Source organism: Onychostruthus taczanowskii, unplaced genomic scaffold (genome assembly GCF_017590055.1).
Source record: "Onychostruthus taczanowskii isolate IOZ18803 unplaced genomic scaffold, ASM1759005v1 scaffold20, whole genome shotgun sequence".
NCBI lineage: Eukaryota > Metazoa > Chordata > Aves > Passeriformes > Passeridae > Onychostruthus > Onychostruthus taczanowskii.
In genome coordinates, this window is record NW_024499240.1 from 9,800,103 (window position 1) to 9,939,503 (window position 139,401).

The window sequence follows — 139,401 nt, forward strand, 5'->3', positions numbered from 1 at the left end:
AGGCACAGGGCTCTGGGCACACACTGGATTAATTATCCCCAGTGGCCATCATCAAACAGCCAGGACTCTGCTGACAGTGCCATGTCCAAAGCTCATTAAAACAGAGCAGTGCCACGCTTGGGAACAAGCAGTGCACTGCTCTGGGATGAAACCATTCCAATAGTGATCTGCAGTCCCTGCCATGCAACCGTGCCAGACCACAGCACATGAGCAGGGGGATGAAATGGGACCTGCAGCTGAGCAGCTCTAAATCAGGATCTATTTCAAGGGCTGAGGAGGACAGTGAAGCTGGGTGGAATGGTGGAGGGTTTGGTGGATGATGTGGGAGGATGGGAAGGGCTGCTGTATCTTGTATTTCTGGATGTCCCTTGTCACAAACAGGACATTGCTCAATGACTTAAAAAATTGACACTTTTGCCTGAGGTTATCAGCCTCAGGATGATGACAAGGCTGTGAACACAGCAATGTTGCTGGAATTGAAGAGATTCAGCATTCTGACTCAGGAATAAGTTATGATGCTTTCCTCAGATACTGGAGATGAAGGAAAGATAATGCTGATGAAGTGTAGGGAGCCACACACAGCCACAGTGACTAATCACAACTGCCCAGGTGACTTTGCAGGCTGGGGAAATATTAGCACAAGTTTTAACAATTGCTCCTCCTGATGCCAAGGGATGCCCTGATGAATTTGGATGGCAGTAATAGGGTACTGGGCTCCTCTGACCAGGCAAGGGCACAGAGTTCTCCTCTGGGCATACAGGGATATTCACATGCTAAACCTCTGGTTAGGAGACCCAACGTGCATTGTAATACTGTCACTGACAGAAACAAACACTTCTTAAAACAAGCTGCTAATTATAAACTAATTATCAAACACCTCCAGCTGGCATCCCCATTTAGCCCAGGCAAGATACACTTTGACTTGCCCTGCAAACATGGACAGCACTGCCAGTCCTTTGCCTGTACCCAGCCTGGCATCCCACACCTCTTCCCTAAGCACAGGGAACTACAGGATTTGGCCCACTGCAGGACAAGGGTAGGGAGATCTGTTCCTCCTGGCTGTCCCCCTGCCCCACAGTCCCCATGTGGAGGGGCTTCACAGACACAGACCCAGCCCAGAACACCCACCTGCATCCATGCAAAGAAGTCACAACCTGCAGGGAGTATCCTGACATGGAGAAGGAGCAGCTGCTGCATCTTTCACGGTGAATGGGTGGTGAGGCTGGAGCTCACATCTGCTGGACACACTGTCTAATATCTGAGCAGAAATGTTAGCTAGGGTCTTAAAAATAAACTTTTGTTTGCACTTTCAGAGGAAGAAGACACAACCAGAAACCATATCTCAAAAAAAAAAAAAAAAAAAAAAAAAAAAAAAACAAAAAAAAAAAAAAAAAAAAAAAAAAAAAAAAAAAAAAAAAAAAAAAAAAAAAAAAAAAAGAAGGAAAGGAAAGTATAAATACAATCCAAATACAATCCATTAGCAAATTAAATAAAATCAAGGCTGGGATTGTGTTTTGGTGGCACTGGTTTTTGTAAGAGCCCCACACTCCAGCCTCAGAGGTCACTGGCAAGGCAGGATGCTGCCTTTATACTGCTCCTTTATACTCTGCTTTACAGTGGAGATTAATTTAGAAAAAAGAGAAAAAGGATCATTTAAAAAAAAGCTCACCCCTCTCTCTTCTCTCCTCCACCACCCTCCCCAAGCAGTGATGGGGGATAATGAACTGCTGGGACTGTCATCCAAAGAGTGCTTAATGACAGTATTCACTCTGTGTGTGTAGCATTGGCTGTTCTCAGAGCTCTCATTATGAATAGTTTTCAAGCTGTTTTGACTATTTTCTGTTACAAAGAGGAACTCACTGCTGGCTGCCTATTTTCATCACTGAAGCTGGCCAATGTAATCCACACGGAGCGGTGACACCATGGCCAACGACCAACGCTCCCATTCTCTCGCCTCCAATTTATGGCGGTGGAGAAGGGCCAGGCTCTCCTTCCCTGTCCCTTGCCTTCTCTTCACTGCTTCTTTTTTGGGCTCACACTCTGGCTTTGCAGGTGATGCTTCTCTAAACTCTCTGGCTACAGTGTCCCGAGCCGCATTCCCTTGTGGTGCTGGACCCACGAGTGTTCATGGCACTGCGGAGCCTGTGCCTCCAAATGTCCACTTTTGGGGACTGTGAGTCCCCACTGCAGGCTTGGCAAGGCGAAGGGGACCCAGCCTGAGCTTCATCTGTGCCGCAGAGACACCATGAAGATGCGCTAAAGCAATCTGTTCTCCCATCTTTTCGCAGACCCTTTGCCGTGAGACACAATATTTCGGAGGGGCAGCTGAAATCTCGCTGGTGTTAATTTAGTTTCGGTCTGCTCGCTGTTAACTTTGGGCTCGCTGCGCTTTTTGTGGCTCCTTTTCTTTCAAGAAAGCTTATTTCTCTTAAAACAGGGAGAGAAGCAGCTTGGCACCACAGACACTTTAAAGATGTTTGAACATTTGCAAGAGGAAGCAAACACATTTTTTCAATATTATGAAAAGCACCTTGAACAACAACTTCTCAGCAAGATCCTCTCTTGGGCTCCATTCCTTGCTGCAGGAGCCCATCACAGCCTGGGAGCAGCTGAGACCCAGTGCATCCCTCCACACTTCTGTGCTGCATCTCAGAATCCTGTTCTGGGCAGGCCATCCCCAGGGCCAGGACAGGGACTCAGGGCACAGAGTAGGAGATAAGCTCTTCTGAATCCCACTATTATCAAAAATGATGAGGGATACCCCACAGCAGCTCCTCTATGCATCCATACTCAAACGGCAGCCCTGAGGAGTGGCTCATAAAAATAAAGAGAAAAATTAATTTACAACATACTCCAGCATTGCCAAGTGAGCAGTGATTCCTGAGCCACTCCTGGGCCTCTCTGAGGTTTTCAGGGATTGTTTCACTGTACATAGTTTCATGTACTTACATAAAATTGGGATATGACTTGTCTTTGTCTTTCCCCAAATGAGGCTTTCATATCAATGCCTTGATTTCCTGGTCAACATAAAACTTGAGGGGTGGGTTTATTTTTAATGAATTGTGAGGAAAATTAGGGGTAGCTAAGCACAAAAAATGTACATGTCTGCTAATGTCCAGAAATAATGTGTTTTGTTTTTTTCATAAAAAAGCCTTTTTCTGGCGAAAAGCCTTTCCTTTCTAGTATTCTAACTCTGCACACACACATCAGTCTTCACTTGTCTTCTTGTCCCTTCTGACACAGTGCCACGTTCCTCGTGTTTCTCCACCGATTTTTCTTGGTAGAGCTGTGTCCCTGCCAGCTGCCTGGACACAAGCACACAAATCACAGCCTCCAGGCATGGGAGCACCGATGGCCAGCAGAGACCATTAGATCATCTCACCTGACCTTCCCTGATGCAGGGCCGGGGCTGGCATTCAATTACTCCGTACCAAGCCCGGTAACTCCTGCTTGGCTCGAGTGTATGGGGCAGAAACGTGTCCTGTCTGTGACCAAATATATCAAAGGCAAAAGAACGCACAGCTCTCCTGGGAAGTTTAATCTTTATTAACATTCGCTTTTTAAAAGGTCTGTTTGATTCACAATTTGAATTTGTCTGGCTTCAGCTTCCAGGCGCGGGCTCTTGCGATGCCTTTCTCCTCTAGATTAAACAGCCTTTTAATACCTGCCTTTCTCTCCCCATGAAGGTACCTCACACAGCACAATTAAGTCACCTCTTAATCTTCTTTTTAATAAGCTAAACAAGCTGAGCTCCTCCAGTTTTGCACTGTAAGACATTCCCCCCAGCCCTTCCCAAGGATCAAATCTCTAATTCTGCCTGATCCCATGCTGGGGGGATGTGTGGTGAAGCAGCCCTGTGCAGCTGATGAAATCAAGCAGTCGCTGGAGACGGCAGCTTGTCTGTGCTGCCTGCTCCCCCAGCCAGCCATTATTTCTGGGGAGACTGCTTAGGGGTGTCCAGTGACATTTCACACCCCTCTGGGGACACCTCCCACCAAGCTCCCCAGCTGAGCAATGGGAAGGCATGACCACAGCTGGCCTCACATGTATGTAGTAGATGCCAGACTATCAACAAAATTTAAGACCGTTTCCTAGTGTAAGGAATTTGGGATGTTCCTAGAGCCACCACCACACTGCCACACCAAGCCATCCCTATCAACTTTAGCCATCGCTAAAATTCACAACTCCCTGTGGTTTCACGTGGCTTCCTCAAGTTTTAAGCCTTTCCTCATTCAACATTTACCTGGAGGAACAATAAAACAGCATAGGCAAAAATTGGAAGCCAATGCACATGCAATGCTGCACACACATTATTGGCAAGAGTCGTAACTTCTGATCCATTTTTTAATATGTTTCCTTCTGAACTGGAGCCCAAGTGCCCCAGCCAGTGCGTGCAGGGATGGGGATATTTTGGATGATGCAGCTTCACAGCCAGCCAGCCCACAAGATGGATTTTAGCCACAGGCTTCAGCAATACGATTTCACACAGCGTTATAACATTTTAGCTGGGAGAGTAGGCAGGGCCCCTTGTGCTCTCCACCGGGTATTTGTCCTGCCTGCGAATCAATTACAGCAGCCACAGCGTGCATTAGGATTGCTGCTTGGCACCTATTTCAGCCCTGATATATGTCGCTCTGCTTCGCAACAAACGAGTCAGATAAACCTCCAGGAGGTCGTGTCTGTCAGCAAGGTTTTTATTAGGTGAGTCGTGCCCATTCTCACACTGGTAGGGCTACCTGGCAGAAAATTGTAAGCGGTTTCCCTTGGAGGGGGCGAACCCTAAATGAGTTTCCTGGTCTCACTTTGGGAACACACTCAGATATTAAAGGGACCAGAGAGTATCATTACTGCCAGGTGATAAAAACAACCACTATTTGGGAAGACTGATGGCCTTTGTAAAAGCTCCCAACAGAAGCTTCATTCTGCACAGTGGATAATAACAGCCGTCTTGGGCTGAAATCCCAAAGCAGCTGCATTTTCCAAGGCTACAAAAGTGACTTCAGGATTCCTGGCGCCACATTGCTCAAGCATCAATTTTTGGCAGTCAGAAAGCCCAAGAGCAGTTAATATTCTTCAATGATCACAGCTTAAAGATGTCATCTGCTCTCACCCCACTTGCAGCTTTGCTTTTGGGATTGCTTTCCAGTCTCAGCAAGGGTGCAGGGGCAGAGGCTACCTGGGGCAGGAAAACCAGCAAAACACATCTTGCCCCTTGCAATGGGAAGTGGAAGGTTTAAGTATAACTCTCTGCCACTAAAATAGCTGCCAGCTTGCATTATGACATCATGAGGACATCACACTACAGACGTGACCTTGCACGACAGCTTGTGCTCCGGGAGCAGGCTGCACCATCTGGTACCATCTCCAGCCCATCTTCACTGTTTGCAGTCCCCTGCAAATAGCGATCACAGCTCCCTGACCACTGGTCCTGGGGCAAGGCACAGGCTGGGACATCTCATTTTCCTTCCACTCTCTTGGCTACAGCCACACTGAGCAAGCTGTCCCAGCTGAGAAACAGCCACTCTGCACAGGAGCTATCGGAATCTTTCCAGGGTTTTGCCAGTCCTTGGACCAGGGCTCCTCAACAACACAGAGCTGCCCCCAGCTCACCTGGGTGCCGCTCAGATCCCCACTGATCTACTGGCCAGCTTAACATGCAGTTAATTTCTGTGGCCATTTCCTGCACCCCTTTCCCTTCCCACATCCCTGGCCCTATGGGTGACCCTGTGAGAGCCCAGAGGGAAGGTGGAGCAGCACTGGGATGTGGTGAGGCCATGGTGTGCCATCACCTCACCACTGGGGCTGACCCAGCAGCCTGGAGGAAGATCTAAGTGACCAGTGCCTCAGAGCAGAGGCTGAAATGGGGGCGACATTCACCAGAGCACAAATAAAAAAGCCACAACACATTTCCACCCTGCCTCATTCGTGCCCCCTTGTCAGCACAGGGGTGTCAGGTGTGAGCGTAGGGGTGCTGGCCAACCCCTTGCTGGGCTGGGGGCTGTGCACAGCAGCCACAGGCTGGCTCCTGCACCAGAGCTGCCCCACATGGGGGACTAGCTTCAGTTTGCTTTCACAACAAGGTGCCCCATTGCCAGTGTCACTTGCATTCATCCCTGACACCTATTCATCCAGCTCAAGTGCTTTCTTCTATATGGATTTTCTTGGCTGTTTTGTCTAGATGAAGATTTTCTGAAGACTGCTGGTTCCTTTTGTAACCTTTCAAGAGTCCTCTCTGTATGAAGTTCTCTTCACATCATCTCCAACAGATGCAGGCAATAAAGTTGCAGCAGATTTACGAGTTTGAGAATCTCATTATATCTATCTACCCATCAGGGAAAGGAACTGTATTTAAAAGAGGCAGGGGATGGATTTTGCTGTTACCTATTGTTTAAAAAGATGAAGAAACCCTCTTCAATCCTTCCTAACCACCACTGCGTACAAACATCCTCTGAATTCACCAAGCATAATGCCAACATCAGGACACAGTGCGACAGCTCCTTGGAAAGGTGAGAGCACCCAGATCCACATCTGTGCATCTCAGCCAAGTGCCTCAGCTGGCTCCAGCTTCAGGCCCAGCCACAATGCTGCTGTGGATGACAATCATTCCAGGTAAACAGTGCTCTTAGAACCGTGCTAGAGACAAGTTAGAACAGCTTAGGAAGGACAATGGCCGCTGTCTGCCTGTGTAGGTGAACACGCTTAGCAAAATTCAGGGTGGGACAGGGAGCTCCTCACATGATGTCCATGCCCTTAAGGGTCCCCAAAAGCATGACACCATGCCCACAAAGCTATGCTTTACGGTTTTGCTATGGAGACCAAATAGGATTAGCATCCTACCTCCATCCATCCCCTCATAGACCCCACACCACAGCCACCCACCCTGGCAACAGTTTGCCATGAAGGACAAAGGCTGCAAGCAAACCAGGCAGAAGAAAGAGAACCAGGGGGACTGACAGTTTTCAGAAGTCATCAGGTGTCAGGAAAGAGGTGACAATCGCCTGTCCCACCCTACACAGCATTGAAACCACTGCCCTAATGAGCCCTCACAGCAAGCACTCACTCCCAGGCTCCGTGGGAGCGGTGCAGCCAGCTCCTTGCCTGTTCCCATGCTCTCCACTCTGCTTTCCCAGCAGCCAGGCCAGCTCTCCTCCAGGGAGCTCCCATCTGCCTGTGGGGATGGGGGTTTGCACGAGGAAGAGCTGACAGACACTGGAGACACAGAGGCAGAAGCTTCTGGGTAGTGCTGGAGAGGGTTAAACAAGCACATTAGCAGGATGCAGCCTGGCGGATCATGGTAATGGGTCATGTGTTTGCCATGTTCCTCGACCACATCAGTCAGGGATTTGTAATGGCTGAAGTCGCCACTTGGGAAATACATTTTCCAGGCATAGTTCCAGTCAAAAGGCAGCTCTGCAGCCCTATTGTGAGCATGATTTTGCAGCTTATTTGCAAACGGTCAGAGACCTGTTTAGCATTTCTCCCAGCCCAGCTCATTCCTAAATTGCTCAGCAGCCCCCGCTGTGCTCAGTCTTGGAGGTGGAGAAGCCCTTGGGCTCATCCCCAAGTCTTTGCTGAGTTACTTTGTTCAGAGCAGGTTGGGAGGGCGGCACCAGGATGTCACAGATATCTGACATGAAATAGTGGCTTCTGCAAGGTCAGCAGGGCTTTGGTCACCAGCTTACAGCCACATTTTCAGCTTGAAAATGCTGGTGTCTAGAGCCTTCAGAAACTCCCTGCTCTGTTTCACAGATCTGGAGCCTCTTTCTCTGCAAACAAAACAAATCAGTTTTGATCTTTCCCATCAGCCTCTTTTGCAAACACACATCCCGTGCGACATCTCTGCTCATACATCAAAACACTTGGAGAAACAAAGCAGAAACCTGTCAACTAAAAAATTAATTAGGATAGAACCCTGAATCTGAACAAATAAGTAAAAACCCCACCTCCCTCCAGCTCTTTAAGCAAAAGTCTCCATGCAAGGATTAACTGCCAGTGAGCAGTAACAGCCATTTCGCTTGAAAGGTGACTAGTCTGTAGCTCAAATGTCAGAGTTTACTCTGCAAACACTTTTCTGGTTTTTTCACAAAAGAAGAGAGAAAAAGCCCACCTGTCACAGCATATGTCACAGTCGAGACTGCCACAATACACAGAGTACCACCATACAATTTCAGAAGGCTTTAAGCATTTGCCCATACAGAGTAACACCATACCACATCAGAAGGCTTCAAGCATCTGCCCATGCAGAGTATCATATCACTTCAGAAGGCTGCGTCTGCCCTTCTTGTTCTTTAGCTCAACCTTTTATCCCTCATCATTCATGTACTGCACCTGTGTGCCCTCTGTTCCCTTTGGTGGTTGGTCAGTGCCCCTGGGCACTCCAGATCTCATTGCTTTCAATGCTGTTTACCTGCTTTACACAGCTGTAGCACATTGGGGATGGGGCTCAGCCACAGCCCACTCCCAATCACCACAAACCGTGTACCTACACAGTAGGTACACCCTTGGCCATTGCAAATCCTCACTGTTGTATGAAGCAAAACACCACATCCCATCTGAAAATATTAGTTTGTGATGATTATTTTGTCTCATGCTGATCTAATTTGTGAGCTGTGGTGAGGCACATCCTGTGTTTGAAGAGTCACTGTATGTGTAGGACTAACTCCAGGCCCTGATGGAATGGGACTCCCCATCTGCAGAGCCCCTGGCCTTGGTTGGCTGGACTCTGTGCTGGGGATGCAGCCGTGCTTTAGCACCACCCTGCAGCTCAGAGCACCCAGCTCGCTCTTGGGCTGAGTGAGCATGCAGCAGATGAGGGGCTGGCCATTCACAGGAACTTTCACCAGCACAGCCCAGCTGCTCCCAGGCCATCGTGCCAGCAAATGGCCCAATGTCACAGGGTGGGACTCCACAATGTCCCCGTGATCCCAGTGATGGGGCAGCAGTGACACCGATGGAGCATCTCACTGGTTCTGAGCTGGAAGGAGACAGGGAGCTGCGGCGCCTGTGGCAGTGACCACTACCAGCACACCAGCTTCTGCCTCTTCCCTTAGCACAGCATAAAATACAGCTGATAGAAGAGTTTTGGTGCAATCTACAGAAAGATTTCAGTGCAAGAGTCAGCAAAATGTCTTCTTCTTGAAAAAAAAGCCAATCAGGAGCAGAGACAAAGTCTGATTTAGAAGAGAGGGGGGAAAACCAATCTACAAAGAAAAGAGACAACCAATTTGGCCAACACACCATGGCATCCATTAAATAAAACAACCTGTCATTTGCATTCACTTGGCAAGTGACTAGACCTGAACTTGGCTGCACATTTGATGATCCACCATTACTTTCCAGGGAGAAGGTTGAAATATTCTTATTCCTATTCATTAGGCCAAAGTAATTCTCTTAATGCCACTGAACCAGCCATGGACAAGATGCTGCACATAATGTCATTGGCAGTGTTGCTAAATGAAATCCCTCTGCAAGCAGTCAGGGGAATCAATACTCACAGTAATTTGTCCTTCCAAGTTTTCCTCCCACGCCATCTTATTTGTGGTGTCAGCCTGTGGCAGCTCCATCTACCTCAGCCACATGTGGGGCATGGAGGGTCCTGGGGCTGGGTGGGTACCCCAGTTAGGTGCTCTGCCTCTGCTACTCTCCTTCATTTAGGAGCTGCCCCACAGACTCTTTGGCAGCACCTCTGTATGGCCCAACATGTTGTTATGGGGCAGGCAGGCTTTGTTATAGGACTGATCAGAGCCAAAAGAGAGATACGAGGTGCTCTCCCCTGGCTCCTTCCAGTACGAAGAGCTGATTTTATAACACATATCAGAATAGAATCATGGCTTTTTCCAGTAATTGGAAATACAGCAAAGCCTTCATTAAATTATTAGCCAGAAATTCTGCTTCTGTTAGACGATACTGCCACACCACGGCAAATGTGTCAGGCCATCAGTGAGCGCAGGGCCCAGGGACAACCCAGCCCTCACACATTAGCTGGAGTAAATCTTTATTGCTTCCTGAGCCCTCGCTTTGGAACACATTAAACATCAATATCACAGCACTCAATGTCACCCAATAGTATATCAAATCGTTAGCAAAAGGTTAATCATTACAAAAAGAAGAGGTTTCAGATGACAAAATGCTCATTTCCTATGTGAAAGCTCTACCATTGCCACAGCAGCACAAAGGTTTGGGCTCGGTGGCACTGCTCGCTACCTGCATGTGCCACCATGACTGGTGGCTGTAGGTAGAAGGGCCCCTGTCTGTCCACAGTCAGAAGAAGGGACATGCCCAAGGGACAGACAAGTTCCATCCAAATCCCCATCTTCCCCAGCCAGCGTGGGAGCCACCTCAGTGGCAGAAACCTCCCCCAGGATTAGGCCTGACATGGGATTCCAGTTGCAGCCGCTGTCACCCCGCAGTGCAGCCAGCCAGGAGCCCTGCAAACCAGGGAGGTCTGCACAGCAGGAGGGCCCCTTTAGAGTTCTGTCCTGTCATAAAAAAATATGTATTACCAAGTTCAAACCCTTGTGTTTCTTTTCTGCTGGCATAATAACTTTGAAATGTATTATTGCTGAGACACTCGCCTCCCTCTCTCTCTGCCAACAACTCCCTGGAGAAAAGCACTAGCAGAAGAAAAAAACTTTTTACAGCTTCTTCATAAAAGAAGTCAGCAATCCACTGGACCTAATCAACTTCTCCTAGAGATGATGGGAACAGAGCTTCAGCTGCAGTACACAAATAGAACCTCATTGGTATGTCACAGAGAAGGCTCCAAATGTGCTCTCTGTCTTAGCTGATCTCTGCCATGGAAGCAAAAATTTGTGTTGCTGCCTCCTCTGCCAGCTGTGCTGGGAAGGGTGGAGGACCAATACTGCAGTCTAGGAAGAACTAATAGGAATAGAGAAGCATTTAAGTAAAACCACTCACTAACACTATAGATCTCCTTAACAGGTCAGCCTGCCAATGCATCAGCACAGCTGGATGGTGTGTGTGAAGAGAACCCACAGCTGATTTAGGATTCCAACCTAAATCAGGTGGTTTTAGGCTGCTCTTTTCACTCAGCCACAAAACACTGGTGCCAGAAATCTCAGCAAGAGCCACATTAGTGGCTGGTCTTTCCACCGCCAGGTGCTGTGTCATCTGCAGGAGAAGACTTCCATTTCAGAAAGCACCTGATGGCCTCTGAGCTAATTTTCCCTGCTCCCAGAGATATAGGCAGCCACAGATGTGGTTAGAACTTTGATTATTTTTTTAAATCATTTGAGAAATCATCTTGCCAGAGAACAGTTGGAAATGATAGTCCTAAGCAGCTCAGAGGCAGCTCAGCTGGCAGACTTCAAAATAGGGCCATTGTATTAAGCATTTAAACTGGAAGAATTAATGGTTAGGCAGTGAGAGTCTAGATCAAAAACTGATGCTGTCCTGGGGTTTTGCAAGTATGCAAGGACCAAGGGCACGAGGTGGGGCTGAGCTGGCCCAGCATGCTGCTCAGCTCTGCAGGATGGGGCTGAGCCAGGTAGGGTGTCCTTGCCACGGGCAGCTCGGACCCCAGCCAGCAGCACCCCATGTCACTCGGCCTTGCTGCATCCTGGTTCCCTTCACCTGTCACCAGGGACACCCAGCAGCTCGCTGGGGAGTGAGAGAGCATCCCAACATGGAGTGGGAGAGCATCCTGCCCAGCAGGTCAGGGATCTCAATGCATGCTGCACAATCTGGATCCCAATGCTGTTGTTTCTGGGGTGTGTGCTGGCTGCAGCAGCAGCAGCAGTGGGCAGCTACAGGCACCTGAGAAACCACGTGTGTGAGGCAGTGGTTTGGGGCAGACCACAGGGGACTGCTTCTTCCTTTCCTTCAATTCCTAGTGGAGAAATAGAAAGGCAAGTGTAATCAATTTGGCATGTATCTATTTACTATGAGCACATACAAAAGACTCATAACAGATCTCCTCCCCCACCTTTGGCAGCCAGCCTACATGTTGGCAAGCAAAAGATGTTATCTTAAAGATTCACTGCAATACCCTGAGTCACGCTGGAAGTTTGAATCCACCAGGAAGCCTGCTGAAGCCAAGGTCCTGGTGCAGGGAGGCTGCCTTCCTTTGTGTTGCTCACAGCGATGTTCACTGGGTCGAATCCACAGCACCAAGGGGGCTCACGGAGAGCAACGCTCCACCCACCTGCTCCAAAGAGAGGGAGACCGGAGCGTCCAGCCCTGGCCCCGGGACCAAGATTACAACAGCACCGCTCCACCGAAATTCTGCCCCAGCCATCTGGGCTTTAACTGGAACTCCAGCTAAACCTCACCTTCCTTTGCACGGTCCCTGGGGACAAGTGAGGTTGCTGAGGTGGCTGCCTTGGGGGGCCAGGCTGTGGGAGACGAGATGAGCTGGGGTGTGTGACAGAGGAGCAAAGGCAGTGGAGCTAAACTGATTTACATCAGCCGAGGAACTACTCCACGGCTGGGCAACAGAGCATAGCCATTCAGGGAGGAAGAGCAAACTCAAAGCCCAGCATTAACACAACACTCAGCTGAGCAACTCAAGGACTCTGAGGAGAAGAAATTCAAACCATGCAGCTGTCTTAAATCAGGTGGATTTGGAAGCCGAGAGCTTTTTCATGTCCTCATCAGGCAAATTGGGACTCATGCAGAAACATGAACTTTTCTGGGGGAAGAGGACTCCTTCTCCCAAACTGTAACATTTTCTGTAAAAGCAGGTATTTGTTCCCACTATTTCAGTGACAGTCACTTTTCAGGGTAGCCAGAGCTCAGCAGAAATAAAGTCATACAGCCTCTGCAGACGATGGGATACTGCATACCCCAGTAGTCCTCAGCAGACAGCAGAGCCTGGACCACAAAACATGTTTTAACCAGACTGTGCAGCAACAAGTTTTCAGCCATCCCTGGACAGAAAACTAGCACAGAAGCACAAATGCTTCATCACTGAAATCCATTTGAGGGAAAGGGGGCTCACAGGGGGCTTTGCAGTCTGCAATGGCACAGAGGCCCCAGATGTACATCAGAACCACATTTTGGGGAGAGGCAGACACACGTTATGGCCATCTGCATACAACCAGATGGAATTAGCACATTTGTGGCAGTGTTAGTTATTGCAGGGAGATGTATAGATCTGAAGGCTAAAGGATCAGATAAAAGCATTTCATGTGAACTCCTGCAAGACACAGGTCATAGAAACACAAGCCCATAATTTCTGTCTGACCCCAGGCTTGTCTCTTAGAGAGATCTTCAGTCTGGATTTGAAACTCTTCCATCCTTCCAAATACATTAGTAAGGAATCTTAAGCATTAACAAGGGAGACACCCAGTTTTCACCTGTCTTCATCTTTCAGGCTGTATATTGTTATGCTTTTGTCCTCCAAATTAAATGGCACTCTGCTCCCAGAAGGCTTATTTCTAAATAAGTACTTAGAGATGATGATCCAGTCACCTCTTAACCTTTCCTTTGTTATGCTAAATTAGTTTAAACTTCCTTCATGGCTCCCTTCAGAGAGAGTTTTCCAACCTCTGAACCTTATTTTTCTCCCAAGGCAACCCCTGGCAACCACTCCAGCCCCATTGCCCCACCAAAGGAGCTGCTTAATTGAGCAGGAAGCCAAAGCTGATTAAGCAAATCACTCTGGAAGGTAAGGAAATATGCAGATGGACACACCCTTGGTGTCCTGAGGCTTCCACAAAACTTCCTTGTCCCAGACTGGATACGCTGATACCCGACCATCATCCCTGCGTGAGTGCCCTGCCAATGGCACCCTGCCTGGTGTCCCTGCTGCTGCCACCACCCAGCCACATGGCCCTGGCTCTCCAAGGGCACCGGGAGATGCTGTGCACAGCCAAATCTGTTAAGCAATTAATTAACAGTGATAATTAACCTCTTCGATTACTTTTATGCCTTTCCAGCAAAACTCTGGGGTGCTTTTGTTTACTTGCTGTGTGGCAACTGCTTGATGGATTTATATGAAGTAAATTAATAAATAGGAAGTACCCATGGAAAGAAATAATTGGAAGGACTTGGTGTCACCGATTAAATTATCCATTCAAAAAGCAAGCGTTTCAGCAAAGCTTTTTTCTTCTCTCCTACATCTGCACATCAGGAGCTCAGTGCCTGCCAGGCCACCTTTCCCTGCGCCGACGCATCTCTCCTTAAAGCCCATCGCTGCCACAGCGCTTCAAAGGCACGTGGCGGTGGCTGACAGCGAGCATGACATTTGTCACGCTGACCTTCACCGCCGCATCGTTCCCCCTGCTGTCCCAACACCCGTCTTCTGCCCGCGCCTCCGCGGCTGCCTCCCCCGAGGCCCACACCGACATTTCCAGCTCGCCAGCGCAGGGACTGTCCGGCTTCAGCAGGAGAGAGCAGGGCTCAGCCTGGGGCCGGCCGGGCCGCGGGGCGGGCGGGGCACGGCGGGCGCTGGGGCCGGCACCGGCTCTGGGGCTCCTCGGGCTCTGGGGCCGGCCCCGGCTCTGGGGCTCTGCGGCCGGCACGGCCGGGCACGGCGCGGGGCCCGCTCGGTGCGTGAGCCCCGAGCTCCATCTAGCGGGGCCGGCAGGGGCCAGGCCGGGCCCGTCTGTAGAGCCCCGCGCTGCCGGGGACACCTCTGCCTCCGGGGACACCGCTGCCTCCGGGGGCTGCCAGCCCTCGCCCAGAGCCCCCGCCGCCGCTCGGCTGCCCACAGGGCCCGTGTCCGTGCAGAGCAGACCAGAGGCAGCAGACGGCTCGGGGGGTTACTCTCTAAGATGAGCCCGGAATGACAGGAGACAGCCCGTGCTGCCGAAAGGAGCGGGGAACCCGGCTGGGCAGAGTGGTTTGCGGTGGCAAGGGCTGTCCCCAAACAGGCGGCCCCAGAAGGAATGGCTTCTCAAGGACCGTCTACAAATATCACGCCGGGCACACGCTCATGGTGCCGCACTGCATCCCCCGGGCCTTCCCCGGCAGAGCTGTCACCGGGGCTGGTGTTGCAAGGTACGATACCATCAACACAGGTGGCTGCTGTACCTGCGGCAGAGCAAGCACATCCCAGGGTCAGTTCAGCCTAGGAATTCAGTGGGGTGAGGAATGTTTGCATCTTTCCCTCATTTCTAAACCCCAGTGCTTTAGTGACATAAAGCCAGCACTGATACCAACTGCAGGCTTTCTAAATTGCTCTTTGCTTCTCTTCTCTCTGGCTCTTTCTCTCAAAGATTTCTCACTAAAACACTCATGGAAAAGTTCACAGGTTGCTTTTATGAGTAGGTTTTTTATAATCTGCTGGCTTGATCATGTATAGTTCCCTAGACTTTTTAGATTTTATTTTCTCTGTAAACTTGGAGAAGGGATACAGACAGATTCAAGGCCTAGGTGACATTTTCAGACACTGCTCTTCTCCAGAAGTCACAAGGTCTGAGCTTTTCCATCCCATTCTCCATGGAGAATTAACACATCTCTCCCACCAAAGAAAGAAGGTTAGATAGTCACTTCTAGCTTTACTTTTGCAGAAGGGTGCAGGACTCCTGTGGAGTCCTGAGAGCGCACTTGGCATGGGGTGAGAGGAGCTGCTGCCCAAACCTGGTGTCCAGGTGGTGTTCAAAGCTCATACTCCAGATGAGAGGGAGGTGCATCAGCCCTCCTTCTGGCTGGGTCTCCTTCCCCCATTATTTACCTGTGCTTAAAGAAAACAAGGTTGCAGCACAGAACGTCATGATATTTGCCCTAAAAAAATTAAAGAAAGCAACAGAAGTTAACTTACCCTCTTTATTTAAGTCAATGGGGCAAGAGTTCAGTTTTTTCTCTGCAGCATTGAGAGCAGCCACCTTTCCCTTTTGTAAGGAAGAGCAGAGTTGGTCACTGAGGCTTTAGGGAAAGTTCAGCTCCTAGGACTGGTAACAGAGGGGCCTGGCTTCCTACAGGATGGAGAAGAGCTGCAACCACCCTCTCTGTGTTTCTCCAGTTTTGTGTTGACATTTTTATTTCGTGTTGCTCCTTATCAGCTCAGGGCCAGCCTGGCCCACAGGCAGCTGATGACATTTCCAGTCATCGGCATTTTTCCAGTTGAGCTGAGATTAAGCCAGTGTCTTCTGTTCTGGTAAGGACTTGGACATTAAAGAAAGAGTGCTAACAGCCTCATCAACGACCCAGGCTTTCCGTGGTCTCGCAGTGCCCCTGCCATCGTGCCTGCTGTGTTTCAGAGCTGGTGCCACCTGCACCTGGAAAGGTTCAGGGAGGGCCGATGGCCAAGCCAGCAGGGAGCTGTGCTGCGCTGGCACACGGACCTCAGGCACTGCCGACACCGTGGCTGGCTGCTTCCACCTGGCCAATCAAATGAGTCCAGACATCACCCACCTCTTCTGCCAGAAAAAACAGAATAAATTGTAAATCAGGGTCTGAGAAAGCTTTGCCAGCAATGCTCCTGCCTGTGCCCTGGCTGCCCACCTGTTGCAGCAGGGTTGGCTCTGACTCTCTCTAGGAATAGTGTTGGGCACCTGATTCCCAAATTGAATTTGGCACTCCAGGGCAGAAGTCCGTACAGAGGACACCAAATAGTCTTATTCAGCTTTTCTGCACCTGAAAATATCACCAATTTAAAGTTTTTTTGTTCTGGCTTTCCCAGGATGTATCAAGAACTTGACTCAACACAGCCTGCAGCCCAGTGAGACACCAAGACTTGGGCATATAAAAGTGTATGGAGAAACACATTTCTCCATGTATTGAAGCTTAATTTTACGTGGTCTGGACATTGCCTTAGGGAAGAAAGGGCAAGACAGGTAAAAAATGACAGTCTGTTTTATGGATGTGCACACACACACCCCACAACACAGCTGGCTCAGTTCATTCTGAGAAATCCTCTGTGAAGGCCCCCACTTTGGCACTCTGGCAGGGGAAGCTGTGGCTTGCTCAAATATGTGCCCACAGATTCACAGCTAACAAACTAGGTACTGGTATTTAGGAAGGCAGAAAAAATGGCATGTGTGTCTTGGCAGGTGTCTGTAATAACAAATAACAGTAATCATAATAACAAAAATTACAATAATCATAAGAAACAGTAATAAAGAACCCTGCATGCTGCCAGCTGGACTGAATTGCCTGTGCAGAGCAGTCCATGAGCACTCCTCACTCAGAAAGCAGAGATGCCACATTATCAAACAATTCCTTATCTGGAGAGAGCCAATGAGCGTGGGCTGCTTCCTCCGGTCTCTTTACTCCCAACAAAATCTTCCACCGGCAGTGAAAAAATCACTTACGGCGTAGGTATTCACCTGAAATCAAAGCCCTGGCAAGTTATTATTGCCCTGACACTCTTCCCAAAAGGAGGTTAATGCTGAGTTCTTTATCCCTTCTGTATCCCTGCTTTCCCTGTCAGCCTTGATTTTTTGCATTTGCAGGCAGTTCTGCTCTATTTGACACAGCTCACCTGCCTGTCTAATGGCTTCACATCGTCCGTCTGTCCTGCGGAGCAACCTCCCACGGCAGCTTGCCTGTCCCACCTGCGTGCTCACCCTGGTGTTTCCTCAACATCTCACCTTTGGAAACACATTTCCTTCTAATCTAGTGCAAGGGATGAGCTGAAGCTGTGAATGCCAGCCTTGCACAGCACTGCCCACAGCTGGGCTATGAGGAGGTGGCAGTCTCAGCCCTTTGTGAGAGGTGAGATGAGGGTGGGCAAAGGGGGGCAGGTGGCATCCCCTGGCCAGGCACAGGGCTGGTCTGCTCAGGATCAGCCAGCCTCCGGTGTAGGAGGAACTGCAGGCACTTCTTCAGCTGTACCCCTGTGGGATGTAGGGCAGAGGAGCTTGGGGATCAGGCAGCTGCTCCTGCAATGGGATGTTAGAATTAAAATTAGGATTTGCCATGTGTTGTACTCCATGTGTCCCTGGGGCTTCTGGCTGCTGGCTGGGCAGCAGAGAGCCCAAGAGATAGGCCAGTACCACGAGCCTTGCCACCCACTCACAAGGCAACCATGCAGCTGAGGTTCCTACAATATAATTTTGTTTCCTAAGAACAATGTTTCTATTTCCCCAGGAAGGTTCCTCACCCCAACAGCCCCACAGGCAATATCTCAGGGCTGCCATGGGCAAAGCTTCAACAATCTGCTGCCTTGGCCAGCCATGCACCCCTGCCCCAGCCTGGTGCTGAAGCTCCTGTTGTCACTGCCTGTGTCTGAGGGGCACAAAGGTCCAGGGAGCAAACTCCACCCATATTTCCCCTGTGTGACATCCCACTGGGTGGGTTGTGAGGGTGTTGGAGTTGCCTGAGCTCCTGCCAGCCTGGGAGTATTGTAGGAGCCTGCTGACCCGAACCCCAGGATGTGACAGAAAGCTGTGTGTGCTGACAGAGAGCACAGCAATGGCCTTCCTGTGTGCTGTCGGGATGAGGGTTTCATTGTAGGAGCCTGCTGACCCAAGCCCCAGGATGTGACAGAGAGCACAGCAATGGCCTTCCTGTGTGCTGTCGGGATGAGGGTTTGGAGCTGTTATGTTTTCTCTATACAGTGAGATCAAAATATGAGCTTTCAAAATGACTTGAGATTAGCTGGAGGGAAACAACAGAGAAGGAGTGCAAAGTACATCCCTGCTTGATTTAACTGCTTGCACACCACGCACACACTGCCCTTCTGCAAAGCCCAGGCAATGTAGCCCTGGTGGGCTCTGGAAAATTGCACCCTTGGCTGAGGGCACATGGGTCCTCTTTGTAAGGGACCAAGGCTGTTCTGGGCTCAGCAAGGGCCAGGCAGGTCCCCTGGGCCTAAATCTGCCCTTCTGGCTCTGGTACAGCATCTCAACTGGGCTCGGGTACCCTAGAGCGAGGTTCAAGGTGATCTTGAGTCCTCAGCTATAATCAGGTGTGCTGAAGAGAACCATAGAGAGCTGTTCCCAAAGCCACTGGAGGACAGGGGGAGAGCAGGGGCTGATGCTTTGGCAGGGATCACCAAAATCACACGCACACCGCTGGACATGCTGAGGAGCCATCCCCACCATGCTGTGCACAGCCACACCAGCCTGCCTGCCTGCAGCCTGGCAGGCCTGCAGAGCACATTCCAGCTGTTTACATGCTTAAGATATGCAGATACATGAGGCACAGGCCTCAGACTCCAAAATACCTCATTGTACTTGCAAATGAAGCGTCTCAGTATTTAAGCGTACAGAATTTGCAGGTGCCATTAATTTTCCCCACAGTTTGGTGTCTGGTGTTAACTGGAGGCAAGAGAGTTGTCAACGGGGAGAGCACACCTGCAGTTTTGAAGCTGCCTTAAAATCAGTGACAAAACAGCTACAAAACCCAGAATCAAACTCAGGCAAGCTGATGAAGCCTGCAGAAGAGCCATGCCAGCAGGACAGGGCAGCTGTTGTCACCCGTGGAGCCAGGCAGGCACAGTTGCTGTGTCCCTAGAAGTACCATGAGACTCACTTACCTGACAGCCTGTTAGTGCTGAAGCTGCTGCCAGCCAGTCTGTTCTCTTTCCTGAGGAAGAGCCGAGGTGATAAACACCCAACAGGTGCTTTTTCATCACAAAAGAGGAAAAAATTAATCAGCAAGTGATACACTCTTCTAGTAAAGCTTCTTTCCCATCAGACTGTCATGGGTAACTGCCAATGTTCAGACTGGAAGATGAGACAAGGAAAAGCTTAGAGAGGTTCATTACACCTGAAAATGAGATATCTGTTCAGAGCAGTGGTTGGGAAAGGAGTAGCATCAACATTGTCTGCAAGTTTCCAGCAAGTTAATGCATCTCACCCAGTGTCACCAGCAAAGGGCTGGTTAAGGAAGTGGAAACTTTACCATAAAACATGCAATTCTTGCTGGGATAAGGTGAAAAGAAAGAGACAGGATCCTCTTACTTCCCAAGGGAGCCTGGGGGTAGTCATGTGCTGGCATTCACTAAAAGCCAATGGAAACTGAAAACAAGGAGGATCACTCAGCTTGCAAGTGGGATTTCTGCAGCAGACAGATGACTGGCTGCATCAGGACAGCCCCTAGGAGAGGTGGGGTAGATGGCAGTCATGATTTTTGTGCAGGTGAAGTAAAGCAGTTTTGGGGAAAAAATGGGTTTAGTAAGATCTAGGATTCAAATGCAGGGTTTTTATTAAGGGTTTTTATAAGACCAAGTGTGTTGGTCTTGAATTGCATATGGCATGGCAACACCTCACAGTCACATACTTCCTCTTCAATATATTCCCAAGAGGTAGGAAGGTGCAATTAGCAGCCTACAGCATCAAGAAGCATGTGCAGGAGCATGGGACATTTCTGGATTAGCCATGGGATGACCAAGTGTCTGAGCATAGGGCCACTCTCCCCCGGACCTGAGCCTCATAAGACACCACGAAGCACCGGGGAAAAGTTTCTGAGCAAACCAGCATAGCAAGGGCTCTACTGGCTCCTCCAGCTGCTAACATGGAGGAGGCTCAGGGAGGATGAAGGGTGGGAAAGGGGAAGCCCATCTTCCTCCTCTGCTCAATAATAGTGCAGAGGAGGAAGGAGAACAATGTTCAGACACTGAAGTTTGGTCTCACCTATATTTGGTCATAAGTGAAAGCTCTAACAGCAGGATAATCTGTGGGTTTTCCTGTGGATAGGTAAAGTGACTCTCAGATTAGAATGTGCTGAGCAATGCTCCTGGTAGTTTATCTTTGCTAATGCTTCCTTTAAGATCTTCCTCCAGACAATGCAAGTGATGACTCCTTTTATAAAACTTGGCCATAGAAGTTAACATTAGCACAGGACAGGTAGTACAAGCTCACCTGTGGAGATTGTCATGAGCCTGCAAAGCCACACATTACCTTTCAGAAATGGGCCTGTAAACCAGGTGTATTATAAAACCTCACAATCAGTGTTGTAAATTGTGTGCTGACACCCAGCTCCAGTGGCAGACATAAGAAAAGTCCCAAAAGGTCCTCCCTAGGAAGGACATGACAGATGATAGAGAAGTCTCAAGGAAAAAAGGTGTTTGCAGAGATGCAGGAGCTTCACTCTGTGAGTCTAGAGCTGTCAAAATCCAGGTTGTAAGGATAATTGAAGAAAAAACAATTTCTTAAAGAGTAATGAGCTAAAATGACGGAAAGGTATTTCCTCAGCTCTGGCAACGGGGTATACTGTTTCACATAGTGGAAGAGCCTAGTGAGACATTTTGACATACATACTCAGGCATTGAAGAGCTGCAGCCTCTTTAGGAAATTAAGTAATGAGAGTGAATAAGAATAAAGGAAAGTGCCTCTTTGGAGCAGATGAAAAGACTCCAGATGTGTACACGGCTGTGACTGCTTCATATTGTTTGGGACTTTCAGTCCTGAAAAAAAGAGAGACAATCCTGACAAAATATGTAAGTCTTCACCTGAATGCTATAAAGACAGAATCAAATTTAATGTTAAAGCTCAAATACAAAAAGGAAATGCAAGAGGAAATTAAAAGTGAAAAAGAATCTCCCCTTGAAAAAGTAATAAAGATATTCCACTTCTTCATGCTCTCCCTTATTTCACATCACTTGGGGAGCACTGATTCTGCTTACATGTGAGCTTCTGCACACACTATGCCACACACTGCAGGATGTAATTTCTTGGTTTGAAAAGAACGATTGGAACTGAGAGCCCTGTCGTGCTTGTCAGCATCCCAGCTCTACAGGTCACACACACACTGTCACTGTCGTTGCCAGCAGGTGCTCCCTGACAGCTTTGTTGTGGCCACTCTGGAATAAACTCAGCAAAGGACAGGAACTACCTTGGGTTGAGTATTAAAAACTTAGGCCACATTTATATGTATAAAAACTTCTTACAATGCTCCTTACAGAGTATAAGCAATTAAATGAAATCAGGAATACAAAACTAAAGATGATGGACCAAGCAAGTCTAGTCCCCCTCTGTGGCAGACTGCAGTCCATGGCTATCCACCTGGTTTCTCATTATTTGCTTCTTCCAGGGCCCAGCACCATGTGCAGCACTACCCACACACGTGCTGGGACCACGCTTCCAAGCCCCCTTCAAACAGCCCTGTCAGGCTGGCACAGGTCTGGTCTGGAGGACAGAGCTCCATTTGGGTGTAGTTCAGGGCATGGAAGAACTCAGCAGGAGAGTCCCTGCCAGCAAGGCTCGTTGAGCCTGAATCTCAAGCAAGAGAATCCTGCAGTCCTGCCTTAGCTGTACTGAGTCTGTGCTCACAGCACTCTGCACTCTTCCACCACTGCATGTGCTTTGTGGGCACAAGCAGGCTGCTCCCACCTGGAGAGCAACTCAGCAGGCACTGATCCCCTGGGCCCTGCCCTGCAGCTGGGGCAAACACACCTCTGCAGATAACACTGCTAACATCAGATTACATCCTTTGAGACACCAGGGCTCTGCTCCATCACACGCTCTTGGGGTGACTGCAGAGGAGAGTGCCACTGCCTGCATTCTGCACCTCCACCCTGAAGAACAGCATTTCTCTCCTGCACAGATCGTGACAGTAGGATTATTAGAAGGATGCCATGCACTCAGATAGGCCACTAGCAAGGAACAATCCCTAGGTAAATAATTAGCAAATTACCTGATTGAAAACAAATGGAGAAAACTTAATTCTTGATTGTTAACAGTCTGGCATCTTTCACATTAAAATTGCAGCCAATAAGCAATTTCACATTGTGGGCCTTGCACAGTAATATTTTCCTTTGCCAAGCCATTTTCCCAGAGTAAACAAAAACCTCTGAGAATGCTTATCTTCATATAAAACCTTGCAAGAAAAATAAACAGAATTATGTCCAAAATGAAAAATAAAATGGTCTACGTTGGTTTTACAGCATTGGGAAAGCCATAAAACTCAATATTCCAAGTAGAAGAGGTTGAAGCTGTTTGCTGTTATTCATGTGTCCCTTCTATTGAACACCATCTTCCACTGCAAATCAAGTCCCAAACAGCTGGTGGAAAAACAAGAGGCAGAAGGAAAACAAGGCTGAATTGTGAAGTATATGGATGATTTTTCTCATGGCATTAGAGATGACCAAAGTAGAAAGAGGAGTTTCTTTTACAGTTCTGATGTATTTTAAGAATTTTGCACCACAGGCTACATTTCAATTACAGGACCAGAGTGTAACAACAGATGGGACATGATGCTTAAAACCCACCAGACAGGAAGTCCCACACCAGTCCTTATAGGACAGGGCAAGTAATGTGGGCTGGGGGCCTCATAAGGCAGGAAGAGAATTAAAAATAACTGTCTGTCCCAGCTGCATGGACTGCAAACTGGAGCTTTGGACAAGAGAGATCTGCGAGCAAGAGTTGGATCCATTCGGATAAGTTGGGATCTAAGCAAAATCTGCAGTGTGTCCATCAGAGACAGACACTGAGCAGCACAAAGACAGAACAAAGACAAGGAGGCAGATGTGGAGCAGAGAGTACACAAGGTGATGGTGAAGCCAGCTGTGCTGCCAGGTGTCACAGGGATGCTGAGGTGCATGGGACAAAGGCAGCCTCTGAGATGGACTTCCAAAGTGTATGCAGACACCAGAATGGAAAGATAGCTGAAAGAGAGGCTTTTTGTGTCACTCACTGGTTCTGAACAGATTGAGTTACATTGAGTCACTGTCTCTTTTCTGCTTATATACTCCATCATATTCATTTTTAGATTATATTTAGAGTCACTAGAATATCTGTGCATTGTTTGTCTCATTCATACTCAGAGCAGCCTGATGAGGATTTTGGCATTGGTTAAGAGCATAAAATCCAGCAAGAAGCAGGAAGAGACAGATAGAAAACTTGCGGATAAATATCTGTTACTGGGTGAAATAAAGGAAAAGAGTGCCTGCAAGTGTTCAATTAAATGAGATTTAAGATGCCACCCAGCAGCCCTGTTCTCTGTCACCTGGCAAAGGCAGATGGCATCAGTGCTGCCTGTAGGCAAAGTGTGCCCAAAGCCAGGGACATACTCAAAGATACACAGCACGACCTCGGTGAAACACTTTGCTCCCCATAGCACAGGGCTGTGTGAAAGTAGCCAACATCGCAGCAAACCAGGATGAGCAGGACTGGTAGCCTCTAAAACATTTTTAATGGGAAACAGTGTCTGATAAAGACATCATCTTTTTGGCATGTCATCACAGAAAATTTGCTACAGGCAGCCAGCTTCCCAGGACAAGCAAAATATCACAGAAGCTTTACTGAATTTTACTAAGATTGTTTGTCAACATCTTCATCCCCATCACCTTTGAAAGGGCCAGCTGAGACCTTGCCTGATTCTAACTTCATAATTAGGGATGTTAGGAATAGCTCTGCCAAGCAAGGTCTCATACCTGGGCAGAGCTGGTAGAGATAAAAGAGATGAGTGAAGAGGATAAGGTTTGACAGGGAACAATTCTGAGTTCTAAGAATCTAATTTTGCTTACCAGAATCTCTTCAGCAACAATTTTAGTTGCAGTCTGAGGGGAAAGGAGATGGAGAGTACAAGACAGAAACATTGTATAGAATGAGCAAAACACTGGGGAAAAGAAAAAGGAGGAGAAAAAAACAACCTAAAAGCTATATTAAACAGTAGGACCCAAGGGAGAACAGAAAAAAAAATGAGATTATTAACAGAGGAAACTGGCTGGCTCCACTGAGCAAATGTTGGTAAACAGAAAAATTAAATTCTGCAGGATTAAACAAGGCATTAAACTGGTTGAAAAAAAAAAAAAAAAAAAGAAAAAGAAAAAACAAACCCAACAAAAACCCAATAATTACATGCTCTCAGAAATAAGTCAAGTGGTTTTACTGACTTAAACACTCAACTGGACTAAAAAAGCTCTTTTACTAAAGCAACCATAGCAAATGTATGCAAATTGCTGAGAGCACACATTATAGAAGAATGCACATTGAAGGAGGTATCCTCTGCTAGTACTTGTCTCTTGATTCAGGCAGAAAGTTTAAATGTCTGCAGCCACAGGCAACAGGAGCTTGCAGAGAAGAGCCCCATGTGTCTTGGATTTCCAAGATCCATATCCTTGTGGGCACTTAAAGAATCACCCCTTAAACTTCTCTAGCCATCCAGCTGGGTTCTTCCTAATGGGGTGATGGCAAACAACATTTTCCCCTAGCAAATGGAAAATAAAATCCAGCAAAGGTTATCTTTAAGTCCTGCCCAAAACTGGTTGAAAGAACTGTTAATGCCCCTGGAACTCAGGCAGCTCTCCTGTCCCTGAAAGGGATTGGCACCACCACGGAGAGATACAGGGAAGCTGTAACCATACACCACATGTCCCATGTGGAAATGGCAACAACAGTCACTTTGGGAAATTCTGCGAACAATTCCAGGGTCTGGTTCTGCACAAATTCCACTGGCACAAATGTGGGCCAGCTCTGCCAATGTGGCAGTATTATAACTGAGACTCACAGCTTGAAATCAAACCTTGGCAGAGTACTGGCCCAGATCTGACATAAATCAGCCTCCCTGTTCTTGCTGATGCTTTGGCACAAGGTGGCTCAGGAAGAGTTGTTGCTACCCCTTCAGCTGGGTTTGGACCCAATGCATTCCTTCCTGAGTGTTGCCACTCTCAGCACGTGCAAAGTCTTGGTGCAAGAAAGCTGCAGCTTGAGAAGAAAGGTTTCAAGACACTTAAAACCCTAGAAAAAAACAGGACTTTTTTCATCTGTGAAGATCTTTTTAGCATGAGCTGTATGCTGTTATGTTGTAGATGCTCTGACACAGGACTAGACAGACAGGAGGGTGCCCTATCAGATGCCAGCTGTGCTCCTGACACAAGCCTTTTCCCTCCCTGGGTCACAGCACAGGCTCATGGCACTGGTCTGCAGCTGGGAAGACCCTTCCATTCCCTGCCACCAGAGCACTTTCTTTTCTGCTGCAAAGGGCCATCACTACATCCTGCATAGCTGCAATGGGGAAGCTGCAAGTGTTTGAAGGCCATGACACCCTCCCAGGAAACATGGGCTTGCTGAACACACGGGAGCTGAGGAAAGCACTGCTGAATGTGCCAGCATTTAGGGCTGCATCAGCTGCCGAGCCAGCACCAGCTGCCTGGCAGGCACCACAGTAGGGCCCCACAAATCAGATTTTCAGGAGTGCCCTGGGGCTGGCTGATTACAGGGGGGGTTTTCCACCAGAGTTGCACTGTATGAAAGAAAACACTTTGAACAGGCAGGAAAATGAAACTGGTGCACAAGCTGAGCAGAAACAGAGCCAGACTGAGTTTACATTGCAGGACTCTCCTCCACACCATGGAGGAGATGTTTGCCATCACAAATGAGATGTGGGCAGTGAACAAGACCTGAGTCTCTTGGTCCTAACGACTTCTGTCAAGGGAGGTATGGGATGTAGACACAGAACTTCTGTGCCACTGTTCCCTCACAGAAATACAAGAATTCATCTGAATATCAAAGATACTTTGCCTTCAGGGATATTTCTAGCACAACACTTTTTTTCCCTAAATGCAGTGGTACCAAGACTATTCACTGGCACCTTCCACAATTTATAAATTAGCAATAAAACAGGGCAGCCATTCCTGGGCTGAACCTCATGCCAGGAAATATGATACTCACCTCTTAGCCCCTTAAAACAAGCGTCCTGTATCTCTAGTTCAGACCTGAAAGCTGCAGAGTACCAGCCCTGTGCTTGGGGTACAGGGTGTAGGGGACACTATGGAAGATGGCCCCCATTCTTTCCTGCAGATGGGACAGCTGCCTGTAACTGTGGTGGGGGAGAGGTTGTCTTCACCTCTACAGGAAGCCAGCTCCCAAATTTAATGAAGGTTTCTCCTTCCAATTGCTTCACCGAATACCAGAGCAACACTTACTCTCGTAACAAAATGTCACTTGCTTTTCAAGTACAAACTAAATGAGCTTTCCTGAGAAAATAATTGCCAGCTATTAAAAAGCTACTGTTGGAGCTTGAGAGGACTATTAAAATACAAAGAGAAATGTACCACATTCTTCCTGAATTGATACTTCAAACAAAACCTATTTTTGTTTTGAAATGTGGCACTAGAACAATGACCAGTTGCTTTTGTAAAGTTTCAGACTGAGAGCCATGCAATCATTTTCCAAGAGCAAAATTTCTGTGTTGTTCATGAAAATAGTGGGGGGAAAAAGCCACAGGTCAGTCAGTCTCTGCCTTAGTCAGCAGAGGAGTCTCAATCCATCTCTCATCAAGTCTCTCATCACGCTGGGGAATGTCCCACTCAGCACCACAGTGGACACATCTGCTTCTGCCAGGGAGTCATCCCCAGGGAAGAGTCCCCATTGTCCTCATTACAGGCTCAAATCGTACACCAAACAGCAACTTACTGTTGCTGTTTTCTTAAAAGCAGATTTTAAACAAGTATTTTCTCCGTAAGAGTCAATTCCTCCTCTTGCCATTCTGAGTGCTACTTGAGATGGAGCACTTTGAAGGATTAGCTTTGTATATCCACATGTACAGCCAGAATTGCATCAGTAACAGACCAGAACAGCCTCATTTCTCTTACTCCTAGAGTGTCCAGTTGCCTCAGGCCCATAACCTTGAGAATTCCCTAGAAAGGACAAGGTTGGGGCATATTTTCTCGAGCCATATTGCACTAAACTTACACTGCTGTACTCTCCTTTAGTTGGCTTTAAGCATCTGTTCTTTTCTGTCATCGCTTTGTCTTGATAAAGGTCTGGATGCAACACTTCCAGTGTCCTCCCATCTCCCAGGAACATGAGGTATTAGAGCAGTTTCATCTTTGCCATGAAACCTTGGCAGCACATGTTGGCATGAAAGACATTCACTGACACTACTTACCCCTTGGCCTGAATTACAACCAGCTACTGTGAAATGCTGCCCTAATTACAGTCTAGAATAGCTGGGCCACTGTTCATTAAAAGAGAAGTCAAATTAGTGAATCTCTCTCTCTCTCATCAATCTCTGTTGGTTGTTATTCTGATGACCAGGTCAGCATTGAGACTGCTAATGAAAAACAGAACCTGGGAGATGGCCTCACCAAGGACACAGCTGCTCCCCCACAAGTCACAACCTCAAACACACCGGACATGGAGACAAGCAAAGCAACACCACTGGCAGCACAAACCCTCACGTCAGAAAGCAGAGGCAAAAGACTTCACAAAATAAATGGTGAGAGGGAGATGCAGCAGCCATCTACTTACTGTGAAGTGTCAAAGGGGTAGTTCTGTCTAAAGAGAGGACATCCTTCAAGCTACTGTGGAAAAGCCAACCTTGGCACTGGAAGGGCAGTGCCAGCCAAGGCAGCCCTGCTGGCACCAGCTGCAGCAGGGTGGCACAAACTGCAGCTGCGTCCAAACAAGGTGGTGGCAATTCCCAGTGTAGGTCATATCCATGCCTTGGCCTGGCAAGCCTGCCTGAGAGCTGAGCAGAGCCCCACAGCAACATCATTTCTCATCCACATGCTAATCACCAAATAATGCCAAACTCCAACTTAACCAGTTTTGTTGATGAAGCAAGTATATATTTTTTAAGTCTCAGAAAACACAACAACATACATGAGAAAATTCTATTCTATACCCCTTAAATTATACTTCCTCAAACTGGAAAACAGGATGAAGAGGATCTGGTCTCCAGACCAGAGATCCAGAGCTAGAAAGCACTATAATTAGAACCAGGACTGAGACTGAAGACCCCAGGTTGTTAGCAAAACTAATTAGCTAATGTCATTAGAAAGCAACAGAGAATAAGCAAGAGCCGACTCAGACTCTACAGTAATCTAAGCAAAGGACAGTTTAATAACTGTACTTACGATGTTTTAAAAGAAAATCACTTTATGGAGTAGATTTCATCCTGGGCAATATCCATACATCTTGGACTTGGCAAAATGGCTTGGAGAAGAGGGTTTCATCATAGTAAACACAGCTACTTCACAGCAAGATTTATTAATACATCCAAAAGAAAGAAAGAAAATCATTTTGTCACACTATATACAGATAATACATACAGTGTTTTATACACATATTACATCAGTTTTTACACAAGAAAAATATACATAAAAATGTAAACTTTTGTATACAAAAACCCTTAAACAAATTAAACAAGGACCAGATAACAAAAGGAGACCAATCTATTATCATTTAATTGTTTTTTTTTTTTAAATGGTAATACAGTACATTCATTGAGAAGTATGAGGAACATGTGAGCCAACCTTTCCTATTTAAAGGGAAAGTACAAACACAAGCTTTCCTCCCCGCCCCTGGAATGCTGTCCGTGAGCCTCCAGCACTAGAGGTGGTGCGAGTTGCCATTGCTGCTGGGGACCCTGAAGGAAGGAACCCTTCTTCTGGGGCACCTCCATGCACCACTGTCCCCCAAAGTGACACATCCACAGAAGCAAGCTGGGCTGGGCTGTTTGTGCGTATTAGCCAGGCTTCCAGCTAATACCATGAGACGGGACGCGGCAGTGCCCGTTTGTATGTTCCCTTTAAGCAGTCATTAAGTGGATTAGCGTTGCTGGAGGAAGTTGCTTATTTTTCCCAATGTATGGTATGCTGAACACACGTGTCAGATATGAGAGGGAAGAAGGAAGGGGTGTAAGAGACTGCTAATCCTTGCTACCATGCAGTTACTTCAAAATCAGGTACATTTGCAAGCTACAATTCACTGGTTCAAAATACACTGCCTCACCTTTGCTTTCCCACTGCAACTTGTTTACATTTTAAACTCTAGTGACCGAACAACTGTATGAGGCTCTTTGTTACAAGGCTGTTTCTGATATCAAAGCATGATCAAGCTACCTTTAAAATGACACCAAACACAAACTTCTCGGAGACAGCCTTAAAAAGAGAGAGCATTCCCTCTAAGCACTTCAGATTGTCCATTTGCCACCTTCTTTCATTAAGTCTAGGATAAATATATTTACCCTGAACTGCAAAAAGGATATTGGTTAAGCTTCTGACATCTGTTTTGCTCCACTTGCAGATAAATATTTTTGGGAATTGGAGGGAAAAAATCCCAAAAAACAAACCCAAATTTTAAAACCTCAGGCATAAAAGTAAGAAGGGAATTATTTAACATGTTGGTGAAACAGTTGCAGAAACTTGAACTTGTTGGAAACAAACAGACGATAGATTCCAATGAAGGCTTCTCACATTAAATAAGTTAGACGGGTTACAGACATCTTCAATAAAAACATCCATCCTCCACAAAGTATGTTAAAATGAAACACAATAGTGATGCACTGGTATTTCTCCTAAAAAGGACAGAAGGACATGAAATCTCCTTAGTGATATCAGTACTAGTGAATGTAGGAGGTGAACAATGATTTACAAAAGTAATGAGGGGAAAAGAAAATCATGAATCATTTATTATAATTGGACAAAAGGGGGATGGGGAAGAATGTAATTACTGTATGCCTCAGAAACACCTGAAGGAAATAAATACTTAGAAACTTGTGTTTCCATTTCTTTCACCTAAATGAGGGTGGGAATAAGGGCATGTCTGCTTGCTTTTGTTTTTTTGTTTCCTTTCTTTTTTCTTTTCCTTTTTAAAATAACAACCCTTCTAGTAAAAATTCAAAAGACAAATACAAATGGCTTTAGATAATTAAAAGTCTCCTTTTCAAAATAAAACTTTGATAACACATTTCTCCATTTCTTCTATATAATGCAGCTTCAGTGAAAATAAGTAATAAGGGACAGCAATTTGCAAAAAAAAACTGTGGGAAAAAATTGCCAACCAAGTTTCGTAACATATACACATGTATATGCAGGACATCTACACTCTATATACATATTTAATATAGGTATGCATGAGTATATATCAGGAGATAACCAACAGGTACATTCTCCACACAGATAAACTGAAATAGCATAATAGGCGTGTGCGTATCGATCTGCATTATCCACACGCAGTACACACACGTACCCATACACACGCCCCAACATATGTATCATAGAAGTCATGTGTGACTGCATGAAAGCTCAGATGGAACAGTACACCAGTTACCTTTTTCTAACAGAAATGCAAGGAAGACAAAATTCCATGGCTGAATTGTGGCCAAGAAAAATTGTGTCATAGCCATATTGAAAATAATGGAATCCAGTATGGCTCGATGACAGAACTGGAGCAGCGTTCTCCTCTGAAACTGAAGCCTAAGCTACACAGCACTTCAGTGTGACTGAGCAGGTTGCTGACAGCTGCTTTCTGCTAAAAGGATATAGAAGCTCCATTTAGCCAGAAAACAGAAAATAAAACACTTAAGCCCATAATTTACTTTCATAAACAATATTACCCAATTCACAATTAGATGCAAAGTACTAGCATGTTAATGGTCAACTCTGCACTCCATTTTAAAATCTGTTTTATGGTAAAATGTAACAAACTGTGTTTCTTCTGATATGTTTGGTGACAAGCCCATTGCTCAGAACAGAGCACAGGGCCGCCTTCTGCTTACTGCCTGTGTTATGGGAAACACAAATCAAACTTCTTTTTTCTCCCTAGCGTTGAAAATTGGAAGGTAGTATTTGGTGGGTGCAGTTTTCTCATTTTGACCATTTAAATATAATGCTGGGTTAACCTTTTAATATGCTAGGAAGCTCTGCATCAGGTTCCATGAAAAGTTTGTATTCATCTCCAAACCAATCACAGTCCTACTGAATCACAATTGAAGCTGGGGAAGTTTGCAAAAGTTCAAGCAGATGTCAGGGCCCAATTCAGCTACTACTCCAGTCACCAAGAGAATTTCCCTCATGCATAAGCAGAGCTGGATTGGGCCATTAAAGCCGATTGCTGCTAGCAAGAGAAACTGCAGAGATGCAGGGACAAGGAGGAGCTGGAATGGAGGCAATGGAGCAGAGAAGCAGAAGAAGTTGGCATTTTGCAAGAGGCCTCAACAAGACTAAATATAAAACAAAAGCAGAGACAGAGCAAGAAAACTCCACTGTGAGGGCTGAGATAACACAAACCAATGGTGGCCAAGCTCAGATCAGTCTCTGAGTCATCCAGGCCCCTCAGAAGAATTTAAAACAACTTGTCTGGCACAAGTGCTTACCTGTTACACATATGTTATGTGGATAGTCCCTCTCTCTAGCTCACACACTCACTCATGTTACAGCTAATGCACAGGTGTGTGATACAAGGTATATTCCACCTATCAATCTTTATACATGTATATGTAGATTTAGATTGATTGCATTCATACATATTTATTGTACATCATGAGGGCAAGTCCACATTCAGCAAAATGCTACCATTATCTCATATACAGATATACCTCTCTGTACACAAAAATGGGTCTATTCTCCATAAAGGCATAAAGATTTATGCTCCTAATTCCCATTACCACCAAATAATCAGAAGAAAAGGCCTCTGACAACTTCCACCTCCCTACCCTTTTGCCTTTATGCATATGTGCCAGAAACAAATTGTGGGGAGAAGGAAAGGGAGAGGGATGCCTGAGGGAGCATCAACATCATGATATGGAGGGGAATAAAAAAAAAATTGCGAAAAATTTCAAATTTCTGTTCAATACTAGAAGCTCTGTTTTTCTAAAAAGGTTTTTAAAGTCACCAGGATCATCATAAAAGTCATACTGTATGAATAAATAACAATTATGTTATGTTCTCCAGCCTAAATAGAACAATAAGAAGAGTAAGCCAATCTGAAGAACATTTCTGACTTCTCACAATTTCAAGTGAGAGCTCCCATAAAGAAATCTTTCTTCTCCAATTATGAAAAAAAGGTATGAGGTCACAATCAAATTCAGAATTTCACAGCCTAAATGAAACTCCCTTGATTGAACGCATATTTTGTTCTGCAATCCCACAACAGCAATTTTGGGGCAAAACTGATACACACAAATATCCTCAGAAGAGGAAAAAAAATCCATTTTGAAGACAAGATCCTTTTATGGAATGGAGACCTGCACAAACAGTACCCCTTACAATCTAATTGGAAAACACAAGAATACTAATTGACAATATTTTCCAAGTCAGACCATAGGAGATTCAGGTATTAGTTTGCAAAGACACAACAATTCTCATGCCTCTCCATCCCACTGAATGCAAACCTTCCCATTCAGTTTGTCCTGAAAAACTCCTTTCTTCCACCACTTCTCCTTCCCATTTGTTTTATTTAAAGGCTGTCTTTGGGAGCTTGGTATTTTCATGGCATTTTAAACAGGGCTCAAAGCAACTCATTTGGAAAACAGTAAAATTGACATGATATCAGAGTTAGCCTTATAACAGAAGATTATATAGTAGAGAGTTTCAGTTATTTATATAACAGTGTGGACATAACAACCCCCTACTAAATAATCACATTTCTACAATACATTCCATCACCTCTTGACTACTTTTCTCTTTACAAAACTATGACCTACATACAATATACACATTCGTATCACACATACGTCCCCCCCAATGCATATTTTTTGTGTGTATATATAATACATACATGCACACAAGCAGTCTAATTCTATTTATAAGTCACAGTGGGAATTCCTTTGTGAGGAAAGGAGGGGAAAATTCCTGAATAAGACACTGTAGATTCCTAATGTTCCAACTTTTCAAATTCCAACTCACAGAGCTAACTGGAAATAAATACATAAAAAAAAAAGAAAAGGTCTTACAAACTTGGTTCACAACTCCCAGCTACAGTAGTTGGATTTTTAAATTTGATCTATTTACCCTGTAACTAAATTTCTAATCATAGGTACAAACCACGGATAAATTATTGCAGAATGTAACACTCAAAATTTAAAAAGAGTTATAGGAACAGTAATATAAGGGTTAAAAAGAGTTCTATACTTGTTGATACAGGATACCATTTTATTTTATTTATATATATATCTATATATAGATATAGATATCTGCAAGGTAGCAAAGAATAGCTGTACACCTTGACACGGCAAAGATCCAGTGTAAAAAGGTGCTTCACTAGTTTGTTTTTCCAAAAAAGCTTGTATATAATTTTATAGCTATTAAAAACACATATGCAACATAATTCATTACACTCAATACAGCTTTAGTATAAAACTTATAATTTATGAGGTGATGTTAATAGCATAAATTAATATACCATTTCTCTTAAAATCTACAATAAGTATTCTGAAAGCTCATTGGGGAAGGGTATCTTTAAATAAAAAGTTTAAAGCTGAGCGTGATGAAAAAGATTCTGTATGTTGAACTTGAGATGAGAGCCCCGAGAAGAGAAAGAGTCCGTGAGCCAGACACTGTTGACTATAAAACTGAACAAAGATTTCTCCTTCTTGCGCTCTCACTTAGGTGACGCTCTACTTAAATTATTTTTTACTTTTAAAACTATTAACTTTTTTCTTTTTTCTTTTTTTTCTTTTTTTTTTTTTTTTTTTAATTTTTTTCTTAACTGCCCTTATTTCCACAAGGAATCCCTGAGACATACCCAAAACTGTACAGTGAAGGTCATCACTGTTCAGAGAAACTGGTTCAACCCCTTCTGGTAGGATGTAGCTATTTTGCATGAGAATCAAAATGTCCATCACTTCAGAATGAATCTATTTGCACCAGAACCAACTACACTGTTTAAGACGCAGGTTAGAGAGTCATTTCAGGGTAAATCAGTTCACTCCAAGGTAGAAGCCAATGCCACCGCAGTTAGCTACATAGAGCAATCTGCACCAAAGTTAAAGTTTTCCAGAGGATATCTGGGAACGTTACCTATCCAGAGTTCATCTCCGTGGGCACCAGCTGACAACGAGAAAGCAGGTTAAACATTAGCATCACTGGACCAAGTTCAACATGCCTATGTGGTCGACACATGGGTAACTCTGGACATCTCACTGTGTGTGTGTTTGGGGGACTAGCAAGAGGAAGAGCAGGAAGAATGCACTTTTCTACAGCAAGTACAGTTTTGTGGTCAAAAGCCCAAGTTTCATCCTATTCACTTTCAGACCGAATTCTACGACCTAGAGTAGACTGAAAAGGTGCCAACACTTATTTCAAGGAGATGGATAAAGAAAGCCTTTTCCAACTCTTGCTGTCAACTTACAGCCATGCTTACTTTGTCCTTTCATGCTTCCACTACATTACTTAATTCCAGAATAGCTACAGAAGGAGCAGAGTAAAACAGGGGAAAGCAAAGAACTCAACAACTGTAAGAAGTATCAGACAGCAAAGGGAAAATAGTCACTACTGTTTGGGTTTTTTAAAAAGAGGCCAAAGACACAAGTGAGAAAATTGTTTTTAAGATGCATCTTTTCTAACTCCTTCTCCTTCCCCAAACTTTTTTTTCCAAAAACAGTGCTTTTGTCTAGTTTTAAAGACAAGACTGAAATTTTAACTGATCAGAACTAAGGTCTCTTATGACCAGACCTCTCCTGAAGTCCAAGCTGAAGTTTAGTGAACACAAATATAGATTTTTGTCACCAACCTTCCTTACTTTTATTGGGCTTGAGCATATTAATAAAGAGTAATTAAAATTTTAATTTGTGACTTTCTACTGATACACCTCTCAAATGAAGAGGAACTTCTCAGCAGGTAAAGTCTTGCTAAAAAATGCCTCTATATTCACTGCTAGCATGTGCACTCCTGTGATCAATGTTGTACCCTCAGCATCTAGTTCATGACATATTAGCATGCTGTGAAACATCTCCCTACTCACTGATCTGAAAAATACTTTGATCTATTGCACTGTCATTCTAGCATCCAAATATATGAATTGCAAAAATCTCTCCTCCTTTTCATTTTACAGTCAGATTCGCTCAGAACCACAGAAAACTTACCAGCTGGAACAACTTACATTGGAGAAGTGTCTGAGAATGGGAAAATAGAAGCAAGAATGATGAAGAATGTGGAGTGGAAGGAAATAAAGAAGGTATGAGAAGTAGCCCACAAATCCCCATCATTAAATGTTACCCAGAAGATCAGAAAGACCTTGTGATCAGAAGGTGAGAAAGACCTAAAGATCTGGCCAGCACACTAATCCCAAACTATTCCTTCAGTTACTATTTCTGCCATCACTGGGCCTCGCAAGGGGTCTGCACAGGAGACTCCTCCACATGTAAAAATACAACAGGAAAAATACCCCAGTCCCACCAGGGAAGCTGCCTGGACAGCCACACAAATGTCTCACTGCCGAAGGTCACTGCAGGTAACTTCTCTATTGTTTGTTGGCTGAAAGCACCTCCTGCCACTGTCCTGCAACTCTTGAAAGGTTAACTGCAGGTAGTTGTTCTTCTAAAAATGTTTCCCTCTTCTCTGCCCAAAGGCTCATACTGCTGGAGAATTCATGAGCAGCTTTAGCTCGCTGCAGCACAAAGACAGGGAGAAATACCTGTGGAGGCCTGACAAGGCCTACAGGGATATGCAGCAGTAAGGAGGCTGCAGGAGCTCAGGGAGCAGCTGGAGCTCAGAACCACCAGGGCCAGCTTCTCAGGGAAGAAAACTGCCCACTCTTTATTGTACACCTTTGCAGGATTCTCTTGGCAAGCAGATTCAAACACAGAATGCATTTATATGTGGTTACAGCAAGACGAAGCTTCAAACTGAATTTGGCTACTGGTTTGCAGGTTCAGTCCTAGATCTTTTTCCTTGGCCATGCCCCTAAAGCCAGTGACAGCTCACAACAGAATATCCTAATTTTTCAATACTCATCTTCCTTTTATATATAAAAAAATAAAAAAAAATTAAAAAAATAAAAGGCCACTTCCCTTGGCTTCTCTTTGCTATTAGGTACAATTCCTCTTTGACAATTTCTTTTCTCTGATTTTTGCCTAGCAGGCAATAAGCTTCTCAGGGCTTTCAGTGCTTTCCAAACAAGAACTGCAAGTCTCCATTTTCAGTTGGAAATCTAGCTGCTGCCATTTTCCCCACAGTGCCTGAGGCAGACCTGCAACTGTGCTACCTCTCAGTATTATCAGTTTAATGCCTTTATGCTCAGCCATACATAGAAGCATGCTACTAATGAGAAGGGATCTAAGCAAGAACCCAGAGGAACTGGAAGGCAGGAGACAAAGTTCTTGTATTATAATTTTGAAGCCAAAGAACAAATCAACTTTGAGGTATCTAAGTGCATATGGTTCCCCTCAAAGCTGGTGTAAGGTCTTCCTAGGTGAAAGGAAATGTCAAAGCATGTCTTAGAGAATGCCTTATGCACCAGGAGGGCATGAAGCTGTTCCTGATAAGCCTCCATACATTGTCAAAATTCATCTTGTGTTAAGAACTTTTGTACAGAGACTGAGGTGCCATTATTGCCAAAATTATGTAAATGATATTCTATGTCTAATTTTTTTCATTTTTTAAAACTCCAATCTTATGTGAAGGAATTAACTTCTAGGTTCAACTAGTCTTATTCCACTTGTCGACACATAAAGGGCACGACAGGTATTGAGCATCTGAAATTGCTACACTGGCTCTTTGGTGAAGGGGTGACAAGAATGCTAATTGCTCTAAGAGCTCATACTCAAAAATATTTGTGAGGGACCATGGAATCTACTCGGGAACCACATAAATAACAGCCTCGAGGACAACCTTAACCAGAGCAGCAGGATTTCCAGACGAAGAGGTGTGAAATATCTCTGACTACACATACCTCTCAATTAGATCTCTCGCATCCAACAGTAAGACAATGATGCACTGAAGTCAACATGTTGTGTGGGTGTAAAAACCCAGCTGGAATGATCCACCTTGTAAAGCTAAGATCCAGACCCGTAACTGCTTGGCAGCCATGTAACCGTGAAATCGGTGGTAGTGAAAAAATGAGAGGTGAACCAGGAAAAGGCAAGAGTGGTGGCTCGTTTCAGAACACTGTGGCAGACAGGACAGGGAGATTCCTATTTCAATTGTATACAAACTGAAGTTTATTTTTGAAAGTGCAGCTTTATTGCAAACTTAGTTTGCTCATTGAAAAATGTAACGCAGTCAGTTTTCAGGGAAGAGTCGTCAAGCAATATACAAAAATTGAAATCTAAGTGGGGGAAGAGACTGGATGTCCCAAGCTACTTTAAAGAAACGCAGGTACGTAAAGGCCATTGATTTCAAATGGTAATCATGACCTCCATAGCTCTGACAAGCTTCTGAAATTGCCTGTCTAAATCAATGCACAGATTAGGAGCTGGGTTCTGTTCTGAGTTAGACCAGTACAAACTCACCGTGACCTTCGACTGGAAAGCTCCTCTGTAATTTATACCAACGCAACCAAGCACAACTCGGCTCTCAGTTCCTATTATCCTTTCTTCCCCCCAGCATTTGCTAAGAAAGAGAAATATGGTGTGGGGCAAATATACTCTGCACTAGCTGCAGCTTCATTAGAAGTCTGATGGCCACAAGAACCATTTCAAGACCAAAGTCCTGAAACCAATACATAGAAATTAACACCCTCTAAAATTACATTAATACACAAGTAGATGAAGGAATTAACCATTTGGTATACTAGTTCTCCATTTTTTTCAGTCAAACATCCCAGCACATTGAAGAAGGTATATGAACACAACAAAAATCATCTGCAAATCAAACAGTTGTCTCCTCAACAAAGTATGGGTAACATAATATAAAAATAAATAAAAGCCTTGTCAGATTTGCCTCATTCACAATATCACTGGGCATTCCTCAATCAGCAGGACAAGCACAAGCAGGATTTCATAGGCTTCAATTAAACTTTTTATGTGATTTAAAAACATTTAAGTGTTACAAACATATTTAAATCACCACTTAAAATATTCGGCTTATATTATTAAGATCTATTTTACCAAGTATGAAATAATGACTTCATAACAACAGAAGCATGAAAATAACTTTGTTTCTTCCACCCACATACACCTGCAATTTCAGAAAAAGACATATGCATCATCCATACTCTTTTATATTTAAAGAGGACAGATCATTCAAGAAAAGAGGGATAATACAATTGCTACAATAGTAAGAAGACACAAGACCTATCCCATTTAAACTCTGTTCCTTAGGAAGATGGAAGGAGAGGTTTGGGTCAGATATTTTGGTGTGTGCCTGACTGTTGACAAAATTAATTTCTATAGCAACTAAATGTCATTCAGTGATCCTTTGCTCAGAAAGTTTATTAGGCCTTCCTATTACATGTGCTTGGTTCTTTTAATTTCCAGAAATAGACTAGAATTCACATCTACAGTACAAGACTGAAATGTAGAATTTTCTATTTTGTCTCATCTGCATCTCTGAAATAAACAAGAAGAGTAGAGACTTGTATTAAACAGGAGTTACTTTTACAAAGTCAGGGTACAGCAGCAAGTTTGAGCCCTAGAGAGTCATAAGCAAATTCCTTCTTGATAAGGAGATGCAAGTAAACACCTCAGAATTTCTGCTGCTATTGCCTCCTGGTTTAAAGAACAAAATTAAAAAATAATAATTATTTTAAGGAATCTAAAAGCTAGCTGACTCCTTTCTTTAGGATTTGCAATTACTACCAAAGAGTGAATAGTGTCATTAGCAGGTGATCAGCACAAACAAAACCATCCTGCAGGCAGAAGGAATTGTTACCTATGTTGCATTAGTGATTTCTCTTTTGGTTAGCCATGACTGCTGATAGGTACCTGCTAGTTCCTTACCTACATTCAGCTTCCCAAACAGAGCATCACCCTACAAGTGTTGGAAAAACTATATGGCTCTCAGGGGATTAAAAACTGTCCAAGAAAGTCTCACTAGTCAGACATATTGTGAGAAATGCATCCATTTGAAACTTACAATGGGTCTGACCTAGACTTGTGTGGATGGGCAGAAAACCAACCTAATTCTTCCTGTTTCAGCTGGGAAATTCCTGTCAGCCTGTCAGATGAAAAGTTCTGGACAAACACACACTTGAAAAGGCAAATCATCAATGCTACAAGGCCACAGTAATTCAGCAAGGAAGGAAATTTCTCACAGGAATCTTCTCTAGTCCATGATCTATATTTCAATCCTTCTGTTTCTTTTTGTTTTCCTGGGCTAACTTCATAACAGCTTTCAAATTTATGGGCAACCAGTCAACTGATCTCTTTGCTACTCAATGAATTACAAATAGTGATATAAAAAAACCCAAAAATCAGCATGCATTAAGAACAGTGACCAGTTCTGGAAGGGGACAACTACTTCTTCACCAAAAGAAGAAAAGGAATCGCTGCTCCCTGCACCCCAAACACACACACACAGAGAGAGGAGGTCAAGAGACTATTCCAAGAAACTGCCAAACTCATCCTTGAATTGTGATCTTGATTTAGGACTTCAGTGCACCACTCTCAAATCAATGTGTGCAGCCAAGTTTTCCATGCCAAATGCTACCTTTGGAAAAAGAGTAAATTTAAAAAAAAAAAACAAAAAAAATCAAGAGACTTCTGCCCACTGGAAAACCTTCTACCAGATGCTAATGGGATGGCAAGCACTGATCCGAACCCTAGGGAACAGTAACATGCATCAGTGATCTGAGGTATCTTCCCATTTCTAGGTCTTACTGCTAAGATCATTTACATCCAGTAACTGTGCTGTATCCTTAAGGAATTATTGGGGAACAGTGAACCTGCCTGCAATAAATGAGCACCGGTGCCTAACGAGCACATGTGAATGCTACAGCGAGGTTCACAGAGGGCTAACCCTGGTCAGTACTGAAGCAGGGGTTTTCTTCTCAACCCCCTCTTAAAAAAAAGGGAAGAGAAGACAGACGAAATAAAGAGAAAGAAAAAAAGGAAAGATAGAAAACACAGGTCCCCCATCTACCTGCAGGGAGCCAGGCAGACAAAGCTCAGTTGGAGGTGGTGAAGGGCGCGGATGCGTTATTGGTACTGGTAGCGGTGGCACCGGTCACTGCGAAGCCCGTGGGAGGAGCTATGGAGCTGTGGCTGGGCTGCAGGTCCTTGGGAATGCCACTGTGGGAGCTCAGCTGGTGGCCAAAGGCTGCGCTGAACTGAGGGAGCTGTTGTTTGGGGGAGGTGGAGCCCATGAGCTCAGCGGAGGCAGGACCCATGCCACTGAAACTGGTCTGCGGTAACCCCGGAAGCACACTGGAGCTGTTGGGGGTCACAGTGGCGAAGGCAGGCTGTGTGGTCTCTGAGTGCGAGGTGGTAGGTGGTGTGGACAGGGAGGTGGACAGGAGGTGTCCATCTGCACCGAGAAGGTTGCTAAACGGAGAGGGGTCCCCAAGATTGACAGGAAGATTTCCCCAGTGAGTTCTGGGGTTGACCACCCCGCTAAGTGGCACATCCAGCTGCGTTGGGAGCAAGTGCTGTGCCATCATGGGCATCTCTGCTGAGAAGGTAGCTGCCAGGTTATCACCAGAGAAGGATGTGGTGTGAGGGGATGTGATATGGTCACTGTAGGGAGACGGCACATGCTCACTATCATAATGGCTTCCATGGGGTGAGGAGTGTGAATGGTCACTGCTGTATTGCTGTCGTGAGGTGATCAGGTCATCTGCCTTGCTCAGCAGCTGGGCAGGGTGGGGCCTCTGGGAGGCATGGCTGCCATCATGAAGTCCATGAAACTGTCCCGGGAAGGCTCTCTCCCCAAGGCCACTCTGGCTTATCAGAGTGGCAGAAGTAAGGCCAACGTTGGCTGGGGCTGAGAACTGCCCCTGGATCTGCCCTGCCAGGGGCGTAGGTGGGTTGGACAAGGTAGCAGAACGGAGCAAGTTCTCATCCAGCTCCAGACCGGAGAAATTATCGTGTACTATACGCCCATTCAACAGCTCCCCCAGATCCGTGTTAACCTCTCGACTCAAGGACTGCATTCCTGGAGCTCCAGCACCTGTAGAGAACACCCCTATCGCTCTATCTGACAGCTCCTGAACTGGCACACCATCTGTCTGTGTAAGTACTCCAATGGTACTCAGGCACTCAAGAGAAGTTACAGCCTGTAGGGCCCGTTCCAGTTCTTCAGCCTCTTCTGTGGTTGGAAGAAGATCTCCATTTTTACCTGCAGAAACAGGGACACCACCAGTTAGTGCACTGCTCTCAGGTGAGCCTGACCCTGGCACTCAAAGGATGAAGATGCACAGACAGATCAGTACAGAGTTGCATTGTATGATAACCTTCCAGCACGGCTTGCAGTACACAGAAAGTATCATTCATCATTGTTCACTAGCCAAGCAAGGTAAGAAACGCCTTCCTTCCAATACCACACCTTCCTCTTCAGTGGAAATCCCCCTCTTCCCCTTCTCTTCCACATACTATAGTAGGAGATGCCTCTTAAACTTCCTAGACTTAAAAGTAAAAATGCTTAAGTAAGATCTTCTTCAATGCTGCAATAACACATGGTCCACAATCTCTCTTTCTACTTACTACATTACAGCCTGGGCCTAAAATTTACACAGACAGTATAATTCAAGTTAATTTCAATTCAAACACAGTCTGATGTCATGTTATATCAGAAAATGACTGAAGAAATCACATACCCAACTCCAGGCTGTTCTAATTTCTTTGCTATAAATTATTGGTACTGAGCTTTAGAATGCAGAAATTCAAGCACATTTCTGATCAAAAGCTAGTTTCAAAAATGTACTTAAAGATTTTATTCTCACTCTCTTGTCTTTTTATCAAAGGCGAACATTGACTGTGATTTCAGCCCCACTCGATGGCAGAAAGATGCCATTACGGAGAACACTCTTGATTAAACTGTAACACTGACAGGCAGTAAAAATGTAAAATGAATTATTAAAATACTAAACCAATTATGATTTTCAGAGCAGTAATTACATGAGCAAGCAGAGAACTATGCACACAGCCTTCTTAAAGTCTGCTTTACTGCAGAGCTCACAAACAATAGAGCAAATGCACACTTCCTTCTCTAGAATTTATTACCTCTGTAAGAAAGCAAGCAACTCCTCAAAATGCAGTTTAGAAACACTCACTTCTTCAGTTCACTGACTGTGTTCATGCTAGCATAAAATAAATTGGTACCTTCAAAGAAATCAAAATCTTGCAAGTCATCGGGCAGCCGCGGCAGGACATCAGAGAAGTCCTCCTGATTCAATTCCAAGTCATGTGGAATGTCTGTGATTTCATTGGCGATATCATCAGGCAGCTCATCGGCACTGAGCTCGGGTGTGGAGGGGCTCCTGAACAGAAAGGAACATTAGTCCCTGGAGTTCAACTCTGCTTGCTCCAAAGGACAACTATCAGTGCATATCCATCTACAACGGATGCTTCCCCACACATTTTTTTGTATATTATCTAGAAAAAAATGCTTTTAGGTAGTTTCTTTAGGAACCTTACACTTAGGCTACTCATTAGCTATGTAAGAGGCAACATCAGGAGCAAGATATTCTACCCATCAAACCCAATCATTGCTCAAATCCAAAACTTTTAATAACCCACTCTAAAGGTTTTTTCCCGTGGAGATGCAATTTTTAGCCGTGCTCCAGATGCTGCTTGGCAGCTTTGTACAGAGCTCATTGGCAATGCTCAGGCCAGCAGTGGGAAGCTGGGCAGGAAGAGCACTGACCGTATGTGGGGTATCTCTACTGGCAGTGAGACACTGGCAGGCATGGTGAGGTTCCCTTGGGGCACTGCAGGAGGAATGGGTTTCTGGGGCCGGCGTGGGCCTCGCCTTCTCTTCTTCTTGTGTTTTTTGGTAAGTGCAGGTGGCTTCGTTTTCTTCCTGGGTTTCCTCTGCTGCTGGTGCTGAACTTTACGGGAGCTGTCCCCTCTCAAGAAATTATCCTTTGGGAGCAAAACAATACCAGAGGGAGCATATTAAGAACAAGTATTACTTTCTTAGCTTTTTTCACCGTGGTCATTGCACAGACATGTGGAATGTAATGCAAGAGGGACTGTTAGCTTACACCTAGACACAGTTTCAAAAACTGAGCTGTTTCCTTCCTCATTGACCCCAATGGCAAAAATAACATGGACCAAATTATGAGAGATTGTAAACTGGAGGTTGTGCAGTGTCACTTTAAAAATTATCATAGCAAACCCTAACTAAAAAGTGAAAAAAGTAACCTTTAGCAGCATTCCTGTAAGTATGAAAGACAAAACGCTGTTGTGAGGTGGTGTTAATGTGGATAATATGCAGCTGAAGCCACAGTCCTCAAGTGCCTGCTGACACAACAGAGGGACAGCACCGAGGAGACAAAATTAATGCCGGACTAGGATAAGGATGTGGGTAAATAATTATGGCCTCATTGCTTTTGAACAGCAATCACTGACACATTAAAAAATAAATCAAATCATCATCAGTCTTCACTTGCCATCATACTGGGAATGGCAGAGGATTATATTTGTTACAGAGATAAACCTTGAGGGACATACTGAAGATTGCCTAGAAGAGGGGGAAACCCCATACAGATCTGTGTAGCACAAACCCTCACATTTTAATACAAAAAACTCTATAATTCACAATTATTGGAAAGGCTGGGCAAAAACAGAACAAAAAACTTTTAATAACCCAACAAAACAAAAAAAAAAAGCCGTTTTACACCTAATTGAAGGTAGGACAAGAAGCCTTGAAGGAGGGGCAGGACATAAGTGGGTGTGTGAATTATCCTAAAGGTTTTGCTCTGGAAGACTGGTGTCATAAAAAAGAGAGCAGAGGACATCAACTTCATTTCTCCATTCTCTCAGCTTGAGGTAGGCCACTGCTTTGTCTCTGGGATCCATGGATCCCTGAAGGAAGTCAGAGATAAATTCTAATAGTTACTAAAAGGTAAATCAAGTAGCAAATCCATTATTTCCATCCTTGTAATTGCTATCTACAGTGACTTTAGAAAGTACTTTGGGCCCCGTGTACTGAGACTGTTTAAGATGCAGTGTTCTTAATACCATGCTCATATTACATTCAGACACAAGGACCAGGAGTGACACCAAATAAAATGATCACAGGACCTCTCACAAGGATCTTCTATTTCTCAATTTAAGACAGCAATCAATTTTCTTCCAGTGAAGAATATTCCCATGTATACTTTATTATATCCCCAAAACTACATAAAAGATTTTCACTACATACTTTATACTAATTGGGAATGTTTGTCAAGCTTTACCCTTTTACAAAAAATAATAGCAAACAAGTTCTTAAGTTCATAAACTTGCTAGTTGTCAAGGAAGGCTTCAGAGGCATACTGGGGGTTAAAACTCCTGATCATCCCAATACACAAATAAATACAATGATGGCTTTGTACTTACCATTTTTTTGGCATGTTCTTCGCACAGAGGTGTCTGATGTGTAATGTCAAAAACTGGCACAGAGCACTGTTGACCATCTGCAAACTTGGCTGTGCAACTCGAGAAGAGCTGCTGAGAACGGTTCAATAAGATATCTGTGCATTTCTGCATCAGGAATAACACAAGACAGTGGTGGAGGAACGCCCTTTGATTTATCAATCTGATAAAGATCAGAGCCTTCAACTCTATCTGTCCATAGATCCTATTTTTAATGAGTGCCTTAAATTTGCTATTCGAGTTCAAAGCTAGGTAAGGCTCAAACCCAACTTTTAAAGTGAAAAAACTGCATTCATGCAGAATCTCTAATGATTTTGTTATACACTAGATAGTTTTATAAAAGCAGCCATTTCACTAATGAGTTCTCAGCAAAAAGAAGCCTTTTCCTGGAGCCTTAATCAATAGATCAATAGTAGCAGTTGGAACAGTGTAGTCAACAGGACTATTTCCTTACAGACTAATGACAATCCATACTGAAACACTAAAGAAAGAGTATTTCTAAATTCAATCTTTTAAGGTACATTCTTGGCATTTATCTTTAGAGCACAAAGAAGTTTCAAGATCCTTCCTGCTCCTCCAAAAAAAAAGACGTGAAAGCAGACAGAAAGGTCAAGTAAATCCAAATGTAATCTTGCTGAGATTTCCTTCAGAAAAATCCTTAGCAGGAGTAAAAATGTTTCCAGACGCACAGCAAATCAAACAGATATTTCTTTGTGTCTTGTTTCAAACAACATTAGAAGCACTCCTTCCATCTTGAACAGTTCTCAGACCTAAACATCACTATGTATGTTTATAAAATGTTACAACAACTACAAAAAAAAAAAAAAAAACAAAAAAACCCAAAGAAAATGAAAAACCTGCAGAACAATCCAGATAGCAGCCACCTTGGATGGATGGGTCAGAACCAAGAACCTGTTCATTTCAGAGAAGAAAATGCACTAGTCTTGACTATCCTGCTCTACACACAGCAACAAGCAAGACCACTTAAAATTAAAAGCTACAAAAACAAAAAAATCCCATCAGAACCATGAGGCAAATCCCCAATACAGCTGTATGCCATGGTGCTCTCTCATAGAAGTTTTGAACTGCTCTGCAAACTGCTTTTAAGTGGCCTGCAAAAAATCAAACAATAAAAACAAGGCATCTGAAAAACAAAAAGACTGGAAAGGTGCTGCAATCTGACAGTAGCTGAGTACATCAGCACTAGTCACTTTTAATACCAAAACGAAAAGTTCCAACAACAGCAGTCACCCCAACAAAAGCACCAACAATTCTTCAGCTAAAAAGAAAAAAACCAAAGTCTGCAGAATTTTTAAGTATTACAGGTCATAAGTCTGCCTTTTTATAGTCTTCAGAACCAAAACTCACATCTATTGTGCTCTCTTCTTTCTGAGGTCTTCAACCATTGACTTTCAACGTTCTTTCCAGGCTTTGTTTGAAATTCCAAGCACAGGGAACCCTTCCTCACCTGGCCTAAGAGGTTCTGTGACTCCTTCTATTCTGTTTCTTTAAACAACAGAAAGTATGATTTCCATCTTTCTAGTCAGTGTAAGCCCTCTTTTTATACTATGTATAAAAACCTTTTTCCACTAAACTGGCACAGGAAGGTGGTCTATTGGAACCTACCAAGAACTGTATGAAAGCCAGGAGGCTGAAAGTCACATGGTTTGTACCAAGTCATTGTGAAGGATGATCATTTTGTAAAGGTTTCTTGCTCACATTAAATACAGCTCACAAAGTAAAATGATGTTCCTATTACAAATACCAGTAGCAGACTACTTATCCTCAGTGTCTACAGGCCTAAATCACACAGCCAAATTAAAAGCAAAGGAGGTGCTTTGGTTAATATGATGACATACTAACAAATAGGTATTTCTTTGTGAAAACTTTGTTATCATGCAAAAATCTAACAAAAAACCTCCTAAAACAAAACAGCTTCCATGCCTGAATGCAACTCCCAAACAGAGTTAAGAGGATACGCTGAAAACAGTGCCTGGTGAATGGAAGGGCCTTGTTAGTGCACTGCTCTCCCTTCGAAGTCCCACTGCAGGTTGTTGGTTCTGTATCTCTCTGCCTTGCTTGGCTTGTGCTGAAAAGAAAGCATAAAAGAGTTTACAGACAAACCCCCAGTCTTGTGGGTACTTAACACAATTATTATACTGAACGTAGCACAGTAGGATGAAAAATTGTAACACACATGTGTGTGTCATGATCCAGATGGGTGCACACTACCACCAAGGTCTACACAGGGACACAGAATAGATGTCAATGACAGGTGAAGGTGTGACTGTAGTAACAGGATTATTTCTTATTTCACAGGCCCTTAATTGTAATGAGAGGTGCTACGTGCTACTACCATGTAAATATTACAACACCTTGCAACAGAAAGGGCAGCAGTAGGTGAGTGTCAACACAGGTGACCCTCAAAACGAGGTCAGTCTTTAGAATTCAATGTACCGGGTATGCCTAGATGGGAGTCAAGTGCACTTCCAAGCCTGTTCATAATCAAAACATGCCGAGCATCCCCAGAGCTTACATGCAAGCATGTGCTCAGACAAACTTAGACTGAGCTCTGGAGTGGCAGAGCCTGAGCGTGCTCAACATGGATAAAAGCTCTCCTCCATCAACGTGCTACAGCCCAATCCACCAGCAGGTGCCCGGAGCTGGGCGCTTCCCCAGCACAGCCTCTGTGCTTTGAGCCTGAGCTGCAAGCAGGCGCCAGACAGCAGTGTGGACGAGCACTGAAGCGTTACACAGCTCGCTTGGGGTCAGCCTGCTCTCCAGGCGTGTGTCACCTTCATGGAGATAAAGCTGGCGATTCCAGGGCTGACTTGCACCTCTGTACACGTTGTTTTCTAGGTTGACAAAAAGTTGTCTGTAGCCTGACTGTTTTCCTTCAGCCATTTCTGGCATCAACTGCACTTTGACTGAGCAAAGTTTTAGTTAGCAGTGTTACTCCTGTGAAAAATTTTGTATCTGAAGAGACTCTGTGGTTACTTAAATTGACCAGAGCAGTGATGACAGGCATTATCTGGCTTTGCTGGTCTACCCAAAACAATGTAAACTTTTTTTGCTTAATAAAAGGGAAAAATAATAGGGGGAAAAAACCAGCAAGAGCTTGTCAGTTCAAGTGAACTTTTGCTGTAGTGTTTAAGTTTGGAGAAATTTATACACAACTTTGGAAACCAGTAATGGACTTCTACATTATGCCTCAGAGCAGTTCTTCAGAATCAGTTCACCTCCCCAACAATGAACCCTTCAACTGTCATGAACACAACCCACTTAACCAGGAACATTAATGGACTTCTACATTACGCCTCAGAGCATTCTTCAGAATCAGTTCACCTCCCCAGCAATGAACCCTTCAACTGTCATGAACACAACCCACTTAACCAGGAACAAAAGCATCCCATTAAACACAATATACTCTCAGTACCTAGCTCCAGTCTGCGTCTCATACTATCCACTACACCCCACAGTCACACATCCTGTAAAGCAAAACCCCAACAGCAAAAGGATGCTTCTGATACCCCAAATGTAACACCAGGGTTCAGACTTAGTCTGTTCCTGCACAAATATGACTCAACTAACTCTCCATATGCTGAGAGCTGGAGGGATGTTGACATTATCTAGAAAGAATTCCCACAGAAGATAACCTTCAAAGTTGTTAGAAGTTATGTATTTTGTTGCCAAGTTTTATTTAATGTCGGATTGAGTTAAATCTAACAAAAAGCATGAGCTTAAATTTGGTTTGCTGGGAAGATAATTAAGAGGAGGTACAGACTTTTCAAAAAAAGCTGTCTGAAAAACAAAATCTGAATTGGAGCAGTGAACTACAGGCCACACCTTCTACTGGCACAGTAAAGGACCAGATATTTGGGCCCAGAAATTGCTGAACAAACCATCCACATTTTACAAGATAAAGCTGGAGAAGGTCCGTCTTCATGGAAAACTCTGTATGCCACGTTTATTTTACTCCACTGACAGGCATTTATCTGCCACGCTTCTCCTGCCTTGTGCGTGACTACCGATTTCAGAGCTCACGGTTTCAGCTGCGGGATGCCCAGCCCATGTCCACCCTGCCCAGCCCCAGGCTCCCGCAGTCACAGGGCAGCTCTAACCTGGTACAAGCGCACGCAGCTCTCCGGAGTTCCCGCAGGAGCTGCCCCGCGCGCTCGGGCTCTCTGCTGGCCGCCTGCAGCAAGGCTTTCCGGAGCGTGTGCCGGCATTTCTTCTGGCGGGATTCTGCCTGCTCCAGGCGGCAGAGGTGCTTGTATTTCTGCTGAAAGTAAGTGCAAAGTCTGGTCACCCTGGAACTCCTGTCATCTGCATTGTCATCATCGGACCTGAAGAAAGGAAAATAAAAACAAATACGTTTTAAGATGCTACTTTTTTTGCCCCCACTAAGCTGATTTGTCATTCTAATAGAATTGTAAAGTTGGCATCCATCTTCTAGCCACACAAACATCCAAATGCTGAAATCAGGCAGTGCAACTTGAGAAATAGCTAGAGCAGGATCCCTTTTAAATTCTAAAGGTATTTGCCCTTCTTAGTATGTCATTATTAGAGATTACATCAATTTATCATCAAGTCTGATGCATTTAAATGTCTAGATCCTGCTGTTCAAAAAGAAATCTATACTGTTAAACTTTATTTATTGTAAATGTCTCAGCAAATGAGACCAATGCTTAAATCAAAGTGCAATTAATGGAGAAGACAAGGGTGGGGAACTGTGTAGTGGCAATTTATTGAGGAACAGTCAGGCTGGAGAAGATGTTCAAATTCTAACAAGTACCTAGACTGCTGACTTCTTCCAATTCCCTTTACTCTGCCAGGCAGTATATTCCTTTTTAAACCAAAATACACACTTACACAGCTAACAGCTGATACTGATTTCCCCTTGCTGCAGAGTTGCAGTTGAGTTATAGTACAATAACAGAGAAGAAATTCACATCTAACTCAAAGATACTGAGGGAAAGATCAAACCAGGGCTAAGCAATGACCGGAAGAAGGATTAATCCAACTCTCTGTTGGCTTAAGAAAGCCCTTCTCCATTTATCTTGGCTCCCTGAATGTCCAGGCATATATCAACAAAACCATCAAACCATGTCAACACATTCAGTTAAATGAAATAAAAGTCATGAAACAGAAAATCATCACTGGAACTTGTTAAAACAAGGTCCATGAAGCTAGCCAGAAGTTCTCCACAACAAGCACTAGTTTGCAGAATGAGTTTGTTGTCCATGGAGCAACAAAATACATGTGCTGAATCTGAGCAGATTCCATTGAGTTTTTCCTCTAATTTGTTTCCTTATAGAACAGAGAAACTTTTTGCCAACTTTCCTATCTGTAACACAAAAAAAAAGGGCAAGGGAGAGAGAAGGGAAATCCAAACAAATGAAGCAAATCAAAAGCTGGCAATGTTCAGAGCCTGTGGGACTGAACGAGCTGACACCCAACCTGCGCACAGCAAAGGAGGCCACCACTGAGACGCAAGAGATGTGAAATACCAGCCATGATATTTACTAAATAAAGGAAGATCCAGAAATGCAGACAGCACATCTGTCCCTGACAGGCAGTATGGTGAAGACCTATTTTTTTTCTAGAAACTCTGACTCTATTTACATGCAAGCCAATTCCTGCAGCCATCTCCACACTAAGGCTTTCCACGAAAACTGCAGCAGCAAACACTGCCTTTGACACAAATGCATGTTTTTGTGAAGTTTCATGTAAAGTCAACCATACTATGTATTTTGGCTGTTAAAACAGATTACAACTTATTTTCTATAAGCATAAATTACAAGTAATTAACCTCTGCAATTCCATGCTTAGCAGCAAATACAACCTATGTTAAAAGTATGCAATGTTTAGAATATTTTTACATTGAAAAATAAAAGAAAATACACTTTTAAGATCTCTTAGGAAAGAATGCTTACTGGGGAAAACTGTTTAGAAAAAATTGACTGTGGGTTAATTGACTGTGGCTATATGTAAGTAATACATTCCTTTCCCAATGCATTACTAAAAGAGGAAAACATAGATAGCATATATATTTATTGGTAGGTTTAATATCTTAGATAGTCCATTACTGTTCTGGGCCAAGACTTTTAAACAAAGTTACTGATTTAATTTTAAATATGGTTAAAAATTAACCTTAAGAATACCAGGAGTATTCCTTATGGGAAAGAAGTTTCTTTTGCGTGGAAAGAGTGTTTTTTAATGTACATTTCTCTATATTTGAGACTTTTTACTTCTCTCACATTGAAAAAGCCAGAAAAAAATGACATTGTATGCTAAAATATTTTTGATCTTCAGTTTATGAGATATTTTTAAAAAATAGATTAAGACATATATCAAAGGTATCGAAAGAAATTATGCCTTCAGTGGTCAAGGGCTTATTTTGAGCCAAAATTTCTAAAAGCCAGTTTTTAAAAGCCTGTTCAGAACTTTGTTCCCAGGCCACTAAGATTAGCCAAAACATTTATATGTTCAAAGAAACCTAAAAATATCAAAATAAAACCTTTCTTCTTCAGTAGGCATGAAAATGAAAGATACTTTTATTGTTGCTCTTTCATAAACAAGTTTGCCAAATTCTATTTAGTTTATTCTCCTAAGCTGCATATAGAACTTCTGAAGTTCAACTTAACGTGTGGCATTTCATTTTTACAAAGATTTCTGAAAGTGCACACAAGCCATTTGATAATCCAAAATGCTTTCTCCCAACCCTTCCCTTTCAGACTGTCATGTGGAAACATCAGGGGGATTATTGCTGTGTGTTCCTGAAGAAAACAAAGACAGCACGAAGCAGCAGAAAGGAAGAGCAAAAGGGTGAGCAGCCAGGCACCACCAGGGAATGAGGAGAACATGCTCTCTATTCTGAGACAACCCAGCAACTATAATACAAATCCCTCCTTACAGAGCCTTTTGAAGTATCTTCCCTTCTTTCTTTTAGTTACTCTACTTATTGGGAGTTATTAAATCCAACTTTTGACAACAGTGTTGATATTTAATACTTTGAGGGAGTTGGTATGAGGAGGGACTCACACTCCTTTTTCAAACTTGCTACTTGAAATGTTTGCTCTATCTATATTTCAGAGTAGGAAGCGAAAAAATATTTTGTTATAATATCATTTGTTTTCCAGCACTTTCTAAGATACCAGACTCAGTAATCAAATAATCTAGGGGGAAGCTTCAGTAATCTGCAGCAGAGAACAGCCCCTGCTTTCTCTCCAAATTGCTGCTCCCACAAGGGATTCCTCCTACCCCAGCAACCTTCTCTGCCAGCACCCAGCCTGCACCGTGCCCACTGCCAGCTCCTGAGCTATTGGAACTCAAACGTTTGTGCCTGCCTCGAAGCACTGTGTCCCGAACTCCTGGGACCACAGGAACACAATTTTTCAAAATTAAAGCACAGAATAATAAAAGCAAACATTTGGCCTGCGTTTCCACAGATGATTGCAACAATATGAATTTTACAGATTAAAAGGCCAGAAGGCAAGTGAACCAAAAAATGTATTATTGTTGTCAGGGTTTAACCTCATCCAGCAACTAAGAACCACAGTGCTGCATGCTCCCTCTCCCTGCATGCCCCCTCTCCCTGCTCCCACCAGTGGGATGGGGTGGGGAATCAGAAAAAAAACACCTTGGGGGTTGAGCTAAGAATAGCTTACTAACGAAAACAAAGTAAAATATACTACTACTATTTATTGTTAAAAAAAAAAAAGAAAAAGAAACCCCAAGAAAAACAAGTGATGCTGTATACAGCTGCTCACCACCCAATGACTAGACTGATAGATATTCAAGCCTACCTCAAGCAGTGACTGGCTCCCCCCAGTTTATGTCCAGCCCACGATGTTCTAGGCTGTGGAGTATCCCCTTGGCCAGCTGGGGTCAGCTGTGCTCCCTCATGGCTCTGGTGGACCCCCTCTCTGGCAGAGCACAGGGAACTGAAGTGTCCCTCACATGGGGCTAGCACTACTTAACAGCCAAACATCAGAGCGTTTTCAACGCTGCTCTCCTACCGAACCCAAAACACTGTGCCAGCTGCTGAGAAGAAAATGAGCACTATCCCAGCCAAAACCAGGACACTGTTAAGACATTAATTTTTAACAAATCTGATTAATTTTTGGGAGTTTAAGAGCAGCTAGAGCATCACACAAGAAGTTCAGCAGAGGTTTCCCCCACAATCACACAAGCAGAAATGCTGAGAACCAGCTGTCCAGTAAAGCAGAAATTAACTGTTCATTTTCTTTCAATAGTCTGTTCTGAGAAGCATTCCTCTAACTGTCTTCCATGCAGTCAAAAGAAAAAAAAGACAGAATGCTGGTGGGGACCACAAGCTCAGATACAAATAAACAGAAAGAAGAGATTTAATTTTACTAAGAAAACCAGCAAGTTTAGGTATGTGATTTCAAAACAAAAAAGTTTTGGGAAATAGTCTCCATTGGTTTTCTGGTAAAATAAGTCCTCAGAAAACAGAGCTGTAACAAGTCACTGGCTGACTTTAGGAGGCACCAGTCTGTACCACCAGATTAGCAAGGCAGAGTCATTTTGACAAATCAAATCTCCCCAGAAATAGCTTGAACTAACTCATCTTCAGCAGCAGGCAGACCACACTGCAGAAGTGTCAAAGTGAAACATTTCAGGTAATAAAAACCACTACAGAAGTTTGCAGAATAGGAACTCAAGTTCTAGAAGGTTGACATCAAGTGACTGCTTATCCATGATCAAAATTAGTAAGGTTGTTGAAGAGCTAACACTGAGCAGGCTGATGGAAGTACAAAAGCAGCCAGTTGCATTCAAAAATTTATCCATCATGGATAGTTAAGACAGCATTTAACTGAGGTGCACAGAATGCTAGAATGGAAAAGAAAATGTCAAGATAAGGTATTATTTTCTCTCAGTATGTGAAAAGAGTAGGAGGAATCCAAAGGAAGTTAAGACAAATAGAAGACAAAACACACAGAGATGACCTTTATAAGTCGGCAAAAAAATAGGGATATACGGAAGAATCAAATCAAATGTCAAAGAAAGAAGAGTGTAAGGGAAGTTATTTAATAGATATATCTGCTGTGAAAAATTATGTATGATTTAGAAGTCTGAAAGTCTGTTCATGATTTCTCAGAACATTTTATTTAAAAGTTGCCTTTTAGGTTAGAAGTAAATGTTTGTGAAAGGTCACTCTAAAACTGCTAGTGCCCTAAAAAACAACAGTTATTCATAATAAAAAAGCCCTCTTTATTTTAAAAAAGTGAAGTCTACATTCTTCTTAACAGCTTTGATTCACTGAAGGCTCTTAATAAATTTAGCATCCTGGTGTGTGTCCTGATGAGAGAGAGAGACACAGCTTTGTGGTTCACCTGGAGGACAATCTTCAGAGATGGCAGGAAATTCTAGTAAGTTTCAGAATTTTCAGAATGTAACAATAAAATAAGGCTTCATTAACACCATTATTCTAAGTGTGATAGTTAAAAAACAAAAAAAAAAAAAAGAAATAGTTGTAGAATCAAAAATTCCAGTTGCACATTGAATGAGAGTCATGTAACAGAAACTATAATCAAATTCTAGTGAGACCCCAATTTCTTTGTTAACAACATACAACAGTATTGTTATAATACTACACCTGGGAAGCTTTGTTTTAACTGTGCACCTTCAAATTTACATTACTAGACCTGTATTATCATATTCTGCTGTAAATTTAGATTTGTGACTTAGCAGTATATAGAGAACATCATAAGCCTTTCTGCACCAGCAGTTAATTCCTGCTCTGTTTATCCTTTTCATCCCATGCTCACAAGTCCCATGCTTCCCTCCAATGCTCACAAGTACTGACAGAGGTTTATTCAAAACTTAATTATGAAAAAAATACCATGGCCTTTTAAAATGCACATTAAAACAACAGCCTGCATATTTATTACAAGAATTAATGAGTAAAATGTAGGAAGTTTACTGACAAAGTTATTCACAACAGTAGGAAAGACAAGAAACCAATAGCAACCCCATTTGATTCTAATTCAGGACCTCCAATCATCAAAGCATACAAGTTCATGAATAAATCCTACTAAACTCAATTAAATTCAAGCAAACAAGCTTAAATCCTTTCCTGATGCATCCTTCTGATAGCAGACTGCACAAAGGTCTCTAAGTTAGCTGGAAACTGGGACAGAAGGCGACAAGCTGTTCCATGGCTCTTACAAACAAATGAGTTCAAACAATCCTTTGTTTCAGCAAAACACTTGAACAAGTGCTTAGGTTCCACTGACTCCACTTGAAGTGAAGCTCACATTTACATGATTTATTCCATCAAGGCCAGCATGAATGCTAAAGAATCATACTCACTCAGGTCTCTCATAGCCGAGGCTTTCTCGGATAGACCATGCAACCTGGTAAGGGGAGGTATGCTCTGAATCCTCCAACTCTTCTCCACTGTCTTCAGACCAATCCAGCCCTAAGGGAATTGAAAACATGGAAACTGGATGAAAAGAGCATCCACCTCATATAGGCCTCTGAGCAACCTTTGGCACAAAAGATGAATGTATAGTATAGTTGCAAGCATAATTATGTTTTATTAAATTATGCAGTATTCTCAATTATACAGGAAAAGCTACAGTAACAGCTCCATTACAGTGTGCAAATAGCATGCACTGATTTTTATCATAAATGAGTTTTCCTTTTTTTGGCTTCTTTATCCATAAACAGTGCAAGAAAAATCACCAACTATCTTACCCACAGAAAAATACTACTTTTCATAACCAAGTACAAGGTAAGAGAGAAGTCCCTGTCATGAAGAACTGGCTACTTGGCAAATTTTAATACTATATGATCTAAATAGGCCAATTTCATTTCTGTTTATATTCTGACCCCTTTTCTATGCCAAAACACAGAAGAATATGAAAACTGTAAGACAGCAGCAGGGACAGAGATAGATACACAGCTACCCAGGACGTTCCTCTGCTCAGTCTGTGTAATTGCCTGCCAAATGAACATATTAGTGGGAAGAAAGAGCTAAAGGGAGAGATACAAACACTCCAGCACTTTCACCAAGCAGCATGTTTTCACTTAATGAGGATGCAGTATGATCAACTTACAGTGGGCTCCAGCAGCCTCAGTTTGGCCAGAAAGCAGCCAGTAAGTTCTCAGGGGGAACATTTTATCTGGAACTTAATCTTTTGGTTTTTTTCCTATTATCTCTCCCACATCCAGTGAAATTCTTGCCACTTTCTTGCAGCAGGTGGGATAAAATCCCATTCCTGCATTTACAAGCTCGCATTCTTTGCTTTTTCATTTTCTTGTGTGCTCCTTGAAAATTGATAGAGTTAAGGAGCATTTCATTTTTGCTAAAACTAAACTGAACAACTGTATCTGAGATGATTCTGAAGTCAGGTGCCTTGAGTCTGGGAAATGCATCAGTACTTGTTCAAGCACTTTCAGAGTTGGAGACATACACACATAAGCTTGGAATATAATCATCAGGTAACTCTTCATCATATAGAACCAGCACTTTAACATAAACCACAGATATCAGAAACCTAAATTTTCAGGAACTTCAGCATTCTAAAAAAATTATTTTTTATTTTTATTTTTTAAGACATATATTTGAACTACATTAAGATACCTTAAGACATTTGATAAAATGCCAGAATTATACTTTCAACTTTAATGTTTCTTTTTCCTCTTGTCTCTTCCATAAAGGAATGAAAAAACAACTTAATCATTCCATAAAGATGTCCACAATTGACAACCACATAACAAATTGTTTAAACCCAAAATTTAAAAACAAAATCAGAAACTGAGTTGTTTTGCTTCTCCTGGGCACTGCAGAAAGGAAGGAATAAAATCTAACCCAGATTCAGTTGTACTGACACTGCAGATTGCAGTTACATTAATATCCAGTTACATGGCTCTGATGTTGGTACACATAAAACTGGCTTAATCTTTTGATTTGAAATTCTGTGCAGTCATCTCTAGTGCTGCTCAAAGATAGAAAAGAAATCCTGAAATTCTCTGATCTAGGCATACCTAGTCTTTAATATTAAAGGCTTATAATGAATAAATAACAAATAAATTTTCCGCTCTCGCATAATTAATATGTAAATTCTTTTACTTTGCCAAATATAAACTGTTTTAAATGCATCCACATAGTTATGCACTTGCCTAACTGTACATGTACAGGTCCAACTGTTTTTTATTTTTACTATGCCTCTTTTTAAGGAGCACGTATTCTCTTCACCAGTTGAGAATGTAGAACGTTAAGCACAGAAAAGGATCTTTCAAAACACAGGTCACTTTCTAAGCTATTGAGGTCTGTGACACTCAAATGCCTCTAGAGTTGCCATTCCTCTAAAGACATGCACTATATACAGGACCATCAAAGCTGTTTTCTGAAGAACAATTTCCTTTGGAGACATGCTACGGGATGCTAATTATCTCCTGAACAAATAGTCAAATTATCCCCTGAGTGCCAAAGGGCAGATCTTAAGAGCAAATTAAGAAAAAGTTAATTGAAATTGCAAAAATTACAGATGTTTGCAATTAAATAAGACATTATTTAGGGAATGTCCAGGTTTATCTGAAGTCTTTTTTTGTTTTAAACATCATAAATGGTGTTCCTACTTATATCACATTTCCTTTTCCCTGCCAGTATTTTACTTGCTAGAAAAGTACAATCTAAAACTAAGCAAAAAAGTAACTGAGGGAGGATGAGGAAAATAAAAAGGACAGATAGGTGTACCTAGGCCTATATTCACAACAAGACAAATCAGCCATAAGGTCAGTTGCCTTTTCAAAGCTCACAGAGCACTACTATCATGGCACCAATTTGGCTATATTTGCTTGTATTTTCACAAGCAGCTATGGATCATTATGTGTAAGGGGAAGACTATTTCTGCACAGTATGCAGACAAGACTTCACCCTTCCAACTACCTTCTGTAACAATGATGCTCTCCTGAAGTGGTCTTTTCCTTCTCTTCATCCATATTCTATACATAAATAGGGCCCAAGAAAAATTCTCATGCGTTCCAATTTTCCAATTAAGTCAAATGGAATTTCGAATATGCAGAGACTGATGGGCCAAATTGCCAAACTTTTACTTACATTCATTATGTCATGTGCACTTATCACACACCTAATGTTTCAACCTAACTTTGTCCACTCTTGTAGGTACCACTAGTGTCACATTTAACACTCGAGTTGCAAACCTTCTACATGAGGCGTCTATAAGCCAAACAATGTTTTCTACACCTCAGTTTGGTTTCTCAAAGGGTTAACAGAACATTAAGAAGAATAAACAACGAAAATGCCATAAACCATTTGTGATGGGTCCAGGTATTCCCTTCATGGACAACAGGGCTAAAGAAAATGCCAAGAGATTACCTAGCTCAGGGTTATGTTGTACGGACCGCACAGGAATTCAGGACAGGGCTAGAAGACATCCCCATTCAGTCTTTTGGTTTCAGGTTAACAAATATGGCTGCAGTGCATCTATTACCCACTCACCTAAGTGAGGAAACAGATCAGTGTCCAGCTGCTGTTTTCGAGTGCACAGTTTCACCAGTCTCTGGAGCCGGCTCATGCAGGACGAGTGCGGAGAGAAGGCTGTGGCTTTCATGAGGACCCGGTCAGTCCGTGGCGGGTCCGTGACAGGAGCCCTGGCGGGTGGCAGGAGAGGCAGAGGTCTCTTGTTAGACAACTGCCGCGCTTGTGCTATAGTGTGTGTGGTGGGTGCCACTCCCTGCATTGGTAGGCTGGTGTTCAGAGGTTGAGGTGACTTGCAGACTATGCCCTGCGGTAGCCCTGTCGTCTTTAACGAAGCTGATGAAGGTGGCAGATGGGAGTGCTGCTGCTGCAGAGGCTGCTGCTGCAAAGGTGCAGGAATGGGGCTAAAGTGCTCTTGGCGAACTTTTAAAATCTCTGTCTCTCTCTGGCGCTGCCGGTTGTGAGCCAACTTGCTCTGCAACTTTTTCTTCACTGTTGCCCCTTTCTTTAGGTCATCATCCTCCTCATTGAAAGCAAAGGGGTCTTCTAATTCTGCCTCCAGGTAGTGGAGAGGAAGCCTTGCCCCTGGAGGGGAGAGGGACATCCCATCCAATCCATTGGGCATCTTCAAGGCCAGGGTGGGCACTGTCAGACCGAAGGCCATAGCATCCATCTGATGCCTGACCTTTACCTCCTCTATGGGATCATTCTTTTTCTTCCTCTCCTTTTTCGGTATAAAGCCAAGTACCTGCAGGTGGCTGTTGCAGTACCTTTGAAAAGTAAGAGCAGTCAGTTATTAACTAAACTTCTGTAAGTAAAATCTGAAGACAAGACATCACTTAGGAGAAACTCACAGACACATTTCAAGCAAACATAAACTGAAGCAGAAGAGGTTTTATAAGAATTGTACTCAACTTCGATTACAACAGATAACTGTGGTGCTCCCAAACCAGCAGGAAAAACCTTAAACAAGCAACTATTCCTAATCTTCAGATGCAAGATTCTTCATTCATTATTCATAGGAAAATCACATACAGCCATTCAAAATCTTAACTCTGTAACAGGGTTAACAGTCAAAATCCAAAGTGAACAGAAGAAATGGACAGTCTGATACATAAAGCAGCAAGAATCTAAGCCATTAACTGATCAGTTCAAAAGCTCCTAAGAAAAAGTATATTGAAGACTACTTCCTTTCATTTGCTCATTGTTTCAGTGGAAGTAGTTAACATGTTCATCAATGTACACATTATTATTATGATGATGAATTCCACTGTAGTAGGGAGCAGTTTCTTATAAGGACAATCTCAGAACATATCTATCTGCTACGAAAGATCACTCTTTCCACTTACTGAACAAGTAGCATAAATACTTAAATTCTGTTTTAGTAGTTTAACATGATGAATTTTAAAGCCAGAGGATTAGCTGAATATTCTTCAATAAAAATCTATCTTCAACCCTCTGCTGCTAGAAAGCATTTACACGATACCAGAAATATGTATATATACAATCCAAAAGCATGGATTTTAAGTTCTTCTGCTTTCAAAGTCATGCTATTAAAAACAAGAAAGCAAAAAGGTCTTTGATACTCTGTCATGAAAGTAAAAATAATTACAAATTGTGCCATAGATGACATACTAAAAAGTAAGCAATTAAGTTTTGTTTGATTTGAATCAGTATGTGACAGAAATTTAGGAACCATGATGTGATTCTTTTCCTGTATGCCACAGGCAGCCACTCCTGCCTCTGTAAAACCCACCAAAAATCAAAATTTGCCCTTGCAAAATCCCATCTATAACTTACAGCTTACAGATGACCAAAGATACAAGGAAAGAGTGATGTCTGCATCAAGGTAATTATGGACAAGATAATGAATAGAATACCATGAAGGTATTCTTTAAAATTGGATCAGTACAAATCTGAGAACAGTAAGTTTTGTTGAAAAAATAGGTTAAAATTATATTATTTCTGGTCTTCATGGAACAAAAAAATGGCAGAAAAGCGCAAAACAACCCCCCAAGAAGGTTTAGCACTTCAGTTTAGTCACTTTCAACTTGTCAACCCATTTCTAAAGAAACAATGTGTGAACAGCTCTAAAGGGTCCTTAAAAGGGAGAAAACAGAAAGCAACTTCATATATGCTCTTTAATGGACTCCATATATGTAGCTTCTTGTGAGACCCACACTCCTAAGGTTTCACAAATCAGAAAAGGCTGAAAAGCACTGCTACTTATTATTGCCTAAATAATTTCTTCATTACATTATGTTGTAAGTAAAAAATAAACCTAGATGAGGCAAGCTAAAAGCCAACAACTTGTGCAGTCCTTATTAGAACACACTGGAATACTGTAAATTCATACAGAGATGCACTTCTAAAAATAAAATTATATAATGAGGGCTCAATAAAGCTTTCCTTAAAGTCAACAAACACTGTTTCCATATTTAAAATTAAGCCCTTTTAAAATACGTTGTTTGAACAGTTACCACAGCACTTTTAGTATGACAGAAGAAAAAACCAATAAACAGACTAAACAAACATAAGGGAATTTTTTTCCCTCTTATGCCAATAAAACGAGTGTTCTGCTCAACACAAATGCTTCCCTTATATTGTCCAGAACTTAAATTACTGTCATCTTGTGCTTGTGCTGATGTGAGGAGGTAGAACTGCATAGTCTGTTTTCATTGCAAAAACAGTAAGAAAAGAAATAGAAAAGGTGAGTAAGTTTGTGGAAAGGTAACAGGTTTGCTAAAATTCTCTGAGTTTTAGGCTAGTAAGGGTTTGTCTTGTTCATTTAACTCTAACAGAATCATTTTTATATGGCAGAGAATAAAGCTTTGGCTCTTACAGCTGACCATACTGCATCACTGAGAGCCAGCTGGCTCCACTGGACCCAAGGATGCCAGGCTACAACATTCAGATTCCAGTACACTGACTCTGTGCTTTAGGCTCTGTCAACTCCCTGTCTTCTAGTATAACCAAGGCTGTTACACCTCGGACTAACAGGAGCAAGAAGAAACCAGGAAGAGCGGTTCAGTCTTCTCTGGGTAAGGAAGACTGCACACAAGCAGTTTTGGCTAGGCATAGCTCTCATTAGCACCACTTCAGCCTTGACCATGCTGAAGTGATGCTCTTGCCAGCCCTGCACACAGCCAGGGGGGCATGCACACATATTTCCCCATCCTGCACATTCCAGGATGGCTTTTTAGTCAGCCCTGGCCTAAAGTGGCTCTGACTTCACGCAGTGCTGCAGAGCCTGCATTAGTAGTTCAAGCTCCACGGAAGTCAGATTACTGGGAAGACAGGAATGTCCCTGCAAGTAGCACAGTGCTTTTCACACAGCTCTGAGCACAAAACCCATTAGGGTCAAGCTGGCCCTACAAAAGCCAGTTCTGACAAGCTGTCCTAGACACTCAGTTTGTCACTTCTATAACTGTCTGTGAGTTATGCTCAGCTGACAGTATCACAATAAGTATCTAATACAGGTGTTTTCCCCTTCCTCATTCAGAACCAAAGGCACTTATTCTGCGCAGGTAAGGTCAAATTAAGTCCACAGTTATGATGGGTTGATATCCATTAAAATTATCATAACATGAAGCACATAAAATGTGATGGGCTCTGAAGACTTCAGCTGGACTGTTTCCTGCATCCACTGGGAAGGCAAGAATTCAGACAGTGAGGTTTTCTACCTACAAATGCATTCTGCTTCTTAGTACAGCCCAGTTTGGTATCAATTTCCATCACTTAAAAGAAGACCCAAACAAACTGGGGAGCAGCTTGTATAATAACAAAGAATTTAAAGATTCTCTCAAGTGAGAAAAATTGGAGACAAAATAATGTTTAACTCAACTAAATTGTAGCAAACCTATATTTAGAAATCAAGTTGCATTTCATTATCTTTGTGTGTTTCTGGTTAAGAAGTAGTAGATGTATTCAGAGAAAACAGAGATATAAAACCCACGTGTGTATCATCCTACACATATATATATACTCTCTAAAAAAAAAGATAGTGAATAGAAAAATCAGACTTCAAATGAAGTCACACACTATAAATAGATTTAATTTGTAGAATGTTAATGGTCAATAAGAAATTTAATAATATGGCATCATATTAACCATCTTTGTGGCTGGTAGCATCTCATTTATCTAGGGTCAAGTGATAATTCTTCTTAATTATCTGTGGGCAGACTATGAAGCTTTTGGCATATAATACATGCATCTTCTTGAAATACTTTTTTTTAACAATCTCTAGAAGTATAAAAGAAGATAGCTGTCAGAGCATCACACAGCATGCTTCTGATCCTGCACAGTTCCCTGTCTAAAACTGTGACAAAATGACCATCTGACAGTAATTCTGTACACAAAAAATGAAAAGCTATGAGTGAAGAACTCAGACATTGCAAACATCTTTATATTGAACGGAGTGTGAAAAAAGTCTTCGAAGAAACAGATACAGGTTTGCCTGCCAAAAAAAAAGTTTAGAACAGCCACAGTCCTATCACTAGCATTCATTAAATGTTATTGTTAAAATTAAACTCTGCCCCAAGAAACAGTCTTTTAAAATATTCTTTCAACTATCACATCCTCTCATTTGAAATTAAAAGTTTATTTTCTCTTTCAGACACCTGCTGTCCTCTTCAAGTACTGTAATGTGACACTCGACATGCAATTGAATTATTCTAATATAACATACACCAGATGACATGACCACACTTCACTTTAACTTGAGAAAAATCAAAAAGAACAAAGTGTGAACTCAATTCAAGGTGTAAAGAAAAACCACAAATTCCATGGGAACACATGAGACATTAAAAAAGTGTCATTAAGGACTATTACTTCTATTGTTTTTCAGTATGACCCCTGGTAAACAGGAACTCTCTCAGTCAGCTCTTGCATCTGAAATTACAGCATACCATTTGTGCTAACAATTTCTATGATCATTTCTGTGAGCTTATTTCCAAAGAGCCTCAATTGTACAGCGGCAAAGAAACACTCACTGACTGTCAAATTACAGCTCAAAGTTATTCATCTTGTGCCATTTGAGCATTTGCCCTACAGCTTTTGACAAACATTCAAAGTTTTTTTCTCACTTCATCAGTCTCCTCAGCTGAAATGGCAGGTGAAGTGCAAGTTAATTTAGAGCACAGTCCAACTGTTGTTTCAGACAAGAGAGGGAGCTGTGAGCTGAGAAGGAAGTTATATGTAGGGCACAGTGGGAACACCGCTAATAATGCAAAAGGTTAGTGAATGGCAGCTAATAATGTGAAAGGTCAGTGAATAGTGGTTTGATTTTTTTGGCATATTTTATTCATATTTTAGGTTTAAAAAAGCATTTCTATGAGAACAAGCAGCAGATAGTTAACATACACATTAATTAAACACTGCATTACTGGCAAAACATGCAATGACAGCTCTGAAAAATAAAGTCATGTACTGATGGCAGACAAGATTAGACAAATTCTGCTATTTCAGCCTGAGCAGCAGCAATGAGACTGGTGTTCAGGAAGTCTTAAAGAGCAAGGAAGAGCGCGCTTGTGGTTACAGTATGGGCTGCAATTCAGGAAATCTGCTTTTAATTCCCAGCTCTCAACAAGTTCAAGGACTATATTTTGCAAGGAATTTAATACCTGGGCACTCTGGGCACCTTCATTTCGGCAGGGAGGGGGAGAGAAATAAGGGAAGCAAAGAAGAAAAGGAGTATGTGGCACTTTCCCAGCTGGCTCATCTGCTATAAAATAATATTTCTTTTATTCCAGTAAAACAACACTACAGATCAGTACCAAATCACCAACATCGAACTGTAATTCTGGATTTGTCCCAACGTGTCACTACCCCCCGTGTCCCAAATATAAGCATTTTCAACTACTTGTCCTGAAAAAACAGATGGAAGTGTTCTTTTGGCACTGCTGGCTAAACAAGCAGGCCTTTCTAAGAGCATGTACTGTGAGTGACAAAGCAAATGAGTTAGAACAGCTGATATTGTGTAGCAGGTTTGATCCACAGTTTATAGTGAATGTGTGAAAAGCAGTGAGCTCTCCCATAAACTTCCTTGGGATTAAGCCACTGCCCTCTAGTTGAGTACTTGACTCCCACAGAAAATAACATAAAGTTCACTGGTCTTAAAACAAAATTCTCAAAGGCACATCCTGGAATACAATTCACTCAGAGCAGTTCCTCCCTCATCCCCAAACCAGGCAGCAACTTAAATAAAACGTCCCAGCCGCTTCCCACTTTGCAGAGAGGAAACCACGACTCACCTACGGTCCTCAGACTTGGGGATGGGGTTGGTGCAGCGTTGGCTGTTGTACTTGGCCACATATTCACATTGCTTGAAGGGGGCAGTCTTGTCCTCCAGAACGTGTCTGATACAGAAGGCGTAGCCGTTAAGTCGCCTCTGCTTGCACAGTTTGGGGCTATATGAGCACAAGGGCTTATTGTCAACCTCAGAGAAGTGTATGTGTTTGCCTTCATACATCACGTGACTCTATTCCTTGTGAACATCAGCTGAAAGAACCAAAATATTGAGACAAATCACATAAGGGAAGAAAAACTGCATTCCATTCTAGGTTATGCGTTTCACTCTGGACGGAAAGAAGGATCCAAAACAATACCTGATTTTAAATCTTCTGTACCATGTCAGTGTTAAGAGAGAGCCCCAAGGACACCACTATCTTGGAATGATGAACCAAGATGAAGCAGATTGTCTAAGGAAAACATCAAAAGGGTCACTGTCAGTCAGAATAAAATAGATATTACTACAATAAGTAAACAGGCACATGTAGTCACCAAGCCTGTGGTTCCGTTAGCATGTAATAAAACAGTAGCACAATAGTTTTCCATCAGTTTTCAGATCCTTGGGAAACATTAAAGAAATTACTGGGGGAAAGAAAATTCTACTGCCACCACACTCAAATCACCTTAACAGAACTACACTCATCTACCAGAAAGTGATTAGAAGCTACAAGCTGAAAAAGGTTAAGTGTCAGATTAGATCACACGCTTTCATAAATCAAGCTGAAAAATGATTAACCCATTTGATTGCAGAGGGTTTACTTCAAGGTATCTTTGCTTACAAAACCACCACAGACTGTCTTTGCTCTGCAAAATTACTTTGCCAGTCAGTGCAACAAAGCTTTTTTTTAAGAAAAGCTTTCTTTACCACACCTGATGACCAGTCTTTCAGATTTTGTAGCTGCTTACAATTCCTGCAAGCATCCATATGCAGTCCTTCCTGAGGTCACCATGGTTCTTCAAAGTTTATCCTACCTCACTGTACTTATTTTAGGGAAATGCAGGCATTAATACCAGTCAGTACTACCATGAATGCCAGAAGGGCTGAAATGTCAATTCAGCAAGAGGCTGAGTTCCTACAGTTCCTAAAGCAGGTTCCTACAGTGCAAATCCATGCAGCCATAAGGTACTTTTCCAGTTCCCAACACTATGGAGGTCTTTGGCAATCATCTTTTTTAAAAAAAGCAAAACCCCCAAGCCACCCCAAAGTAGTTTCAAAAAAATTAACAGTACATGTATTCTGCAGCTACTGTGATACACTAAGGTTAACCTGCAGAAGGTAGCTTTTATTCAGAAAGGTCACCCTGAAGCACTGGAATGAACTCTTTTGAGCATTGTGTATTCATTCAGTACTCAGTTCAGTTTCATATGTGTTATACAGCAAGGAAAGGAATATTCATAGAGGTGATATTCAGGAAATATATAATAAATTAGAGGCATGCGACAAATGTACAGATTACCACCTCAATGAAATTACTTGTTCCCGAGGCCCAAAATGGCAAGAGCAGATTTGCAAGGAGGAAACCTACACAGACTTTGCAGGAAAGATGTACTTTCCTCTTGTAAAAGGTACAAGCCTCCACTTTCTGCTGTAAAAAAAGTACTATGAGAAAATGACAAAGCACTATGGCACTGGGGGATCTAGAAAAACAATTTTAAGTCACTAGGGCAAAACAAAACACCCTATCCCGCAGAGTAAACAACATAAATCTGGCCTTCATTAGCATATATCTAGCTGTAGATGCAGAAAGGCAGAAAAGTACTGAAAGATTTAAAAACACACTTAAAATTTTTGGAACAGCTGTACATGCACACATACAGCACGCCCAGCAGGCGAATGGAGACAGGTGCTACAGAATGTAACTACTGCAAGCGACCTGAACAATCATTTGACAACAATTCCTCTTGATACACATTTTCCCTTTCCACGCACACGGGGAAGCAGCCAGCCCCAGAGGCAGGAGCCTCATGCTTTGCTTACATCGGAGAGCCACAACACAGCACAGTCACCTAGTCCAATTTCAAACACCTTTCCCAACTTTTCCCAAGGCACTATATATATACATATATATACACACAGACACGTATACTTGAAACCAACCAGTCACTGGAGTATGACTTTACACAACATGTCAGTTTTAAGAACAAGAAAGTTCACTGGCGACTGTGCCCTTCAAAAAGACAGAACAGGAAAAGAGAACAATCTCTTTAGCGTGCTAAGGACCAAATACTCCTTTCAGTCACCTTGGCTCAGGCAGACACTGACATACCCTTCAGTATTATTCAGCAACAACATGAAGGAAACGCATAAATCCCATGGGAACACGACGACCCATGCAGGAGTTGTGGTCAGTGTTTGTATCCTACATGCTTGAGAGATGGACTCCTCTATTACTATGGCAGCAAAAGCAATCAAAGAGACTCCACTACTTGCATCTCACACACACAACACTGACAGAAAGCCTTTTGCTGGAGAGTCTGCTTCTCTCAGCTCATCAAGCTTGGATTAGGTGGCATACTGGACTGGACATAAACTTGAAATACCAAGTGTATCTTGCAGCTGGGGTGCTGCTCTCTATTTTCCTCTGGTTCATTTATCACCTTCTTTTAAACTACTACTATCATGCTTTGCAGAGCTTCTGATGGATCACTAACTTTCTCCTCTTTTGTACAAACCACTGTATTTCTTTTCTGAAGGTTAGCAAGCAATAGACCAAAGAAAGAGTTCCTTATGATGGCTCCAAAGTAAACAGTGAGAAATGCATACCTTGTGTGCCTCCATTAAGCTTCTGTAAGGAAACTGCTCCACAGTTCCCAGCCACTAATCCTAGATTTATTCTTGTGGCCACAGTCTTATTTTTGGATTTAACTCATAATTAAGTCTTATTTTTGCATTTAACTTGACTGTGTCAAGGCAGGCATAGTATTTCACTTCTCACTTGTCTGAGAGATACAGGGCACAAGGACAATGCCATTTGAAACAGTCACACAAAAATAGTGACAATAATCCCCAGGGAAACCAATGAGCAAGAATGTGAGTTTTTGGGTCTATATATACACTAAGAGAAGCTCATGCAAATATAACCATATTAAAAATCCTGACAGTAATCAAGTACTGCAACTACAGTGCGAGGAACAAGAAAGCCACTAAACATGGTAGCCAAACAATGTTATATTAAAAAAAACAACACAGCAATTTTCTCAAACTTGCAATTATATCTTTATTGGTAGATTCTTAAACAGACTCCCCAGAAGACAAGTCACTATGTAGATATATTGCCAGGAACAGAGATTGAAGCTGGACTTAATCTAAAAAGAGCTTTTTTTTTTACTTCCATGGCATACCATATAAGAGAGAGTGTGTGTATGTGTGTGTGTATAAATATATATATAAAAATAACAAAGACACTTAAATCTCTTCATTCTGATTTCATCTGATGCAGTGTTCTGTTTTTAACAATTTACAGAAGTTCTTATCAGAGCTTTTTGCTGCTACGTAAAAAGTAGCACACGCATGGAACAGGCACATGTCACTTAACTGAGGAGAACTGAAACTACACTTAGCTAAAAAGTGGGTGGGGGAGAAATTATTTTTGTCCCACAGGATTCAGTAAGAGATGACGGAAACACGGACTTCCCCTAGAAAAAGCAAATGCCTAAGCAGCTGTACTTCACTATAAAAATATCAGAATACAAAACTTTCTGGAAGCTGTTTTTAGTTTTGCATTTATACTCAACATTGAAGATGTAGGAAGGTTCAACAGAAAAAAAAAATATGCCTGCATGTGCTCAGACTAACTTTAGCCACAACCCGTGAATGAGAAACCAGAAGCTGCTTCTTGAGGAACCTAGATTTTCCTTAAACAACTGATTCTAAATAAATGATTTTGAGCTAGTAAGAAACAACAGGGCAAAGAACAGAAGGGAATCCAAAAATGCATGCCCTTGTGAAATGATGTAATACATGACTGAGGTTTAAAAAATCATGGTAGGGAATAAGGTAAATGCAGAGCAATCATACCTGATCACAAAACATTGCAACTAGGGGTACCTGATGAAGTTAGTAAGAGATTGACTCAAAACATATCAAAGGCGTATTTCTTCATTTTTACTACTCACAGGCAGTGAACTGCTGGAGCTCGCAGTCACACGAGACTATGGAAGCAGACAGTACCATCAGATGCAAAAAGGCAATGGAGAATTTCATGGACAACAGGAACATACTGATGCCCTCGCTAGCATGGCCAATTTAACAAATATGGATGGTGGAGGAGTAAGAGAACAAAGCACAGAAAAAAAGTATCTGGGCTTTAATGCCCTTCCTAAGTAGCATCACTTATTCCTACGGCCCGAGACAGAACATTAGGCTGGACCCAAGCTTATCTGACCCAGCAGGGTATTTTTCACATTCTTATGAGGTTATCACTAATATTTGTAACTTCATAACACATTCACTTCTCCCCTTGTCCCATTTTTTATTCTTGACTGGAAGAAAATCTCCCTCTGGCTAAAGTCCTATCTGGACATGTGAAGAAGAGTAACAAACTTAGCACCCCAGCAAAGCTTTATAGCAAGGACAGGCAGGACACAGAGCGAAGTCACACTCTGAGACATCAGCACTCAAGAGCAGAGCTATCTGTCCTGCTGAGTGCAGCCACTGGTAGTCCATAAGACAACTGAAGGTGGTTTGCACAGTGACTGCAAAAAGAAATGCAAGATTTCAATACACACAGGTATACACCTGTCCAACCGCCAATACCTACTATCACCCTCTGGAAGGAGCCAGCTTCCCACTTACTTTTAGTGCTGGCTTCTCAGTGGAGGCATAATCAGCTCCCTTGCAGTGCACATCAGCTCCAAAGACAACAGAGTTGTAGCTCTGCACTCCACATACCTTCTCCCAAAAGAGTTAAACAGTCCTTCAGAGAGGCTGGAAAGCAGTGCAGCAGCAAACTTGGGAGGATGATCTTTACTATAACCATACCCAAGTAGCAGCATTATGTCATACAGAAATCTGGTACCTGACATTGTGAGCAGTCTACAGGGAAGGTAAAGGCTTATTCACTAATAGAAAGCCCAAAGCACTAGAGCCTCAAAACTCAGATGGGCAATTTTGCGCAAATGCTGTGCTGAAAATATTAGAGTATTTTAAATCATGTGGGTTGATACATTCTTAAACATATGCTCAGAACTTGACATTCAATGTATGTAAGACCCTTTTAGGCAATGGAATCCCCAAATGCATTGTAAATTGCAAGGCAATTATATGCTGGTGGTTCAAAGATGTATAATTAAGAGGTCTGAGCTCAGAGCTTCACACACTGCATCCAAACAAAATCCACAACTACAGAGGTCTTTACTGTGTTGTTCGCGTTTGCTAATACTAGCCTAAATTTAATGTTAAATTGCTTGGTGTGTTCATGACATCTCACAGACAAGGTACAGTCATCTCTGTAGATTCCCAAAACCATCAGCTTGGGGTCAGAAGTAGAACATCAATCTAAAAGAATCTCAGCTTCTCCACAAGCACAAATAACATAAATACCAGTTTTGTCATTTCCTCTTGACCAAGAAAGAACAAGCACCTGTCACTGTCAGACCCATTTCCTGAAAGTGAGCAAACACGCGGAGTGCAAGATGTTTGGAAACATGGAATTTCATCCACCCCAAGACAAACAGAAGCCATAAAGTTCACAACAAAAAGACAGGCACTTAAAGCTATTTTACAGCAAAACTTTTCAATCAGTGTCAGTAAAAAGTGTACTTCTAAGTATGAATCTAAAACATTAATTTTCTCTATTTCACAGCAACTAATACCTCTCTTTGAAATGTTTTGTTCTATCAAGAGAAGCTGTACCACATCTAATTGTGATCAACATCAACACCACAAAGTTGTAACTTTTGTCCCCATGCTGTGATCTAACCATAAGTTTGGCTTAGTACCAGTCTTTTAACAGCTCAATTCTCTACCACACTCAGCTACCAAACCAAGAATGCTGTAATTGTAGAAACAAGAGCCTTTTTGTTGGTAAAAGCACTCAAATTGAGACAGAGGACACTGGGAAGCAACCAAAGCCAGCTACCAGAGTTCCTGTACAGAACACTTTCATTAACTAGAGTACAGTCCTTACTCAGGAAGGCCTCTGAAGTGCAGGTACTGCAACACACATGCAAGTACCCTGACAGATCAAGGCATTCAACATGTTAAGATCTTACAAGATATTTTTAGTTACCACCTGGAATTGTATTTTGGATTACTTTTTTCCATATGTTAAGATCTACCTAAGAAGAAAGAAGCAATATTGCCCTCATTCTGCCTTTTTAGAAAGCCTCTTACTTCAGTTCTGGCAAAAGGCAGTTTACTTTGCATAAGGATGTCCAATACATTAATGAAAAGCAGCAGAATGTTTTAGGCAACACTGATAAAACAGATTATGTTTTAGAATATAACACAATAAATACAGAATTAAACTTAAGCATTATTCCTAATAATAGCAACAGCTAGAGAACTTACAGACTTGTAACTGATTACAATCAAGAGCAGAAAACATAACTAGGAGGAGGAAAATAATAAGTCTGCTTACAGACTGAACAGGTTCTTTTTGTTTTCCTACACCACATGAACTTGAGCAGAAATTTTAATTTCAGCTGATTCACTCATCTGTACCTCACAGTATCTTAGAGAAAACCTGACAAAGATAGCCCAAACCCTAAAAAACAACAAACATTTAAGATTACGAATTTTAGAAACTTCAGAGGATTTCTAAAGAAAAAAGAACTTACATAGGAAAATTTGTAACTACTGCCAAGAGTACATTACTACAGATTTCAAAAACATAATTTCTTAAACATGGCTATTCCTGACCTAAGGTTCAAGATGGGTTCTGTATCTTGAAAGTCTTTTGAACAAGGATTTCTCTATTTGAGCAGAGGGTCTCCAGGCCCCAGTCCTGCAATCACATCCTCACAGGGAGGATGTCATGCACGGTTATTTCAATGTAGTTATAAACAGGCCTGGGTTTTGCCAAGATGAGCAGGGCTGCAAAGAGGCAGCCTTCAGGTACAGCAACAAATGGACCCTTTATGACATTGCAACATGGCAGAAATGTACTTTAAAAACATTATCTCAAAATAGCAAAAGCAATATCCTGAGATGAAGTAGAGATTAAACATACCACAACACACCTTGCATCTGTACTTGGAGAAAAAAAAACTAAGTCCAAGTATTTTATTTATTCAAATAACAGATAGCCTGCCTTTCCAGATGAGGTTAAACAAAATACCTTTGTCTTATTTTTAGTCCCAATACTACAAAGAAAAATAAACTTATTTTCTCACAATACAATAACACTTTTGCTTCAGTAGGAATATTCAATAAACAAACCAATAGAGCTCCTCACAGAGGAGCCTTTCAGCAGGTATAAGCTATTGGAGTTTCAGTGTGGTCTCAAAATAAATTTGTACCTCCTGATGATTTACCATACCATGAGAACATGGTACATGCAGTTCTGTAGGACCGGGTCCTACACACAAATTCAATCACCCGTCACAAAAATACTGAACATCAAAATAACCCCCAGTAGGTAAATTTTGCATTGCTTTCTGTTAATAATTTAGCTTTACAATTAATAAAACTTGTGTGATCTTTGTATGTACTACAAACAATGCATGCAAAAGACTGAATGTCACCAGTTTGTAAGTGACAGCTTGATACAGAACACGAGTGCTCCAGTTCACCAGCAGTGGTACCTGGTGGGTATGGCCTGGGCATGGAACACTGCCACTACAGGTGAGCCCATAGGGGAGGGCACTGTCTGCAGGGGAACGGTACATTGCCCTAATTTTGACAATTTTATTTTAAAGTCTCCCAACCCTCAAAAACTGAAAGGCCTTAAAATAAACCTGCATTGCGTGTTGTTGAGTAACAGAGTTAGAACTAACCCTATGTATTTTAATCAGATGGTACAATATAAGGCTTTAAGGTGAGTGTCACTGTCACTTCCAAAATTCATTTGAGGTTACTTGTACAAAGCCATTATAATTTTGACCTAAAAGACACATTAAAGAATATTTGACCAAAATGTGCCACCTCCCGCGTTAGAAACCGGAGCTATTTCACCTGTGCGGGGTGAAGTGCGATGGTGGGTCTTCAGTGCACTCACTTCACAACTACCAGACGTTCTTTTCCCTGAAAAAAAGGATCCTTTCATTTTCAGTCGTGGAGGGCAGCAGCACCTCACACAGACCCCCAGCCCAGCGGGACCCCAGCCCACAGGGACACGAGAGGGGAGCAGACACAGCCCTTGCCGTGTAGGGGCTACCGAGGCATCCCCTCCCGGGCTGAGGTGCCCGTGGGCTGTGCCTCCTGTCCCGCTAACGGCTCCTGGGACAGTGGGGTGGCCGAGGGACCCCAGCCCGGCCCCGGCAGGGCTCAGGCAGCCGCCGGCCCCGGCATGTGCCCGGCACCGAAGGTGCTGCCAGGGCAGCCCCTCGCCCCTGCCCCTCGCTCCCTGCTCCGGGGGCCGGTGCGGGGCCCCACGTGCCGGCGGCTTAGGGGGCTGGGGGGACACTCCGAGGGCTTCCCCGCACCCCCAAAACCGCCCCCCCACTACCTCCCAAAAAGTTGTGCGGCGAATGCGCCCGCCGCCGGCCCGGCCGAAGGGGGTCACCGACGGGGGGGAAAAGGGGTACGGGACGGGCGGGGGGGGAACCTGCGGCCGCATTCCGAGGTGCCCCCGCCCCGCCGGCACCGTCCCCACGGCCGCGGGCGGGGGGTGGCCGGCGGCAGTGGTGGGGGGATGAAGCACCCCAAAAACGCTGCGAAACTTTCCAGGCCGCGGCCGGCGCAGCCCCGCGGGACCGGCACCGCCTCCGCCGCGGCGGCCCCGCACCGGGCTGGGGGAGGGGGTGCCCCCCCACCCCGCCACCGCTCATTAAAAGTCATTTCGGGGCAAAGGCGCCGCGCCCCGACCCTCCCGCTGTGCCCCGGCGGCCGTCTCACCCCCCTCCGGCGCTCCTCCCGGCGCCCGAAAGCTTCAAAAACCCCCCTGGCTCCCCGCACCCCCTACTGCGGCCTACGCCGCTCCGACCGATCCCCGGCCTCGCGTAGCCCGCCTCCCCGCCCGCCCTGCACCCTCCGCACCGCCTGCCGCGCTACGCGAGCCCGGGGATGCAGGCCGGGCCTGGCTTACCTTTCCAGCTGCTTTTTTTTCCCTCCTCTCTCTCCTCTCCCCCCTTTCCCTCTGTTGGGCTGACAGATCAGAGTTTCCTCCCCAGCAGAGGGACTGGGAATGTGCTCGGGCTCTGTGCTGAGGAGCTGCTGCCCCCCTGTCTCTGAGAAGATCCTGCTTTTTGTGGGGAGGAAGCTTTGGGGGCTCTTTTATTATTTTAAAACTACAAAGTGCTCAGAGGGTAGGTGATTATTAAGGGGAATCCCTGAATATATTCTCCAGCAAAGAAGGCAGGGCTGCTGGGGCTGCTCAAGAAGAGAGCCAGCAGCCTCCTATAGCACCACTACAGGCACTGAGAGGACATAACATCAGAGAGCGGCTCCTCTGCCCTCCAAAACAACAACTTTCCTACCATCTTGGAGGTAATAGCGAGGGAGAGAGGGAGGGGGAAAAAAAGTACAGAAGGTTTTTATAAAGTGTCAATTTGGAGGAGGGAAACAAATGGCCAAAACAAAATATTTTATCATTTGTGTGACTTTTTTTTTTTTTAATAAAAAATAAAATACAAAGGCTCGTGGCTGAAGAAATTTTTTTTTTAATAATCTGTAAAGATCAACTCGTTGGGAAAAAAATTAAAAGAGGTACGGTAAAAAATATATTTTTAGTAACTTAGTTGTTCTTAAAGCTATGTAATTTTTTTTCTGTATTTTCAAGTTGATAACTTTTTTGTCATTTTGTGATGATTCTAAAAATTAATGTGTAATTGTGAAAGTTTGTGTAACTTTTTTTTTTTTATTCTTAGTCTTAGTAAACAGCTGAGATTGATGTCGGATAGTTTGATGTAACTGTACCATAACATCTTTCTCCCTCTCAAGGCATTGTAAACAAAATTGGATCTACAGGTAGGAAAAAATCCATATTTTTTAATTTTTACTTCTTTATTTCTTTCTAGAGTAGGCTGTGTAGAGAAACGATGGGGGATTTAATGTGAGTGAGAAGAACCTATGATAGATATCTGAGAAATTGTGCTGTCATAAATTTAGCATTGTCTGCCCTTCAGGATGGGATGTGAAAAAACAGAACTCATAGCAAGAAATTTGGGGGCAACCGTTGAGTTTTGTTCTTAATGTTTTCATAGCACTTTGCAGCCTTCTAAAAATCTGTTTCTTTTTAAGTTACTGTTTTGATTTAGGGGCTTTGTTCTTGATATTTATGAATGTTATTGCTAACTTATAGTAGAGAAATGCTCTAAATTTGTACTACAGTGTCTTGTAATATAAATTAATATTACTTTTCTTTGTTTCAGATTCTTTTATTAGATTGTAAAAAATATATTAAATGCTGTCAAAACAGTGTCAGATGCTGTGGTATATCTATAGGTGAAGACACTGATCACTGTATTCAGCAGATCTGTGATAATGTTTCTTGAAGCAGTATTATGCACAGCCCTAGTCAGAGATGAACTGCAAAGATGCCTTTTTATTTGTCCCAAAGGAAGAGGAAATAATTAGGAAACTAATGAGCTATACATTATGTTTTTTCCATTGTAAAAATTATTCAGGTGGTATAGACTAATTGAACTGCAGTCAGACTAAGGTCATATGGATGAAGTACTGAATTACTCAGTGTATTATCAACCTCTCCCTCTCCCCTGCAAAGTCTGAAATATACTGGTTTAGTTCAGTTCTTGTTATCTTTAAAAAAAAAAATTTTTTAAAAAATCCCATATTTTAGGTACATCCACATTTTGAAACGTACTTTGAGTTTGCCCAGCCTGCATGGTGAGTGTAGTTCATGTGTTCATAGTGGATTTTTCATTTAGATAAATAGGTTTCAATTAAAGTATAATTAAAAGTCAGCTGGTCTTTGTGTCAAATTGTTTTTGTTTAGCAGAGTTTTTTTAGATTATGCTTAGTCTACCTAGCTCATTTTTAATAATCCAGAGTGTTGCGTTCAATGGAATTATTGCATGGGAAGTGTTTTTCTGTTATTTGAATTTTTTTTTCTGTTTTTCAGTTATTAATCTGTTAAATGGATAGTTCTGCTGATGTTAGAAAACAACAAAAAAACCCCAGATATGTTGCTCCTATATTGTACTTCAAAAGAGTTTGTATTTTGTATAAAGTAATGCAATAATTAGGGTCCTTCATAATTTTACCAATCATTATTGTATGCTTCAGAGCGTGAAGTATGATTATTCTTTTTGTAAGATGTTTCAGCAAAAACTATTTTTATATCCTATACCTAGAGTTCATTACAGGAATGACAGGGATTACAAACGTTGGTCAGGTATAGGATGCTTGAAAAAAATGTAAACCCTTTGAAATATTGCAAATGAATTATCTTAATTAATTTAGGAATTCAACAAATGCAGCATAAACTGGTATTTCCTTTTCTTTTATTCTAAATAGATAGAAAAAGGGCCAAATTCTCAGAGGCCAGTTTTGCAAATGCTTGCAGGCCTTACTAACACTTACTAATTCAGAAGCTCTTGAAGGATCCCTGTAGTTCCTTGCATAAAACTCCTGCCAAGTCAGTAGGATTTTGCTAGAGTACCAAATTCAAGTTGCTGTACAAAGTGATTTCTTGCATTAACCATTGTGTTAAACAAGAGAATTGCTACTTTCAACTTAATTCTGTAGTTCAGCATAATTCAACTACAGTTCAAGTTCTCTTCATTGGGCTATTTAGATGGTTTTTGTGTTTTAGGAAGAGAGGCACACCATGAACAACTAATCTGTGCTGCATCTCTCTGTGCTACTCTTAAGAATATCTGTACAGCACACTTAGTATCTTGGAACTGTATTTTTTAAATGGGATGCAGGTAATTCGACATTTTAGAGAAATGGCTGTGAATTCACATGAGAAGCTGAGCACAGAAACAATATTAAACCTTTTCTTGGGCTTATGTGTTTGTCTTTGCAGATACTGGCTTCAATCAGATTACTTGCCTGCCTAAACTTAACCATGTGTCATGGTAGCATTACACATTTTGGTGACATCCTAAGATCTATTAATTCAGTCTTTTTAAGGAGGAGAAAGAAAAGAGGAAAAATTTGCCAGATATTGGTTGTGTGGACTATTGTGTAATCATTCAACAGAGAAACTAAAAATTTGTACTTCGTGGATAGATTATTTAACAAAACTTTATTTAACTGAGAGTAATTTGCTTTTTGCTAACTTACTAAGAGATGCAAATATTATTTTAATTGTTTTGAGAACAAATTGGACTCTGAAACTTCTGAAGGACAGTGTGTAAACCCAAAGCACAAAAGTCCCCTGTACAACTTTGAGAATTGTATTCTGGAACTTGCATTCTTCAGAATGGGTCTGCCTGCCTTGATCTAAATCCGCCTCATCCCTCGACCAGCTACTCTATCCACTAACCTTATTGTACACTTGAGCACAGAGTGGTCAGAGAACATTAATGTTCTGTAAACCACAGGTTCTGGCTAATGAGGCATTCTGTGCTGATGTGTCTCACCTGTGTCAGTAGTGAGACAGGGCAGTGATGCAGTGAATAAGCTCTGTGAGTCCAGTAAAGCAATGAAATAGGTGCTTCAGGTTGTACACCAGTTACTGGAGGAGGCCGCATCAAGAAATGAACCTTGACTCTCTCCCGAGGTCGTACGCACCCCGAGTGCAGAGCTCAAGAATTTCTGGAGCATGTCTTGGACTCTATGCATGTGATGAGGGCTCTCGGGTTCTCCACAAATAGTGTTACAAGGTCGGCATCTTGGTATTCTTTCTTGAAAGACACGTACTGAGGAAACAGTTCCAATGTCTTCAAATGCTTGCTAAAGGGATTAGCAATTTATTTAAAATGCAGGTGTATGTTGTGAAGGGGAAGAACAACTGAGTGTATAGCTGTTAATTCAAGATGTTCTTATCTGAAGAGCCACATTTGTATAGAAGATCTTGTCTTTAGGCATTTAAAGACTGAAAAGGGTGAGAAATTAAATAAAATCCAAAGTTATGATAGATTCTTCTAAGCAATGTCTTGAGCAGCTGATGTGGTATTAGTTTGTGTAATAGTGGCAAGTTCTGGGGTAAAGCTAACCATTTAAATCCCAGCATATTAGCATTTTTGAAAAAATGCTTATTCTTATTTTTCAACAGTTCTTAAACATGAAAATTTTATAGCAACCAACTGCATATCTGGGTTTCAGTTACTCTGCTGCAGTTGTATGTATTTGATAAGCAGCATGCTTTTTGCCCCTTTTCCAAACCACAGAGTCCTTACGTTAAAAACACTGTCCATGATCTGAGGATTTTTCTCTAGGAAATGTACCCAAGTTATGGCATAAACTGAGCTTCTTAAACCAGCGGCTAAACTCCTTCATACCCGTGCTTTAGTGCACTCCTGTGTGGCAGACAGCACAGCTGAAACTATAGGACATGCCCTGTATACAACAGAGTAACTTTGCTTTACTTTGTTGAAAGCCCCAAATGCTAGCAAAGCAACACAACATACCCAAGACTAGCCTCATTTTCCTGAGAGTTAGGGGCTTCATTAAAGCTTTTTTCAGCAATGGGAATTTTGCTGTGGGTTTCAGTAAGAGTATAGCTGCAGAAGTATTTAACCAATTGGGAACAGATGTATGCTAGCTATTACATGATAATATAATTAATTGATAGTGAACTGTACTGAAAATAGTAATTAACTAAGACTTCACTAATCTGTTCTTCATTATCAATGTGTATTTTAATCTGCATTAAATAAATGGTATTGTCTTCCTAAAGCTGAGCAAAGACAAAACAGTAAGACTGTTAATTGTGGGAAGGTTGTCCAGAGTACGTTGGGCATCTGTGGAGACCTCTTTAAATAGAGGACAAATTAATGCAATAAGCTGTCCCAGCAGAGTGCTCTAATACCATCCTGTTTTACTGGGAAGCCCTCTGTTAATTCAAAGTATACTATTTTATTTTTACTATCTGCTTCTGTCTGTTGATATTTCATTAACTGTAATTGTAGTGGTTAAGCAGCTCCACACTTTATCACCAGTCCTCTCTGCCATTAGTCCAGTTATTCATTTACATTCAGGCTGCAGAGGGTCTTGGTCACCACTGCAGGATGGAAAGATGAGAATTCCCACTCTGGACCAAATCAACAGTCTCTTAAGTCTTCTGAGAGCAGCTTCCAACAAAGGTGTGGAATATCCTGTGATGGATAATTGAGAAGTAAAGGGCATGCAGGACAGGATTTTTCTAAAATAGTTGGAGCTGATCTAACATCAAAGCCTAAAGCTTAATTAGTGTCTAGGGTCATGGGATTCCAGTGGATTTTGAAAGTTTTTTGTTGCACATGAAGTGTTTTGCTCTTAGTATGTTTCTTTTTGATACATGGTTCTCATCTCTGCTCCGTTTCAAACATAAACATAGATGTACAGATGATAAGAAGAAATAAAACTATTTCTTGGAAATATTAGTTAATTATATTCAAAATTCAGCATTGGCTGAGTGAGGAGATGTCTCTACTACCTCTTATGCCTCTAAATCTCAGTAGGCTTCTCAGCATTAGGCACTGTGAATAGATGTGTACATATAGCTGGAGGAAAACATAATTATTAACAGTGTTTAGCATAGCAGGCTTTGCTGATTATGGAATCATTAATTTTGTTTGAATTCCAAGACTTTATATAGGTTATTTATGTCTCTCTGGGCCATCTTTCTGTGGTCCTGAGCTATGGAGAGTTGGAATAACCTGGGTACTTTTGGACACTTTGCTGACATCATTCCATCAACTAATATGTGTTACTGGCATTTTATGGAAAATAATAATCTGTTAACATCTATTAATAAATTGAAAATATTGTCTTGTGTTTGGCTTTGGTTTTTTTGTTGTTTTTAAATAGGAATTTTAAAGCTTCTCAGGTAATTCTAGGAGAACTTACACATTTTGATGTTTTGTGTTTCCTGTACTCCTTATCAAAAGCTTACTGCAGTTGTCAGGAAAGTCCTTAGCTTTTAGCCACTCTCCAGAATTCCCCATGTACTTATTGCTTTTTTTCCATTTTGGTAGTCACCATGAAGTCCTCTTCTATTTGCTTCTCTTGCTTTCTCTGTTTTTCCTGTCAGTGCCTTGAGAGAGTCATCTTCCAACCCTTCAGCACGAAAGGTGGTTTCATCTTACTGCATATTCGAAGGACAACACAACAAATTATTGGGAGACTGTCTTGTTTTGGGAGAGGATGCTTTGGCTTAGCCATTGTTTGGAGTATTTTATGAGGAGCAGCGTTTGGGGACAGAGATGAAGTTATATTACCTTTCCCCTTTGGATTAAGGCTGATGCTAGTGTGTCATGGTGCTTTTCCTTTGGAGGAAGACCCTGAGCTATTTTTCTGTTGGTTTCAGTATTAAAATACAGCATATCCCCCAATCAAGCATGTAGCAGATTGTCTTGCAAGAATCTTATCAGCCTCAGAAGAGGCACTGATCCAAAATCTTGTACTTCTTGGGGAAATGCTACAGACACCTTTTCTGCCTTGAGCTGTGCTTCAAAATGCATTAAAAATAAGTCAGTTCCAGCTATTTTTATGACTGGCTTAATTTTGCTGGACATTTCAGAGTCTTGCTGAGGACATGCCTGTTTGACTTGAATTCTGTTATGTTTCCTTTTATTGAAGCAGCTCACTACAGGGCCCAAGGTTTTAAGCACTCTCCCTTTGGAACTACAGGGATGCACCCATGGGATGCTGGTGCTTTTCAGTAAGGTGGCTGGTTTGTTTTTTTTTTTTTTTTTTTGAACTACAGGGATGCACCCATGGGATGCTGGTGCTTTCAGTAAGGTGGCTGTTGAACAGGGCTTGGATTTTGGTGGTTTTTTTTTTTTTTTTTTTTTTTGGTTGGTTGGTTTTTGTTGTTTTTGTTTGTTTTGAAGTAACAGCTTTAGACTTAGATCCTTAAATCTGCCTGAAGTTATAGATTCTCTTCAATCTGAATGTAGCTGGCCTAAACTTGCTTGAAAGTGTAACTGCATAGTATGGTCTCACCTTGAATTAAAACACCCTTTGCCTTCTCCCCACATCACCTGCTGAAGACAAGACTACAAAAAGGCAAGGTCTAATCTAAGTCATGTTTGGGGCTAATAGTTTGCACACCAGAGCCCTGTTTACACCGGGCTGTGCTCAGAGAGGAGGATGCTTAATGACCAACCCGTTCCCTCTCTCCCCGGACACATCGCTGTTCCCTGGCAGGCTGTACAGGCAGGAGTGCCCAGGAGCAGGCGAGATGAAGGTTGCTGCACCCGAAGGAAGCTGGCCACGCACCCGCTGAGCAGTTCTGCCGGTTGGCCACCAGGTGGAAGCAGGGCTACACTCGGGGCATTGCAGCTCCTCCGGCGCTGCGCCCGGCTCCGAAACAAAGCGCAGCAAAGCCCCTGCCCACCCCAGCAGAGTCGGGATAAAGGCACCCACCAGCCCTGCATGTGAAATGAGATGCATCAGCACGCTGCCGCCTCAGGCAGCGTTAGCACCTGGCTGGTCAGCCCTTACCATAACCACCAGGAACAATACTCAGAGCGTGTTTATCTCCCACCATCCCGGCTCTTCATCACCACTTTTCATAATTCTCTAACCTGAGCTTGCAGCTTCAGGACCAGCAAGTAGCAGCACTGACCATAAACTTTTTCTCTTAAATAAACAGAGGTAAGTTGTGTGAATAGCCCTGTTCCTGCAATTTTTGTTCACATATTTGCCCAGCCTATGTCACTTCCCTGCCTTTACAGATCCCTATTGTGCTTTTGTCAAAAAGTCCTCACGTGCACCTACTGTCCAGCCACCAGAGCAAACAGAAGGGATAAGGGGTGGGCTACACTCTAAACTTGGTGATTAAGAATGCTAATTTAGATTTCTCTTTCCTATCTAGTTTCCAACAGTCAAATGAAAAGAGAACCTTGTTGCTATTACCAAGTTTGGATGAAAAATTCTGTACTTGACTAGTTAGGTGGGAGAGAGAGTAGAAACAGAGAGCACCACCTGTACTTCTTCCCCTTCTTGCCTTTCTTGATAAAGGCTGGACAGTTTTTGAACAGAAACAAGAATCTACTATATATACTAATTGAAGGATGTAGAGCTGTCAAAAAACCAAAAAGCATGCCAGAGTTCCCAAAGTAATGCTACAACATTTAAGGGGGAAAAAATCTAAAGCTTTTGAACCTTTATAAATTCTGAAGTGATAACCGACTTGTTGCACAGCTGAAGTTACTCCTCTGTGTTTGCACAACATGGAGTGGGGGAGGGATGAAGAAAAGCTTTTCCATCTTAGGAGCCTGAGAACCAAATGTTTTTCTGAATATAGTCTTCAGATACACCCCTTCTTCCTATTTTTTGGCATATATCACACACATTTTTCTTTTGCTATGTGCCAATAAACCCCTGCTCCTGCTAAAAAAGTAACATTCCACAAGGACAGGAGGAAGGTTTCACGCTGTACTTGGTCCTGTGAACTGCCACATTAAAACCAACTGCAGTCTCCCTCGCTGCCCTGCTAACATAGCAGTGACTCAGTAAAATGAACAGTTACCCTTTTCTGTACCACCACGAGAACTGACCCTGTCCCTGCTGGTAACTGGAGATGGCAGGCTGAGTAAAACCATGTCCAACATTGAACACTGAACTGGTGTGAGGACACTGTGATATACCAGGATAACCAGGAAGAGTCTTCTGCCTCGGCAAAAGGAAAACAATGTTTTGAAAAGTTACGTGTTTGTTACTGAGAAATTTTAAGCACGGAAGAAAAAAGGAATTTTTTAAAACTAAGACTTCTACAGCAGCACCCCCATGTACCCAGTATTGTTCTACACTGAAAAGTGTAGCTTTTCCTCATGCAAAATTAACACCTTTTTTTTTAATAATGCAGTTGGAAATGATGACTTTATGATACAGTTCCCACATTCACAGTTCCTGGAAAAATTACATTGAACTTTTGTAGCCAGTTGAAAAGGAAGGTATCCTTCTTCCAAATTTACATTAACCAGCATAATACAGAGGAGAGAGTCACTGTTCTGAAGTTATCCAAAAGCATAAAAAAACCCCAACCACCCAACTAAAAAATAACACACAACCCCTTCTCCCACTTTGCTATATAAAGATCAATGCACAGAGAAACTATTCTGAGAATTTTTTTCTGTATTTGAACTGGTATAAAGGCCTTTAGTCTTTCTGCTATTTTTAAAAGCAGTTCAGTACGAGGAAGCTGTGTGAAGGCTGTTTTTTTTTTCCACAACATCAAAATTATTTGTATTTCCTCCAAGAGTAGTCTCAACTGAAACTAAATGAAGAAACACACAAGTATCCAAAGCAGAGATAGGTTTGAACATTGGCATAAACCTGGTATGAGGGACAACTTGCTTTATAAGTACATTACAAAAATAGTGTGTTCACATTCTGACCAGGGTTTAATATTAACTTACCTGGATACTCTGGAAGGAAATTACAATCTAGTGGTTTTGCCATGTAAACCCCTTCCTAGAAAATCAAGACATATCGAGTTGCTTACTGAATTCTTTTCATGGAAGAAGCATGAGCTTTACACAGGTAATGGGGTGGCTTGGTATTTATAATTTATTTGTATACAATCATCATGTACCCTGCCTCTGGGTACAGTAAGTTGAGTGCTGCATGTTCCCTCAGACACAACAGTGCTATAGTATGATGGGGCTATTTGAAGCGATGAAAATGTGAATGAAGGAAGAAAAAAAAAAATACAACTGCCTGTCAAATAGATTTTGGAAAAAATGTATCAGTCACAGCAGTTAACTGCAACAAAAACCTAGAAGAAGGTGGTGGAAGTCTGATTAGTCTCTAGCAGATGGATGGCTCTTCTACTGCATGGGCACCTTCAACGACAGCTTTCACACACTTGGCCATTGTCTGTGATGCTCTACTGATGGAATCTGTAAAACAAAAATCCAAATATGTCAGTGCACAGACACTGCAAATAAAAATACAAAATAATTTTATTACAAGACTGGATACAAAGAGGATAAATAAAATCACTTAGTTGAAAATACAGTCTGTGCTTTATGTAAATTCCAAATAGTTTTACTGAAAAAATTTGTTTCTTCAAAAGACTCAAATCCTGTATATCCTACTGGAAGCCTTTAAACGAATCATAAGAACCTTACTGTAAAAAGACCACACTATACATACCTGTCATATAGAAGTCTTTTATTGTGAGCTGAGGTGGAACAAGAGGATCAGCAAGAAGCTGTTGCTTTGCTAACTGTGGTAAGAAAGGAAAACAAAGTCACCTGTGTGATAGGAGCTTGTTACCAAAGCATTTGTTTAGTGAATTCTGCATTCAGTGCATTCAGTGTAGGTCAAAAAATGCTTCTTGTATTACATATGAAGATTTTTCAAAAAGGCATTATGCTATATAACAGCATTAAATCATGCCAAGATGCTTCAGTTTCGCTTACCTTTGCCAGTTCATTTGCCTGGATGAAGTAGTTTGCTTCCTCCACATCATCATATCGAACCAGATTGGGTGATACTTCTTCTAAACGCTTCCGTATTTGATCGAGGTTCTCGTAAGGCAAGGTCAAACCAGCCAACTGAGAGATTCACAGGAAGAAATGCCATCAGGTCTAGGGATTTAACTCAGAGTGGTTTAGATTACCAATTTGACCTCATCTAATGATACCAGATCCTGGTCTTAAGAGTCTATGCTGGTTTTTTTTCTAAAAAGCAAGAAACTGCATGCTCCCACCAGCTTCCTCGAAAGCACCTCACAAAGACCTGCAAAATTTGCAAAGCTTGACCCATTATGCATTCAGCATACAGCATACAGCAACTGCAACATCATCACTATCTTCAAAAGGGAAACAGTATGATTTAACTCACAGAATTAACCGAGGATTCAATACAGAACATTACTTCTTCAAACTATGTGTTTTCCTGAAAATCCACCTTTACATTGGAAAATGTTTACAAAAAGGAACTTAACCTCTCAGTATACTTTTATCAGAAGTAACTTAAAACAGCAACAGTACCTCAGAGACAGCTCTAATAATTTTCCAGTCTTCCCTTGCCATCCCAGGAGGTGTTACTGCTACTCTTGTCTGCTGGGCCCGACCTTCAGTATTCACATATGTGGCTGCTTTCTCTGTATATGCTGCTCCTGGGAGAATAATATCAGCCATGGGAGCTCCCACATCCCCATGATGCCCTGTATGGAAAGAGGAAACAGTACACAACCATGAAAGAGAAGTAATTAAAAATAAAAAGAAATGCTTGACTAAGAAAGAATTTCTGTGTTCCCAGAAAAAAAAAGGATTTTCCAAGTTTTGCTTAGCCAGTAATCTGAAGCCCATGAGGCTGGCTGCTCTGAGGTCTTACTTGGCTAATACTCTGGGGAGTACAAGCAGGAATAAATGGTACTTCAGCCTCTATAGTCACTCAGATTTGGGAGGTTCTTGGAACAAGGATTCTTAGATTAACTTAAGATCATCTATTTGGTATGACAGAACAGCTGGAAATTAATGCTGTTTCATCTGCCAGGTCTGAAGCTATATTTCAGAAGCCCTATACTGGTTTATATTCCCTTTACTACTCATCAACAGTTTCCCATCTTTACCTAAGTAATAGGTAACCAGTATCTCAGTTATGTGTTAGAAGTTCCCTTTCCCTGGCAGAAAACAAAGCCTAAAATTCCTCAAAGGGTTTTATGCCACTGTTTATGCTTTTTCTCCAGCTATTAAGATAGCAACATTTCTTAATTTACATCTACTAATTACCTTGATAGATGATAAAACAGTACTCTGGCAAGTCTTGACGTGTTATACAACCCGAATCTGCTCCCAGGAGATACAAGACTTTGGGAGCACTTTTTCTAATTGCCTCCACTCCTGGTTTGAAACCCAGGTCCAAAGCAGCAACTTGGCTTGCAACCCTGTAGGAACAAATACATCATGACTTTAAGTAATTTCAGAATTCTCCCTCTCCCATCAGAACAGACCTAAATTCTTTTTCTGACGAAATATTTTGAAGGGATGTAAGAGATTCCTAATAGTAACAAGACAAACATGAAGCTCAAAGGCAGCTGAAATTTTTGACAGAGTGTTGAGTTACTTTTGCATTTTGATAACCTGACACCATTTAAAGTTTTCACAGGCAATCTCACCTATTTAAGGTGGGATAGCAGAAATAAAGGCAGATATTGAAAGTCGGGACGTAGTGACAGGCTGCTCGTTGATGAAGCTCAATGCTCCAGATGACATTTCAGCTATGAATGGAACTTATCAGGCCTTTAATTTAGGGCACTCGTGGAAGATGAAAGACTGGGGCCATTAGCTACTCAAAATCATCAAAGACTTAAGGCCACTATTTCATCACTATTCATTTATTCACACATAAAAATACTTTTAAAAGAATGAAATAATAATTCCATTTTCTGGCAGTCTTCCTTTTCCAAAGCAACAGTTTTGCATAATCCTCCATAATCAGGTGCCAGTCTTATTGAAAAGAAAAAAGATTCTCTCCAGAGTATAGATCTTCCAATGTAACTCAGTGTAACTCATTTTGTCTGGCACAGTCAGACATAGAGGTTTCAATAAGTTAGGTTGCTTTTTACACTTAAGGTTGAACGGATGGTGCACCAGAAGTATGGAAGTCAATATGAAAGACTGCCAAACCACACTTGTATCATCAGTGTTCTTTAACTCATCATTATTTTGGTACTAAATATTTCAGTTTCAGCAGCAGAATGTTATATTCAAGTTTCCTTCAGAGGCCCAAGCCCCGCTCTTGCTCTAACTATACTATTTTTATATCAGTGAGGCTGCTTTTGGCAGAAGAAATTTTTTGAGTCTCCAGAACTGAGAGCCATTACATTTGGTGAAATAATTTTTCCTTTACAAAGATGGTCAATTTGACAGTCAGAATTCTAGAAAGGGAATGGTGAAGGACTGTTCAAAGAAAAGCTTGTCTATTAGAAGGAGTAATATCCTGACAAACTGAATAGCTAAGATTAAAAGCTCTCAGATGGAAACCTTTGAAGCATTTCTATTAACTATTCAGTTGAGAAGCTGCACAGTAAAAAGAATATTAAAAATAAAAAACAAACAAAAAAATATTATTTAAATACTCTTGCCATTTTGTTTTTCTTCCTCTAGATAAAATGCAGTCATTTAGCAAGCAACACTCGTCTGCTGTGCATCCTACTGTGGTAGATGTTATTAAGTCCTCTTGTATTCTATGCCTAAATCAAAACCTTAAATTCTACATTTGAATATCATAAATTAATAAAAACTCATGGAGAGCCAGGTCACGGAACCCATTTTTACTAAAAATGTTTTTGCTAGCTTGTATTTCTGGTTTTTATATTCCCTACAGGTTTTAACCCAATAAGCTGCTTATGTGTACACGAAGCAATCTGTACACATCCATTGTGGTAATCTGTGTAGCCCAATGTGCAAGTAAGCTGCTCCCAAAGAAGTTTTTAAGCAAACCTGTGCAGGATGTTCAGGACTTTCCAATCAGCAGCAGCCCCGCTCTTGGCCCTGACATTGTGTGCAATGGTGGAAACAGCAGCGTGGATGGCAGCTCCGTCGCCGCGCTGCAGGGCTGCACTGCCCACCACCACCATTGGCTTCTTGGCATTGTCAAGGACCTGTGCAAGCCAACAATCAGAAATTCACTCCACAGCTACGGAGACAATTCTTGGGACAGATAATGTAATAAATCCCCAATTTCTCCCTAAGTGTTCCATGTAAACCTACGGTTCCACAATGGTCATTGTTTCATTTAGAGATAAAGCCAAGAGAAACTGCTGTAAGCAGGAAAATATCTTGTCAGTACACAACTGTACGCTCAATAACCACACATTTAGATGGAAACAGCAGCACCTGGAAAAGCCTGTTTGATGTCAAGAAATATCCCAGGAGTTTCCTGCACTGCAAAGTTTTACACACCTGAATGTATTACACAGTTTATACATACTTGGTGCACACTAATCATTACTTTACCTCTGCATCTGATTACAAGCAAATAACCCCATCTACAAGATGGTACTTTTCTTCAAATCTGTCTCTGGGCAATTCAGATTATTACTCAATACCTGTGAAATGCACCAGTCACACTCTTAAGTTCTGTGTACCTTGGAGAAGGGATGCTTGCCAGAAGCAATGTCCTGAAGTATCTGTGGGGACTCTCCCAGATGTTCATATCTGTAGGTCAAATTCACAGGAGAGCCAACAAGGGCCACTTGCAAGTCATTGTGAAGCCAGCTGAAAATACATCAAATGTTTTTCAAAAATTAAAGAAATACAGAGTTTTACCCAACCAAAGCCACTAATTAGAACTTCAGCACAGTAACTTAAAATAGGATTGCAAAGGAATTTAAATGGCATTCATTGTTTTGGTAAGATGCAGTTTAACTTTATTCTGGCTGTTAAGCAAGCCTCTAGGTTTTTTAGAAGGATTGTTTCTCTAGATGTATTCCATAAACAGTACAGCAACACACCTTACGTGACAAGTTCATAACTCTATTCCCTCCTCCCCCCAAGCTTCTGCCAATTCAGTTTTAGAAATCCACTTATTTCTCAGATAAACACAGAAAAATTCAGCTGGTGAGAAATTTTTCTTTTTTGTAGCTTCTCATGGCACAGATTTATAAAAATACACATTCAAAAGTCTCACTGCATTTTCTCCTTTCAAAATTTCAACTCCATTACTGTTTAAAATAATGTATTTTCAAAGATCCCAGCATTAAGAAGGACAGGGCTTTTATAGACCTCATTTGCCTCGTACTGACATATCTTACTAAAATTGAATTAGCTATGTTCAAATGTTTGGGAAAGCCACACTACTTAGCAAAGAAAATGTTAAACTGGAATGATGGCTTTTAAACTCAGCACATCTGATTTGTTACAGTACAAAAAGCAATAAACTGATGCCGAAAATAAATCTTTAAGGAATATGCTTTAACAGACTTCTATAAAACAGAAAATCTGAGGTGTCTGTGTAATGTAACAAAGGAATAAATGTCTGAGTAGATGAACTTCATGTAAAGTGTCAAAGTGAGAATGAACTAGCTCTACACTACATGGTACTACCCTTTTTCCACACATAAATCACCATTCCCTTTACTAAAAGGTGAACTAAATCCAATGATCCCATCTGAATGAATGCTCTCAAGTTACTGCCTGCAGCTCCAACCGAGCACCGTATCAAATCCAGATGGATTCGGGTGCTTTTTCACCACCAAGGAATACGAACCTCTTTCGAATTCTAGCATTAAAAAGCGGTGCCTCAAAGCGTGGATTGGTGCCAACCAGAAGGAGGACATCTGCCTCCTCCACCCCAGCAATCTTGGTATTCAGCAGGTAGTTAGAGCGTAAATCTGTGCTATAACAAAAAGATGTAAGAAAGGGGGGAAGAATTCAGTAGAGGGAAGGAAAGAAGCTATAGTAAAGACTGTAAATGCTCAAAATACTTTTTCATCTCAGAAAAAGAAAGACAAAGAAGAGATTTCTCAATCCAAATTACTAATCATAACTGTATTAAGGTTTTCACACCACAAATGGAAATAGACTAACTTATCCAGCTCACAACAGAGCGTAACTGGCTTTCAGTGACTGACTCTTAAACTGCAGCAGCCATACATTCAGTACAACATGGGGTAAGTGTGCAACCTTGCTGGAGTAGACTACAAATCAACTCCCAATCCATAAATACTCTCTATATGTGAGGACTGTACATTCAGACAAATCCTGCTAATGCATTACCAATTGTTATTCCTGCTAATTTCAGAATATTGTCATGGGATGATCTGCAGACTGGAAAGTTTATGAACATACTAATTATGGACAAACATGGCCTGTGCTCTTACCCAGCTCCAGCAGTAGGAAAGATCTCTTCAGTGCAGAGTGTATCACAATTCAGTCTATTCAGTAGGTCTTTCAGAGCTATTAGTGCTTCTGCATCCACCAGCCCTCCTACAACTGCTGCTATGTCCTTACCTTGCACTGACTGGAGCTGCAGAGAAAGGAAGCATAAACATAAAAGAAACCGCTGAAATAAATTCTCGTTTAGGTAGAGATTTGCTATATTAGGGCATGCCAAAGCCAGCAGTGCCACCGCTGGCCTGGAGTAGCACAAACTGATCCACGATGTCTGACTCCTGCCAGGCAGCAGCTCCAGCTCCTTCAGGACCCATGATAAGCAAAGAAGAGCTCTCTGCATTCTGTGCAGGTCTCTCCCACTTGAGTTATCACCCAGATGTAACTAGTTCTCATTTGGCATGGTGAGAGAGGAAGGCTGGTGAAGGCTTTTATTTTAACAAAGCCACAGTGCAGACAGAATACAAACTTCATAACACAAGCTCTGGTAGTAAATTTAAAGGTATTACCTAAGAAAAAATAGCTCTTGTAACAAAGCCTGCTATTGTACCATGGGCAAAAACATCCTTGAGGAAAGTTCAATTACAGTTATTCAATTCTACTTCACCCACATAAAATTTTTAATCAAAATCCAGAGCAGTCATGCAGCACTTCATTTGAGCTGCAGAATCAATCACCACACAGAGAAAGCACTGAGGAAAGCACAATTCAGATATAAGTAATACAGACTTAATGTCTTTGATGGCAAAAGTGGTGATAGCACAGTTTAAATAAATTTAAAGATGTCTTCAGATAGTCCAGAGTATTTGGGAAAATTGCTTCCTCCTAAATTTCTGAAGAAACAGTTTACTTTTATTTAAATAGGAACGTAATTTCTCTCCCAATGCTCCAAATGAAATCATGATAAAAAGAAGTTCTTTAAAAGGTCCAATCCATGAAACAGGAAATATTTATTAAAATAAGAAATTTAAGTGGAAACACAATGGTTCCCCTCTAACCCTAAAGAAAAGACCCTTTTAAATATTATGAATTTGATGTTAATATTTGTAATACGTCCAGGTTTAGAAATTAATTTTAAGACTACTTATATTGAAAACTGCTCTTACCACACCAGCAACACGAGGTAATACATCCTCCCATGAAGTATAAACAAATACTCCTTTCTCATTTTTGATCATTGGCTGAGTAAGTCTCTGACGCTTCAGACCATCATAAGCGAACCTAAGTGAACACCAAAAATATCATTAAAGAGCAAAACAAAGACAATTGTGTATAATTCTGTGAGTTAACCAATTGCAGACTTTTAGAAAAGAGAAAACCAAGAAATATTTCCCCTGAAAGTTCAACTTTTCCTTCTCAAAAACTCAGAAAATGATCAGTAATAGAAGTAAGTTACCATGAAAAAATGTTACAAAAATCATAACATTAGAAAACTCGGCAACTTCAATTATAGAATTAAAAAACATATTTTACAATTATTCTTCTTCACTGTAGCTTTACAATACTACCAGCTGAATACTGAAGTAGGTGCTACTGTGCACATTTCTGGTTCTCCAAACTGTGCCTTTAATGCATGCATAAATCATGTGGGTACAAGCACATCCACACACCTGGTTTTGTCAGATATCCATTCCTCATTGATATCTTCATGCAGCCTTGGCAAAATTCTCATCACTTCTCCAGTTCTCGTGCTCACTACAATGTTGCTTCCAACTGCATCAAGAACATCAATCGACTCTACCTTCCTGTTTAGAAGAACAAATAAACCACTTTCAGTCTTTCATATATAAGCAGCCAGTGTCTTATTTTTGGCCTGAATAGAGACAATTTTCTTCCTAGTAACTGGTACAGAGATGTAGTTTGGATTTAGGGTGAGAGTAGTGTGATAACACAGGGATGTTCTAGCTGCTGCTAAGTAACATTTACACCACATCAAGGACTTTTCAGCTTCTCACCCAGTCCCAGCAGCAAGGAGGCTGGGGGGCACAAGCAGCTGGGGAACACAGGCAGCACAGCTGACCCCAGCGGGCTAAAGGGATGCTCTGCACCACACAGCAACAAGCTCAGCATGTGAATGAGGGGGAAAGCTGGCTGGGGGCTGCTACTCAGAGACTGGCTGGGCAATTGCAGTCTGCAGCACTTGCTTTGTACATTCTAGTTCTTTTATCATTATTGTAATTTTCTTCTTCTATCCTGTTAAACTGTCTTTATTTCAGCCCACAAACTTTACATTTTCCCCCCCCCCGTTTTCTCTCCTATTGAGAGAAATGAGGGACTGAAATGAGCAACTGGCTATGTGGTATTTAGCTGTCTGCTGAGTTAAATCACAACAGTCTTTTAAAGCATCCAGTGTGGGGCACAAAGACTTGAGGTAACAACAGATCTGACCAGAGCATGTGAAAACAAATTTGTTATAAGCTCTCATTATATTAGTTTAACAGCTGCTGGTCTGAGAGTTGCTGCACATGTTCTCAGAGCTGTGTTATGTAACACCTTGCTGTCTGGATGTGATCCTTGTTTGCTGTTTATCATCTCCTGAAGGTGGGTTAAGGATGTAACTCAGTCACGGTGTGCCGCTGGGTTAGGACAGGACCAAATTGCAGGTGGAGAGGCTGGCCCGGGGCTTGCCCAGCACCGCTGCCGGCTCCGTGCTCCGCGCGCCCTCCAGCGGACACGGTTGGTAATCACACCCTCCAGCTTCCCGGAGAGCCACCGGGGCGGAGACACCTTCCTGCGCCTCCAGACTACTTCCAACAGCTCCAGGGATTTGCAATGCCCTTGGGATGGTCAAACAAGCGTGTTCGGGGGCCAGGCTGGATAAAATCTTGAGCAACCTGATCTAGTGAGAGGCATCCCTGCCCATGGCAGGAGTGGTTGTGACTAGATGACCTTCAAGGTCCACTCCAATCCTTAACGTTCTGTCTCCTGAGTGTGTTTCAGGTCTCTTTAGGGTTAAACAACTACTTAAGAAAATCACACAGAGATCTGCTCTGAGGCTGAACAGCTTAGTGTCACAAGGTATTTTAAATAATATCCTCAACAATTAGTGAGTTAATGAATTTGTATTTTCCTCAATACACACCTTTTACCAAGCAATCAACACAACCTACAAGTCCAAAACATTTTTGGGTAAAATTAAGGGAAGAACAGTCTGCAAACTGTAACATTCTTCCTTTTCTTTAATAAGCTCTAAATAACAAAATTCGTGTTAAATTCAGTCTATGGAAAAGTCTACAACAAAAATGCAGAAAATAAAACCCAGAGAAAACCCTTGGTAACGCAGGTGGACACATTCTAAGATAAAAGTGTACAACAAACAGAGAAAGCTGTGTCTCCAGCAGGAGTTAAGACACCTACCTTGTCTCCCATGGGCGTGCAGTAAAGGCATACGGCTTGGAGGTAAGAGCACCAACGGGGCAGATGTCAATAATATTTCCTGATAACTCAGACATAAACATTTTCTCAACGTAAGTACCAACTTGCATATCATTTCCTCTTCCAGTTGTTCCCAAGTCATCTACCCCTGCAACCTCACTAGCAAACCTGGTAGGTGCACAAAGGAGAAATACGTCTGGCATGTATAAGTGCAACACAGAACCTTTTTCAGCCCTCACCTCATTTTCTTAAGATAAAACATTATTTCATACACCTGAAAGAAGAAAACAATTGTTTAGGTGCATTAGTCAGTGCCATCACATACAGGACCATCTGCAGAATTTCATTCAGAAAGGGCTACAAAAACTAGGGGGAGGTATATCAAAAAACACAGCACTTCAACACTCACTGTATTACACAGACTGAGTCCAAGTTTAGTCCTAAGTAACAAGTTCTTTCTAAAACTAGTTGGGTACATTGTACTCTTTTCCATCTGGCTCAAGTTGGCCAGTACATATCTCAGGGCTACAGAACAGCGTAAATATAGCTACCAGAGGCTATCAAAAATAAATAAACCTTACAACTGTGGCTGAGGAAGTCACATATCCATTCTGGCACCAACACCATGGGACCAGTTCTGCCCTGCAGAACTCTGATTTCACTTTCATGCATTGGCCATCTTTCTCTATTTCCTGTCTGGTAGCTCCAGGAAACCAGCTATCAGTCACTAACAGAAATAAAATTTTTATGCACAATCAGAAAATAACTTTTTAAAAAAACTGACTACCCCTCATGGGGTTTCTTTCACTAGTAACAAACTGACACAAACAGGCCTGCTTAGTACTCTCCCAGTGAAAGTGAAGGGCTTTACCTGATGCATCGCGTGCACTGTATACACCGAGTCATGATGGTTTTGACTAAGGGGCCAATGTTCTTGTCCTCCACAGCACGTTTGCTCTCTCTAAATCTGCTCCTATCACTGCCAAACATCATTGACTGGTCCTACAACAGACAACAGAATACACACGTAGCCAGGCTGTTGGTAAGCACAACTTCACCTATGACAAGAGCATTATACGTAAGTCTACATAATTTAATTGGATGTTGTACCTGTAGATCACATTCTCCACCCTGATCACAGATAGGACAGTCCAAGGGGTGATTTGCCAGCAGAAACTCCATTACACCCTCTCTGTTAGGTTCAGAGAATGAAGTTAATGTCAACTTAACATCATTTAGCAGATAGTACAACTAATCAGCCAAAGGAGGCTAAAAGAAAGGTACCTTGCTTTCCTGGACTTCTCAGAGTTTGTCAGTATATTCCAGCCCTTCATAACTGGCATGGCACAAGCAGCAACTGGCTGCAATCACCATAAAAAGCAAGCATGAACACAATGTATTTCTTCTCAGCATGGGCACAAACCCCCATCTTCACCCCCCCAGTTCTAACATAGGTATCTGTTATAAATAAATAAAAATAAAGAGGTCTGCAAGGAAAAAAAAATACTCTAAGTGATAAAGTCACTAGAAGCCATATTTCTTAATAATCTGCTATATAAAAAGATTAAATTAGTTACGATTTATTGAAAATATAAAATTCTACAATTTCCAGTCCCAATTCGAGCAGTTACAGCATTAAGAATGTCAGTTGTAATGGGTACAAGGCAAATCAAACAGCTTCAGCAGACATCTAGAAATCCTCTAGAACTGAAATTCAGAGCATGAATCATTTGCAAGACATTCATTTGCACAAAGCCTGTATAAAGTCTTGGAATAAAATTCTTCTCAAGATTACTGAAAGATTAATAAAAATTCCTGCTCTGTAAACAAATCCCTCTTACTTTTCAATCACATCATGACTTCCACCTTTAGCAATAACCCAACATATCCAGAGACACAAAGCTCAAACTATGGAATTGAAGTTGGGGTGAGCTAAAAAATTTTATGTGTGAGTATAAATGTGTAATCCAAGACTGAACTCCAAAAGAATGTGCACACATTTCTTAGTACTGCTGAAGACAGTGTTTACTCCTGAAATCAACTATTTCACAACAGCTATCAATGTATTAAAATATAAACTACTAACTAACTGCAGTATTTACTTAGAATGAACCTGCATGTACTAATCATACAACTAAATTCATACAGTAGCTGAGGTTTATTTTTTATGTAGTTTCAGCTGAAAATGTGTGGCTGAAGCTTGAACTACAAAGCATAAAATGCATCTAACAGCAAACACACAGCTATCAAATGCTCATGTCCAAGAGAACGACAACAACTACTTACAAGATTTAAACTGGGCCCAAGCACAGCAAAAAATTCCTACTGAATGCTATATTGCATATTCTATATTGCAATTCCTATGAAACACAAACAATACCTTTGGAGCTTTCTCTATTTCCACAAGACACATCCTGCAGTTTCCAGCAACAGAGAGACGATCATGGTAACAAAAACGAGGAATCTGGACTCCAGCCTTTTCACAGGCCTAGCAAAAAATAAGAAACAAAGGAAAATTAAATCTTAGACTTTTCAGTTTCACCTCAGAAGATGCTATGCAGCTTTTCAAAGAGTAACACTGCCAGTGCTCAAGAACAGAGTGCACTTGACCTTTCATCTTCAGAAGTGACCATAAATAAAAAATTGTGACAAAGCAAAGAAAAGTCAGGATATCATTTACAAATATTTTTTTTCTAACCTTTGTAAGTGATTGAGGAAATTAAACCTGACCTCCATTTCACTCTTTCCTCCAATAACAGAGAGAATTCTCTGCAACAGAGCACTAGCAATACAAATAACTTTTTTTAAGAACACATACACTCTTTACAGAAAAGTGCATCAAAATAAAAATTGAAAAACATAAAAAGAGCACCACAAGCATAATGATTCCTGATAATCCAACACAGATACTCTGTGTAAAGGTACTCCAGCACAGTCAATCTTCAACTTCAACAGACCCCAAACCCAAAAACAACATGACAGAAGAGACAGGAGGACAGAGCCAACAGATTTCCAGAGGCCAGATGAAGACAGCCTTTCCTGCATAACACCCCCACAGCTAATGGGATCTATGCTACAGCATTAAAGCTATGCCTGCCAGAAGAAATACTACCATGTCGTGTATTTTAATGTTCTCACACATTATACCACATGTAATGGCTTCTAAAAAAAACTTTACTTGAAATTTTAGCCTGAAAAGTAACAATGCTCAGTACAGGCTGGGAGATGCAGGTTCCCCTTCTTCTCACACCAAGAATAATTAAAGAAGCTAAGGATGACCGCCCTGAATCCTAACAACTAATAACTAAAAGAAGACAATCCCTCATTTACCCAAGACACACTGTAATAAGATACAAAATGTACAGGTTCTAAAAGACTACAAGGTAACGTAGTGTTCAGAGACAGAAGTTCAACCAGAATTTATTCAAGTCTGTTACTGCATTGAATAAAGTTTTGCAGCTGGGACTGATGCTGCATGCATCGTCTTTCAAACAACCACGGCATATTTTTCTTTTTCAAACACTGAATTCCTCCAAGGATTCCTGTCACTTGAAATTGCATCACAGTCAGTCAAAATACCCCTAAAGAATTGCAGGAAACAATGTAAAGGCAGGTGGCTTTTTGCTGTATGGAACAGAACATGCTGCCAAGAAATGAGATGGGAAGTCCCAGAAAACTGAGAATGCCATTCCCCACACCTGCAGGACAGTGGTTCCGGGGTTCACCAATACAGGATGGCCATCCACAAACACCTCTATTTGGTTGCTGGCTGCTGTTGCAGTTGTACGCCCTGAAGGACACGTAAAGAGAAAACAAAAACAACTTTCACATACTGCTAGATGGAAACCATCAGCCCCCCGCTCCTGATTTTCTTTATAGAGTGCTGACAGAATCCCAATTCTACCAACAGTGCAACACAGAATCCCTTAGCCTGCAAAACGAGTATGCACATGTGTCCTTCAATAAACGAACTGCACATACATTTATCACCAGAGACCCAGATATAAACTACAGACACTTACCACATACTCTGGAGGACTGGGTGACCCCAGCTAAGGTCCTGGGGACAGCAAACAGTCGAAGCATGGTGCTTTGGTAAGAGAGAAAACAGCACTGTTGTTATCAGTTCAAATGTTTGCTGGCGAGTTTTAAACCGGCAGAGTAAAAGCTTCTACACCAGCAGCAAAGCAGCACCTATGCACTCCTATATACACACCATGGGACAGCGAGTTACCTCCTCCAAACGCAAGACACCATCCTACCAATCTACAATCACACACGGCACTGAGCGGCCTCTCCGCCTGCCGCGGAGCGCCGGCCCCGGCCCCGCTCCCCCCGGGCCGGACGGGGCAGTTCGGCGGCGGCGGGCCCAGCGGCGCCCTACCCGGGGCCGAGGGCACGGCGGGCGACAGCGCTACCCGGCGCGGGGGTCACCTTGGAGGGGGCGCCGGGAGCGGGGGAGGCGCCCGGAGCAGCGGCGGCCGCGCCAGCGAGCCCCGCCGCGGCACCGCCGTTACCTGGCGCGGGACGGCTGCGCTCCGCCTCGGCCTCTGTGGCGGCGGCCTCGGGCCTTTCCGCCGCTGACCTCAGCCTCCTTCGGCTATCTCCGGAGCCTTCTTCGGTAATTTCCGTACAGGGCAGTCCGCGCTCGGCAATCTCCGGAGCGAGCCGCTTCGGGTATTTCCGGCAAGCTACAGGCGAACGATGACGCGCGTGATTTCCGTCACTAGCCCACAGCCTTTTCGGCCACCGTCACACGCACAGCCCTCCCTCGGCAGTTTCCGTCCCTTTCCGCCGCTTTCTTCGCTCAACTCCGGCAACTTCCGCTTTGCCAGCAGGGCGGGGTGTGGCGACAGTACAACCTTACAAAGCCCATGTGACGCCGCAAACCTTCCTAGGGTTTATAGTCAGCTTCACTCTTATTACTTCGACGCTTTCCCGCCCCTCTGGTGTCCCGTCCGCTGCCCGCCCTGCGCTGCAGCAGTCAATCCTTGAGGAGCTACCTCGCGGCTCGCTCCCGCGGAGGAATACAGCTGCGTGCTGACGCGGAGGGATACCGGCGCTATAAAAGGCCGGCGCAGGCGCGCCGCGGCCCTTTCCCGCGGCGGTGGCGGTCGGGGCGGGCGCAGCGTCTGGGCCGCGCGCCGCCGCCATGGGCTTCGGGGACCTGAAGTCCGCCGCGGGCCTCCGCGTCCTCAATGACTTCCTGGCTGATAAGAGCTACATCGAGGGGTGAGAGGCGGCGGGGGGCTGCGGGGAGCGTGAGTTGGGCCTGGCGGAGCCCAGCGGGGGGGACGCGGAGAGTCACCCGGGCCGCTGCACGGGCGGCGCTGCTGGGCGGCCGCCGCCGCTCCACGTGTTCCTGCATTCCTCCAGCTAAGGAGGTAATTTGGCTCGTTCTCCGCAGGTACGTCCCTTCGCAGGCTGACATAGCAGTCTTCGAAGCGATCGCTGCTCCTCCGCCTGCAGAATTGTTCCATGCTCTCCGGTGGTACAATCACATTAAGTCGTATGAAAAGCAAAAGGCAAGGTATGGTAAAACTCCGAAGGTACAATATCTCCCCGACCTAGCCTACAAATTGTTGCATTTGTTTCTTCGAGCTTGAGCAAAACTGGGTTCTATTGGCACCACGTGGCATTTCGTGTTGTTGGAACACAAACAGCTCCTGAAACGGAGCAAACCGCTTTTGTCAGTACGGAGGACAAAATTAATGATTTGCAGTACCAAAGGTGAGATTGAGCAAAACTGGGTTCCATTGGCACCACGTGGCATTTTGTGTTGTTGGAACACATACAGCTCCTGAAACAGCAAACCTCTTTTGTCAGTACGGAGGACAAAATTAATGATTTGCAGTACCAAAGGACATGGAAAGAACAGGAGAGATGAAAGGAAATAGTATCTCTTTTGTCTTTTAGTGGTTTTATATGCTCATGAAAGGTGCTGTATTGACATCCGTGGAGACTGCAGGCCTCTGGAAAGGTACAGCACAGGTAGGGTCAGTACTGCTACCCTGCTCCCTCTGAGCCTCAGTGCTCTTTAAAGGAAACACTTCTAATGAGTGTTTCAATCTCCAGTAGTTTCTGAAGCTTTTGTAATGCTAAAGGGAACTGAGTTTTTGAAGTAGTCACAAAGTATCTGGAAGCTGCTTAGGGTTCCTGAAATCAAAAGCCAGTTTTGTGGCTTTAGTAACAGCCATTCACATTAGCAATACAATTATGAGCTTATTGTAAGATAACAGGACTATAGGAGCAGCAAGAGAAGGTAAATTCAGGGAGTTCTGGTCCCTTGTCCTGTTGAGAGTGAGAGTTTAGGGTAAAGTGTTCACTGAAACATAGGAAAATAGCAGTTACCGTGCAGTAATGTGTTTTCAGTGACTTAATGGGTTTTAAACAAGTGAAAGTGTTCTAGGGAAGCATGAACAAGAAGTTGGTAATTCCTTCTAGGTAGAATATAGTGCAGATAAAGGATTCCAATAAGAAAGCTTTTCCTGTCCATTTTCTTAGTTGGGCAGGATCATACCAGCTTTGATGAGCTACAGCAAATCCCATATTCACAGATTACTCAGCTGGCATGTCAGGAACATTGAGGGCTGTCTTTCATGAGGTTCTGATTTCAAGTAGTAAAACTGGATTTTTACTCTTTTTAGCATAAGTTTTTCATTATAAATGTATTTATAGGTGCATTGTTAAACTGGCAGTGATTGCATTGATGCTTAAGGAGGTTCCTAATACCTGCATTTTTCTTTCAGCTTGCCAGGAGTAAAGAAGGCTTTGGGAAAATATGGTCCTGCTGATGTTGAGGACACAACAGGTGCAGCCACAGACAGCAAAGATGATGATGACATTGACCTTTTTGGATCTGATGATGAGGAGGTACTTGTGACCTCTTTCTACTTTTATTATTGCTTATTGTTTTTTAGAAATAACCACATGTTTGCAGAGTTTCACCTTGATCTAGTTGAAGTTACTTATATTTTTGACATTGCAATTTTCAAGTGTAGCTATCTTTGCAGAATAGGAAAGCTTGGAAGGTAAAAACTCCAAAGTTAGAAAATAATGGGCTGGAATGGGGTGAACTGTCCAACTTTGACTGGTTACGTGATGAGTAAAACAAAAAATCACCATCTTTCGGCTGACAGGTGTGATGATTTGTTTTTATCTGAGTAGATGCCAGTCAGTTTAGTAGTGCTTTGGAGATGTGGAGGTTTAGTGCTTTTCTGTAACTGGGAATTTCTCTTTCAGGAAAGTGAAGAAGCAAAGAAACTGAGGGAAGAGCGTCTGGCCCAGTACGAATCAAAGAAGTCCAAAAGTATGTGTGCTGAGAGCTTTCTCATCTTTACACTTGAGAGAATTCTCATGTGTTTGGACAGGATGGCTAGAACGACTAATTAACTGTAGTAATAGATCAGCTTGACTGCAATGAGACAGGAGTAATTAGCTTCACTTGAATTGCCAGTGAGCTCAGCCTTCCATAGCAAATAGGAATGTTAACATGCTTTTTGTTCTGGTTCATACACTCCTGCTTGTTCTTTCCAGAGTCTGGCCTTTCTACACAGATGGAGATAAAAGTTTAGAGAAACTGCTGCAGTGCACAAGTTACTCCACAGCTACTGGTCTGGAACTGTTCAGAACTGTAGCAGTTGCAGTATTCCCTCTGTGGAAAATAAACTGTTACACAGCATTAGGCTCCTTCTCAGATGTTCTGAGAAGGACTTCCTATGTAACAAACACTGTCATCTAATTAAATCTGTGTATGCATAATGCATCTGCATATTGAACCTTGGGATGTAACAGCTGCAGTAGTTCAGAAATGTACACTGGTTCCAGAGGCTGTCACAGCAATGTGAGCAGGTTCTTGTTCATGAAACTGGCCAAGTTGCTCTTGTAAAACCAGTTTGTAAGTATATTCATGAGATTTTGGGAGATGCCTATCTTTTCATGGTGATTTTCTTCCCCCAGAACCAGCTGTTGTTGCCAAGTCATCAATCTTGCTCGATGTGAAACCTTGGGATGATGAGACAGACATGGCCAAATTAGAGGAGTGTGTTCGAAGCATTCAAGCAGATGGCTTGGTCTGGGGGTCTTGTAAGTATGGGGGAATTTCAGAGCAGGGAGAGGGAGAGTGCAGGCCCTTGGGATAGTTAGTATGTGAGTAGTGGGACTTGTGGTCACTGCTGATCTATGAAATGGAGGTAGCGAAATGGAGGTAGCTGCAGTGGTCAGAAAAGGTGTATTAGTGCAGTGGCTGGTTAAGATTCAAACACAGGTTTTAAAAGCTATAGGACTTAAGCTCTGCTCTCCTGCATCTCCCTGTACAATTCCTGGTGCAGCAAACAAGCACCTCTACCCACCCACATCTGGTTTGGGGAAGGGGTGGAGGTCCACAGAAACAGCAAACAAACACCTCTACCCACCCACATCACTGGTTTGGGGAAGGGGTGGAGGTCCACAGAAAGCAGCTTTTTCAATCAGTTGTAATGAATGCTGGGTTGTTAATTAGATGGTCCATGATGTGGAGCAAAGGCTGTTTTTATATGCTTTGGTTAGTTCACTCTTAAAAGTGTATTTTTAAGAGATTCCACCAATAAAGGAGTACTAAATTTTTTTGTTTGTTTGTTTTGCAGCCAAGCTAGTACCTGTTGGCTATGGTATCAAAAAGCTTCAGATTCAGTGTGTTGTTGAAGATGATAAAGTTGGAACAGATATGCTGGAAGAGAGAATAACAGCTTTTGAAGATTATGTACAATCAATGGATGTAGCTGCTTTCAATAAGATTTAAGTCTTGATATACCTAGAATAAATGTTGTTGCAAAAAATGTGCAGTGTCTGTTCTTGTTTCAGAATCTTAGAGTAATCCAACTCACAAATGTAAGGTTTTCTTAATGGGTAAAGTAGAAGCTGAAACTGCATTTCAGGGTTGCTCTGACACCTCGCTGTAGTACCCAGGAGCATGAGTTAACATTACCATGGCTTTAAAATACTGGAATGCTCTTTCCACCATCTGTGGAGGAAATTGCTTCTTTGGAAATGTCTGGAAGGCATCCCTCTGGGGGGAGGGATGGTTTTAAGGGAAAGGAGGGCTCAGTCAAAGTGCATGTTTTAGTGGGTAAACAGTATAAATTCCTTTTGTTTAGTAAGGGTGGTGACTAACCAAATACACCGCAGCCTTTGACAGCTAAAACTCCAGTGAGAGAGGGGATGAAACAGTTCAAAGACTTGCAGTGCTCAGAGATAGGCCTGACACTTCCGTGATGCCTTCTCACCTGTTCTACGACTTGGACCTTTTTCCCCTCTGAGGCTTGGAAACGTTTGCAGTGGAATTGCGTGGAGTTTTGTGTGTTAGTGAACGCAGCAAGCGCCGCCGCTGCTGCGGAGCCGCTGCCGTGTGGGGCGCGGGCGGTGCCTCCCGGGGGCGCTGCGAGCCCGGCGGTCCCCTGGGCACGGAGCCGGAGTTGGACACGGGCTGCAGGCTCTGTCTACCTACCCCATCAACTTGACTTTTAACAAGAAAAAATAGCTGGCAATGCAAACACATTAAAGGGTATAAAAAGCAGTGAAATTAGCAGCAGTTTGAGCTGTTTACTCAGCTCCAGATTGGTTTCTAGATTGATTTTGACATTTCTTTTAGCGATTGAAGAACCAGCAGGAATAAATCCCAAAAACTGTCTATAGGAATGATACAAATGTAGAAGCTGTCAAAGTTGTGAAGCTTCTAAACAAATTCATAATTCTATGCCTTACATTGGACTGGCAGGATTTATTGTGACCATGAAATGGAATCCTTTTATGTGCCACATTGGTCACTCGGAGATGAAGATGCCCAGTGTCAGAGTCTGACAGCTGCATCTTAAGTAACTCTTTTTGTTGTTTTTTTCGCAGAGCATCTGTGTGGTTATCTGGCACAGCAGGTCCTCTTTCTCCTTGTTTAAAGGTCTGCCAACTTCAGATTATGTAAGAGCTTTGTTTATAATTTGTTTCAGAAAAAAAATCTGCGTGTTAGAGGCTTAAAGCCTAGTTAAAGATCTGAAAGTGAGTATTGTTACAGGCTCACTTGCCGCCTTCCATAAACCTAATTCCTGAACAGTACCCTTTTTGTGGCAATTCTCTAGCTGTTGCTTCTGCTAAATCATATAGCTTAGTTTTACCAATTCTGTTATGGTGCTGTTAAAAGTAAGAAATTGCCAAGCACCATATCAGGCAAGCAAGTTATTAAAAATTCTGCCTCAAAAATACAGGTTTTATTATCTTGGCCATCACTTTCTCTGACCTCCCATTTAATGTGCTGCTTACCTTGATACTCTTTTCTTGGCTTTCATATTAAAGCCCTAAGTGGATAAAATGGTTGGATTTTTAGATGGTAACTTTGTTAAAATGCAACACTGAGTCATCTATGTGACCTGCCAGACTGGATTTTCGTGTGTTAAATTTATGCTAAGCATACACATTCAAACTCTTTGGTTCTTGAGATTTCTTGTGTGTGTTGAATTTTGGCAGGTTTTTTTTAAAATCCTGATATTAAAAAGAAATTTGCACAGAAACAAAAGAAACAAAAAACCCTAGGGAGCACAGTGAAAAAATAGGTAGGTATGTGGGCAAGATTATTCTGCTCAATCCACACATATTTGTGTTAGGTGTTTTTAGGTGGTGTTTGGGTATGTGCTGGTATATTACTGTGTCATTGTGTCTGTGAAAAATCAGCACCCTGGAATAAATGAGGAAAGTGTCCCAAGTGCGGCCCGTAGCAGAGGGATCAGGAGAAAATTCCGTAATTTCAATATGTCCTATACGGGAATACTGGGAAAACAGTTTGAGCAAAACTAATCTACATAAAAACCTTCAGAAACACAAACTGTCCAGAAAGAAGATAAAAGTAACTAGAACCTGTCCATTATGAAATGTGTCAATAGCTATTTCTGTAGTATCTCTTTGCATGATGACACAGGTTCCTTTCCTTTTTCTGGCCCTTTTTTTCCATTGTGGTGAGTCGAATGAGCATTCCTCAGTCCAAACAGCATAGAATTGTTGGCATTGTTGTGGAGACTCTTTGGAAACAGAAGCAGAGCATTATCTGTTTTGTGTAGATATCTTGCATTACTCTTTAAGAAATGACTTAGATAATTCTGTAACTGATCTTGGTGTGAACGGTAGCAGTTACATTGCACAATTGTTAATCCACCTAATGCCATAGATCAAGGCTGATTTTGGCTTTTTTCAATTCTATCCTCTGTCTTCCCCCTGTCTGCTTCAGGCCACGCTTTCTGATCCTTTATGCAAGATGGGAAATACATGCTCCCCCATTTGAAAATCAGCCTCTGTGGTGTACACAGGAACGTGTGTGTGCACACAGCTGAAGAAAGCTGACATGAACCTGAAATCCCATAGTAGAAAGGGCCAGTGTTTGATTTCACCTTCCAAAATCTTTGGGAAGGAACTGTTATAAGAAAAGCCAGTCACCACACATTGCTGCTAAGAAAAGTAAATGAACATACTCTTTGGAAAAAAGAAAATTTTATTACTTCACTTGGACCACAGCCAGGAGAGTACATCATTCTTAGAAAGATGTCAGGGAACATGTGAAGAAAAACTGCAAAATGTTTGATTTAGGCACATACAGCAGCATGGTGCCAAAATATTATGATGAGCAACTATGTACCAGGCAGCAAATGACTCAAAGGAAGAATGCTGCTTACCAGCTTTTCAACCCAAAGGGGAATACACTGAAATTCCACTGATCCTGCCTGACTCTCAGACTCTGGAACCAGAGCCCAAAGAAATAGTTACAGACCACAGTCAGGCTGTTTCTATTTGTGCAGCTACAAATAATGGATGTGCTTATGCATATATATATTTTTTATACAAAAGCAAATCTATTTACATATAAGGCCTCAATTATAGCATAAATGCTACTGCGTTGGCAGGCCATATAAACTAGGTAAATTACTTGAAAGGCAGTTTTATTCTATATGCCTAGGCCAATAACTAGCAAAAAACAGTTCAAATTTATCCAAAGCTCTATGCTTTTGCTTTCAGTGGAGTTTTGTCCCACATTCAACTGTTTAATTAAGTGGAATTGCATCAGAAATTGGTTCCCTCCACATAGCATATATATATTTGCATTGGTGCATGTGTGACTCTGCAGCAAGCAACACGTTGGAACAGAATACAGCATAACTGGGACTTCATCTTTCTTATGGGAATGGACTCCATTTCCTGGATGAACTGTCTTGCCTCTTATTTAGAAAAGAAGTCTGAATTCGGCGATAGACTTGTAAAAGAATACTGATGAATTCACTCCACCCTTTTTTAAGCTTGACATTAAGGGATGGTTGCAGGGAAAAAGCTGTGAAGGAAGGCATGTTGTGGCAGTTTTGTGTTCCCCTTGAGATGCCCTTTGCAGCTGCAGTGTGCCTGGAGCCCTGGGCTTTGTGGTTTTCAAAACCCTAACCCTAACCAAACAAAATGTTATATTATTTCTTTACCTTTGCTTGAAAGAGCAATAAAGAAGAATCACTAGTTGTAAACCTATGTAGATTTAAACATAGAAGAAGAAATGCTGCACAGAACCTGTAGGAAATATTTTCACTAATGCTTTGCACATTTCAAATAAGCCTAATACCTATATGAAACATCAGCTCAGTATTTTGCACCCAGCTGGTGCTCAATATACAGTAAAGTGACCCAAACACAGGGTCTCCTTTCTTAGTTTTGAGTATAAGTTAAAGAGCACTGGAGAAGACAGGTTTTATTTCCATATTTTTCTTTTTTGACAATAGAAGGCAGCAATTCAGGGTTCTCCATCTTGGGATTCTTCTCCAGGTGCAGAGTGGAGCCACTGATAGCTTCATTTAGGTGGGATGTAGCCAGGGGATTCCTCCTTGGGGCAGTACCAGGCAATCAGGAGACTCATGACCCAGAGATGGACAGCCACAGCCTCTTCGATGAGAATGTCTCCATTAAGATTCGTATCAGCAATGGCAAGGAGGGATATTTTTATTATGTGTTCTTTTGATATCACTGAGGTATGGAACCACAGCAAACCAACAGGATCACAACAACAGCCCACAGCAAAAAGCCCAGTTAGAGTAATTCCACCTATGCTGATAACTTTCAGTTCAGGCTGTATGTGCATTGCAAGGGCACACATCCAAACCACGTATCCCTTAAGAAACCTTTCCATTAAAGCAGCAAGTGCAATTAAGCCAGCTGTTTACAGAAAACTGTCTATGCAAAGATACACATCTGACTGGCAGATGTGAAGTCAAGAACACCTGCAAATCTCCTGCCAGCTCCCTTGGAGCAGTCAGTGGGCAGTTTCACAGCAGTGCACGGGCGCGTTGTCTGAGCTCCAGAGCTGCTCGCTGACCGTGCCCGAGCGGCTCACCTCCCACAGGGCCAGCTTCAGCACCTCAGACACCGTGCTCTTCACCTGGGCTTGGAACTTTTTGCTAATCAGAACATAGAGGATTGGGTTGAGGCAACTGTTGATGAAACCAAGGCCAGTGGAGAGGGGAATGCCATCCTGCAGTAAGTCATGCAGGTTTTCATCATGGTGAGCAGACAGCTCCACAATGCTGAATATATGATATGGTGTCCAGCAGACAAAAAAAGCTACAACTACAGCAGTGATGGTCCAGAAAAGCCTGCTAGAAGTCAATACAGTTCTCCTCTTCACTTTGACAATCAGCAGTGAGTAGCAAATAACCATGGTCACTAAAGGAAAGAGGTAACCAAAGGCAAGCCTCACCCAAATGAGAATGTGATGTGTCAGCAAAATAAGTTCTTTGTCATGCACGTGGAAATTGTTGTAGCAAATGGTGACATTGTTGAGAACCGTAGCTGTGTCTCTAAAGTATAAGGCAGGGCCACCAATAATTGCTGCTGACATCCAAATGACCCCGCTCAGAAGGAGGGTGTTCTTTACAGTCCTGTATTTGTAGGAAAAGACGGGGTGGACCAGGCGGATGTAGCGGTCAAGGCTGATGAATGTCAGGAAGAAAACACTGGCAAACATATTAAGTAGTGCAATGAATGAGTTCATTTTGCAGAGCCACTTCCCAAAAGGCCAGTGGAAGCCCATTGCCACGTATGTAATATAGAGGGGCAGGAAGAGAACAAAAATGAAATCTGCAATGGCCAGATTCAGGAACCAGAGTGTGGAAACAGATTTATCCCACTTAAAGCCCATAAACCAGATGACAATGGCATTACCTGGCACTCCCAGCAGAAATGCCACACTGTAAAAGAAAAGGGAAATAATATGGGCAATGCTGAGGGAGGACTGGGGTGACTCATCTTCCTCAGACAGATCGTAGAAATAAGAGTAGTTCTCAAAATCTTCAAATGTCATGTTGCAGAGTGGCTTTCTGGGGAAGAAAAGAAATGAAATGGTCAAAGGAGAAATGCTTTACTGCACTGTAAATAGTAAACTGCAATCCTTTCAAGTTTTTGATCATAAACCAAAAACATTGCCTTAGTTTGGCAAATCTGTCACCTTTATCTGTCAGTTGCTTGCACAAAACTCCTAAAGAAATTTGGTCACAGGCATTTCAAGAAATGTTCAAATCAAAACAGAACTTAAAATCTTCAATAACTGTTTTCCTTACATTAATTTCTTAACAGACAGCGCTGAGCATAGTATCACTGATAAATTTCTAGGAGACCAGACACAAAGTTTTATTGAAGTATGATTGTGCTATTCTTTTCTGGTCAGGTTTTGTACTTTACTGCTCTGTTCCTGTGTGAAGCAAGTTTTATGGATTATATCTGTCTAAAATCAGAGGAGCATTCGACATCTATACAGGAAAAAAATCACTTAAAATGCCAGGACCATCTTCTGTAAAATTTCACCCACCACCCTGCCTCAAATTATAGTTAACAAAATGACAGACAGCGATTTCTCCAGCAACTAAAAGTTCATGGGTTTATGACTTTCAGGCACATTTAACATCTTGGATTTCCTTAATACAGCAGAGAATGTAGAGAAAGAAATATATAGAACATATTGCAGGGATAATACACACTACGGTGTTCTTCCACTAGTGAGCTGAGAAACAGGTAATACATGAAAGAAAGTAAAGCTTCCCATGAACAAAAAACACACTGTAAGAGCTATAAATAAAAACACTTCTGTGTCCTCTTTTTTTTTTTTTTTTAAAGACAGAATTACAGAATTTTCTCAGTTTTCTTCTCTTGCAAAAGCTTCTGTAACTTGCAAGTACAACATGATTTTTCTCATAGAAATTCTTTCTGTGAGTAGGAGGGAAGGTGAGGGGGAGGGAAAATGGAATATAAACCAAAACAGAAGGGAAAAAAGAAATTAATAGGAAAACAGACTGGAAACAGAGTTTGAACAACAGAAAGAAAAACAGTCAGAAGTTATTTCACACTATTATTTCACAGTGTTAGTTTGCAGTATAGACAAAGCTGCAGCACATCACAGGTAGCCACAGTCAGACAAAAGTCTCTGCAATGATCAAAACAATTTTTTCTGCAAAACTCTGTCGTCATTTAAAGCTGAATAGTTTGGCTGGACTCAGCTGCACTGAAGACCTGTGCCTGAGAGCAGTCAATTAGCTGTACTATGATTTATCTTACTGCTGAATTTCTGAGTGCTCTCTTCATCCCTAAACCAAAATTCAGCCCGCGCTTCTGGAACTCAGCCCTGCATTCCTGTAATGCCATTAATTACAGCATGTTAAGGACAACCCGAGAGGGGTCTCCAGAGCACACTGCCTGCACAACCACATCTCCAAGCTTGTATTCCTGCACTTACCTTTCCTCCAAAAAGTAATTCACCCAGTCTGAAAGGATTACTCACAGCAGCAGAGCTACGCATGTGCACACGCATTAACAGGATTACACGTCCCATTTGTAGATGGATAGACAGGGAAGGGAAGCAAAGGTTGTGTAATTTTATATCTCTTGATTAAAAAAATATGTAGTAAGAGTCAGCACAGCCTGTTCTGTCAAGAGGCTATGATAGCATTTGTGATTTACATCAGGCTGAAAGAATGTTATTTGGTTTGCTGTCCTGACAAATAATACTTATTGGGCTGCATTTATGTAATTATATGCCCCTTGGGGGTGGATTCTGCATTAAATACCACCACCACCCATCTGAGTAATTTTTTCAAACAGCTTAACAGCTGCTGAGAGAAGAGTATAAACATGGAGCAGTACCATTAACATCTGGAACATTAGATTTGGACAGTTTCAGAGGACAGTCAGGTTAACAATTGGATTTTTAAGTGGGTTTGCCTACCCAAAAAACTGTACCTTCAAATCAGATTTATGCAACTAAACAAAAAAATTTCCTGTTGTAATGACAACGATAAACATTTGCCTACTGCCCAACAATGTTAATTTTATATTTAGCATTTTAAAGATGATGTATCACAGGAGAAAAAACACATATCCAAATAAATGCCAAATATTTCCCAAACCTCCTGTAGTTTAAACCTCCAATGAAAGAGCACACCTTTAGAATGCAATTATTTTTCCAAGCTTGTATTTTTCCTCCTCTTTAACTCTAGTCTTCAGTGCAGGGAGTCTTCTTTAGCAGTGGGAGTAAAAAAGCAGAAGAAACATTGTTTACCACTGCTCCCAGTGCACAGATGCTGAAATTAGACTCTATGGCTAGGGCTCAGAAAAGACTGCCAATTACATTTGCAAAGCCCAGAAACTTTTACTTCTGACATTGAGATAGATGAAGCACTTCTATAGCAGACTCATGGTGTTAAGCCCTGTCCTGAAAAAGATAAGCAGTAGGTGATTGTCAGTGGAGTTATACTGGATTACATCAATGAGGACACAGATTGTTTTCATTAACCATAATTCAGCAGGGATGTTTCTCTGAGGTCCTGAAACACATTATCTCTTAATACATGACTCTGAAATTAATAAATTTCCAGAGTCAAAACTGTCTTGCAGTTCAAGTCTAGGTCTTGTGAAGAAATCTAATTGTATTCCTTATTCTGTCACTAATTTCCTGTATAATCTTTGACAAATGGCTTACTTTCCAAGCTGGACAAATTCTCATCAATGTGTTTGCAAACTGAGGCTCAGTAGAGAAAACAATACTTCCAGACAGCAGTTTCTGCTTGGCTTTAAGGCAACTGCTAGAAAGGGTAAGGGAGGTTTGGTGGAGTTCACTGGCTCAGTGTCTGCCGGTCTGGGGAGCCAGTGCATGGAAAACATTTTTCAATAAACAGGAAAGTGTGGTTAGGGGCCTGCCAATAAGCATTGGGAGCAGCCACAGGTTACAGAACAGTGTTCTATTGCATATGGATTAATATAACCGAGTTTAGATTTCATCCTGTCCTTTTTTTAAAGTTTTATTTTCAATAGTAAACACCCTGTGTAAAGTGTACACTCCGCAGTTGTTTGACGAGTCCATTCCTGTTTGCTGAGCCACAAGCAGCTCTGAAAACTGAGCCTCCTTGATTCACTTGCTTAATTATGAAAACAGTTGACCAGGAGGTTTCATTTCCTGTCCTCTTCTGTAAAACATAAGTTAATTTCTAAATGACAGGATGGCTCTTGGCACTTTTAGATCTTAGGAGAGAAAGCAGAGTTACTAAGAAATACAGATAATCAGGAAATATTTCTAAAATATAAAGCCACAGAACTGCTGGGAAGAGACTTAATCAAGTGTTGCATGAACAGTCTTTCTCTGAAATTCAGCAGGGAATTACAGACTTGGATCTCAGTTGACATATTCACAGCTTTCTACTAAAAGTACCTAGAGTTCGTGTCCTCTGCCACTATTATAGCTAAGCCATAATGACAACTTGGACAAAGGATTTGATCTGCCTAAAAATAGAACAGCTCTTGTCACACTAAGAATGGCCTTAGAGTTATGACATGGGACAGTACTTTGGAACCTATTCATGGCTATGCCACAAGCATCCTGTTCGACCCCTCCACACCTCAGCCCTGAGGTCAGCGCAAAGGCTTTGGAATTAAATGACATTGGGCTTTCAGTCTAAAATAGAAGAAAACAAACAAAAAAGTTGCAATTTCCACCCACTTCACTTGAAGCAAAGTCCTCCTGGGGGTTCAAAGTTCCCTGGGCACCACACAAGTTAGGACTTAACTGAATTACACTGGCAGTCTTTACCACAAATTCAAGCTCAGCCCACACAACCTCTCTCTCTCACACATTTGGTCCTCATTACTTTTGAATTTTACAGACAGGTCAAAGGGAAGAGTTTTTTCATTGTCCATGTTAGTTAAAAGTTAACACAAATATTTGAGTGGTAGTCCCCAAATCTATTTTTTCAGTGTGACAAACATTGTTAGAGCCTTTGGCCAGCTGTATTGGTTTCAGAGGTCACAGTAATGGGTCCTGACTTACTAGAAAATTATGGTTTGGAGGGTTGGCTGTCTCAACAGTTCAGTTCATAGAGGGAAGACATTACACAAACCCTCCTATCAATGTCTTTTTAACAATTGTGAGCACATCACTTTCCATTGTGTCATCTGTGGCTAAAGAAAAGCTTATTTGATTGCATCATTTCAACTTCTGTCATTTGCAAGAGTCAAAAGCTGGACAACAACTGGTTTCACAAAAGGTCACTTGGAGCCTCCTTGTCATATTGTGGCAGCAAGTTTATCCAGATATTGAATTCAGTTGCGAGCCCTCATAATTTTTTCTTGGAACTTTTGAGGCGACAAATTTTGAATTTATCTAGCTTCAAAAACATAAACATGAAATCCACCTGGTAGTTTATTTGTAAAGTTCAAAACTCAGAAGGCTGAGCAAATTCATTAGAGGTACACACATGTATTTCTGGCAAACATTTTACAAAGACATAGGATAGATCTGAAAACACACAAGGAATACTGATGAAATTACAGACTGCCATAGATTCACATTTCTCCCTCAAAAGGACAAAGCCAAGGTAACACTTGCCTTTATGCAGAAACATTCCTATAGCAGGTGCCTGATACCTTCATACTACAAAAACAAATCATAGCTGTGCTACAGCATAAGCCTAAAGTTGGCCCTGCCGACAAAGCCACTAGGTAAGGAGCATTTTAAGCTGGTATACACAAAAGCAGAACCAAGGCTTGTGTCTATGTTTTCTCTTTTACAGGCACATACACAAACAATTGTCTTTTGACTATCCTTTTAATGGTGATTAGATATATGGTAACCTAATTACTTCAGATGTCATCCTGAACTCACAACATAACAACAACAGATAACAACATGTGACAACAGATATGACATGTGACTGGAAATGTTTTTGAGCCTCAATATAGATGTATTTGTTCTAGCAGATAAGGAAGGAATGCAAATAACAATCATTCTCCATTATGTCTCTCAGCAAAGCAGTGTTAGAAATGTATTTACAACGTACTAGCTAGACATGTCCTAGAACTTAGGCCAAAATTAACTTTCTTCAAGCAAGGCCAAACACGACCCTGCTAGTCATAACACACCACCTCATCTGTGGTATTGAATCATTTGACCAGATAATAGCCTGATAACACTTCACACAAAGTGAGTGCTACAGGATTAACAAACTCATACAGCACAGACTCAGTTACTACTGGAAAATCTACAATTTCAGACCAGCAGTTTTGCCAACACAGAAAACAGAAAATCCAACTTCATATCTAAATAAGGCTGATGTAGTAGGAAAAGTATCACAGTAGTTCTGGCCTGAATATAAAATATCTTCCAGATAATGGCTGCAATTGAGCAGTGTCCTATTTCCACAATCAGAGACCTGATACATGTCTGCAAACAGCAACTGCATATCATTGAAACTGATTTCTTTTCAAGCTGATCCCAAGCACCAAGTCTTCCATTCCCAAAGATGACACAGAAACCCAGACATCCCCAGGACGTGCACTGGCGAAGGGGAGAGCACTTGATAACTCCATAGTTAGCATTTGTTTCTGCTCTTATTCCCTTCTGCTAGTACAGCTAAAAGTAAGAATGTAATTTTTAATATTTCTTTAGTTGGAGTTGCTGTAGCCACTGCAAATCATGTAACCATAAAAATCGTACATCAGAGTCAGGAAATGACTGGTCATATCTGTGAAACACTTAAAAGTAGCACCATTTTTTAGAGAAAAAAATTAATATTCTTACAAAAAAAAAATAGACAGCTGAACAGTGACACTCAAGATTTTAAAATTGTCTGACGTATTGTATGTGCCAGCACTGCCAAAGTATTTACATACCCAGTCATAATGCTTCAGTATTCACAACCCTTACTGAAGTGAGGTTCAAGTGAGAAGTCTGGTTCATCAGCCTGGTTTAGTGCAGAATGCTGAGCATGACCCACAGGAAGTCTCTGATCAAACCAAGTGCTAAATCCAGAGTCCCTGCCTAGCAGCTCAACCACAGCCCTATCCTCCTTTCTCAAACCTAGCACTGTCCCTTCTCTCATGGTGAAGAACCACAGCTGCACCTCTGGGAGACCTTTTCCTTCCTGAAGGGAGGCCCCTTCTGTGCCATCAAGCTCATTGTGGTGGAGGAAGGCAGCACTTACCTGGGCAGCCCTTGCTGCTCCTGGTCTGGTTTCTCACAGGGAAGAGAAAAGCAGCCTGGATTTGCACCCTTTGCTTGCCATCCCCACTGCTGTGTCTCAGCAGTCCCAGCACACACCTCAGAGCCAGCAGGTACACCGTGAATCCTGCTGGCTCTGAGCTAGCACACTGAACAAGTGCTGTTCCATGCACTTCACGTGTTTTCTATTCCTCCTCAAATGCCAGCAGAATTTTCTTTGGCTATAAGCCACCATAACAACTACATACCTAGAGCAACAGAGATATCTGATTTTAAAAATTTAAGTGCTTCAGCTTCGTAGTGACTGGACTGATGGGATAATGAATGCTTGCATTTCTAATTAATTATGGCTTTTTATGGTTTTCATGCAAAAATTACTTGGAATTTTTACTTTGCAACTGTTTCACGTATTTGTGATGAAAGAATATTCTGACTAGCATTCATGTGATCATTACATGATCATGCAGCTCCGAGCATGTTCTTTAAATGCTTGTACTGTTTCAACAAACACATGCTTTAACCACAACTCCTCCAAACAAAAAATAGTAAAGTGAGAGTAGAGGATACAGAGTAAATGCAGAGATTTTTTTTTTTCTGCAGTTGACTCAGCAGACTAATTAAGGCAATTAAACATATGTTAGACAACAGCCATTCAAAAGGTATTGCAGGTAACAACAGATCATTACAGAAAAAATCCAAAGTAACATTCTCTCCAGCAAGATACAAAATATCTATTGAATAGCAGATAAAAAATAGGTTACAATCTGCTATACTTACAGTCCTTTTAACAAGAAGAGTTAAAAAATAACTCAGAGAACCACAACTCATTCCTCTAATATGCCTTCTGATATCCTATTCAATTTCCTAGTCATTTATTACAGTATGCTTGGTTGTGTACTGCCCTCTAAATGAATCTCTGTTTTCCTAGGTTTATTCTACCCCTCATTTATATAACTCAGCAGTTTATTCTAGCATAAATGTAATATTGCTATGCTTATATTACTCTTGACACATACACTTGCATGAGTATATAAGAACATCTAATTCCAAAATACTGACAGTACATGTCTTATCAGCTGGAATGTTTTGGATAACATACTTTATTATGTCCTCACAGTTAATATATTAGGGTCACTGTGTACAGTAGATTAAGGGTGTCTACTCCTGTATCAGTGTTATTCTAATTTTCCTACTCACACAAAGCCAACTATTTTTTTATTTTTTTTTTAACTTTAAGATCAAGTCTGTAGTAAGTACTGGCTTTATTCCTGCAAAACTGAAAAATTCACATTGTTAAACACAGTTTCAGGAGCACTGGATATTTATCCGTTTCCCTAACATGGTATTGGGAACACTCCCCAGCACTGATAGGAACAGATGGCACCTGTGATTAAAGTGTTAAATTAGGAGCTTGGAAATACTGGTTTTACAGGCTTCCCATATTACCTTTACAAATCACTTCTCATTTGACTCTGCCAGACATGGTACAACACCCTCAGTTAACAGTACTCAGGTTTCTCAAATAGGCAATGGTTCTTAACATCTCCAAAACATATCATGAAAATGATGTGGGGCTGAAACTCATTAAAAGGGCATCACTGGAAAGAAGAGATGGGAGTGTAGGAAGTGGCATTACATTGACTGTACAGAACTTTCTACACATTGCTTTCTCTGTCTCCTCTAGAAGGCCTCAGAAGGGAATAAAACTTGTGTGCCAGGCTCACACTTGCTGAAAGAAGCAAGTATTTTATGCTGGGAAAGTACCCAAAGGCCCTAGTCCTGGAGATCAAAGCCTCACAGAGTCTAGGCACTATAGCACATAATGAAAGACAATTCCTGCTTTGTTTATAATTAAACAGAATAAACACATACAAGAGTAGGGAAAGGAAGAGGCATATCTTGCCCTAAGCCAAACAGTAAATTTGAAGGTAAAGTTGGGAGCAGAATAACTTGCCAAAAGAATAAAGAGGCAAATATCTTCAGTGGATAGAGTGAAAAGATTCTGGTTCTTCATACTTGTGCCTTTTGATTCTTGAAATACATCCTTCAAGAATTATCAGAAAGGGACAAGAGAGCTTCGGTAGGGGAAGAGAAATAGGACCAACAAGCCAGCAGGAATTCCTTTTGGAAAAAAGCAACCATGGGCTAATATGTGAATTTTTGCTCCTGCTTTAAGGCCCCCAACCCCTGGAACATACTGGAGATAGAAAGAGTACAGAAGTAGCTGAGCTCTCCTGGAAGTACTATATGCTACCTTTGAGGAAGGACACATAACTTTTCTTTTTGGCTCAGGAGCCCCAAGCACACTATAAAAATAAAAGAAATTGTGAGAGAGCTCATGTCCACATAATGGCATCTCCCCTCTAGAAGAATTGTCTCTTGGACACTGCCTACCCCAGTCACAGCAGCCCCTTTCCTCTGCTAAGAGACCACAAGGAACTGCTCCTCACAGTCAGCTCTCCTGTGCAAAGCCAGCCACAGCAGAGCCCAGCGCTGCGGTGAAACTGCTAGCTTCAGACTGAACGAACACAAATTAAACCATTATCAGAAATAATGAGTGCAAATTAGCCAGAGAAGCAGCCACCACAGTAAGAGAGACAGCTGAACTGCTGGCACATTCCATAAGATAAAATTAATAAATAAGCAAATAATAAGACCATTCAAAAGATTTCAATCCCCTGGAAACCTGGCTGCTGCTTTGTGCTGGGAATAGCAGAGTTATTAATTCAAAATTAATATCGAATAGCAGATCACAAACTTCAAGTGTCTGTTAAAAAACACAAGGAGAAGAAAATTCTTTAATGCAACTGGCTGTATTAGGAAACAGATCTAAGTTTTCCTCTTGAATCAATTTACCAATATAAATTATTAAAAAATAAACAAAAAATTGAAGCATTTCAGAAGTTGTTCATTTGGCTGTCAGCAGAAAAAGAAATTCTTAAAATTAAAAGAAAGAATATATAATGCACAGGACATGGAAACTGCATTATTTTGATCAACAGTTTTCTTCTGCTGTCACCCATGCAGCAAAAATTTGTAATCAGGTCCTAACTAGGAATCCTTAGACAGAGCTTCCCTGACTTTTCCACAAAGGCAATTAGAGAATCCAAACCATAAATTCATTCTCCAGAGTCAAATAACTTCCACTGTGCCACAATCAAAGAGATTCTCCATTCAAGGGAAGTGGACTCACTTATGGCACACAAAAAATCCCTAGGACTGAAGTAAAGTAACAGAACCTCTGTCCTATCTGTCTGGCATAAGATGCTGATAATGCTTTAAATTTGGCCAGAAGTTTCAGTGACATCAAACAAAATTAAATTGGGTTATAAAAATATTTGCATTTCCCAGTTCTGAGGCAGAACAATAGCACTGTGATAATGAAAGTAAGCTATCCTATCATAAGTAAGTTAATCCTGAAATCAGTTTCTACAAATCTCCTCTGACAAACTACTTTACCTTGACATACCCTTAGTCACTCTCTTCTCCTTAGCTATGAATTAATAAGCTTTTTATATTATTCAGTGATACTATTTTATTCAGGTAGAAATCAAATGTGTTTTAATTCACAGACAATGTTCAGTGTATACATGTTTTCTAAGTCCACAAAAACAGGTCTGGGATATTGTTTAGCTTGCAAGATCACATTTAGAAAGGCGACAGGTGACAATGACACTGTTATCACTAAGTGAGAATAGCAGGTGGAATTTATTCCTGTCTCATTGTGTGGTAGCACACAAGGCTTCAAATCTTATTGTCACTTCCAATACACTTACTGAAAGCTAGATCCACATCCTACCTTATTCCACAATGGTTAGGGAAAACACACACACTTTCCAGCTGAGACCACAGAAACCTTATTTAATTCTGCAGAACTGCAGTTCTTCAGAAGTATTCTGTTAATCTGCCATTTAAGTAGAAATGATTTCCAGTTTCTGTTCTAGAATCTGTCCAGATCAGAGCTGATGTATTTTTAACTAATTATACTGGAAATTGGTATAGTTATAGAAGACACACTATCTCTGAGCAAATAAAAAAATTAAATCCAACACGCTATGGAACACAGAGGGGAGAGAGAGATTTAAGTCAGGGTCACTTACCATTTGCTGACGGGTAAAACTCCTTGGAGTGTGTATTAACATATTCAAAAGTAATTAAAAATTAAATTCACACACATTTTCATACCTTTTCTTGGAGCTGGGGTGGTTCAAAGTAACCTTTGAAGTAAATGAGTATCACATTCTTCCAAGAAGCTCTTTTAGCCAATATATGTTATTCCACCTTACAACATTTGCCTGCAAGATTTGTTGTAGCTGTAGACTCACTATTTAGAAGGGAAGGGAGAGAAAGATCATAAATATAAGAGAGTTTGACCTACCTTGCTTAGTTCTTTGAAACAAAAGACACTGTAAATCAGGGATCAGAGCTCTGTAGCAGAAGGAGGAATGAAATGATCTGCAGAGTTCAGAGTCACTTCAGTGTGATTCCAGCTGCTTCACTTGGCCACCGCCTTCCCTCTAATAAAGCTGCAGGATGATATAACGCCGTGTTTGTTTTCAGCTGAGGAAGTTGTTTCCAACTTCCCTTGGTTTTCTAGACCCATTTTTGAAATATTGCCATGCTGTATAATCCCAGTATTTCACCAAAAATAAATGTTAGACATTTGAATGAATCATTTTGGTCGGTGTCCAAGCAAGCAACAGATGTGGTGGCTGATGAATGGAAAGAGACCTTACAGTTGTGGGCTGCTTTTTGTTCTGCAGAGGAGAGGATGAACAGTATTCCTTTGTAAGCACTCTGGTTTATAGAAAATAATGTTGAATGAGCTGAAAGATGTTTAAAAAGTCACACTGAAAGCATCATTTTGTAACTGTACAGTGTGATACATTCACTCGGTATTGAGGATTAGTAGATTAATCTCCTTTTGTGTGTAAGAGAGAAGTAAGATCTTCAAAACACTAATTAGTGACTCTCTCTGTCAGATAGTGTAACACTGGCCAGGAATTTGAACTGGATTTTAGGTGACTGGGCCTGACTCCCAGTTCTGTAAAGAGCCTGATGAGGTTTTGTGGCCATGCCTCACGATCTCCATGTCGCTCAATTTCTCAGTCAGTAAAATGGAAATATTATTCCTCTAGTATCTACCTACCACAGCTTACATGACTCTGATGGTATCACACTAACCATACCATTTTAAATCAGCTAAGCATCTGCCAGTCTACCCTGCCAGTGCAAACAAAAATCTAATAGTGGTAGTCCGCTGTCACTAATGCAAAACATGTAAGATGTGCAACACCGATTGAATCTAGTAAAGGCCAAATTTTCCAGATAGCAAATCTATTGATTCCAGTGAAAAATTAGGAAGAAAAATATCCAACAAACCAACTAAGCATTAAAAAAAAAACGAAAAAAAAACCAAAAACAAACAAACAAACAAACAAACAAAAAAACCCACCCAAACACCCCGCCAAAAATCACCAAAAAAACCAATACCAAAAACCCACGGAAAAGTAAAATGCTTAGTGAGATCAGCTAAACTGGGATTTCAGCATCAGGTTAACAAAGCTATCAGCTCTTAAGCAACTCTCTTTAGTTTCACAGACCACAGATTGTTTTAACAGGAACCAAAAACTCCTTCTAGCAAAACTAGTCTTCTCTGTCTTTCCTCCATGACAGTTCTTCTTGTTCTGCCATTATAACTTTGAAAGTTATACATGTATATTAAAGTTTTACATGTACATTGTACATGAGTGGGAAAGCCTCTAATTCCATGAAAGGAGGATGGGAATTATGCACAGAGCTCCTGGACCATAAGGAAAGGACAGGGGAGCAGGATTCCTGGGAATATATTGGGACAAACAGGGGGGGTTGCCTGAGGAAAGCACCTCACTTGTTTATTTCTTGTATTTTAAAGATTTACTATTTTCTCTAGTTACTGATTGGTGAATCTTCACTAATTAAAGCTCTTTTAACCGTAATTATTTTCTTTTGTAAATACTGGGCTGGGGCAAATAGAGGCACCTTTTAACAGCAGATCTGCTGAGGGTTTTTTCACCTTTAATGGCACACTAGTCTGTGTCTCTCTAGGTATTTTGCCAAACCTAATTATTGTAGGGCAGTTAATTCAAAGGTTTGCTCAGTACTATTTCAGCAGGACAGAAGAGGAAATTAAGAGGTAGATACCCCCAGACATGATCCACAAAAAAGATAAAACCCCCAGCAAACAGTCACCAATTTTCCAAATGCTCTTCACCTTCTCGGTGAAGGGAGTATTCTGGAGAGTGCAAAAGATTCTTGCAGTTTGGGGTAGTGAAGGATTGCCCCTAAGGCATTGTTCCCTTCACCATAAATTAAAAACAAGTTTGTGATTACTGTAACATACTGGTGTTGATACCTCAGCTCTTCCATCCTTCAGAATCAAGGGAGGATTAAACCCCATGGAGCAATTTTCCCCACCCTTCCTTACCACTGCACCAAATAGGAAATACCTAATGCTGAGGGCCCAGAAGTCACTTTGCAGAGGAAGTTAGCATGAATGGATGAATGAATTCCTAATTTCACAGGAAATTAGATTTTTTTTTCCCAAGAATAGCAGATTACAGCATTTAAAATAATTTTCTACCTCTCTGTCCTACTGACATTTTCTTCTTTTCCATTGAAAAGGACTTTTGATTGATGAGCAATTACCCAATTTGCACAGTATAACCAGCATAGTAACATACCTGGGAGAAAAAAAAACAAACCAAAAAACCCCAGATTTTTACAGACAAAATTGCATTAAGTAAGAAAGGGTTTAGTTCTGCTTGTTGACTCTTTATATCTAACTGCAGCATTTTAGTCATATATAGTTTCAATTAACCACAGTGGAAATCTTAAACCCCTAAAGAATGTAAGCTTAGGCTCTAAATCTTTCAGTGTTTTAGTTTTTTCTATGCTCAGACACAGTGAAACTGGAATGGTGAGTCACAAATTATATGGCTTTTTAATATACACTTTTTTGCAACCCATTAACCACTGACATCATTTGAGTGTGATCTTTGCAGATAATTTTGTGAAAGTTACATGATGGAAGAAAATTAGTGAATAAAAAAGAACACCTTTTTTCCTTTCATGTCTTTTCCTTCTCTATTTGGAAGTTATATTTCTATTTTGCCGTGTTATTTGTGCTTTTTCTACTGGGTAAGTTATCAAAGCCAATATGCCAGAGGGCTCTGAAGAGGGATGTGCATTCATGAGCATACAGTGCACCTGGATCTTGCAAAGCAGGGAAATTCTACTTCATACCTGATGGAAAAACAACAAAGTAGAGGATTTACATACAGATAATAGACATTGGGTCGTCCAGCAGCGAATAAACTGGGTCTATTGAAAAGCAAGTTATTTCTAAAAGCACTTCTGATTCTTTGGGGGCTTTTTAACCCTACAAAACAAAACAAAAGCACAGGATGTATGGAAAAAATATACAGGGGAGAAACTTCCAGAAATGCTTTACTGGTATTAACCAAAGCACAAATTACAAAGCAATAAAAAAGCCCAAAGTAACTTTAATTTCTCTGGATTGCCAACAATTGCCTGATAGTTCTGACAATTAAAGCCACTGCTGGGACCACTGGATCTTATCAAGTTACCTATTAGTATGTGCAGATAATCTCAGCACTAATCAACATCCCATCAATGTTTCTTAATTCAGGTAAATTGTACAAACCAGGAATTTGCAAATTAGCTCAAACAAAAGGTATTTAGTTTTTCTCAGGGTTAATTTAAGCTGAACAACACAAAAAAGCAACTACTTACTGCTGTTTACAGTTAGGTCTTTTTTTTAGAAATGTTATTCTTCACTGTTCCTTTGTCCTCACTGTTTGAATACCTCATGGACTAAAATCCACCCTGGAAAGACCGGGTTTAACTACCTGACAATCAGGAAAAGGGTCATTTCCTCCCTTCCTGTGAAACTAATGGCTATTCATGCCTATCCTTTAGGTAAAGCTGTAATGTTTACTTGTGGCTTAACTACCCACTATATACCAGATATATATATCTGTGACAAAATTCTCCAGCGACACATTTGAACAAACCACCCGATGAAGGAAGGTTTGGCTCATTTAGGCAGGTCCACACCTCTTTCCATGCTGATATTAAGGAACTGAAAGATTTTCATGTATAACACATTGAAGAAATTCAATAATTCTGCAGAAGGCAAAATCTTTCCTCATTACTTTAGTCAGGTCAAAACACACAAGCATATATTGCAATACATCTATGTATGAATGCATGTACATACCAGTTCAAGCTGCAGCAAGATATTCAATTCCATGAAATAATGAATATTAGAGAACAATTTATTACAGTATATATTTCTGTGATGTTTGTATTATAAGTTATTATATAATATAAGTAAAGTATTCTTATGTAATGTATTTTATATGAAAATGGGAAAAAATACCATTAGAAATACCTTTTTTTCTCCATAGATTTTGCTTTTATATGTGCCTTTTTTTCTCATTTTCCACAAGTAAGTAGGAATTATTTTCTACATAACTTTCAGACCACAGGTATTCAAGTTCTGTATTCATATGACAATAAGAAATTATACCTGCCACTCAGATAACACTTGAAATCCATGGAATTTTCAGTGTGTCTTGACAACCAAACTTCTGATCTATGTCATTGAGTGCTAAAGATTATATTAATTGAATAGCTAACCAGCCAACTCAACGACAGTATTTTTCCATTTTAGCCAAAGTGCTGTCTCCTCCCATGGAAAGGAATGTCAGTGTTTGGAAAATTTATTTCAGAGAGATCTACAGAGATTAGAGGCACAAAAAAGGCTATGCAAACTACAATTGTTTCACTACATATTCCACAAAATACTTCCATATCTTCAGTACTGGTTTATGGATTAACCAATTTGCTCTTGTTCACCTCACATCAATTACCTGGAACTACAGAGTTATCTCTGTAGACAGGACTGAGGAGTGAAGCCAGAATTTACTGCACCTTGGATTGAGTCAGATGTCTCAAAATCTGCCCAAAGCCTAGCCAGTCTGCGTTCAAAGAAACCCAAAGCACAGGGATGAACTTTAACCACATTTTTTAGGGATTGAGGTTGCTCTACCCACTCAGCATTCAAGTCTCAGCACAGTTGTTTACACCTATGCTTACAACAGAGATCTTTTCCATTTCAAGTGCAAAGACTGTTTCCACCTTTTATATAATGTGTCTTTGCAGTAAAATCCACAAATCCCCACATCCACAGTTCAAATAGGATTACATTATGATGCTACAACGGGCAAAACTCCTGATCCAAGAGATGCTTGTTTCACATTCTGCAGTCAGCTATTAACAATTCACAGCCAAGTTGCTAAAGACTATTATGATGAATAACAATGCAAAAAGCAAGCAGATTTGCATGAAGGAAACAATCACCAGTTCCTGTCCCTCACTATTCTACAACTAGACTATTGCTCTTGGCTACCATGATCACTCAGACACAGCTGGTTTTAAACACAAACAAAATGGAGACAGGGAAACTGAAAAGGATCCCATTTCTCTACAGAGGACACAGAGCAAAACTGCGTGTTGAAACAAAATTTGGGCCGTTCCCTGAAAATAAATGCTAATAGTCAGGGTGCCTACACAGGACTCGCATACGATCAAGCAAGGTTGTTGCTTTGCACCATCAATGCTCAAAATCTAAACTAAGAGAAACACCTGTGCACATGTGGAATTGTAGAGCCTGCTGGTTACTCTTTACAATACTTGATCAGCCATTGACATTCCTTACAAATTATGAACATGCTAAGGTTTTAAATTGGACAGTTGCTCCTTGCAATGAGGAATGGTTCCTGGCCACCAAGTGCAAAGCTGATGCAAATCAAATCTAAATCAAACTCAATCACCTATAGATGTTCTGAGCACGTTCTGAGATACTCCTGCTTTGGTGGTTTCAATACCTATTCATTTGTATTTTTAAAATTGCTTTTTATAGTCAGCTACATTTGTCAGTCTATTTTTCTGTTTAGTGGATGCAAACACGTTTTGTGAAACACATGACCTTGACTCCACAAGACTTAAGTTATTTATCCAAAGAAATTAATGTGAGATAGGGAGAACCAATGCAATTTTCTGCATTTGTCCTCTCTGATATCAATTTTGCTTCTAAACCCTACCCAGTTCTCAGCCTCTAATGAGTTGGGAGCTGATAAATCCCTATAAACCTGATACTTGTGGTAGAGGGAAAGCAAATTATTAGATGCTCTGAAAAACACTTTGCTAGTTAAGGGCTCACTGTATAAGTCAACCTTCACTCTTTCTTGGCCTTCAGTAAAAGCTAAACTACCACCATCTCTAATAAATCAGCAGTGGGCTCAGGGGATGAGGCATAGGACATCAGTCTAAGCAAAGAGACAGCTAAACCCCCCAATATTTATTTGTCCATTCTAGTTCTGATTCTTAAGCTCTATCAAGACACATAAAGCTTAATTTGAAATCCTCCTCACTTTGCAATCTATTTTTAAAGAAGACTATATGACCCAAATTCAGCACTTAGGATGAACTTCAATATGAAATTTACATGAATTGGAAGTCCATATCTTTTACATAAAATGCTAAACCCATGTGATTGAACTCAGCATTTTATGTAAAGGATATTTAAGTTGCTACTTGCATTTTAAGGACAAATAGGCTCCCTTCTGAGAAAGAGAAGAGGAAGAGAAGAGGAGAGGAGAGGAGAGGAGAGGAGAGGAGAAAGGGAACAGCCACTTCTCTATTTCAGGTTGAGAGACTAGGCAAAGGGAAATTACACTAATTGTATGAACCTTGGGTGTAAACTAGAAACTGAACTCCAATTACTTCAGTATTAGAAACACAGACAATCTAACAACATAGAATGGATCAGAAAAAGAGAGAGGCTAAATTCTCATCCAAAGTAATAGTATGTGAAATGATGAAGAAACACAAATCAAATGAAAGGCTTTTTGTTTCAAAGTTCTTTTTCTCCCTTTTAAAATTTTTCTATGAAAACCTCTGTGTTTTCAAACTATAAGAGAAAGAGACTTTTTTTCAAAGGCTAATGTTTTTGCATACCAGCATTCTTAGCCTAAAATTAAGTTCTGTCCTTGGGAAAAAAACTCAGGACTTCTCTTGTTTAACTTTCTGCTTGCTTCCTGAATAGGAAAAAGAAAACTTTCTTTAAATTATTCCCATGGTAAAGCAAAGTAGAGAGTCAGCTTTTTCTCAGATGTAAGAGAATATCTTATGTGGTTTATTGCGGGAACATTAAAAAAAGTTTTACATTATTTAGAAGAGCCAGAGCAGAGAAAAATAGCACTTACTTAACTTCCTTGGGAAAACATTTTGACCCCACCTTAAACTGCAGAACATTCAGTGACTCAACATAATAGCATATATTTGGAACTCCTCAACTCCTAAAGATTGCACTACAGACAAGGAAGCTGCAGAATAATTTTACATTCTGGATTATCTTAAATTCATATCCATCTATTTAAAATCAGAAAAGTTTCATTAAAATAGATGTACATAAACATTTAATTCAGAATATTACAAAGGGTAAAAGCTGGCTTGAAACTTCTGGGATCTTGAAAATTCTTGATAAACAGAATTAGTAACCTTCCAAGCAGCTTTGAGAAAAAATATCTCTTTTTATCAGAAAGACATTATTGTCTTCTGGAGTAATGGGAATTAAGATTTACTTATGCAAAAATGCCTTGAGTTCCTACTATGACAAAATGTGATGTAGGCTATAAGGGAGTATTAGTCACCTACTATACTTATTTATAATATTTCAGGACACTCACATGGGCATCTGATTAAAAAAGCCACATTAATTTGTTACCTTATCTGTTAATAAAATGGACGGTTTAAAACAGGCTAAAGCAAACATTGTGTATGCAGATGAGACTAATTCAGTTCTGAGTATAAGAGCATTTCCATCATGTTGTTCTGACTGTGGCTAGCACAAGAACCTCTGGTGTTTCTGTTCCCTTCATAGCTAAAGGCTCTCAGGCTTCAGAGTCCCCTTCAGTGTGGAGGAAATGGAGTAATGTTACAACTTTCCATTGCTTCTTCCAGCATATACATGTCAGAAATTATCATACATTTCCAAGTAATTTGGTGATCAATAATACTTGAAGATCTTGCAATTCTCAAGGGTAAATCTGACTACATCAGTCAGACAATTTTAAAATTGGTATTATATTTGAAAGTAAATATGAAACAATGGAAAAAACGAATAGAGAAATTATAAGGAACAGCTGTTTTTGAAGTTATAAAAAAACTCCATGCACAACATGAAGGCAAATAATATCCTGCAATTCATGAGCAGGCACCAACAGGCAACTCCTAGCCTAATTACTGACCTAGACTCTTCCTTTACATCACTACCCTACAAAATCAGGCAGAGTTATTTTGGAGAGATTAACAGACTGATCATTAACTGAAAACAGAAATTACTGTAACAGTAAACTATTCAGCATTTTATGATGAAAACGTGTTCTCTGAAAACAGAATGCTCTTTAGCATACAAACTTCTCAACTGCTGATTTATTTTCTTTGCATTTTCTTTTAGAACAGAACACCCTAAAACAAGTTAATTTAAGCTGATGGAGAGATTCAAAACAACTGCAGCAGAGCTAAGGTATGGATTTGAAATCCAATGTAAGATGATTAGAAGCCCATCATACAGAAACTTTCTGAAAGCACTGGATTTGGATACATTTCGTAGCCATACTGTTTAAAGCAATCCTTTCAGAGTTGTCTCCTCAGCTGTTCCTTCTGGATGACCTGCCAGCAAATGAACAGCAGCAGCAGTCCTAACAGCAGTAATGGAACCCTCTGGGATCAGTGCATCCCAGAATTTTTCTCAGCATTATCATAATAAGAACATCTAGATTTTGTACATGTATACAGAAATAAAATACAGAGAGCAATTTTAGTGGGAAAAAAAGCAGAGAACACACAAACTGACAAGGTAAGCCTGTGAAGGCAGCAGCATGGCCTCCAAATAACAAAAAAAATAGACTACAGGAGAATTTTCTTCTAATAAGATATTGGAAAAAGAGTCAAACTGTTTCATATTTCAAGTCATGTTTCAAAAAATTAAGACCTGATTACAAGAAAGTAAAATAATATTTTTAGGAGAAAATTATCAGCCCATGCATTCCAAAAATGATTTTTTTAAAGCTGTCTTTTAAAACTTCTAAATGGTATCTCAATTTTTTTTCTTGGTCACTATCCAATCATGTTTCAATTATTACACAACTATCAAGCTTTGTGGTTGATTAAACAATTAAGCAATTTAAAAGAAAATTTAAGTCTCAAACTTAATCTTAAGAAGATTGTTCTGCAAGAAAATGAGAAGCAAAACCAATAACCTTTATAGTATCTTTTAAGTTTTGAGGTTAAGCTAATATCCTGCATATTGAGGTTGTTTTTATTAGCTCAGGTAAAGCTCTTATGCTAAAATTAAAAAACTTTGAATGCAAAACAAAAAGCAAAGTTCAGTTTTAGATAATGAGAAAGCAAGCAGAATGCCCATAGTCAATTTGCCTCCTTCAAAAAAGAGAAAAAATTGGTTTTGGTTTTAATTTAGTTTCAGTGCCATATCCAAGTAAATAAAAGAGCATTATTATTTTTAAACATACATTTTTTCATTCAAAAATGAGAAAAATACTTATAATAGAGAAGAATCAATGTGTAATAGTAATCTGTCAATCCCAGCAAACTGTTTGAGAAAAGCTGAGCAAAGACAACAGGTACCTCTTTTTTGTGAAGAGATTATCCTTGCCTTTTACACTCAGGAGGAATTATTTTCTTTTATTTTGAAAAACCTTATTAAATATCACAGAATTGATAATAAAGTGGAAAATCAGAATACCATAGAGGACCAGATAATTGTTCCATAAGTCTCATACCTGATATCAGCCAATGGCCAACATCAGATTTTTCAAAGAAAATTACTTCTACAATTCCTTCTTAGGAATTAAAGGTTTTAATACAGTACCAGGCACTATGGAACAGCCACTCAACTGTAAAGTTGTAAAGATACTTCTTCCCTAAGGTTACTCAGAATGTGAAGTTCTCTAAAATCTACACACATAGTCACTCTGCCTTGTTATAATCCAGGCCAAAAACAGTAACCCATCTTTGGGAACATTTGGCAAAAATAATGCATGGCTCAAGCCCCAGACCTTCAACTGTCAGTCAGTCAACACTTAGCTCAGATGCTTTGAAGAACTTTACCAAAACAACGATTTAAGGATAAATTAGGCTTATAACATCAGAATGTATAAAGTACATGTGCAACAAACTAAAAACCTAGCCAAGAACGTCCTGCCAGCTAGTTTTACCAAGCTTGATTTTCTTTCATCACATTCTCCCTTTTCCAATCTGAACCCAGCTGTTGGAAGCTATTTGATGCTCTTTAGGAAAGAGTCTGTCTTTGTTAATTTGTCTTAATGATTTCATGGGTACAACCTTGACTTACATTTGGATAACAGAAGTGAAATTGTAACAAATCAAAGCAAAGTAGAAAGCAACACAGTGATAGGTATGGGGTAGTTTTTAAAATCTGAATACATGAGTAAAGACACCAACAAAGAGAAAATGATCAGGAGAAAGTATAATTTTTGAAGGGGAAGGGAAGTTTGTCAGCCCTACTCAATGTTCATGCACGTATGTGAGGAGTGGCTCCCTAGTGGGGAAGAGGAGACTGAAGGACAGTAATCTCTCTCAATGCCTTACCTGAATTTGAATCAAGGTGCAACCTCTGCTCATAAATACAGAAAGAGTTGAAAGCTAAGAAACACTTGGCAACACAAGCCTAAGTTCTGCTATCTTTGAGTGACAGTCCAAGAAATAGAATGTTACATTCTATCTTGCAAAAATATACGGGAATATTCTGAGGACATGTTGTATGGCATTATAAGACAGACTGCATAGATTTCTCATAGCTAAAAAGGGCTTCTGTTTCACATGAAAAGAAACTGGAAAAGAAACTGCAGCACCTCAGCTATGTTACCAAGCTTCCTTTGTTTCAATAAGCTATGGAGTTAGCAGAGCCACAGTAACTCACTAAGCCTGCCATAAACCACCATAAAAGTAAACTATTTTAGCCTAAGATAACGTCTATGTATGCGTTTGCCACATGTTTAAACAACGAAGCTCTGTTGACGTGCAATGATTTGGGCACGTGCCTGAGCCTTCCATGCGAGCAAATGCTCTCAGCTGAAAGTTCCATCTTTCCCAAGTTGTGTATTGTACTAGGCAACAAAATATCATCAGACAACTTTTGTTTTGTAATAAATATTTATTTTTTTCAGCAAGAAAGATATATTCATAGGCATGTATGTATCAAAAGAATCCGACAGCAACTAAATTCAGCCTTCCTAAAGGGAGGCCTTCTCCTACTCTTCTGTCATGTGAAATTTGTATTGAATTACTTGCTCAGCGTGGGTGGACATTTCTAAGCCACGGTTTCATAATCACATAGCCACACAGCAGCGCCTTTTTACAGCAACCACTTTAAATTTGCCATATTACAGCGCATTCAAGATTGTTTCCCCCCCCCATTGCATAATCCAAGCCTGTATCTGCACCTGTCTTCACACATAAGGGTGTTGTGTTGACTTTGTGTCTGCCTGGATTACTTAAAACACCCTGCTGCTTCAGCATAATGAGTGAAATATGCAATGGCTGGTTTCCCACAGGAGAGGAGATAAACGTTCAAAACCCTACAAATGAAAATAAAAGAACCTGAGGTAAGGTCACATTCTTAAGCGAAGCAGCTCTAGCACTAACTCTGATAAAGTCAGACTTTAACGTTCTGATAAAACCTACTTGAACAAGCCACACCACGTCAAGCAAACTACTTTTAAATGGCCGAAAATAAAATAAAATAAAATAAAATAAAATAAAATAACGCTTTAGCTAGCTTTCAAGTACATGAAATAGCGTGTTTTGAAGGAGAAAATGACTCGTACAGTTGTTGAAATGAAACTTAGCTAAGAGGTTACTTTTCCGTGACCAAAACCACCCTGCCGGGGCTGACAAAAAGACGCCACCCCGAGGTTTCTGCAGCAGTTTTGCAGCGCCTACGCTGCGCCAAGCGAGGCTCGGGCTCCGTGCGAGCCGCGCTGGGCCGGCTCCCGACAGCCCGGCCGCATGGCGGCGGCGGGCCGGGATCCCGGGCGGGCGGAGCGCGGCGCTGAGGGAAGGAGGCGCCCGAGCCGACCCGGGAGCAGCGGCCCGGGAACCGCAGCTCCCGCCATTCCCTTCGCGGGGCGCGGCCCGCCGACCCGGAGCAGGAAGCAGAGGATGGCGTCCCTTGACCCCAGGGCGGCACTGAAGAGGGAGCGGGGAATGATGGAGGTGAGCCGGCGCCGGCAGCGGGGAACCGGGAGCGGGCGGACGAGCGCGCGGCTGCCTCAGCGCCCCCTCAGCGCCCGGCCGCGGGTGCCGGCTCCCGGCGGGGCGGGCGGCGCTCCACGGGCACAGTCGGAGCCGGCCCGGGTCCCTCGGGGCGAGGCGAGGCGGGCGCCGCGGGCTCTGTGCAGCCGGGACGGGACGGGCCCCGCGCCTTGCGGTGAGGCCACGGGGCAGAGGCCGCTCCCGAGAGGAGCTGCCGCCTCCCTGCTTGCGGTAGTGCGGTGGGAAGGGAAGGCAAGTGCCTGTGTTTAGGGGAGGGACTTGCTCTCCGCCTGCCTGCCCAGCACAGTTGCTCTCAGGTGAAGGGGTGGCTGAGTGTTTGTGAGGCGTATTTCGAGGAGCAGTTTTTATTACCTTTTCACCGTTTTTATTTGACTTGTTGCGGTGCAAGAGTGACACTCTCTGGAGAGTTTATCTGATACCTTTGACACTCAGATACTATCAGAATGCACCGCCAATTTTTTTTTTTTTTTTTTTTTTTTTTTTTTTTTTTTTTTACATTTTATTGCATACATTTCATACCTTTTGATTGTGTTTTTAATGAAGTTTTTCATTCTCTACCTGCTGTACACAGAGTAATTAAATGAAGCCAAAACAAAGCATTGGTTTTAGAGACAGCCGCTAAAATATCTTGATTTGAATTTTACAACATCAAATATTTCTGTATGTAACTGGTTGTTTATATATTGTAACAATTTAAAGGATTTTTTGGTTGTAAAACATCTAAGCTTTATCTTGAACAGATATTATTTATTTACTCTTAATCCAACAGTTTAAGATAGTTCCCATTGTAAATATCTTAACTAAGGCAGAATTATGCAGTCTTTCCTTGGACATCTGAAAAATCCTTTGTGGATTTATAGCTGTAGTCCCTGTTTTAAAAAAGTAAGGATCTCAGTCAATCCAGATTTTGGCAACATAAATGAAGCATCTACGTAGCAGATTTCCTTAATATCATTAGCTTGTGGGTTAGGCTTGACTTCAGATGGTAAGCAAGCTGTATGTCATATAGACTAGTGGTTTTTCAAAACACCGATATAAAGGGAATAGGTTTTCCTCTAAGAAACTCCTCTAAGACAATAGGTCTTCCTCCATCCTCCAACATACTGCAGGTACCACTCCTTAGCATCTTTGAGATGGAACCAAAACGCTTTAATCTCCTTCTGGGGCAGTGGATGGGGATGAATGGTTGTGGTGTCCCTTGCTGGCTGTGGAGCTCTCTGACTGCCTCAGCCCTGGGGTAGCCTCCTCTGTGGTTGCTACACTTTCCATACCTCTAGCTTTATCATAAGATTGGATGTGTGCAGTAAGACTTAAAATAGCAGGAAGCTGACTTCAAGCAGGTAGAACAAGTTATTTTACATAAAGCATCACTCATGAGGGATCATTTTCTGTGTTTTTCCTTCACTTTCTTTCAAATCCTGGCAGTGTATAGGAAGTAGAACAGGATGGCTGAGATTAGTTGATCTATCAAAAAAGCTTTTCTCAGCTGCCAGATGAAAAGGTTTATAGGAACAGCTGGGGTTTCTTGTTTATTTTGTTTTTTAATATTATTATATCAATTGCCACACAGAGGAAAGTAGAAGGAGTTTGGTGTTTTGGCGGGTGAGGGGCTGTTTAAAGTTGAGCTATTAAGATATTCCTTTTGACCATAATTGCTATAAAGGCTCAGGTATTTTATCATGAGCAGTGCATAGTCAGGGAAATGACAATGTTTAGTATACAGGGCCCACGAGGAGGAAAGAAAAAACAAAATTATTCCAGAAGCAATGGTTAACATTTATATAGAAAAGAGTGTCAAAATTACTTCCATATTAAAAAAAGATGTGCTGCAGACTTCAAAAAGATTTATCCTTTTGTTCAACTGTTTGCAAAGTGGTACAGAAAAATTTACATGCCTTAGGGCATGGAAAACATGCATTATTAATGTTATTTTAAAAGGCTCTTTAACTTCCATGTTGCCAGATGGGATGAGAGAAGTGTCCTGCACTGCAAATGGCCTCCTGTTTGACACTTATTGCTTGCTAGTCTGGAGCCAGCCTTGGTGGATGAGGAAGGTTGGTGACTCTAAGGTAGGTACTAGAAAGCTGATGTGATGTTTACATTCCATAGCATAAAAGGCTGTGTGACACCTGGAAATCCTTTGTGTTTGGACACCCTAAAGCATGTAACTGCTTGTTGCTGCAGTCCTATTTTTATTAAGAAGTCTGAGATTCAAAATTCATTTGCAGATCTTTCGATTAATAAGGCTTGCTTTTCCAGCCTAGATAATTACTTTGTGTGCTATAGGTCTCATATGGGTTTTCTTACATATATCTCATCTTAATTGTTAAGGCAACTTAGGAAATTAAGTAATTAAATTAATTTGACAAGGTTACTGCTTAATAACCTAACAGAGTGTGTACTCTGCTCATAAGTATAGTATTTCATTTCATTAATTAAAAGTTAGCCCATTCTGTCAAAGCTAAAACGTATTGCTAAATGTAATATTAGGGTAACCTAGTAAAGCAGAAGTTTCTTTTTAGAATGCAGCTTCATTTAAATCAGGTATTGGTCTATAGCTGAAACAGTTTAGAGCTTTTAAAGAGCTTGTAGCTTGGACTGAAGGAGAAGCTTCAGGATACAGTGAGTACGAGGATGGACTGACTTTAACAATTTTTTCTTACAGATGTTTGAGAGAATCAAACGATCTGATGGAGCTTCTGCTTCTTCAGCACAAGGTAAGAAGTTGAAAAAGTTCAAAGTAGTTTTTGTTGCAGTTACATTTGAAAATGTAATAACTATCAATAGAAATATTAGTTCATCTTATAGTTAAATTGCTTACTTTAATTTCTTAAATTTCATTATGGAACTTGGATGGAAGGAGTGACTTCTGAATCATCCACAAAGTTTCCATGTAGGTGTAATTTTCTTGTCCTGTTGTAAGCTGTTTGAGACACTTTACGTTTTATCTCAGTAATCATGGATGTTGCAGTACCAATGTAGATTACCTAGTCTTGAACCCAGACAAATCAGTAGAAAAACTCACTCATCTCAGCTATGAAAGAGTAAAGCTTATTTTATGAAGTTGTTGGATGAACTTTGCTGACAAAAGGATCTCTTCATGCTTTTTTGAACTTACTAAACCTTTTATCTTCCTTTAAAATAATAGTTTTGATAAATGCAGTGTAAGAGAAGTAGCTAGCTGCAGGTGAATCTCCTTGATACTCTGTTGGTTTTTGTGTTTTGTAGGTGTGTTCGGTTGGTTTATTTCTTGGTTGTTGTTTTTGTTTTTCTGTAGGAATCCAAAGACATGGTGTTGAGAGCTCTCCACGACAGGACAGCAGTAGCAGGTAAGTTAGGTGATGATCTACCTGGCATCCAGCTTACTGCTTACCAAAGTAAAATGGGAAGAATCTGCTTTTCAGCCTGTCTATTACCTGGTGTAATGGATGACAGTGACACAAAATGAATTAAGTGTATGGTTGGAGGTCCTTTGTATCTTACACCCGTGTATTGTTAAAAACTGTGGGGAAGGCACCTTGTAGTGCCCCAAACAACTGTTTGGATGTCAAGTTTTTTTGGTCTTTTCTTCTTTTATTTCAAAATACTAACAAACAGACAAATGACAAGATGACTGCCTTTTTCTTTAGAGGCAATTATTGTCAGCTTTCAGCTAACTGTGCTTTCAAACTGTTATCCTTTGTTCTGTGTTTAAGGAAAAAGTTCCTTAGTGAAATTTGCATGAGAATACTTTAAAATACATAATCTCACCATTGCAATTCTAAAATAGAAACATTTATCTTCAAGTTTTTCCCATCTCTGTAGTAAGATAGATATTTAGACTTTCCATGCTAAGGACATGGATTAAACAACTGAACGTGTCCTGACAATATTACCTACTTCTTTCAGTTTACACAGAAGAGGGCAAGAACATCCTGGGCCCGGAGCCCCCACTGTGCGAAATAGACAAGGGTACTGCAACTGTTGCCACGTACACTACAGCAATCTGGAACAGGTGAGACAGCTTCTGCATAATTTGGCAGCAGATAGCAAGGGGTACCTAGGGCTTTATCGACTCATAAATACCAGTTTCTACACCAAACAACCAATACTGAGTGAAAAATGAGCAGTTTGTGAATTGCACAATACGTGTCCTGAGGAAGACACCTTGCTTATTTGTTACCTGTTGTAAAAGATGCCGATGGAGTGGCACAGCTGCTGCAGTCTGCTTTTCTGAAGTGCCACGCAGCTCTGCATTGCTTCCATTATGGTTTTCTCTGTGTCTTTAATCTTGAGATCTCTATATATTTTAAAGTATTAGCGTTATAGTAGTATGTTACATATCAAGGCTGGAGATGTTTGATCAACCATTTTCAGTTCTTTTGTCAGTTTCCTGTCTTATAGACTTGTGTAATGAGAAAGTAGAAGCCTATTTATCTTCTGCACTTAAAATAGACTTGTGTAATGAGAGTGAATTATAGGATGTTTGCTCATGTTAAGTTCAAGAATATTATAAGTAATTTGTAGATACATTTATAGTATTTGTTCTGGTTAAGAGACTTGTGAGCAGCTGTGAGATTTGTGAGAGTATTTGTACTAGTTAGAAGAGATTTGTCAGCAGCTTCCAGAACCACTAATTTAAGTTCCAACTCGGAAAGATGCTTCAATACATTCTAGTATTACTTGGGACTGACTAAACATACTTAAAAATCTCAATTAAGATTTTAAAATAGTAAAAGAAGATTTTTCTTTTTATTTAAATATTTTCATAGCAGTGGTGTAATGTTTAACCTGGGAAGGAATTTTTAGGAACAGGCCTGTGTGTTAGCAGTAGTATTAGATTAATCATCTGTTGCATCTTTCACCAGCATATTTTCAGCTCCCAGCACAGACATTTTACAACATACTGCAGGAATCGTACGGGTACCAGTAGCTTGATGGAGCGTTTCCTTCAAGATGTTTTGCAGCATCATCCCCACAGATACCATGACAGCAGGTATAATACAGAAAGCTTTTTATTTTAATATGTGTTAGTGGAATGCATGTGTTTTGAATTTCTGTATTTGTTCTACTGCTGAGCAGTAAATTTGGCTCATTTGAGGTGAAACATGCTCCATGGAGACAATTACTGTTTATATGAAGACAAAACTTCACTAGTTATGGATTTGAAACAACACTACTAACAATTCACTTTTAAATGTGAAGACCTGAAAAAGGAGGAATATATAGGTCAGCACTTACAATGGCAGACTGTACAATCTCACATGCATTTACAAATTCTTAAAATTTGAGCTTTATATGTTTTATTCTAAATATTTTAATTCTGGGCCTTACATATACTGCTAAACATATATACTGCTAAACATACATATATATATATATATTATGTATGTTTTGAAAGAGCTCATAATTTTGGTTTGTTGATTATGTCAGGTAAGTATTTACATGTTTATTTTTTCATTATCCTTGCAGTTTGCCTGTTTAATTAATACTTGAATGAAATTAATTGGCCAATTCATTAATGCTGAAATTTTAAAAAGTGTTCTCTTTATTTACCATGTGCATGTTTCAAGAGTGATAAGAGGATCAGTGCGTTAAATTTTTCTCTGTAGATGAAGGAAAATCAATTAAACCTCATTTGTTGTGTTTTGAAAGGCAGACAAAAATCCCAGTTTGATTCCAGTACAGTACAGTTTCTCAATATACAGCTCTGCTATATGTCTTGACAAAAAGCAGAAAGGTGTTTTGTCTGAAAACACTGGTTGGTATTCTCATGGATGTGCCAGAACTAGCTAATATGCATGGCTATGCCAGACTAGCCCAGGATATGTTGTACACATTACTACAAATAAATAAATTGTCCTCCCATCTTAAATAAATAGATTTTATTGCACTGTTGAGAACACTCACCGTTTTTTGCTGTGGAGAAAATATAGGATTCATTTTAAGTCAGGCTTCTCTGGAGGTGTCACTAATACAAGGTTGTTGCTTTGGTAAACAAAACCTACTAACAAGGAAAAGCAATCTACCCATCTTCCTCTAAGTTGTTGGAAGAAGGAATAGAATGAGAAGAATAATATACAAAATCTAGATTATGTTGGAGGAAGAAGGGGCAACAGTAATCCCAAATCTAGACAGAGTTTGGAGGAAGAAAAGCAAAGATGGAAAAGAAAGTATGAATAGATTTATGCTGTGGTCCTGCTCTGAAAAGAAAGTCATGGTCTTAACTGACACTTGAGGTAAGACTTTGATTCTCTTCTTTCTCATGTTAAAACACTTGGATTTATACACAGTTTCACACCGTTCTTTAAATACCTGTTTTTACTCTTCAGATGAACTCGTACAAGAGATCTTTATGTGTAATTTTAAAAGATTATGGAAATATTTGTAAGACTTGATTTGTTTTACAGAACCAGTATACGTAGTAGTTATGTGGAAAAAGGAAAAATTCATCAGAGCTTTGCCTTATATTGAATTTCAAAGGATATTGTTGTTCTCCCCCAGTAAAAAAACAAAACAAAACCAAACACCCACAAACCATCAAATCATTCCTTCCTCCAAACACTTGGTATGTAAGTTTTTTACCTAAGGAAATAGTATTGAGCATTTTAAAAAGTAAACCTTTATTCTACTTAAGGGGATAATTTGTAGCAAAACTGTCAAAAGTTCCTAACTATATAAAACTGTCGTTCTGTTCTCTTCCCCCCAGGGACATTTGCTTAAAAGTAATTTTTGAGAAGTGCTTGTAGGCTGTTAACTGACCTAGAAACCTAGGATTTTGCTATAGTTTCTCCGTATGAAAATCTATTTAGTTTTATATTCAGTCTTTCAGCAGGGTCCAGATGCCAGGATGCAAAGATGTTTCACACAAAGATGGACAAACTCCGAAGTCAGGAAGTTAAAAAATTAATTGTTGCATCTGGCATTCCCTTTAGATCCTATTTCAGAGCTTAGGTGACCAAGAATTCATGCAAGGGCAAAGCAGCATTTCAGATGATAGGCATTGTTTGATCATGTGATGTGTTTGATTACTTTGCATTAATTTAGTAATAGTTCTTTTTTAATGTTTCATTATATGAGGTTTCTCTTGGTTACTCAGCCCTATGTCCCTTAGCTGTATGTAGTCTTAGTTATATAACCAAGGAAATTACTGTACTATAAAATTTGTTCACAATACTTCTGTTAGCTGATGTCTGCCATGTATTAAAGTAAGCATCCATTTGGGTCTCACAAGATGGTTATAATATTCTCTTCTTCAGTTGTATTTACATTTTTTAAAAGTTGTTTTCATTGGATTTGCCTGGCTGCTACACATTGAAGCCTTGTGGGTTCCTGTGTTGCATAGGAAAAATAGTCCATATCTGTCAGCTGTGTTAATTCTGGAAGACACAAACCCTTGTGTTTGAGGCAGTCTTTAAGACAGAACTGCCAGTTACAGAATATATAAAAATCTGTTGTCACAGCAAGGCTGAGCAATCCTAACTTGGCTTCTTGCAGGAGTGAGTCAGGAGCTATGGTATGTCTGAGAAACAGTAAACATGGAATTCTTTGGCCACATGTGCAGAGTTCCTCTCGGGCAGCCATGTTTTATAGGGAAAAGGGCATTTATACTCAACAATGGTTTTATACTGTGTCCTATTATTATGTTCCATTTCTCTACAAAAGCTCAATTTTAAGTAATGGTAGTATGACCAGTGAAATCACCTCTTTATAGGCTTACCACTCCAAACAAAGGGAATACTTTACTTTTTCTGCTGTGCTGTATTCATAAAATTATTGTAATCTATGTGAGGGCCATTCTTAATTTATGATTGCATAAAGAGGGTGCTAGACTAATGCCCAAATTGTTATCTTTAGTTTTGTGGAGCATTTCCCCCTCCATAATTCTGAAAAAATTGAATATCTCTGAGGTAGATAGAACAACAGAAATAGTAATTTCAGTTTGTTCATTAGAAGTGATGCAGTCTAGGTAATGACTCTTAAAAAGCCCGTACACTGCTGTTGTTTGAAAATTTTTAAGCATATTTACAGTATTTCTCTAACCTGTTTTTTTTATCCCCTCCCCTTTAGACCAACCTATGATGACATGCCATTCCCCGTCACTCTAGAGGCTCCTAGGATTTCTTGCCCGTCCTCAGAAGAGATGCAGAAAAAGAGAAATAGTGAGAAACAGGAGAGTTCCAGCAAAGACCAGGAGTCCCTTCGTGAAATAGGTTCTTCTGTTCCATGCCTGTCTCGTGAGGGTACAAAGAAAACTTCTGTTACACAAGCAGGTTTTCAAAGACTTCAAAGAGACCAGGAACGTGTTCCAGGAATATCCCAGCAGTCTGTTGGCATTTGTAGCGATAAGAAATGGGTAAATCTGAAACACGCTCGAATTGCAGATCAGAGCCATGAAGGCCAGTCTACAGCTGTGAGCCCTGTACCTCAGCAGTTTTCTCTCAGTCCTACAAGCCACAGTTCCTCTGTTAATCCTAAAACAGGAAAAAATGTTAGGGATTTGGCAGCATCAAATCTGTTTCTGCATAGAGGATGTGATGAAAGAGCAGGGGAGGACTGCAGTAGGGATATGTTATTGAAGCCACGCTTGAATCGTGCTTCAGCACTGGTTCACCCAAAATGCCCTTCAGTTTCTCATCGGATTCCTACATGCAGCCACAGCAATTCTTCCTTTATTACCTCAGGTCAATCTCTCTCAAAGCGAGATAGTTTACGAACTCAGGATGAAACTTTGGTGTCTGATCTCCATCTCAGGGATACTGTGGGTATCAGCAGCTCCCTTGATCTTGGGACATCCCCACGGCTAGCAAGATGCAAAAACATAAAGACAAACAGAGGTGATGAAAGTTCAGTGGATGAAACTATTGAAGATGTAATTGTGAAATACTGCCATGAAACTACATCTGAAGAAATCTATTTCAAAGAAGAGAATAATCCCAGTGTACCTTTTTCATCACTTCTGGACCATACTAATTTAGAGGGCTCCGAAATGAGTTTTGACTGTGATGCACCAATACAGGTAGGAACAAATTTACCCAAGGCAGCTATAAAAGATATAGAATTCCTGAAAGAAGTCCAAGTATGTTTGCAAGATAAAGACTATGGAACACAGCTCTCTTCTGTTTTAAAAACGGAGTCATCAGAGAAAATAGAAGCAGTGAAAAAGGATGTTGTAGTTCATACCGAAGAACCAGTTCTTCCAGCCCTGCCTCATGTGCCTCCTTCTTTTGTGGGAAAAACTTGGTCTCAAATAATGTATGAAGATGATATAAAAATTGAAGAACTAGTGCGTGATTTCAGGGAAGGTCGTTTTCGCTGCTACTTTAACAGTGAA

General features: G+C 41.5%; 5 protein-coding genes, 1 long non-coding RNA gene and 2 other non-coding genes across 21 annotated transcripts in view; 5 read left to right on the top strand and 3 right to left on the bottom strand.

Moving 5' to 3' along the window:
- Nucleotides 1–28,767: 28,767 nt before the first annotated feature.
- Nucleotides 28,768–74,053, bottom strand: INO80D (INO80 complex subunit D). Of its 7 annotated transcripts, none has more exons than XR_005952538.1 (13): nt 73,924–74,053; nt 72,852–72,920; nt 65,053–65,145; nt 64,699–64,945; nt 58,469–59,217; nt 55,312–55,420; nt 49,095–49,319; nt 46,953–47,062; nt 44,938–45,071; nt 43,259–43,476; nt 42,715–42,872; nt 30,849–41,731; nt 28,768–30,093 (listed from the first exon to the last, which is right to left on the bottom strand). XR_005952538.1 is itself a non-coding variant. In XM_041403181.1 (13 exons), exons 4-12 carry the CDS (start codon nt 64,914–64,916, stop codon nt 40,563–40,565), a joined length of 3,090 nt encoding a protein of 1,029 aa, XP_041259115.1. In that variant the 5' UTR covers nt 64,917–64,945; nt 65,053–65,145; nt 72,852–72,920; nt 73,924–74,053; the 3' UTR covers nt 28,768–30,093; nt 40,538–40,562. The 7 variants fall into 7 exon arrangements, 6 of the variants coding, with proteins under 6 accessions (XP_041259115.1, XP_041259114.1, XP_041259110.1 ...); XM_041403181.1 differs by having other exon boundaries at nt 40,538–41,731; XM_041403180.1 differs by having other exon boundaries at nt 28,768–34,567; nt 40,538–41,731.
- A 132-nt stretch (nt 74,054–74,185) lies between these two features.
- Nucleotides 74,186–79,718, top strand: LOC121335267. The gene is made up of 4 exons (XR_005952539.1): nt 74,186–74,324; nt 74,705–74,804; nt 75,637–75,683; nt 76,828–79,718. It is a non-coding gene; the product is annotated as an uncharacterized LOC121335267 (long non-coding RNA).
- A 3,294-nt stretch (nt 79,719–83,012) lies between these two features.
- Nucleotides 83,013–97,790, bottom strand: NDUFS1 (NADH:ubiquinone oxidoreductase core subunit S1). 3 transcript variants are annotated; one of them, XM_041403287.1, is made up of 19 exons: nt 97,636–97,790; nt 97,141–97,208; nt 96,817–96,908; nt 95,499–95,606; nt 94,403–94,479; nt 94,229–94,310; nt 93,990–94,120; nt 93,101–93,286; nt 91,354–91,488; nt 90,850–90,964; nt 89,734–89,879; nt 89,121–89,249; nt 88,000–88,129; nt 87,353–87,513; nt 85,640–85,794; nt 84,896–85,071; nt 84,323–84,457; nt 84,054–84,126; nt 83,013–83,797 (listed from the first exon to the last, which is right to left on the bottom strand). In XM_041403287.1, the coding sequence occupies exons 2-19, from the start codon at nt 97,202–97,204 to the stop codon at nt 83,706–83,708; spliced, it is 2,187 nt and encodes a 728-aa protein (XP_041259221.1). In that variant the 5' UTR covers nt 97,205–97,208; nt 97,636–97,790; the 3' UTR covers nt 83,013–83,705. The 3 variants fall into 3 exon arrangements, with proteins under 3 accessions (XP_041259221.1, XP_041259220.1, XP_041259222.1); XM_041403286.1 differs by lacking the exon at nt 97,636–97,790 and adding an exon at nt 97,353–97,524; XM_041403288.1 differs by lacking the exon at nt 97,636–97,790 and adding an exon at nt 97,335–97,354.
- A 424-nt stretch (nt 97,791–98,214) lies between these two features.
- EEF1B2 (eukaryotic translation elongation factor 1 beta 2) lies at nt 98,215–102,038 on the top strand. The gene is made up of 6 exons (XM_041403289.1): nt 98,215–98,350; nt 98,526–98,648; nt 99,868–99,991; nt 100,361–100,427; nt 101,078–101,203; nt 101,743–102,038. The coding sequence occupies exons 1-6, from the start codon at nt 98,271–98,273 to the stop codon at nt 101,895–101,897; spliced, it is 675 nt and encodes a 224-aa protein (XP_041259223.1). The 5' UTR covers nt 98,215–98,270; the 3' UTR covers nt 101,898–102,038.
- On the top strand, nt 100,209–100,288 carry LOC121335539. Its single transcript, XR_005952589.1, has one exon. It is a non-coding gene; the product is annotated as a small nucleolar RNA SNORD51 (small nucleolar RNA).
- On the top strand, nt 100,718–100,851 carry LOC121335542. The gene has a single exon (XR_005952592.1). It is a non-coding gene; the product is annotated as a small nucleolar RNA SNORA41 (small nucleolar RNA).
- A 2,571-nt stretch (nt 102,039–104,609) lies between the features above and the next one.
- CMKLR2 (chemerin chemokine-like receptor 2) lies at nt 104,610–121,487 on the bottom strand. Of its 4 annotated transcripts, XM_041403291.1 has the most exons (5): nt 121,437–121,474; nt 120,265–120,364; nt 118,021–118,168; nt 117,828–117,937; nt 104,610–107,481 (listed from the first exon to the last, which is right to left on the bottom strand). In XM_041403291.1, the coding sequence occupies exon 5, from the start codon at nt 107,463–107,465 to the stop codon at nt 106,419–106,421; it is 1,047 nt and encodes a 348-aa protein (XP_041259225.1). In that variant the 5' UTR covers nt 107,466–107,481; nt 117,828–117,937; nt 118,021–118,168; nt 120,265–120,364; nt 121,437–121,474; the 3' UTR covers nt 104,610–106,418. The 4 variants fall into 4 exon arrangements, with proteins under 4 accessions (XP_041259225.1, XP_041259224.1, XP_041259227.1 ...); XM_041403290.1 differs by lacking the exon at nt 117,828–117,937 and having other exon boundaries at nt 121,437–121,472; XM_041403293.1 differs by lacking the exons at nt 118,021–118,168; nt 120,265–120,364 and having other exon boundaries at nt 117,828–117,966; nt 121,437–121,487.
- Nucleotides 121,488–129,757: 8,270 nt separating this feature from the next.
- The window catches only part of ZDBF2 (zinc finger DBF-type containing 2), a 13,592-nt gene continuing 3,948 nt past the window's right edge, over nt 129,758–139,401 (top strand). For all 3 annotated transcript variants that reach the window (XM_041403629.1, XM_041403630.1, XM_041403631.1), the window contains exons 1-7: nt 129,758–130,028; nt 132,051–132,157; nt 132,754–132,805; nt 133,366–133,417; nt 133,977–134,082; nt 134,936–135,063; nt 138,138–139,401. The exon at nt 138,138–139,401 is cut by the window's right edge. In XM_041403629.1, coding sequence (XP_041259563.1) covers nt 132,056–132,157; nt 132,754–132,805; nt 133,366–133,417; nt 133,977–134,082; nt 134,936–135,063; nt 138,138–139,401 — 1,704 coding nt within the window. In that variant the 5' untranslated portion in view covers nt 129,758–130,028; nt 132,051–132,055. The remainder of the gene's footprint in view (nt 130,029–132,050; nt 132,158–132,753; nt 132,806–133,365; nt 133,418–133,976; nt 134,083–134,935; nt 135,064–138,137) is intronic.

Bases quoted from the DNA above. Each gene is read 5' to 3' on its own strand.
- NDUFS1 (XM_041403286.1), bottom strand. From the start codon at position 97,375: ATGGTGTCTTGCGTTTGGAGGAG. The intron at 88,130-89,120 runs GTTCGTATTCCT...ATGTATTTTCAG, and splicing joins AATGCTAGAATTCGAAAGAG to CTGGCTTCACAATGACTTGC. The intron at 84,458-84,895 runs GTACTGTTGCTG...TGAATCTCTCAG, and splicing joins TTATTAGAGCTGTCTCTGAG to TTGGCTGGTTTGACCTTGCC.
- EEF1B2 (XM_041403289.1), top strand. From the start codon at position 98,271: ATGGGCTTCGGGGACCTGAAGTCCGCCGCGGGCCTCCGCGTCCTCAAT. The intron at 98,649-99,867 runs GTATGGTAAAAC...TTTTTCTTTCAG, and splicing joins TATGAAAAGCAAAAGGCAAG to CTTGCCAGGAGTAAAGAAGG. The intron at 100,428-101,077 runs GTATGTGTGCTG...TTCTTCCCCCAG, and splicing joins CGAATCAAAGAAGTCCAAAA to AACCAGCTGTTGTTGCCAAG.
- CMKLR2 (XM_041403293.1), bottom strand. From the start codon at position 107,465: ATGACATTTGAAGATTTTGAGAACTACTCTTATTTCTACGATCTGTCT.
- INO80D (XM_041403181.1), bottom strand. From the start codon at position 64,916: ATGTATGAAGGCAAACACATACACTTCTCTGAGGTTGACAATAAGCCC. The intron at 59,218-64,698 runs GTGAGTCGTGGT...TACTTTTCAAAG, and splicing joins CCCAAGTCTGAGGACCGTAG to GTACTGCAACAGCCACCTGC. The intron at 55,421-58,468 runs GTGAGTGGGTAA...CAATTCCCTTAG, and splicing joins TGATCTGTTTCCTCACTTAG to GGCTGGATTGGTCTGAAGAC.